We start from the raw sequence: 144,179 nt of genomic DNA, 5'->3' as shown, positions 1-144,179 counted from the left end.
GGAAGAGCTCGGCAATACTCGGCGCTGACGGGGAGGCCACGCCCACTTGACGCATAGCCGTGGTACCGCGGGCCGGGCGTTCGGATCCAGCGTCCGGGCATTTTGTTTATTATTGCTACAGTCTCCCCCTCTGGATCTGAAGTCGTCCCGACGATGATCCAGCAGTTGGAGGCATGTGGTGTCTTTCGCGTTTCTTCGCTTGTTATTCCGTTCGGCGGCTGTCAGAAGACGACTAGCGAACTCAACAGGATGTTCGCTTTCACGCTCCCCCTTGACCAAAACTGCTCCTTTTGTATAAGAGCTTGCCTCGCTTTTATAATGCAGGGTTCGCTTGCATCGGCTTGGCATTGAAACGTGCTTGTTTTCTGGTAGAAGCCCATTCAGCTGCTTCCTTTGAACAGTTGTCCTCTGTGTTTCGACATTAATTGTGTCAATCCGTATGTCCCAGTTGTTGGCGTCAAAGAGATTGGCACTTTGTGGGGATAATTCGATGTCTTCCCGGTGAACATTGATTTGTGCATCTCGCAGCATAAAATCCGTGAAACTAGGTGAATAGCCATCGAACAGTCGTGGTTTCTTGCTTACAGAAGACGAGTCGCCAAAATCTATCGATGCCAGTTTGTAGGTGACCTTATCATCTGACAGATTTTTAGGCGTTGACGGAGGTTCAGGTGTTAACGGAAGTTCCGGTATTTCCATCCGTGGAGGTGTTGGTGGTGGAGTAGGAGGTATGGTATTAATACTTGGACTTGCTTCGCTGTCTGTCATTGTGAGTGAGGTTACTGGGCTTGGCAACTGCATTATTTCATTGACGACCGTACTCTCAAAGATTGCAAACTCTTCGGCGTATAGCTCGTATTGCTCTTCTGGTTCATCAATGAAATTCCACGTGTACTGCGGCAAGTTGATTACCATGCCCGCATCCTTTAAAAACCCAACCCCCAAAAGCGTGCGGTTGTCTTTTGCTCCAGGTAGCACGATAAATGTCGTCTGCACCTTTCGACCCATCAAAACAACGTTGACTCTGCACATTAGCACTCCTCGATTCTTTTTTATTCCATCAGCCAGCGTCAAATTGACTTGATGTTCCTGGAACTTGCATCCGCATTTGACTAGCTCTAAATATAGGGAGTACGAAGCGACACTCATCTTTGCGCAAGTATCAATGTAGGCGGTACCTTTTATCCCTTCGATCTCCACGAACACAACAGGCCGGGAATCTGAGTCTACCTGTACGTTGATAGCACAAAACTTCAAGTCCTCCTTCTTAATGGCCGACGCCTTCTTACACGTGGGACAGTTGCTTCTGTATACCCCAGGTGCGCCGCAACCGTAGCAGGAAAACTTTGGTTGATGAGGAGATGGTGCCTGCGTTTCAACTTCTGAGACAACTTTCGGAATACTGGGTAAAGTGCCTTCAGCCCGTTTCTTCTTCCGACAGACGTCTGCAGTATGGCCAGGGTTTTTACAAAAACTGCACCTTACCTTCCCTTTCTTCCCAGTAGTTCTGATGTCACTTGCATGTGAACCTGCTGCGTATTCATGTAAGGTCTCTTCGATTCCCCGTGCCGTCTCCAGCAGTTTATCTATCGTGGGAACTGTATCCCGAGGCATGCGGTTTCGTATGTCTAGCCGTATGAGCGCAAATATCAGATCTATTTGCTGCGTTTCAGACAGTGCGGGAGGAGGAAGTGATGCAAACAATGCCCGCTTCTTGGCAATAAATGCTTCAGTGGTGACGTCAGCTTCCTGGACCTCATGGGTAATCTGATGATATATCATAAATGCAGGTCTGCGGGGAGCGAATGTATGACGCAATTTATTGCAAAACTCTTCCCACTTTTCCACTCGGCTTTTCAAGCCTTGCCACCAAACCGCTGCTTCATCCCGTAGAAGAAGTGGAAGTCCTTGAAGCGCATCGAGGTCACTCAACTTTTCTACATTCTTGAAGGTAGAAGCTGCCGCTATAAAAGCCTCAACTGCGTCCGCGTCTTTTTCCCCACTGTAGGTGATGTTGCAGGATGCAAAAGATCGCTGTTTAGTAGCTGTGATGGTCTGCAGGAATATTGTTCGTTTGACATCGCCATTTTCAAAGTCCGATGTGGGAGTCTTCTTAAATGTTCCAACTTAATCCCTGAGTTCGGCTCCACGTTGTGCGCCAGATTGTCGCGGGCTTATAAGAAAAAAACCCAGCGATTTACTTAAGTGATTTATTTTAAACTTTACAAAACACTCGTAAACGTACACACACTAGAACAGCACAGGGAGCGGGTCGCCGTGCGTGCGCTAGCGTAAGACTGGTACTCAGAGCTGTCCAACTGGAGAGGTTGAAGCAGACTGAGAACGCAGTGAACACTGACTGCGCGCACGCCGGACCCTGCGTTATATAGGCGGCGGTCGGCGGGCTTCGGAAGAGCTCGGCAATACTCGGCGCTGACGGGGAGGCCACGCCCACTTGACGCATAGCCGTGGTACCGCGGGCCGGGCGTTCGGATCCAGCGTCCGGGCATTTTGTTTATTATTGCTACATATGTGACAGGAATTAATGTGATTAGGTACGACACATCCGATATAATGGTCTGTGTCCAAAAGTGCTTACACATACATGTATAATTTACTCTGGATCTAACGGATTGATGATCATAAAGATAGAAGTCAATTTTCAATCCACTTCTTGAATTCACAGCAAATAAAACGCCGAATCCGTCTGTCCGTTCGCAATGAACATTGGTTTTCTTGCGATTTATTATTAAGTATACAATTTATACCTGTTCACCAGTAGGTATGCAATAATAATGTCGATTTCTTTGCTTTTCAGGTTCGCCATGCAAGACATATACAGAAGAGACCTTATTAGAAGATCCGTCAGTGATAGATTTTTTTTGGGATCCTATCAATGAAACTGTTGATGAGGCCTCAAGAGATAACTTAGACAATCCCAGAGATAAGTCAGAACCAAATTTCTTAGATGAGACTGTATTAGAAGATTTTTTAGAGAAATTCCTCAAGGAAACTCTTGAAGAGCCTGTAGATAACTTAGACAATCCCAGAGATAAGTCAGAACCAAATTTCTTAGATGAGACTTTATTAGAAGATCCGTTAGTTAAATTCATCTGGGATACTGTTGAAAAGCCTGTAGATAATGTTTCAGGAGATAACTTAGACAAATCCGTAGATAAGTCAGTACCAACGTCACATAAGAGCTTAGAAAACCCGGTTGTTAAATCATTTCAGGATACTTTTGGAGAGGCCTCAGTAAATCATACCGATAAGGATAAATCACTAGAAAAATCTGGGCCAAACTCAAATAAGTTCTTAGAAGATGAGCTTGATACAGTCTTCCGAAATGGTTTTAAAGAACCCATAGACAAAGCCTCAGGAGATAACTTAGATAAAACCGTGCATAAGTCAGTACCAAATTTCACTCCATTAATTAAATATTTCGTGGATACTATTCAAGAGTGTGTAGATAGTGTTGTAAGAGATAACTTAGACAAATCCGTAGATAAGTCAGTACCAAACTCAGATAACCCCTTAGAAGACCCGGTTGTCAAAGCATTCCTAGATACTGATGAAGAGGTCCCAGGAGACCACTCAGATAAGGATAAATCACTGAATAAATCGGGGCTAAACTCAAATGAATCCTTAGAAGATGCGCTTGTCACACACTACCAAAATACTTTTAAAGTGCAATGCAAAGTCTCAGGAGATAAGACAGATAGACCAGTGGATAAATCGGTACCGAATTTCTTGGATGAGCCTTTAAGAAAAACGTCTCACGATAAGACCCTTCTAGATATTTTTGATGAGCCTTTAGACACGGTTTTAAGAGATAATCTACGCAAAAAAGTGCATAAACTGGTACTTAATGATGTGTTAAGTGATCCTCTAGACAAGTTCTCAAGAGGTAGTTAGCATTTTAAGAAGCCTGTTGAATGAGTTATACAACAATTTGTGTGATTCGATACCTATTCAAGTAAATAAATATATCCTTTAAATGATTTGGATTTTATTTCTTTTAATTTAGTATCCTCATTTATAGTCTATATAATAGCTCATGCCAACGGTTTCACCCGCATCCCGTGGAAACCTCGGCACGAACCCGGATAAAAAGTTCCTTCCTCGATAAATGGGCTATCTAATACTGAAAAAAAATTTCAAATCGGACCAGTAGTTCCTGAGATTAGCGCGTTCAAACAAACTCTTCAGCTTTATAATATTAGTATAGATGTAAAAAAAAAGATGAAGTGGCTAACACATTTCACTGTGAAGCTTACCGGGGAAGGAAAGATAGCAGAGATGCCATAAGAAAGGTACGTCAGGTGTCTTCTTGAAGTTCATAGTAACGTAAGGTAGGCTTAAAGAGCTTCATCATCATCATCATCATCATCAGCCTATCGCAGTCCACTGCTGGACATAGGCCTCTCCAAGTGCACGCCACTGAGATCGATTTTCGGCTGCTCGCATCCAGCTCCTGCCAGCCGTCTTAAAGAGCTTATTACACTTAAATTCAGTCGTCTTACTGATTCAGTCACTAAATTCAGACAATTGTAATCGCATTTAGGAAGGTAGGTTTCATTAAATTCTGTATTTAGAAACGCTAGTTAGACAAACCTAATTATGCTGAATTTAGTCAAGTGTAATAATATCCGGTTAGAGTGTGTAATAAAAATCTGTTGCTAGAACTTTTCGATGAAAATGGTTTCTTGTCAAATCACGACCAATCTGTCAAAGATTGGTTTTGATTGGTTGGTGTTATTTGAAAAAAAAAACGTTATGTTCTTAGATATATTTTCTTATTAGTAGATATTTCATTATGATATTTCTGCTGATCACTGCATCATCCTTATCCTCCGAGCCTTTTTCCCTACTATGTTGGGGTCGGCTTCCAGTCTAACCGGCTTCAGCTGAGTACCAGTGCTTTACAAGAAGCGACTGCCTATATGACCCCCTCAACCCAGTTACCCGGGCAACCCAATACCCCTTGGTTAGACTGGTGTCAGACTTACTGGCTTCTGATTACTCATAACGACTGCCAAGGCTGTTCAATGACAGCCGGGACCTACAGTTTAACGTGCCATCCGAAACACAGTCATTGGTGTCTAAGATATACTTAGAAAGTACATAAAAACTTAGAAAAGTTGCATTGGTACTTGCCTGACCTGGAATCGAACCCGCGCACTCATACTCAAGAGGTTGGTTCTTTGCCCACTAGGGCACCACGATTGCATCTCTGCTGATCACTGGTCTTGCTGAATTAATAAATACGTAGTTTGCAGAACAGAACCTAGATTACTGAGAACTAGGAGAGATATAAAGCGTAGTTTGTCCTTGATCGTGAAAGTCACGGCATCATTATCTACACAGCAATTGAGACAGATAGATACAAACACGTAACTGGAGCAATACATACATATGTTCATTTGTTTTGAATTCTCCGGGGAACCCGCTGATAAGATATTTAATGAATTATATGTATTATCAATAAAGTCGCAATGTTTGTTTGTAATATAACATAAAGGAATAAGTTTTTTTTTCAGATTATTTTATTTTTAACCATACAGTATTAACAACTAACAAAAACAACAAATTATGCAACTATTAACCAATTACATGTTTTCGCATTTAGTTATTTATGAAGAGCATGCTTGAGAGAGAAAAGTAAATACAAAAGAAAATATTAATAAGAAAATTGGGAATAATGTAAAATAAAAACTCAAACATAGTGTAGTTTACGCTATAACAATAATAAGTCTTGCAGTACTAAATAGAACAGCTATCGAACCAATGTTTTGTCAGTAATGTATTGAATACATGAGGTTTAGTCAAGTTCAGAAACGTCATTATGCTTGATTCAATTAAATGTAGTCATTTAATGAACGGGTAAGTCGTTCAATCAAACAGCCAATTTTACTAGAGGACTGGGATTCCAGGTAATGTCTTGGGTAGTACCTAGCTAGTTGCTCATGAATCGTATTGTCTCTTCTACTCTCAGAAATAAAATAACATAGGTTTAGAATATATCTATAAAATAGCGACAACTAAAACTGGACGAAAGAACTTTGCTAAAAAAAAAAACAGTTGAAACCGCGTGCTTTTGCTAGTATCTAATACATAGCAAACGTCACTCATCCTAAAAAGATAAGAGTAAGATAACATGGTTAGTATTTAAACCGAGTTTGTATCTATACATTTTTAGTAGCTTGTGAGGGATCGGTTACCGCTAATTGTACCTATACATAGTTATTTTCGCGGACTATAATACAGTGTGTGTGCAACTATGAAGTTACTCGTAAGTATTTCTTCTTTATACTCTTTTATTAAACACGCTTTTTAACCGACTTCCTAAAAAGGAGGTTCTCAATTCGTCGGGATCTTTTGTTTTATGGGTTATGGTTATTTCGCCCTCGAATTGTCTAGAATTCGATACACTAAAAATATATTATAATTAATTCTTTTTTTACTTTTTAGTGTTTTTAACGTGATGATTTTTACGTGCATTTAGAAAAGCGTGTTTTTCTATTGTTTTTTTTTTTTTAATTCTTTATTAAATGTAAACTCTTATTGGATTGGGTTATGATTTAAACAGCCTACATATTTTGTTTCAAGGCGATTTCGCCCACGGCGGTTCTTCTCATAAAAGGAGATCAGCCAACTGCGCAGGACATATTATAGTGCACAAGCGTTTGCGCAGACACAGGTGCACTCACTATTCCTTCACTCTCATAGCCCGATGGGACTGTTACCCGATACGACCGGAGAGAGATCAAGCGCAGGACCCCGAGACCTTGTGCACAGTAGTCGCTCTTGCGACCACTAGACCAACGAGAAAACCAGATATGTGTATTGTATATATTTATATTTTGTTACAGGTTTGTGTTTCTGTGCTAGGGCTGATGTTGCAGCAGTTTTACTGTGAGTATCAGAATATTTATTGTTTTACTGGTCATAATGACAGACAATTACTTAGTATTTACAAAAATAGGAATCCTACTAATATTATAAACGCAAAAGTTTGTTGGATGTTAGTTTTTCTTTCACATTATTACTAGATGGATATTTGTTTTTGAAAGTAATACCTAGTTAAATAAATATAAAAGTTTTTTTTAAGCATGGGTAAATGTTTTCAAATCATAGGTTTAGTTGGTACATAAGGTGTTAAAATAATAATCAGAACATTGTTTTGCCGCAAAACGAACATTATATTCACGATACAATTTTATTTCAGGCGCACCGTTGACGGACTATGAAGGAAACGGCGAAAACAGAGGATATGAAATGGAAAACAGTTCTACAAACAGCTGGAATTACGGCTTAGGAGGACGTTTCAATGTCGGAGTCGAAGGAGGATGGAAAGACGGACAAGGATTCCTTGGAACCAAAAATGATGTGGGAATTGACGTCTACGGCAGAACAACTACGGGTAACAAGAAATATTGGAATCCTGTTCCTTCTCATCAAGGATGGAACAGCCCTTGGCATGGATCTTATGCTTCACAGTATGGCCAAGGATATCAGTATGGCCCATCATCTGGTTCTTATTATGGTCCACCATCAGGTCCTCAGTATGGCCCACCGCCTGCACCTCAGTATGGGCCTCAATATGGCCCACCACCTGCTTCTCCATATGGCCCACCACAGCGGCCCGAAAATGGTCCACAAGGCGCATCGCAGAACGGGCCACCACCTGGTTCAAAAAATGGACCAACTGGACGTGGTCCCCAGTAATGATCGCCAGTCTTAAGAGACAAATACGTGCTCTTTGCACCATGTCATGTATGTATAGAATAATAAGTAATTAAGTATGTAGATACAATCCGTCTTACCACAAAAACTTTTTAACGTCAGTTTAAGACTTGTCTAAAAAAATGTCAAATTATGACGTTGACATAAGGTTCATTTTGGAGCCACATTTTTTTTAGACAAGTGTAAAACAGTTGTTAAAGTTTTTGTAGTAAAGCCATATATGTTTTATAAATAAATGCATGTGTTTGTAATTGATAAAATATCTTTTATTTTGAACTAATCTTTTGGTCATGTTGCATTCATCGGCTTATCTTTACTCGACTGTATTGGAAAGTGATTTCCACGGGAAGAGGGTGCAACCACGTGAAAACGGCTAGTGCATTGTTTTCTCAAAATGTAGCTAATTCAAGTAGTAACTAGACATAATTATTATGTTGTAAGTAGAACAGTCAATAGTGACCTTTTGCTTCTAGTACTTCCCTGATAACACTTGCACTTGGCCGGTTTTTAGAGTTGCGTACCCAAAGGGTAAAACGGGACCCTATTGTTTTCGCTCCTCTGTCCGTCCGTCCGTCCGTCCGTCTGTCACCAGGCTGTATCTCATGAACCGTGATAGTAAGAGAGCTGAAATTTTCACAGGTGATGTATTTCTGTTGCCGCTATAACAACAAATACTGAAAACTAGAATCAAATAAATATTTTGGGGGGCCCCCATACAAAAAACGTGATTTTTTTGTCCGTTTTATAAATAATGGTACGGAACTCTGCGCGAGTCCGACTTGCACTTGGCCGGTTTTTTATTTTGACAAACGCTTGCTACGCCGCGCGCTGGCGTAGCTCCGTAGCAATGCGCAATAGTGCTACGTAGCACGATCAACCTTGTAAACTTTTTTACCTATATTATCATCTGCCTAGCTGTTTCTCAATTCCATATAACGAGCTTGAATCTATAAACACGTCATGAAGAGACTAATTCTAAGACTCACTGTCAATCGCTGTTTTACCTAATACAGAAAAAAAAATAAGTTTTGTTGCCTCACTAAAAGACTGGCTAGCTACTAATATTATCTACTAAACACAAATAAGTTTTGATATCAGATGAGTAGTTCCTAAGATAAGCACGCTCAAATAACCAAAACTACAGCTTTATAATAAAATATTATAGACTAGCTTCTTTCAGCGGTTTCACCCGCACCCCGTAAGAACCACGGCACGAACCCGGATAAAAAGTAGCCTATAGCCTTCCTCGATAAATGGGCTATCTAACACTGAAAGAATTTTTCAAATCGGTCCAGTAGTTCTTGAGATTAGCGCGTTCAAACAAACAAACAAACTCTTAAGCTTTATAATATTAGTATAGATATGGAATTGTTTTTATATTTCTTATCATTGAGTTTCCCTAAATACAAATTCAGAACTAATGATTTGATTATTTCATTCATAATATGTTTGTATATATTTATATCCAAGGCTACGTGGATAACAGTTATATTATCATTAATTTCGTACTTTGAGATATTATTATGTTTATATCGGTCAAAGACCTTGTGTCTCACAAAGTTATCGTATTTCTAGAAGCTTTTTTAATTTGTTATTTGATGTTAGATTTTTTATGAAAGTTTTTTATTATTTCTAAATTGCAAAGTATGTCAAAATGTGCGGGTAAAATGCAACTCTATTTTACTGTACTATACTAAACAAAGTTCTTCCTACAAAAGTTAAACAAGCGTTCATCACGCATTTAAGAAAAATATGTATAGAAAACCCTTAAACAGTTGACGAACGCCTGTGTAACTTATAGCATTAGGCCAAAACAGTCTAAGAGTCTGATGATTTTTTTCTTATACCTATAGTATACCTAACAGTAATTTGCATTTGTACATATATTGGGAGTATAGGAGAATTCGGTTGCTATTGCAATAAGAAAGAACGAAATATATAAGTGATATTTATTGGTACGAAAACACACAAAGTGGAACAGGCACAAAGGCAGAGTAAGCAATAATAACAAAGAAAATATTTACTAAAAATAGGTCAACTACCCAGTTATACAATATTTTACCAAAGAATTTTGGGGTAGCAATACTTCTAAGTCTTGAAGAACCATTATTATACAATATTAAATGATGTCTTAGTATAATTTTTAGTATAATTTTATGTATACATAAGTGCATATAAAAGCCTACAACATATATTCAAATGAATAATGAAGTATACAAGGTGTTGATTTGCATCTGTGCAATATTCAGAAAGTCGTGGTGGCCTAGTAGAAAGTCGTGGTGGCCTAGTGGGTAAAGAACCAACCTTTCGAGTATGAGGGTGTGGGTTCGATTCCAGGGTCAGGCAAGTACCAATGCAACTTTTCTAAGTTTGTATGTACTTTCTAAGTATACTTAGACACCAATGACTGATAAAAAGGTGAAGGAAAACATCTTGAGGAAACCTGGACTATAAAGTCTGAAATCACCAACCCGCATTGAGCAAGCGTGGTGATTAATGCTCAATCCTTCTCCATGTGAGAGGAGGCCTGTGCCCAGCAGTGGGACGATAAAAAGGCTGTAACAGTAACAGTAACAGTAATATTTCAGGAGGTTGACATAAAATACGTAAATAATCGACCTATTTTTTGTTGTCATTGTAATGTCATTGTATTTCAGAAGTAACCCAATTTTATGAATGTGATGAATTATCGTTGCGTATGCATTGTGTTTGCATTTGTGTGTGGGCGCAGCACGGTTTTAAGATCACGTAACGGAAAGGTGACATTAACAGATTTCGGAAAAAAAAATACGTACCATTTTTTTGTTGATTCGGGTTGAGAATCATTAGCATAATTACGTTCTTGAATATTGCACGGATGCAAATCAACAGCTTGTTAATCTTTTTGTCTCTATTTGTTGACAAATGGCGTGTGTTTCGTGAACTGCCATGTGTACTCTATACCAAATCGGATTTGTATGACATTCCGTCACTAAGGAGTGACTTAAGTAATCATTAAATGTCTCTGAGTGGGGAGGAAACAGTGAGAAACTATTCAAGCCGATTAGTACCGTGCTCTTTACCTTCACCGTAAGTGCTACCGTAATTTATACTCTTACTGAAATCTGTTGTATTTTGATTGTAAACATCGTTCCAAAAAGAGTTATTATTTATAATGTACGGCGGAAATTGGCCATAGCCATAGTTGTTATAGTAGTATGGAATGTATATTATTACGGGCCGTGGTCTCCGGTATCTGAAGAATGGTAAACCTGTAAAAAAAAGCATATTTTATATACTGCTGCGTATCTATTTACGGTGAAGCATTATGTATTGTGACGCGGCAACTCCATCCTACTAATATTATAAATGCGAAAGTCCGTTTGGCAAAAACTACTTAATAAAACCGATCATCATGAAACTTTGTACACATATTCTTGGTGGTACTAGAATAAACATAGGATACTTTTTACTAACACACCACGTCGCGGGCGGAATCTGTTATAAAATTAAATTACAAAGGTTAACTGATATTATTATATCTAGCAGTAATGTATTGATCGAAGCTCTAGAGGCAGCGAAACGAGATGGGTGATGTAATCGTGAAGGATATGAAAGAATACCAGGTGCTTGAAGAGCGTAGGCGAATATAGAGACGAATCGAAGTGGACGAGGAGGAAAAGACAGAAAAGCTATTACTATATGAGATACATAGTCTGCGTCAGGATCCCTGTCACAACTCTCCGATCCTCTCGAAATACATATAGAGAGTTGCTACCTAATTGCTACCAGCTACCATTAGTTGTTACCAATTACTACCTCGTGGGTTTGAAGACATTCAGCATCTAAAGGTGACAGCCATTCTGATATCAGGATGCAATTGAGGATAGCAACTGGTAGCAACTAATGGTAACTGGTAGCAATTAGGTAGCAATTAACTCTCTATATGTATTTCGAGAGGATCGGAGAGTTGTGACAGGGATCCTGACACAGACCTACTTGTCACACACTACATTTACATAGTTCCTATTTCGCCGGACTGAGCAGATTACTCGGTGACGCTCTGAGCCTTGGGGACTGTCCTTTTTTTGTGGGTAATCATCAAATGACCTCTCGCTGCGGGTCATGAGGAAGATGATAAATACTAGATTATAACACGAGAGATAGTACTTACTTTGATATCCGTCCAAAATAGCCAACAGCAGAAAGCCGTAAGCCTGTAACAATTTATTGTATTGTGAAATATAGTGGTCGTGGAGGCCTACATCAGGCAAAAACCAAAGCATTGCAACATCTCGAGGAAACCTGCTCTATAAAATCAGAAATCACCAACCCTTTGAGCAAGGGAGGTGATTAACGCTCAATCCTTCTCTGTGTGAGTGAGTGAGAGGAGGCCGTTCAGAGATGTGACGATAAAAAGTCTGATGATGTTGAACATATTATTACGTGTATCTAACCCACGTATTTGCAGGTACCTTAGTTCACACGACCAATTGAAATTTGACTCGAGCTGTGAATAAAGTAAAATATTGAATTACTCACCAACCACTTCATTATGACAAGACTGAATTTATCCTGAAAAACGGTTTCTTCTTACTGAATACAGAATGATACTAACACTTATTTAGCTAGGTACACCACTTTTATAGCGAATTTATGAACTATGATAACCTATGTAGACTTCTTAAAATTTAAATAGATTACAATGACGTTATGACTGAGTTTTGCAATTGACGGGATGTCCTTATTCCGAGGAAAGTACGGGAAAAGGCAACATCATATAGCCTTTCCCAATATTTTATCTGCCTGTTAATGTGCTTACTATGGGTAGAATTTTGATATTGCTCCATACAAGTAATGTCAAATCTTTATCGCTAAGCAAAGATAAGCAAAACAACAGTTAGATAGAATATTTTGAAGGTCCGTTAGTTAATATACTTCCTAATTTCTATAAGCAAGAAAGCTTGCTTCACCAAGCATAGACCTTAAGATTACCGTGTAATAAAAAAGAACAAAGTTCAGGAGAAATATTTATTGGTAAGAAAATACACACAGACACAGTATATACAGGCATACTATGTTTACTGTGTTATCATGTGTCGATAACGTTACGAGCACCATTGAATAGACACAAAAATATAAATAGGTACCTAGCTTTGTTCCTTCAGGAAGCTACTTGAGGCTTGCTGATCATTGTTACCGTAAATGGTACCGTAATTTGTGTGTTGGCTGGAGTCTGTGCGTAGATTATTGCCTACATTATTCCAATGAGAATTGGTATTGATAACACCAGGAAGGATTTCATACACAGGTACGAGTGTACCATCGGGCTGGACATAGTACATGACTTGCGGAAGACCTGAAAACAAACAAAGAAAATAAGTACTTCTTAGTAAAAAAAAGCAATTTTCTAAATTAAGGGTCCTTGCACAATTTGTTTTGCTTGTTTAATTGTAAAATAACACACTACAGCGGTGACTGTTTTATTATTTATTAATATTTGTTATTTATTTTTGTTATTATTTGTTGTTATTTATTATTTATTTGCACAGACAGTTTTTCAAAGAAGTGTCCAATATTTTTAGCGAATCTAAAAGAATCCCCGTATTTTAACTCTGTCATGACGACTATATTGGATGTGGGTTCGATTCCAGGTCAGGCAAGTATTCTAAGTGTACAACTTTTCTAGATTTGTATGTACTTTCTAAATACATCTCGGACACCAATGACTGTGTTTCGGATGGCACATTAAACTGTAGGTCCCGGCTGTCGGTGAACATCTTTGGCAGTCAGAAGTCAGTAATTCTGACACCCAGTCTTACCAAGGGGTATTGGGTTGCGCGGGTAACCGGGTTGACGAGGTCATATGGGGCAGTCGCTCCTTGTAAAACACTGGCACTCAGCTGCATGAAGCTGACCCCAACATAGTTGGGAAAAGGCTCGGAAGGTAATGGTGATGACTACTGTAGTGACGGGCAAAGGATGGATACGGGCTGCCCACCACGGCGGCGTTCCTTGTGGGTGGCCTGCCTTCACCAGTAGGTGGCAATTGGCTGATATGATGATGATGATAATGATGACACCTATAGTAAAGTAAGAATAAACTGTAGTGGAGAGAAAGGTCTTACAATGACGTAACTCCAACATAGCCAACAGCAAAATACCGCACACCTGTAACAATTTATTTTAAGAATTACTAGTTTTTTCATACGATACCACCGGCGTCCAGAAACTACTTTTCACACCCGGGTAAAAATGTAGTTGTTACAGTACGCTCAGACAGACTGACTAGTCGACCGACAGTCTAAAAATCTAAAAATCTTTATTCTAATCGAAGTAATTAAAAAAATATTTTGTAACTAGCTTTCGCCAGCGGCTTCGCCCGCGTGGTGTGTTGATAAAAAGTAACCTATGTGTTAATCCAGGGCATCACCTATCTACATATTAAATTTCAACGAAATCGGTTCAACCGTTTTTGCGTGATTGAATAACAAACATACATCCATACATTCTCACAAACTTTCACATTTATAATATAAAATAATAAAGTAGGATGTTCATAGTGATTTATGAGTTCAAACAAATTATCGGCCAACTAAAAGTTTTCAGTGTATAGGTACTTTAGTTACGGGAAAAAAATGTTCTTGTTAATAAAATATACGTTAAATTGTTACTTCGCTGACATTATATGGATAAAGCCTCTGAACTGCCTCGTTGGTCTAGCTGTCGCAAGTGTGGCTGCTGAGCACGAGGTCTCGGGTTCAATTCCCGAGTCAGGCCGAAATCGCTTTGTGGGTTTTAGAAGACTTTCACAAAGCAGCCCGGAGCCTGGAAGCTGGTGATTGATACACCCGTGCATCGGAGAGCACGTAAATGTCGGTCCTGCGCCTGATCTCTCGGTCTTCGGTCGTGTCGGATTACCGTCCCATCGGGCTATGAGAGTTAAGGAATAGTGAGTGCACCTGTGTCTGCGCAAATGCTCGTGCACTATAATATGTCCTGCGTAGTTGGCTAATCTCCTTACATGAGAACAGCCGCCGTAGCGTAATCGGCTAGGAGGACATCATGGATAAAGTTGAGTCAGTTATATTTAAACCTAAACACAGTTTTTAAACTAGATACTGAACCGATTTCAAATATTCTTTCACTGTTGGAAAGCTAGACTATTTCCCAGTTATGTAGGCTATATTTTATCCGGGTACGGACTGAAGTTCCCCCGGGATATGGGTGATTCCACGGGCAATGCAAAAAAAACTAGTAAAATATATTTGATAGCCGTTTTCCCGTGGTTAACACGCGTCTCATAGGAACTACTACCCGTACCGGGATAAAATATAACCTATGTTACTAGCAGATAATGTAGCTTTCTAAAGGTGAATGAATTTTAAAATCGATCCAGTAGTTTTTGAGTTTATCCCTTACAAACAAATAAACAAAAACAGTTTTTTTCCTGTTCATAATATTAGTGTAAGTATATCGGGTGTGTCGTTCATAATCACATTAAATGAAATGCGTTAGTATACTGGTTAATATATGTCGATTAACACAAAGATAAAAGAAAAATACGTAAAAATAAAAAAATGTTTTTTTCAAACAAAGTAAATGGTATAAAAATGTGCAAAAATTAGAACACCATATAAAAGTCAGTCATTACAAACAACTGAAATTCTCCCTTGAAAACTGACAGCTGTCAACTGATCAAAACATACGATACTCCTAACTTTATCTCTGCTTTACACATGATGTTGTAAATTATAAAAACAAAAAATGACTCCTGTGGTTAAACCACTGAATGGATTAGGTTATTTTTTTTTACAATTCGCTATAGAATATCATAAAGTATGTAGCATCTAAGCAAGATGCTCATAAGCGTACTACGCAGGCCTGAATAGGACTGTATTTAATAAAAACGCTTCAGCAAGATTGTAAAAATATTGTAATGTGTCAGACTATCTTGACGGAGAAAAATTAATAAAAAATAAAATAAAACACACACACAAAAAGGTAGGAAGGTATAAAGGTTTTAGTCCGCCACAAGTATATGCGATATGATTTAATGTGATTGTGAACGACACACCCGATATACTACTCACCAGCAACTTCATTTTGTATGACACTTAGAAATATACTCTAGACGGCTGTTTCTTACTGATTACAAAACGATATTAGTACTGTTTATTTAAACACACGACTTTTATAAACATTTTATGAACTGTGATAACTTATCTTTACTTATTATGAATATTAATATTATTTGTGAATATTAATATTACTTATATTAATTGTATTGTGATGCCTAATAAATAACGAGTGATGAAAATAACATAATTTTGGTGTTAATGATTTAGTTAGACGTATGATGACGGTGGATGATAAAAAAATAAATCTGTATAATCTAATACTGTTAGTCTGTTTGATACCGGACAAATACATGATCCTTGTAATGTACGTACTACCACTCATATTCATACTGATTTATGAGCCCTAACAAACTAACATGTTAGTTTAATCATTATTGATATATAATATTATAATCATTATTAAATTATATCACGTTCTCAAAAGAGCTGTTTATTTATGCAACTGCTTGCTACGCCTTCTCGTAGCAATAAATCGTAGCACCTACTGCTACGTCGCACAGATAAAGCAGTGCACACGGTTTATCTGCGGTGCTACGTCGTAGCACGATAAACCGTGTGCACTTTATCTACTATATGCACTTTATCTGTCTCATCATCATCATCATCATCATCTCAGCCATAGGACGTCCACTGCTGAACATAGGCCTCCCCCTTTGATCTCCACAGATACCTGTTGGAAGCGACCTGCATCCATCTGTCTAGATTTTTAGATTTTTTTTTTTTTTTTTTTTTTTTTTTAATAATGTCGGGACACCTTTTCACACACGGTCGGTTAGCCCCACGCTAAGTTATTAATTAACTTGTGTTATGGGTGCTAACACAACTGATAAACTACATATAGCTACATATATATGTTACCGTAAGATTACAAACATCGTTAGATTACAATCTATCTCGAGAGATTGTAAACTGTCGAATTATTGTGAACCGTAACATCTGATTGCAATTTAACGCATTATTTTTCGCTATATTATAATCTATCGATGAGAAATTGTCAAATTGTCAACTGTCCGAAAGCTGTCTCTGATTGGTCAGTCTTTTTGTAAGATCGACCAATCACGACCAGCCGTTCTGTTCCCATGGAGTTCCCGTAGAGTTAGGAATGAAATAGAGGTGTCAGTTAAATAAAATAAATGCTCTTCAAAAATTCTTCAAGTATTAAATTTATATAAAAATAACTCTTATAAAAATACAGTTAGGTATTTTGTCTTCAAATACAAACTAATATTTAAAAATAATATAAAAGGGGTGCTAATTAAACAGGCTTCTTTTTAATAGCATTATTCGCCCCCAAAAATGTATGTTGCCTTCTAAATTACTAAGTCAGCCACAATTAATAAAGCGTCGAGCATCTAAATAATACTATCTTAGCCACGAGTTATCTTCCACTCTAAATACAACTCAGCATGATGGTTATTTTTTTGCATCTAAATTTGTAGCATGCATTCTAACAGTAAACTTCTTAAATACTATTAAATGACATCATAAAAATATTTATTTACCTTCTAATTTTTTAACTCGTACCTACTAAGTTTTTTGTTTAAAATATAACACATCCCATATTAATTGACCCAGCATGGAAGTAAGCATGCAACATGCAGCAAGCATAACTTCTGTCACGGCTCCGGCGCTGCGGGGCTCCGGCGGTCCCATGCGAGCTTATCGTCGCAGATGGTTTTCACGCTCACCACCGCAGCTTCGGCTTGCTGGCCGGCCGAGCCGGCCAGCCTCAGCCGCGGCGGCGAGCGCTGAAACTACCTGCGCCTCAGCTCGCAGGCCGCCTCGCCCCTCCGCGCCTACGCGGTTTTGAATTGCACTCTAGGGGTAGGGCAGACAAGACTACGTGGAGTCGGTTTTGCAGCGATTCGTTTTCGTCACTAACTTCAATTTTTAATACAATTTTTAATTGTGTGTAATTTGAGTCTTAAAAATTAAGTACAATTTTTGATTTTATAAAAAATTAAACCGTCACTTATTTTTGCACGTCAAAGAGCTGTGACACCGGGAGTTGCAAAGAACATTGTCTTTTTTGACGTTCTACCAATCAGCGCGCAAGATGCATTCCGTTCTACGCCAGTTGACAATTTGACCGCTCTACATCGCTCTCGATCTTACAAAAAGACTGACCAATCAGGGAGAGCTTTCGGACAGTTGACAATTTGACAATTTCTCATCGATAGATTATAATATAGCGAAAAATAATGCGTTAAATTGCAATCAGGTGTTACGGTTTAATGCAGATGCGTAATTTGTGGAATAAAAATCCTCCGACGTCAAATGGATACTAAAAGTCTTAAAGTCTTCAAGAGGGTCCAATTATATATTTAATTTTATAAATTCACACATAACAAGCTTTTTACAACAACTGACATTTCATTTTTTTTTTAACACACTTCTATCAATTTTTCGGCTATGTACATACCTAACCAAAGAGGTTGTACATACAATAATACTTTCCCTAATTGATGAGAAGTATTCGGATGCCTAATGCATCCCAATCCTTTCTCGCAAATCCACGAGCCGAGGTCTGGGAACTGCCTTGGTAAACACATCAGCCAGCTGATCTGTTGAAGTTGTCTTCACAACAGTTAGAGTTCCTTCTTGCACCATTTCTCTCACAAAGAAGTGTCTAGTACGGATGTGTTTTGTCCTCTTATGGAATTCTGGGTTGTGAGCTAATCTTATAGCGGCCTCATTATCCACTTTAAGGACAGGTATCTCTTCTAGATCTGTCATATCTGCAAAAATTCTTTGCAGCCATACTAGTTCTCTAGCAGCTTCACTAGCAGCCACTATCTCCGCTTCTGTTGTGGATATAGCAACTGTGGCTTGTCGTTGACTAAGCCAAGACACAGCAGCACCAGCGTACAAACATACTACGCCAGTAGTTGATCTTCCAGTTGTAGAGTCTCCTCCGTGATCAGCATCACTGTAGCCTATTAGCTGTTTAGGCTCACTTCCATATGTCAATCCGAGAGAGATTGTCCCCTTCAGGTACCGGAATATTCTTTTAACTGTGTTCCAGTCTTCCTTTGTAGGATTTTCTAGCTTACGAGAGGCTACTCCCACCGCATAAGCGATATCGGGACGAGTGCCTACCATCAAATAAGCGAGGGCGCCGACTGCTTCTCTATAGGGAAACTTCTTTTGTTCTTCTGCAGGGACCACTTTCCCTGACTGAATACCTTCTTTCTCTATAGGAGTAGAGACTGGATTGCAGTCAACCATCCCAAAACGCTCTAATATCTTCTTTAAATATGCTTCTTGATTGATGGTTATAGAACCGTCACTTGCGGTCTTAATTTGAAGGCCTAAATAATATGAAGCTGGTTTGACTGTGATCTTTAATTTCCTTTTCAGATCTTCTAGAAAGCCATTCGCCAACTCTGCGTCTGTAGCAGCGACTAAACCGTCATCAACATACAGAGTGATCAGAATTTTCTTCTGTCCAATTTTCTTAGTGAAGAGACAACAATCACCATCACTCTGTTTGAAGCCCATCTCTAGTACTATGTCCTCAAAACAGCTGTTCCAGCACCTTGGTGCTTGTTTTAAGCCATACAGACTGCGATTTAGACGACACACTTTCTTGGAACCATCACCATAACCATCTGGTTGCTTCATAAAAATGTCCTCCGTCAATCGTCCATTTAGGAACGCAGTGGCTACATCAAACTGAACAATATGTAGTTTTTCTTGAGCACTAACACTCAAAAGTGCTCGAATTGTAGCATGTCTAGCAACGGGGCTAAAAGTTTGGTCATAGTCCAAACCTTTCTTCTGTTTAAAGCCTTTTACAACTAACCGCGCCTTATATTTTTCAATAGAACCATCTGGATTTCTTTTTATTCTGAATATCCATTTACATGGTAGTGCTTTTCTGTTGGGCGGTAGTTCACATAGACTCCATACATTGTTTTCCAATAGCGATCTCATTTCTGTGTTTAATGCCTTCAGCCACTCATCTCTGTCTTCTCTTCCCAAGGCTTCTTCGTAAGACTCAGGAAAATGATCAGAGTCAATGAGGCAGATATAATCCTTCATCCGCTGTGGAGGTCTAAGGGTTGACCTGTCTCTCAAATTATACCTGTGAACTTCAGGTTCCCTTATCTCCTCTTGAGCATCAATGAACTCTTCTGCTTGATCTGCTTCTGAAGCATCATGAACATGATCTCCTGATACAGCCTCGTCATTGGTAGCTGTATCATACTCTCCCTCTAGAGCATGTTCATTAGACTCATTATCACAAGTTTCTGGTTCTCTTATTGGTGAACTTATCTGGGTTGGAACATGTTCCGATAAGATCACTCCCTCTGTGTCTATCAGATCGAAATCTCCCTCTGTCTCACTGCTACTTGGTTCATTAATTGGTGGTAAATTCATTTCTTCTTGAAGACTTGGCAATGCAGTTGGGATTTTCAATTCGATGCTTGGACTAAATATGACATCTCTAGATCTTTCGGTCTTTTTTCCATTCCAGATGCGATACCCATCGTCGTTATCGTATCCAATAAGTCTGCCCTTAATAGCTTTCTTCTGTAGCTTCTTCCTTTTCTGCTTAGGAATGTGGAAGTAACATTCACTACCAATTACACGCAAGTGAGAGATCTTAGGCTTCTTGTTATGCCAAAGCTCATACGGTACTTTCCCTGCTTCCCTAGTGGGTCCAGTGCGATTGAGAACGTAAGCAGCTGTATTAATAAGCTCTGCCCACAAGGCTTGTGGAAACTCCTGTCCTGAGTGCATGTATGATCGAGCGGTTTCTACTAAAGTCCTGTTTTCTCGTTCTGCGCACCCATTTTGCTCAGGGGTGTATGGCATCGTGAGTCGCTGGATTATTCCCTGCTTGTGAAGAATATCTCGAACAGCTTTATTGTCGAACTCTCCACCATTATCGCTCAATAATGTTCTAACTGTATGTCCAGCGTTTTTAGCTTCTTTTAAGAATTGACTAAGCTTGTCCTTTACTTCACTTTTGTTGCGAATGAAGAAAACGTGACGAAACGCGGAGTAATCATCCTTAAAAAGAACAAAATAGAGATGTTTGCCATAGCTCTCCGGGAATGGTCCGCATATATCAGCGTGTACCAGCTCTCCAGGCATATTAGCTCTTTCTCTCTTGCCAAACTTCAGTCGCTGTGCTTTACCATAGATGCATCCTTCGCACTGTATATCACTCTCTAGATTTAGATTAATCCCCAGTTCCCTCTTAACAAGATCTTTAATGTACTTCTTGTTCTGGTGACCAAACCTCTCATGATATAGCTGGAGTAAGCATGATGGATCAACAGCATTAATTTGTACAGGTTTACTCGGTAGAACTGTCTTCATCTGTAACTTATACAGTCCACCATTATGTTCCCTGTTACCTACTGCAATAACCTGACCATTTAATTCCAATCTGCACTCTTTAGTTGTGGAAATAAATGTACTGTTTCGCAGTTTGTCCTGTGCAGCTAGCATAGATAGCAGATTTTTCGTTAGTTTAGGCACGTACCAGACATCACTTAGGGTAAGCTTCATAATTTTGCCGTTAACATTTGTTTCAACCACCACAGACCCTTTCCCTTTTGCAGGAACTACGGTGCCGTCTGCCGTCGTTACGGTGTGGTTCGACCCAAAGTCCTCATAATTTATGAATATATCTTCCCTATTGGTTACGTGAGTTGTGGCACCATTGTCCACATACCAATGTTCTGCATCTTTATCCTCTGAGCAAGTATATATCATTAGCGTAATATTCTGCACTTGCTGCTTCGTCGACGTAGACTGTGAAGGTGGTTTCTTCGGTCTGCCATCTTGGATCCACTGCTTGCAGTTCTTGATGCGGTGTCCCTTTTGTGAACAGTACCTACACCTCAAATTCTCGTCTCTGGATTTTATTTTTAGCTGCGGCTTAGAGGTAGAGGCGAGCACTTCTTCAGTCTCTTCATTATGATTACTAAGTGCCCTCTCGTACCCACAGAGTTGTGCTGTTAGTGTGTCTATGGTCCTCTCCTGTTTGTTCAACAGCATCCAGCTGGATTTGAAGTTAAAAAATTTGTCGTCGAGGGAATCCAAAATTTTACAAATCAAAAACATATCTGGTAACTTCATATTGGGATCAGTCTTCAAAATTTCAGCATTCAAATTGTTCCAGATGTTCTTCAGTTTTGACATCATTGTCGACACATCCTCTGAACTATTTTTATAGCTGAAAAACTGCATGCATAACGTGTATGCGCGATCTTCGGACTGTCCATCAAATAATCTATGAAGTTCCTCCCAGACTTCCTGTGCTGTCTCGAACCTCATGACTTTCATCAGCGTCTCTTCGGTCATGTTACTGGTCATTATGAGCAGAGCGTTGCTGTCTGCCTTTCTATACTTCAATAACTCTGAGTTATAGGCCATCACAGCACCATCGCCTGTTCCTAAAATCGGCTTCCGAAGCTTTCCTTCTGCTGCCTCCATGGCGCCTTCTGTGCCACGCAACATTACGGAAACTTTATACTTCCATGTAGCCCAATTTTCACTGCCTTTGAGCTGACCGATTTGAATTTTAGTTGTAAAATTTTCCATATTGACGGGAAAGATTTTCCGCTGGCCCGTAACCTAATACAGATGCGTAATTTGTGGAATAAAAATCCTCCGACGTCAAATGGATACTAAAAGTCTTAAAGTCTTCAAGAGGGTCCAATTATATATTTAATTTTATAAATTCACACATAACAAGCTTTTTACAACAACTGACATTTCATTTTTTTTTTTAACACACTTCTATCAATTTTTCGGCTATGTACATACCTAACCAAAGAGGTTGTACATACAATAATACGGTTTACAATAATTCGACAGTTTACAATCTCTCGAGATAGATTGTAATCTAACGATGTTTGTAATCTTACGGTGACATATACATATTTATAAATACATATTGTAACACCCAGACCACGACCAACAAGCAAGCTCATCACACAAATGTCGATCGAACCGGGAATCGAACCCGGGACCTCAGATTCGGCAGTCCGGCTTGGTGACCTTTGCGCCACAGAGGTCGTCATCGTTTTCATGGAATTATGATGACGACGCTACGGGTGACTGGGTTGAGGAGGTCAGATAGGCAGTCGTTTCTTGTAAAGCGCACTCAGCTGAATCTTGTTAGACTGGAAGCCGACCCCAACATGGTTGGGAAAAAGGCTCGAAGGATGTTGATGATGACGACGCTATTCTTCGCGTTATCGCGACAGTGATTACAGCTTCTCGTCACTTACCCCACTGAAAAAAAGAAGGTTATCGAAGTTCATCAGTACCTACTATATAAATTGGAGTTGTACCAACAATCCACATCAGTATCATTTGCTACTAAGGAGACGTCTTTTCTTCTTCCCGAATATACTTCAGAATATCGTAAACATGAAGTGGATGGTGAGTCATCAAATGTTTGACTATGTTCATAACACGTTTAGTTCAGCGGTTATATTCTAATCAGGTCAAGTGAATTATTGTTATCATCCTTTGTGGTTATGTTACTAGAAAAAAATATTTTATTCCAACAATGTTTTCACAACTTTATTCACAGTACTGTGTCCCCGTTTTAAAATGTTCAAATTAATATGTTTTACAATATTATAAATTGTTTCAGGCTTGCTGTGTTCTGCTGCTGGTCATTTTGCAGAGATATCAATGTAAGTTACCGATGATAAATATATTATATCAATCTTTTTTATACATATCTATACTAATATTATAAAGCTGAAGAGTTTGTTTGTTTGTTTGTTTGAACGCGCTAATCTCAACACTACAGGTCCGATTTGAACAATTCTTTCAGTGTTAGATAGCCCATTTATCGAGGAAGGCTATAGGCTACTTTTTATCCGGGTTCGTGCAGAAGTTCCCACGGGATGCGGGTGAAACCGCTGGCAGAAGCTAGTTTTTAATAAGTAACCAAGCTGTTTTCTGTGATTCACTCGCGTACTGGAAGGACTTACCTGGAAAAATATCACCTATGTTACTCAGGGTAGTCAAGCTTCCCAAAACCTTCAAACCAGAGCCTTTAAGGCTTACGCATAGATTATTATATAAGTATAGATCATATATCCTTGCAATATTTTTTTTTGTAAAAATATGTAATTTTTTTTGTTTACAGGCAACGCGAGCGAAGCTTTCTGGAGAAAAATCTTTGGAATACCAGAACCAGAATACCAGCAACCAATATACGTACCAATACCAATGCAGGGTGCCCCACCACCATCAATTAACTTCATGAATTCTATGGCGAATCCGTTTCAGGCACAAAATCCGTTCCAGGCACGGAATCCGTTCCAGGCACAGAATCCGTTCCAGGCACGGAATCCGTATCAGTTTCAATATCCATTCCCTTCTCCCCAGAATCCTTACCGTTTCCAATAAATGGTTTCCCAACTTTCGGATATCGTTAAGTCACCAACAGGTTACCTTCTCGAATCTGTAAAATTTTATCAATCGAACATTAACCTTATACTTTTGTGATAAGGTTAAAAATGTATTGAAGATATTCGACAAATTCGGATAGGTTGACGTGCTGTCTCTGTATTTATATATCTGTGTCGTCTTTAGAGCTTCCTAAAAATGTATGTAATGTGTATTACTTGTATCTACTTTAAGTCCTGTACTTGTAGGCCTCCGTATCAATAATTATGGTGTAACGTACCTATTTGTTTCCCAAATAAAAAATGTGTTTATCTGTATTTTCTGTCTTATTATTTTCTGATTGAGTTCTACTTACTGTATTTTATTATTATATTTATATTCTATTACTTACTGGCCGTTGTCCCTCGTGAAATATTGCCTGTACTTGAATTAGATATAGCCTATGTTACTTGCAGATAATGTAGTTTTCTAATAGTGAAATAATTTTGAAAATCGGTCCAGTAGTTGAGTTTATCCATTACAAACAAACAAACAAATATTTTTTTTTCCTCTTCATGATATTAGTATAGATTATAATTATTACGTTCAGAACCAATTTGCAAATCGGCGATTGTTAAACTAATTTCGTTATCACCACTGACCTCAGGACATAACTATCATTCCAAAAATGTTTACAGGGTTTTCCCAAATGGAATTAATTATTGACTTGTAGACGTGCTATTAAATATATTTTGGGTGGCCTATCTATGTAAACCATAACACACGAACATATTTAATTATATTATCTTTATTAGGTAAAATACACAATTTCACTAACTTCGTCTGTTGAGTGAGCTGCAAGATCAGAGTATCGATCCGGTGGTTGTTTTTTTTAAAGCCTTAATTCCAGTCAACAAAAGTCGTGGTTTTCTAGTGGGTAACGATCCAACCTCTCGAGTAGGTATGTGTGCGTGGGTTCGATTCCAGGTCAGGCAAGTTTTCAACCATGGATCGATGCTCTAAACTTGCAGTTCACTCAACAGAAGAAGTTTGCATGTACTTTCTAAGTATCTTGGACACCAATGGCTGTAGGTCCCGGCTGTCACTGAACATCCTTAGCAGTCTTAACGGGCAGTCAGAAGCCAATAAGCCTGACACCAGTCTTACCAAGGGGTGTTGGGTTGCCCGGGTAACTAGGTTAAGGAGGTCAGATGGGAAGTCGCTCTTTGTTAAACACTGGTATTCAGCTGCATTAAGTTATACTGGAATCCGACTTCATAGCTACTCTCTTCCCACTTGGGAAGACTATATGTTTCTTGACATGAACTATATTTTATCCCGGTACGGATAGTAGTTCCCACAGGACGTGGGTTAAACCGCGGGAAGACGGCTAGTATTCAATAAACGTAAATATATTTTGTTTTAAATGCGTCGGGAAGTTTGGTTCTTGGATAGAAGATAATGAGGTTATGGCAGATCATAAGAAGTATATAAAAGTGGAGTTAGGACAAAAATCTGCAGTAGTATCATTTCGTACTCAGTAGGTAAGTAAGACATCTCCGTGTTCAAGAACATCATCTCAGACTCTCGTCAATATGAAGTGGTTGGTAAGTAATCAAGTATCTTTTTTTTTAACGACGTTAAAAATCATCACATGACCCCTCCTGCTGTGGGTTAGCAGCGATGAGGGAGTGTCAGACTCTTACTGACTAAAAACCGTCGTGTTCCGTCGTAGGCCATTTATGTACCAGGGCCGCGGTATCTCTTTCGAACAACCCGCAGCCCCGGCAGGCCTTGGCCCTACTGGGCGGAAGTAGTCTAGTATCTTGGGTTTAAATATTGCTCAATTTGTGTCAATTCCATTTTGAGTCAATTTTTGTATAGTGGATTTTATTTCTCCTCTCCTCCTCTCTAGGTAACACCTATTTTTTGCCAAAATTGCTGATGTGATTTGATTAAAAATAATACAATTGCATTACATATAGTTTATTCGTACGGCTTTTACGAGGTTGCAGGTGTCTTCGTTTGTATGACGTATGCACAGATAGTTGTCAATCATGTGTTGTTTTTTGTCGATCTACGTGAGAAGAGAAGATTTACCCTGGTACATAAGGGTACATATTGGGCTTAAGAAGGAACATGATGGGTTTTAGTCAGTAAAAGTCTGACGCAAATGAAAAAAGCGAACGTTAAAAATGAGCGGAAAATCCTGCTTGTGGGAAGTGATCTAAGGATTTTTGTATTACGCGATAGTTAGAATAATGGCAAAAAAAAAAATTGTTACAGGTTTCCTGTTTCCTGCTGTTGGTGATTTTCGAGGGATATCAATGTAAGTATTAAACTGCAATCAGTAACTAGTGTATAATATTATTTATTGTAATTTTTTCCCTTTACTACTAACGTAACTTTTAATTTTTGTCCTTCGATAGATGTAAAAAAAGTTTCGATGTAATGTAATATTCGTTAGAATTAAAGAAGAATACTTTGTTGGTCCTCTGTCTGTCAAGCAAGATCTTTTTTCTCATGAATATGCAAAAGTACCTATACAATAGAAATATTAGGTACAAAGTAATCCATAATTTAGTCTCTTGAACCACTGTTTTACAGTTTTAAGAGACTTTCAATAAGCGTTTATTACTTGAAAGTAAGAAGTATCATGTGTTAATTTAAAATGTTATTTGTTGCAGGTAAACCATGCTTGGCAGACATATTAAAAGCAATATTCCATGACGATAGCGACGCACAGCCTGTACTACAACCTATATATATTCCTATAAACCAACAGCCATATGGTTACAACCAATATCAGTTCGGATATCAGTATCAACATCAGCAGCAACCGCAAATGGGTTACGGAATGTATAGAGGGTATTAGCACGAGTATATGATTCCTTAGAGTACCCGGAAACTACAACAAAGAACCAGTCGGTCAGTCGGTTTTTAAAGAAAATCTATCTATATATCTGTAATGTGCATATAACCAAAAAATCTTAATTAATAATGAATTCATTCTCATATTGATTTATGTCCCCAAAAAAGCTATCGGCCTATTAAAAGTTTGTAGTGGTGGGTCCTCTTACAGCCACTACGCCAAAATGGCATCGGCACACTGTCTTTATGGCATACTGTCTTTGATGAATGGCACACCGACTTTAACGAATGGCACACCGAATTTAACGAATGGCACTTCGACTTTAATGAAAGGCGCAATTTATTCCGTATGTTTTCTAGCTAACAAGCCGTCAAATATGTAAGCAGTTCCAAATACACCAGAGAAGATTAAACCACTTAATTCTGCAACAAATATGTTTTGTGTTTTTTAATTATTTAAATCTAATTGAGATGTGTCAAAATGTAATTTCTTGCATTTTTTATATGTCTGTGATAATAAAATATTTCATTTATATTTTTCGTTGTTTCTTTTTGTAATCACTAAGGATGTTCTCCTAGTCCTAGATACTACAAAGTGAAGAAGAAAAATGACTTCTATAACCACTGGCAGGGACAAAACAACTTTGTGCGTCTGCAGGTCTGTTGACTACCTATATTTAATTTGCCCTGTCAAAAGTTTTGTGGTGATTTTTTATCATTCATTTTCACATACACATACACGAGTGTTGTGTGTGTGACCAAACAGTGATTAAATTTCTTCAAAATTATAGGTAAATATAGAATTTTCCGAATCAGATTTGATCGGCATAACCAAGAAAAAAACTGTCGAAAAAAATATTCACATAAACATAGTACCTATGAGTTCACCGGTAGGCTAATTTTATCCGGGTAAGCTATCTAATATAAAGTAGGTATTTCTTGAAAGATTTGAATAAAACCGCTGGCACAAGCTAGTCTCTAATAAAAACACCGATAGCTTTATCAAAGAGTAAGAAACTGCCTTAAAAAAATATGTGTTGGGGTAAACCCAGCATGTGATGTTGTCTAGTATATAATATATCATTTTATCAGTCATTGTGTAAACAGTGTTTGGTTCTACGTGACCCTTAGATAGTTTTTGTTTAGACTTATTGTGCTTCAATTCGTTCTTATCTGAATACCAAGTTCCGCTGATAAGAATAATAATTTTGAATTTGTAATATTCATAGACGTAAAAGTTTTCTTATGTCATATGACTAAGCAGTACTAACTTATTTCGTAATCGTACTTAAATAAACGAGAAGCTTAAAAGTCCGTGGAAAAAGAAACTTATGGGTGATCCGTTTATGTAGGCAATTAGCTAAAGGTGAACAATCTTGATATCACTTTTTGCACAAAAACATATCGAACAAAACTATTATTAGTATTTTAGACTAAGTTGAAACAGTTATATATCAATATTTTTTATCTTTAAATAAGTTCCTACTGAAATGGGACATGTATATGAAGAATCTCCACAGATAATATTAATGTAGCTATTTATGTTCACACCGCTTATCGTACTACGGCGTAGCAACTCCACATTTTATTGCTACGAGGTGTCGTAGCAAGCATGGATTTTGATGAAAACAACTAAATAGCAATGGGCAATGCGCTTCTAAAGGCAGTTTCTAAATTGGTCTAATCGTAATACGAGAGTAAAGGTAAAGAAGTGGTCCTGTGTCTGCGCAAATGCTTGTATAACTGCTTGTAGACTATAATATGTTATGCGCTGATCTCCTTGTAAAATGAGAACAGCCGCTGCGGCCGACAATCGGCTAAGAAAACAAAATAATTAGGTGCACCTGGTTATCTTAGAAATCAACAATAATGAGTCTGAAATCTACTTTAAGTAATCGTGGTGATTTAAGTTCATTACTTCTTTGTAAACAAAGAGAATTGTGTTGGGCTATTAATAAAGATTTAGCATACTTAAAAAAGGGTATACACTAATACAACATATTGAACGCAAAAGTTAGGAGGTTATCGCAGATCATGAGATCAGTATAAAAGTGGTGTTAGGACAAAAATCTGCAGTAGTGTCATTTCGTACTCAGTAAGCAAGACATCTCTGTATTCAAGAACATCATCTCAGTGTCATCAATATGAAGTGGTTGGTAAGTAATCAAATATTTTATTGTGGTCATATCGCAAGGGGTCTATTGTTAGGCCATTGTACAGTTTCAGCTTTTTAGTACAGGGTCTCTATTTGAACTGACAATGTAATATGATAATGTAATCTGATTCGCCCACAAGGCTCTGGGATTGTTCGAAAGAGTTACCGCGGCCTAGTAAAATTCTGACACTCCCCCACGCTGCACCCACCGGGAGATTTTGGATTCTGGGACCGGGATTTGCTGAATTCCTACCGAAAAACGACATTACTATAGCGATTTGCATCTATTCTAGATATCGTTTTTTGATCCTAATATAATGGTGTACAATCAATTGTTACAGGAGTGCGGTTTTCTGTTGTTGGTGATTTTCGAGGGATATCAATGTTCCTGTAAGTATTCGATTGTAGTTTATACTAGCACTGTACAGGTTGAGTCTTTATGAACTGAGGGAATCTATGCTTAATTTTACACATTACAAAAAAAAAAAAAAACTAAATATTTAATAGCATATTTAGTTATTTTTTTTTATTATTTTGTTCCTTTTTTAAACGGATTTACATAGCTTTAAAAACCAGATCTGTCACTATCAAGCGCACACCACAACGATCGAGAGTAATTAATCCTTAAAAAGAAAAAAAGTTGTAGTTACCAAATAATTGGACCTATATTTCACACTTTTCCAAGCATAATATACCTCCAGGTAAGAAACGTAATATATTCATTTGAAATTTTACTTGTTTCAGTTCACATAAACTTGCGAAAACCGTTTAAACCTGCGCTCCAGGACCGTGGAAGCAAACCTCAGTTTACGCTACCAACTATCTATATTCCTGCGTACCCTCCCCTATACAGTTACAACTTGTATCCGCATCCGCCTGTACACCAACCGTTATACGATTATAACCATTATCCACACGCACCTGTAAACCAACCCCTATATGGTAACAACCAGTCCCCATATGGTTTCAACCAGTATCCCCGAGCACCTGTCAACCAATTCCTATACGGTAGCAACCAATATCCTTATGCTCCTGTAAACCAATTGCCATACGTTTACAACCAGTACCTGTTACTACTGCCAGTACAGACAAATGCCACGAATGGCACAGCGACTTTAACGAATGGCACTCCGCCTTCAACGAATGCTACTCCATCTACAATAAATAGTACAGGGTCTTCAACGAATGGCACCCTACCTTCAACAAATGGCACCCTGACTTCAACTGACAAAACGCTTACAACGAATACTACTTCATCTACAACAAATAGTACGAGGTCTTCTTTAAATGGCATCCCACCTTCAACAAATGGCACCATGACTTCAACGGACAAACCGCCTACAACGAAAGGTACACTATCTACAACGAATGATACAGGGGTTTCACCGAACGGCACCCTGATTTCACCGAATGGCACCCTGGCTCCAACGAATGGCACACCAAACTCAGCATAAAATTAAAATTCACCAAAGAGGGTTAACTTGCTTCATTCTGGGGCAAATATGATCTGATTGTCTTATTAAAAAAAATCTTGAGATGTGTAAAATTTTAAAATATTATTTCAAATATTAAACTTTTTCATTTGTTTTAATAAATACATTATTTCATACATTCTTAGTTGTTTCTTTTGGTATCACTAAAAAGTTCTCCTGGGTACGTAAGTAAATTCATGAGCTTCAGTTATTGGTAGCTTGCAGCAAAGCATCTCTTCGTTAATAAAACTTACTACTCTTACAGTGCGTTGCGTCATCGCTTGTATGTAGCTAATTGTAAAACAATTGAAAATCATTTGTACCTCGCGTGTATCTGCGCTCCGACATATAACGGGTTAGCTATAGCGATAACCAAATTATTTACACACAGGTGATGTCAGCGATTTGACAACTAAAATCTGGTGATGGTTTTGATATCGTTAGTTAGTTGTAGTTTATAAAGTAAAATGATGCAACTATCTCTAAGTAAAAAGCGCTGTGAGTTACTTTTATTCGAGTAAGTACGCTAAGTTCCCAGTTTCTTAAAGACTCGGACGAAGCTGCTGGCGGAGCTAGTATCTAATTAGAACATAAATAACGATAAGTAGGACAGTTCCTCCTAAAATTCTATCTTAATATTATCTTGGGGTTAAACCCAGCATACCATATTTACAAGTGGGTAGTCATTTTATCACTCTATGTACCACTCTATGACCATTGACTTCTATGACCCACTTTGTCGAAAAATCGTTTGAAACTGTCAATACAATTGAATGATACATTTCTATTTTTTATTATTTTCTATTAATTCTGAAACTGTTTTATATAATTTGCATGCCCATGTGACGGTAGAATATGGAGAACTTTTATAAACCTAACACCTGTACCTGTACCCTGTACCCATGTTTGCAAATTATAAATGACTTTGACTTAACATTGACAAAATAGATTATTTTACAGTGCATGCAAAATTTGAAAATCCTTACCCTGGTTTTGAAAGACAGAAATTATGAAAAAACGCCCATCCTTCACAGCTTTTTAAGTAAGTATGTGTTATCCAGGGAATAAGAACTGGAAAGTCCACAGTAAAACACAACACAAGTCTGAAAAAATAAATGAAATTGAGACAAATCTACGTACATGTAATATGTTAATATTTTTAGGCAATAATCAACAAATCTCTTTTTGTTTATGATGTTGCTATGGATACGGTAGACTGCACATCAGTGGTAACTGTCATGCACTTTAACTCAATAGTAATAAGTACGATTTTCCTATAAAACTGTTACCACTGACCTGAAGTTGACTGTACCAAAGGCAAAGTTAAAGTTCCGGTAAAAATATCTATCCAATTAATTTTGATTGACTTATTTGCGTATCTATATATATATAAAAGTGAAACCCGCTTTCCGTTGTCACGACATAACATGAAAACGGCTTGACCGATTTGGCTGAAAATTAGAGGGGAGATAACTTAGACTCGGGAGAAGGTTTTAAGATTTTGTCACCATCCGGCTACAGGACGTGGGTGAAACCGCGGGCGAAAGCTAGTTTACAATACATATAAAAAAGTATCCTAGTAAAACAAACAAACAAAAAAAACCACTAACTATAACTAAATCGCGTCAAAAAATACGTCCCCATCGCTGTCGACTGGGAGCGTGCCCAAGAGGCTGGCAGCATTACCTCGTTGGATCGCCATGATCCTGATATATACACAACAATAAAGCTTACTCAGTTATCGTGCTACGACGCAGTACTGCTATAATCTATTGCTACGAAGTGACGTAGCAAGCATGGATTATGATGTAACTTCCACGTCAGCATAGCATATAGGCTACTTTTTATACAGGTGTGGAGACAGTTGGCTCAGGAAGCCTTGTGAGACCGCCGATGGAAACTAGTAAGATATGTATAGTCAGATTAAACATTTCTAGTTAATTTTCTAGGTAAGTCGCATATTATCTAGTCTGGGATTACCTACTACTACAGGCTAGTGTGATAGTTCTTTCAAAGCCTAATATTTTACAGAATAAATACAAAAACTATTATGAGATTGCAATAGTTTTTAATTCGCAGATAAAAAGTCAGTTGGTTGGTGATCAAGAGGTTATCAATGTAAATACAGGTCATTAGAGTTCCGTGGTTAAATACAGTAATTCTTTTTTGTAGTTCATTTATTGATTACTCAACATATTTTTTACATTTTTAAATTTCAATGTAATAAAAAAAGGTTTTTTATTTGGTTTGTTATTCCACGGAGCCTCAAGTAATAGAATGGTTAAAGTTTACCTGCTACGATTTTATTTATGAAGCAGCCATATTAAAGAACATTCACGTGTTTGAAATTATTTTCCGATTTACATAAGTAAAATAAACATTGTTACATTACTTATATAAACAATGGTTTCATGTGGCATTCGCCAATACTTAGAGTGAATGCCAAGGAAGATTAGGTGTAGGCGTAAAGACCTCGGTCACAGTCGGCGTGGGCCGCTATAGTTACACTTTTTATAACTCAAGGATGGCTGAACCTTAGCTAGATCTAAGCTTAGACCCGGGAGAAGGACAAATGATAGTTTTTATCACCATCCGGCTACGGGAAGCAGTTATCTCGGAGCGAGGGTGAAGCTAGTGCAGGGGCTGCGGGTTGTTCGAAAGAGATACCGCGGCCCTGGTACATAAAAGGCCTATGACGGAACACGACGGTTTTTAGTCAGTAAGGGTCTGACTCTCCCTCTCCGCTGCTAACCCACAGCGGAAGGGGTCACTTGATGATTTTTGACGTCGTTAAAAAAAAAGGGTAGTATTTAAACGCAAATCAAAAAATATCCTTTTTCTATGCAATAAGATTCCGAATTCCCATCAAAATTTGCACAAATTGCACAAAAAAATATAAAATTAAATACAAAATTGTAATTTATTGAATTATTAAAGCCAGTAATTTATTACATTTTTTGCCCAATAGGCACATTTTTAGCTTCTACAGGTGGCGCCACGTACTTGAGTCGGATTGCAAGTCCGATGATATGCTTGCACATATAGTTCTTAAAAAAAATGGGGCAGGTGCATTTTCAGTCATTGTCAGTACTTCCTTTTGGCATACATTTCATAATATAAGTAGTCATTAAAGACAGAACTATCATATTTCAGAATGTTTATAGTCAGAATCATCTTTTGGCATAGTTTTGGAATTTTTATTTTCCTGTAAGAAGCATGCAGCATGTAAGCAGGCATGCAACATGGAAGTAAGCATGCAACATGCAGCAAGCATGGCTTCTGTCACGGCTCCGGCGCTTCGTGGCTCCGGCGGTCCCATGCGAGCTTATCGTCGCAGATGGTTTTCACGCTCACCACCGCAGTTTCGGCTTACTGGCCGGCTGAGCCGGCCAGCCTCAACCGCGTCGGCGAGCGTTAAACCTACCTGCGCCTCAGCTCGCAGGCCGCCTCGCCCCTCCGCGCCTACGCGGTTTTGAATTGCACTCTAGGGGTAGGGCAAACAAGACTACGTGGAGTCGGTTTTGCAGCGATTCGTTTTCGTTACTAGCTTCAATTTTTAAAACAATGTTTTTTAATTGAAGGTTATAAATGGCAATTTGCAAAATAAATTGAATACAAATAAAATTCTACCATCTTCACAGTACGCTGAATGAAATTTCAGTTAATTTGTTCTGCTTTTAGAAATAATGCAATGTAACAGAATTTTTTTGTTATAATAATCATTAAATTTGCCGAGCATGGCTTCTTGAAAATTAAGACAAATATGATAAACAGGTTTTGTTGTACTTACTGGTTAATAAGCGACTGGGATAGTTATTTTGCTATGAAATATGGAAAATTTGCTGTGCAGTCAGTATTTAATGCTTGTATGTAGTATTTTTGTACAAGAATAAATTTAACTGTATTGCATTATAAGGAAAAAAGTAATGTCATATTGATGTATAATTTCGAATTATCTGCAGTTTGAGTTTTGTTAAATATTTAGTTTATTTGTAGTGAAGTAAGTTATTTGATGTAAAAAATAATATAAATGATGAGTATTTATTGATAGGCGATTATTTATTTGATATGCAATTTATAATATCCCAAAAAAAAGGGTGAAGCTAGTTCTTCTCTTCCTCCATGTTCCCAATTTTATTTGGGGTCGGCGCAATATGTCTTCCGGTTCCATTTTCCCCTGTCACTCGTTATATTGACACTGGAGTGAGTGTCATGTCATCTTTCAGGCAATCCATCCATCTTTTCATTCATACTTAGCACACACTTTGCGGGTGAAGCTAGTGATTTAATAAAATAATACCTCTATAATTTTATATAAAATTAATATAATATAATAATAATATTGGAACATAATCGCATACGCTAACTACGGAACCCCGCATCATTTGGCACTACACGCTCACACAGTTTTTAGGTTATCCCTAACACATATAAGTAAATGCTTGGCAAGAATTCTGTGATAGTTTCATTTGATATTTAAGAAAAAGAGGTCGTTTCAGATACAAATACCTTTTTTAACATTTTGACAAAATGAAGTTGTTGGTGAGTACCGATACTATTCATTTATTTAATCCACGTGACATGTGCACAAGGTATTGGCTATATTTTTTAAAAATATTTTCAGTCGTTTTGGATATTTTGGGTAAACAAACAAAATAAATATCTTCTACCATTACTTTAGATTATTGTATTTTAAAGTTCAAATGTCCTCATTATGCATGTGTTTTGAATTCATAATTTAATACAATATTTTTTTACAGGTTTGCAGTTTCTTACTGTTGGTGATTTTGGAAGAATATAATTGTAAGTTTTTATATACCTAAGATTCGTTATAAAATTTAGAGGTTTCTCACATTTTCACCGTTAACTCGAGGCAGCCTAAAAATAAAAAATTACCTAGTAGTCAAAAGTTTTTTCCCGGCCTTGGGACTGTTCAGTTATTTGATATTCATTTCATGTCAAATGGAGAAACAAAAAACGTGGTACTTAGTCATTGTCTTTATTAGACTTGAACTTTTCCTCCAAATTAAACAAATGTTCTTCTTCACAACAAAAGAGAACAATAAATAGGTACTCGCTAATATCAAACGTTCGACAATACCTAGTATATTGCTTACGTCAAATATTAGTTTTGACGAATTGTTACGTATGAAAATTTATTAAGAATTTTATTTGTTCACAGGTAAGCCGCACTTTACCCACGCAATTTTAAAAGCAATAGGAAGAAATGATAAGCACCATCGTACATACATCTTACCTGTATATGTTCCTGTAGCGCCACTCCAGTACCCTTTAAATAGTTTTAATCCTTATAATCGGCACCCCTCGTACCCTTCGAACTATGGACAAAATAATGGACCAGTGGATGATGGAATATGGCGAGGGAATTCGTACCAGGGACAATACAGTTATTTGCAGCCACCCGCATATAACTCATTCCAGAATGGTTTACCGAATGCCATAAATTCACTGTATGGTAACCCGTCTTCAACGAATGTTACCCCGTATTTCACGAATGGTACACCGAATCAATTTAATGGATCTCCGTATTCAGCGAACCCAAACCAAATAAATGGTACTCCTTATTCAACGAACTCAAACCAATTTATTGGTTCCCAGTATTCAACGAACCCAAACCAAATTAATGGTTCCCCGTATTCAACGAACCCAAACCCAATTAATGCTATTCCTTATTCAGCGAACCCCAACCAAATAAATGGTACTCCCTATTCAACGAACCCAAACCAAATTAATGGCACTCCGTATTCAACGAACCCAAACCAAGTTAATGGTACTCCGTATTCAACGAACCCAAACCCAATTAATGCTACTCCTTATTCAGCAAACCCCAACCAAATTAATGGTACTCCTTATTCAACGAACCCAAACCAAGTTAACAATACTCCTTATTCAACGAACCCAAACCAAGTTAACAATACTCCGTATTCAACGAACCCGAACCAAGTTAATAATACTCCTTATTCAACGAACCCAAACCAAGTTAATAGTACTCCGTATTCAACTAACCTAAATCAAGTCAATGGTACTCCGTATTCAACGAACCCAAACCAAGTCAATCGTACTCCGTATTCAACGAATGGTACACCGAATGGAATATCTGCAACGCAACAGTCTTGGTCTAATGTCATACCTTCAACTACTCCATCTGTGAAAGTCGTTTGAACAGTGTTACATTAAAAGATAAAAAATAATAATATATATCAAATTGTAATATTGTTTTGTGTAATAAAGAGGAACCTTTTTTTTTGTTATCTGTACCCTAAAGGCTTCGAAACTACTGAACACATTTGAAAAAATCTTTCACAAAGTCAAAGTTTATTTCATTTAGGCCTTTACAAGCACTTATGAACGTCAAAAATATAACTAAGTTTCATTCTAGTTGCCCACAGATGGAAATCTACAGTTTGACTGAGTAACGTAAGCTATACTTTATTCCGATAAGGGTAGTCATTCCCACGGTATGCAGGGTTTTACTTGGGGAAAATAGTTAGTGTTATATACTTTATTTTCGCAGCTGCACATAATTATTTTCAAGATGATGTTTTTTTAGTACCTATGAAATGTATTTAGGTACGCAGTACCTAATCATTTTGTTATTTCGTATAACGAGGTAAAAATAAAACCAATTTCGCTATCACAAACCAAAGTAGTTGTCGATTTTTATTTCTTAAATATGTAATAATGTATTTTGCTTATTGTTAGGTATAATTATTTTTTTGTATACGTAGGTATTTATGTGGTTTGTTGAAGGAATGTGCGATTATCAGCTGAGAGCGCAGGTCATCATTTTAGAGTTCCGTCGAAACACTGTTAAATTACATATAATATGCTAATGCTACTACCACAATTATAAAGGGTTGAAGTCTTGTATAAAATTGTTTTATTTCCAACTAGTAGATCCCATGGTTTCTACACCCTGAAGGAACTTCTTCCCATATGCTGATAAATAGCCAGTTCCTATGTTATTCAGCTGTTTGAGCCAGTTCATTTTCTAAGTTCCTTCGTTTAAAGTCTCATCAAACATCCAGTTCTGCACGCACCACATACAGTTCCACATTTAGGTATATTACAACACAATTGTGTTGCACTAAATTAACTAAATTACCTCTCTGGGTGGCCGTTAAAAATATTCCATCTGGCGGTTGAATTGCTTACTAGAATACTGACATTAGCCAATAATAATAGGCAAAATAAAAAGTTGATGAAATGGAAAATATAGATAAATGTAAACGAAAACGAAACGAATTTTGTGTGTCGGTGCCTACGGAACCAGTCTTGCCAACGAGTATCATGTTGCGCGAGTTGCTGGGATCAATATAATGATACCTAGGTACATAGAGGTGGCTTTTATTATAAATGCTATCATAATTATCAATTAGTATCATTTTGGATTCAGCAAAGAGTGGTTGTGTCCCGGAATATATTTCAATATTTAAACAAAATGAAAGGGATGGTGAGTGATTTATTATCTTTCGTTATTTCCGACACCATATCTAATCTTTTAAGCTTATTTACTTGGACCTATTTGAAAAATATTTTTAATATGGAACAGTATACTAACAGTTGGGTCCCATTGTCACCACGCCAGGATCTGACGATGGAGAAATCGAGAGCAACTCTCGAAAGTTGCTTCCATCTAATGAAAACTTGATAATAGGCATGATGACAAATTTTTAAATTCCTTTGTATGATGTAGGTATACGTCTATTTTATATGAAAAATTATTAATTTTAAGAAAATGCGAAGATTTTTTATCAAATAATTGCATTTTTCTCTGTCCACTTTGAATCCGGCGCGAAAACGCTTGTCAGTGTCATGGTGTCACTTGTGACGTCACGACTGAAATTACAAGACGCAAGTAAACAACGCTCGTGCAATAATTAAGTTTTTTGTGTTATTAAATATGAATTCGAAAGGGCGTTGTGGGGTCACTGCAGTGGCGGATTTACCAATAGGCCAAGTAGGCCAGTGCCTAGAGCGGCAGATTTAGAGGGGCGGCAAATTTTGCGAATTTTTTTACAGTTTTTTTTTTTATAATTATACGAGTACACAATCCATATATAAATAAACGATTAATAAACTCACTGTAATATATGCTTAGGTTTATGTGATCATGAATTTTAAAATATTCCAATAGCGTTTCAATAAAAATAAATTGAAAAATCCGCTCGCTTCGCTCGCGGTTTCTTCATCTTTTCTGGTTTATTCTGCGCTCTTTGAGTCCAATCTAACAAAAAGTTAAAGCACCGAAGTAGCAAAAACAACTGACGCTCTACGCTGACGATTTCTAAGCTGTTCAGGAGGTGGAGGACTTTTGTGTCCCAAATAATTTCGCTTTTGTGTCCTCAAAACTCAAAACAGGAAATATGGTCTATAGGGCAAGCTTACTCACCAACAGAGCAGTCATCTACTTTAGAAATCGATGCATTTTACTCAACTCTCAACATCGCCCTAAAAAAGTACACATACAAACACTGCATAGTAATGGGAGATTTCAATGCTCAGATTGGAAGTCCACGAAATGGAGAAGATATTGTACTTGGCCCTTACATCAGAGGGAAAAGAACAAGGAACGGACAAAAACTAATAGAAATGGCGATGGAAAATAACATGAGGATAATGAACAGCCTATTCAAGAAAAGAACTTCAAAAAGATGGACTTGGGAATCGCCAGGCGGCAGTTTCAAAAACGAAATTGATAACATCTTAATAAATAGACCAAAATTAATTGACGACTGCGGCACCATTTATGTAAATTTTAATAGCGACCACCGAGTCCTCAGAGCACGTCTGAGCAGGTCAATGGGCACTATTAAAAGTCGACCCTTCAAAGTCAGAAGACCAACACCAAATAACAAACAAATGTTAAACACCATCAAAGACAAACTGAAATTAGTGACAGAATCATCCTTTGAGGGTATAAATACTCAGCAGAAGTACAACATACTACATGAACTATTGACATTGAGACCAGAACCTGATACTAAATATAATACGAAGGATAAGAAAAACTTGTCAGAGAAAGTAATTACACTCCTAGAAGCAAGATCAAAACTGTTAAATACTACAAAGAAAACAAAAATTATCAGAAACAAAATAAGCGAAATAAGTAAAGAAATCAAAAACCAAATAAGAAAAGACAGAGAACGCACTAGGCGTGAAACTTTTGAAAAATACATAAGCAAAACCGGAGGTATTAAAAAGCTCTAAAAACTTTAAAAGAAAAGAAAAACTGGATATCCAATATGAAAGACCGACTTTCGAAAACGAAAACAAAAAGATATGATATACTGTCAATAGCAACTACATTCTACGAAAACCTTTACTCCAGCAAGAACCAAATAGTAAACACCGACTTAAATAACACCGACGCGGTTCCACCTATACTAATAGAAGAAATATACAAGGCAATAGAAACACAGAAGAAGGATAAAGCTCCCGGCCCTGATAATATCAGCAACGAATTACTTACAGATTGTAAAAACGAGCTAGTACCACTACTTAAACACATTTTCAACGACATATTGCACACCGAGGAAATTCCTGCACAGTGGACTACATCAACAATAATCCTACTCCATAAAAAGGGGGACAAAGTAGAAATTAACAACTACAGACCAATAAGCCTAATGTCGAACATTACAAAATTTTTGCAAAAATTGTCCTAAAGCGAATAACCAAAACTCTTGATGAAAACCAGCCCAAGGAACAGGCTGGCTTCCGGTTAGGCTATTCAACATTGGACCATATACTAACGGTAAGACAACTTTTTGAAAAAGCCAAAGAGTTTAAAGTGCCCTTCTACTGTTGCTTCATCGATTTCAACAAGGCATTTGACTCAATAGAACACAACAGTATCTGGCAATGTCTGAAGAAACAAGGAGTCGACCAGAAATACATTAGGATTTTAAAAAAAGCATATACACTAACAGTACAGCAAGAATAAAACTAGAGAAACAAGGGAAACAAATAAACATAAACAGAGGCGTACGCCAGGGAGATCCACTGTCACCTAAATTATTCACAGCTGTACTGGAAGATATCTTTCGGAGACTGGAATGGGACCACCACGGACTTAACATAAATGGCGAAAATCTTACACACTTGAGGTTCGCTGATGACATAATAATACTGGCAAGGAGCAAAGACCAACTACAATACATGATCACTGATCTGGATAGAGAAAGCCGCGAGGTAGGTCTGACGATGAACACTTCAAAAACCAAAGCTATGACAAACGCATTGGAAGACAATATTCTTTTAAACGGCGAACCAGTAGAGTTTGTAAAAGAATACACTTACTTGGGCCAACAAATCTCGGTCACTGATATAATGACAAAAGAAATCGACACAAGGATTGGAAATGCATGGAAACGCTACTGGGGGTTTAAGGAAATAATGAAGAATACAGAAATCAAAACGTACGTGAAAACAAAACTGTATAACACTTGTATACTCCCAGTCTTGACATATGGCTGCGAGACATGGGCTCTCACCAAAGCGCAATATAAGAAACTTGAAACGTGTCAGACGGCAATGCAAAGAAGCATGCTAAATATAAGAAAATCTGATAGAATAAGAAACACCACTATCCGAAGGCGCATGAAAATTGAGAATGTCACAACTAGAATAAGGAAACTAAAGTGGAAATGGTCCGGCCACATAGTCAGAGGCAATGACAAGTGGAACAAAAACATAATATCTTGGTACCCTAGGGACAAGAAAAGAAATCGAGGAAGACAGTACCGAAGATGGGATGACGAAATTAAAAGCATAGCAGGGAATATATGGACTAGAAGAGCCCAATACAGAGCAGAGTGGAAGGAAATGGAGGAGGCCTTTGCCAAAGTTGGGAAAACAGACCAGGTCGTTGGTGTCATCAACTCGTCAGAGTTGTTAGATTAAGAATAAAGGTCTGAATAAAGGCTATTTTTATTTTTATTTTATTTTTTATATGCTTAGGTTTATGTGATCATGAATTTTAAAATATTCCAATAGCGTTTCAATAAAAATAAATTGAAAAATCCGCTCGCTTCGCTCGCGGTTTCTTCATCTTTTCTGGTTTATTCTGCGCTCTTTGAGTCCAATCTAACAAAAAGTTAAAGCACCGAAGTAGCAAAAACAACTGACGCTCTACGCTGACGATTTCTAAGCTGTTCAGGAGGTGGAGGACTTTTGTGTCCCAAATAATTTCGCTTTTGTGTCCTCAAAACTCAAAAAATTTGGCGCTCGCTACGCTCGCGACTTTTTCACTTTAGGCCGGTTTTATAAACTCGTTTTGGTACTTTACTGTTCTAAATCTTAAAAATTTTGCGCTCGCTGCGCTCGCGGCTTTTTTACTTGACACTGGTTTCTATAAAACTAGTTAGCGCTTTATAACTTTGCAGTGGTATGACTCCGGTTTCTTTATGTTAAACCTAGCAAAAAGCACCATGAATGATTTCTACACAATTTTTAAGTACTTCAATTACAATTTTAGTCCGTGATTATATTGTGTCGTTTTTTTGGGGGGGTGCCACCCGATGGGTGCGCCTCTGATATAGTACCTACCCGAACGAATGAACCGATTTTAATTTAGTATTTTTTTTGTATTACAGGTGTTTTACGGGCGAGTTTCATGAAAATCAATTGAGCCGTTTAAAAGTTACAGAGTTTTTACGCTTTAAAGTCGCTGTCAGATAAACTTGTTAGGTCAACATTAAACTCTTCGGTACATAGCGGGTTGCAAAAATAATCTAGTAACTGACAGAAATATCATTAAGTTCACAATCATTAGGGGCGGCAAAAATTGAATGGCCTACTAGCGGCAAATTTGTAAATCCGCCACTGGGTCACTGGGGGACCAAGTAAGAACACATCCAAAACAACTCCTGATAAGTTATTTGTGTACGTTCCTCACAATAAAAAAATACGAAACAAGTGGCTTAAACTTGCAAGGCGAGATTCAAAAGCAATATTGCCCAGGGTACAACTTTATTTTTGTGAAGATCACTTTGATGTAAGTTATTACGTAGTTCTCTAGATTCTAGCATAGTTTATAATGTAAATAACTATTTCGAGGTTAGGTTTCATCTCTCATTGTGTTTTAATTAAACTAGTATACTTACATGGAAGTTTTTACATTTCTAAATTCAGCTGAACAAAAATCTTGATTTGATGCCAAAAACTTTCCCAGCATTATGATATCAATTCTAGGCAAATTAGCGCTGTTTGCCTTGATAAATCCGGGCTCCATAACTCGTGTTATAAACAATTAATTAATTAAAAACAAAGATCGCAGTGGAAGTTCACAATAACGAAATGTGACGTTCGCGCGCTTTCGCGCGAGTTGTTTTGAGAAATGACGTCACGAGCTCTGATTGGTGTTCAAGATATCATGGCGGATTGCCTTATTTCGTAATTTTATTTTATAAAAATACATATTAATCACATTATTAATAAAGAAAACAATGCGCGTTTTATATTCCAAGCTTCAAGTTTAATTTAATAAATATATTATTTTAATGATTTTTGATTACTGTCATCATGCCTATTATTCGTATCTTCGTTAATCGCTTGACTACTAAATATGTTTTAACTGCCTTGTTGGTCCAGCCGTTGCAGGCGCAGTGTGTACGAAGGCTCGGGTTTGATTCCCGGATCAGGCAAAATTTGCTTTGTGGCTTTTAGAAACTTTCACAATGCACTCCGGAGCCTGAAATATAATTTCCTTATATGACAGCCACCATGGCCGATTATCGGCTAAAAAGCCATCATTTTTTATTTGTGAAAAAATTGTTACAGGTCTGCTGTTTCCTCATGTTCCTTATTTTGGAAACATATGATTGTGAGTATATGAAACTGACACCTTAACACTTATTTCTGTCGTTCTATCTGTTCAATATCTTAGATATCTCTCGCCATTTCACCTAATTAAATATGCAATTTAATTAAAATTATGTTCGATTTTATCTGTATTCAGGTAACCCATGTTTCGGCAGGCTGTTTGATGGATCCGGTAATCATCATAGAAACGTAGGATTTGGCGTGAGCCCCCCAGTGTATTACATAAACCAGAAACCGGGTGCAGGTAAAATAATACCAAACCCAAATAGTGGTGTAAGGAAAATAATACCGAGCCCAAACAATGCTAGGAAAATAATATTGAACCCAAATAGTGGTGTAAGGAAAATAATACCGGGCCCAAACAATGCTAGGAAAATAATACCGAGCCCAAATAGTGGTGTAAGGAAAATAATACCGGGCCCAAACAATGCTAGGAAAATAATATCGAGCCCAAATAGTGGTGTAAGGAAAATAATACCGGGCCCAAACAATGCTAGGAAAATAATACCGAGCCCAAATAGTGGTGTAAGGAAAATAATACCGGGCCCAAACAATGCTAGGAAAATAATATCGAGCCCAAATAGTGGTGTAAGGAAAATAATACCGGGCCCAAACAATGCTAGGAAAATAATATCGAGCCCAAATAGTGGTGTAAGGAAAATAATACCGGGCCCAAACAATGCTAGGAAAATAATATCGAGCCCAAATAGTGGTGTAAGGAAAATAATACCGGGCCCAAACAATGCTAGGAAAATAATACCGAGCCCAAATAGTGGTGTAAGGAAAATAATACCGGGCCCAAACAATGCTAGGAAAATAATATCGAGCCCAAATAGTGGTGTAAGGAAAATAATACCGGGCCCAAACAATGCTAGGAAAATAATATCGAGCCCAAATAGTGGTGTAAGGAAAATAATACCGGGCCCAAACAATGCTAGGAAAATAATACCGAGCCCAAATAGTGGTGTAAGGAAAATAATACCGGGCCCAAACAATGCTAGGAAAATAATACCGGGCCCAAACAATGCTAGGAAAATAATACCGGGCCCAAATAGTGGTGTAAGGAAAATAATATCGAGCCCAAATAGTGGTGTACTGGTTTCCACGAATGTAGCAGTGAACTCAAAAAGTGATACATTGGTTTCGACGAATGTCCCACCAAACTCAAAAAGTGACACACATGACGCAAATGGATCCCTAAGTAGCTTACCTAATAAACCAAATGTGGTCTGATGTGGTTTTACATTACAGTGAGTCACATCCATAAATATTATTTATATGACTAGCTTCTGCCAGCGGTTTCACCCGCATCCCGTGGGAACCTCTGCACGAACCCGGATAAAAAGTATCTAACACCGAAAGAATTGTTCAAATCGGACCAGTAGTTCCTGAGATTAGCGCGTTCAAACAAACAAACAAACTCTTCAGCTTTATAATATTAGTATAGATATAACTAGACGATTTCCCGTGGTTTCAACAACATCCTGTGAGAACTACTTCCCGTGCCGTGATAAAATATAGCCTATGTTACTCAGGAAGAGCGTAGCTTACGAATTGTGATAGAGTTTTTGACACATCCTCAATCCACAAATGTAATTTGTAAGTAATTTAAGTTTAGCTTCCTAATTTCTTTTTAAAAATATTTATAAATGGTTTTTGTTTTCGTATTAGTAATCGCTCCTAACCTTCTGTATCTTACTAATTTAGGTACTCTATAAATTGTTCCTGAGGGGAACCGCGCTGTAAGCTCAGATAAAGGCTCACGCCTAGTTCGGCTGCAAGAAGAACTGTACTGTAATTGTTTTGAGTAAATAAATAAATTATTAATATATTACTTATAATTCGCGGCGTCTTGAAGCCCTAGAGGCCAAACGCCAGCACCAAAAATCCCGCCCTAAGCCCTCCTATAACTACACTTACAATGCGCAAGGGCAACTTTACTGCGCTATTTGTGACCACGCCGTCGACGGAAACGTCTAGGAGGACATCATCATCATCATGAATTATTGACACAAATATAAATGGATATTAGAAATTAAACCTACAAATTAAGTACATTTCCATAGTTAATACAATACCTCTACAAACATTTCGGTTAACGACCACAATGACGGATTTCATACATTTCTTTAACATTATACGCTATTATCTCTAAACAGTGATACTATTATTCGTACGTCAACATTCTAATGAGGGAAGTCCGACTAACAAATGAAAAACAAAAGAGTACTGATACGGTCCCGCGTACACTCGCGTGGATCATGGCAGTGGCCTTAAACGCCCGGGCCCACAGCGGCGCATGCTATGCACGGACACGCGGCGCATTTTAGCTGCGTGTATTCATTTGTTTGACAGCAATGGGTTTTTGTTTCCACCGGAGTACACGAATATAGTATAGAAAGTCGTGGTGGCCTAGTGAGTAAATTTATTTTTATTTTATTTTATTTGTTCCTTTATTTCAGGCAACTAGGGCCCATAGAAAATACAATACGTAAATAAATAACAATACAATACTAATAAACTAATAGGTACATACAGAAATAAAGTAATTAAAAGCTACGTGTTGACACGAGTAGGCGGTGTCATGTTGCACTTCGTGGTATCGCGTAACCTCCCGCGGAATCGCCGGAACACGACACCCTTCGGCCAAAACTACCACAAACGATTTAAAGTTCGTGTTATGATTCGACTCTAACTTCTCGACTCTCAAAGTCCAATTAGTCTTCACTCGAATATACTCCACGATCTGCTCGACCTTCGCGAAACATACAACTGCGTCGTAGGTATAGCTGGACGCAGCAGCATGTTCGGACCCGCCAATGCAGTCCGCATTAGTTCCGAGTGGATGGCTTCTTCTTTTTCCTCTCCACCTCGATGAAACCATCTGCATCAGCCTTCCCGTTGCTAGGTTCAAGATGAACCGTGCCTTAGGTTACTTCGGGGTGACTCTGAGTTCCCACAATAGCCTTAGCTTGCCGTTCAGCGGGAATTTGCTTCACGGCAGCCGAGTAAACACGTCTAGGCTTTGACGTGCTTGCATTCATCGGCGTACCGACGACAGGAGACGCGGAGGGGGCGGGGCACAGTTTAGCATCGCTTGCAGTGATGGTGACCGGCGACGAGTGCAATTTTGCTGACGCGGCGCTCAGCGGCGATGCGTTGATCTGCCCGTGGCGTGTGTTGCCGCTGTTGGCAGGCGCGAGTGACCTACTTACAGTGTTTCGTAATTCAGCTACTTCACTGTGTAGATTGCTGATGGTAGATTGCGATGTTTCCAGCTTCAACTGCAGCTCGACCAGGCTAGACCTCATGCTTGTGATGTCCTTTAATAGCCTGGTGACGTCGACGTGGTCAAACGTGACTGGGGACAGCTTGCGCAACTCCTTTGCCACGAAAATTGGTACGTCTCGTCTGGTTCGGTCTCCTTCAGCACTTTAATGATGTCTTGGAGACTCTTCTCTCCCTTTTCATCCCTCCTGCGGGACGGCATTCGGTCTGCCATAAGCAGCGTCTCGTACAGCAGCGTTTTGGCGCTGCGTATCTCCACCTCAGTGAAGTTTGAGGTTCAGATCTGGGTCACACTGACCTCATCCATGACGTCCAGATGGTACTGCAGGAACGCCAGGACCTCGTTCGCCACGAGTTCTTCGGAACGCATGGAGTGAAAAAATGAGGCGACGGCTAATGCCGCGCTCGGCCGAAATTATAAATAATAATTTCTACGTACGGTGCAAGCGCGTCCGATGTCAACGCTAGTACGCGATGCACACGAAAAGTAAAGAACCAACCTCTCGAGTATGAGCGTGTGGGTTCGATTCCAGGTCAGGCAAGTACCAATGCAACTTTTCTAAGTTTGTACGTACTTTGTAAGTATCTTAGGCACCAATAGCTAATAAAAAGGTGAAGGAAAACATCTTGAAGAAACCTGGACTATAAAGTCCGAAATCACCAACCCGCATTGAGCAAGCGTGGTGATTAATGCTCAATCCTTCTCCGTGAGAGGAGGCCAGTGCCCAGCAGTGGGACGATAAAGTAAAAAAAAGGCTGTAACAGTAACAGTAACACGAATATGACCCACGACTATTTATAGCGTGGGACGGTGCACGGAGAGGCTACGCATGTGCCACTCTAATCCACGGACACGGGTTTAAGGCTATAAGTGAGCTGTACATAGTCGAGGGCCAGGCCACGTCTCGACAGCGTTGAGCTATGTAACCGCCTATTCGAGCCAGCCACGCATGTATCAATGACGGCAATTCATGCGTAGCTTCTCCGTGGGTTGCAGTTGACATAACCACATACATTTTCTTCGTAGCCTCTCCGTGCATTGCGGTGGGCCTGCGCCTTAAGACGCTCGCCAGGCTTTAGGTATACAATATTTTGTTCGTATATTTTATTTTGTGTGTCCTAGCCTTTTTCAAGTATTGGACAGTCGCCAGTCGGTAAAAGTCTGGCTGCACAAGTGTGTATAGGAACACAGTGAATCGCTGCATTCATTTTATATCCGATACAACCAGAAAAAAATCAGGCACGGGACTCTACTTCTGAATAGCTAATGTAATTAATTGGAATTGGTAATTGGAAGTCCCTTCCTATCCTTATTTGATAAGGACAAAAATGGTTGTTACAAAAGGGGCCATTTAATATACAGAGTGTTACAAAAGGGGTACTACCTTTTGGCTTTACTTTTGTAACAACCTGTATTTACAGTAAACTACATCGGGGTTTCCTATCAGCACCACCATTCATAATGGCCAACCCTATGTTCAAATAACAAATGAACGATTATCATCACAGGTCAGGGCATATTATACCTACATACACAGAAGATAAACTTTCGTATAAATATTTTGTATAATATTTAAGAGCTCAGTCTTACATTATCGTTGGACATGAAATCGTGTTTTAAAGTGCTACCATGAAATTGAAAGTGAGTATTTTTGTACGATATAAAAAAACATGTTAAGTTTTAGTGCACCCTGTAGCTACTACATGTAATAGATAGTTATCTGGGTATATGTATCTGTTTATATCATAGTTTATATATAAACATATATACCAAACATAAGTGAAGGTACGTTTTTAATGCTAGCTGTCAACTGCAACCGCCGACGTTGTTAGATATCCACTGCACGTTCTGCTGGCCGTTTCGATCCAAAACAGTTTCATGTAAATATGCACATACAAACCAGAACTTCAGCTGCGGCCGATTTAATGTAGTCTAGTGCGGTCGGTAGTTGCAGTCGGAAGCTTGCATTCAAAACGCACCTTAAATGTTTTCATATGGTTTCCATCCATGTATCAAAAAGTATGTATTTTTAAAGACACTTACGGACTGACCATAGAGACTTTTCGATTGTAGACTGGTCGCTCAATAAATGTAAATAAAGATAATATTCTCTGGCCTGCAGCGTATATTAATACATTTTTATTTATTAAGTACACAAATAATTTCTTTATTTCGCCATGTTTATGTTTAAAATCTGTAACGACGCCGTGAAATGGTAACAATTTAATCTGGGCATACATGTGCAAGTTCATACTAAAAGAAAACAGAGACGGATTTTTTTTAGAATCTTCTGTAGGTCAGTAGACATAAACATGTGCTAAGATAATTAAGAAATCTGCTGCAGTTTTATGAAGTTGGCAATAAAATTAATTGCTTATTTTTAAACTAGCTTCCACCCGCGGCTTCGCCCGCGCAGCGTGCGGTTATATCGCGTATCCAAGAGAATTCTTCAAAAGTCCGGGATTAAAACTATCCTATGGTCTTTCTCAAGGTCAAAAAGTTGTGGTGGCCTAGTGGGTAAAGAACCAACCTCTCGAGTATGAGGGCGCGAGTTCAATTCCAGGTCAGGAAAGCACCAATGCAACTTTTATAAGTTTGTATGTACTTTCTAAATATATCTTACGGCCAGTTTCTTCATCAAAAGCTAAAGTTAAAGTAATGTCTAAAGTAAAAGTAACGGTCAAATTCGTTTTTTCAAGGCTAAAGTGACAGCAAAACTAATAGAAAAATTGAATTTGACCGTTACTTTTACTTTAGACATTACTTTAGCCATAACTTTAACTTTAACTTTTGATGAAGAAACTGGCCGTTAGACACCAATTACTGTGTTTCGGATGGCACGTTAAACTGTAGGTCCCGGCTGTCATTGAACATCCTTGGAAGTCGTTACCGGTAGTCAGAAGCCAGTAAGTCTGACACCAGTCTAACCAAGGGGTATTGGGTTGCCTGGGTAACTGGGTTGAGGGGGTCAGATAGGAAGTCGCTTCTTGTAAAGCACTGGTACTCAGCTACATCCGGTTAGACTGGAAGCCGACCCCAACATAGTTGGGAAAAAGGCTCGGAAGATGATGGTCTTTCTCAAGGTCAACTCTATCTCTGAACCAAATTTTATTAATATCAGTGCAGTGGTTTAGACGTGAAAGCTTAACAGACAGACAGAGTTACTTTCGCATTTATAATATTAGTAAGGATAGTAGTAGTAGGGATTAAGTTTAAGGCAACTAAAAAGCGTGTATATTAATTTGCAGATATGCATTGCCCTGGTTTTGGTGATCGTGGAAGGATCATACTGTGAGTATTAATTCGATACTTGTTAACCTCTTGTTTAGTTATTTTTATAATGTCTAATATACAGTCCACGACCACGCAAAGACTGTCGTTGCACGGTTAGTCTTTAAATTACTTGATGAAGACCTGAAAATGGTGTTGGTAATCTTATTAAATTCCAATTTTTAATTTCCAATTTTTAATTTCGTCTAATGTAATCTACGTATGTATTGGTACCGATAGATATTAACGTATTGTAATCCATTTCAGGTCTCCCATCAACTTTTGAGGAAACCAAAAGCTCAAGCTGGGGATACGAGTTCAACTTGAATAACAGCAGGGGCTTCAGCGGCACGTATGACAAAAAGAATGGATTAAGCATCGAACCACTAGACAATCAAAACAATACCGGCTTTCATAAAAAGTACACTGAAAAAACCGTGCATGATCAATACTCTTCCATTGATGGCCAGAAACCAACATACAAGCATACTGTCAATGAGTACGTTGAAAGAAATAATCTAGCTTCAACAGATGGCGATGGTCACAGAACTCCAAATGGAGATTTACCCGTTTATAATAAAACAGATTCAACTACCCCATCACCTTATGGATATAATGACCCAAGGCCTGCACCGCAATCTGAAAACCCCGCCGCCAAAACTTCGCCTCTTGGAGGAGGGACCATCAAACCAGTCGATAACTCTCCCAAATATCAAGACACTTCAAAACAAGGTGCAACGGACACTTTCGAACATCGTGTACATGTAGAAAATCGGCCAGATAAAACAAATGTAGCTACATACAATACACCTTACGGTTATAATGTACCGCCTTACCAACCACTTGGAGCCCCAGGTTACAACAACCCGAATCCAATGTATGGTGTGGCGGGCAACCAAATGTATGTGTCTTGGCAGACGCCAATGACTTCTGCTTATGGGCAATTTGGTTCAACTCAAGGGACAGGCTTTTCTGCTTTTAGCTCAGCCGTTCCCATCTATTACCCAACTGGTTTTGCTCGGCCACCAGCCTATGGCCCAGCTGGTACTTTTAATGGCCCAACCGGATCTGCTTATGGAGCCACTGGGTTTGCTTATGCCCAAAGCGGCCTAGCCAGCAGTTCATCGTGGTCCTCACAGAAGCCACAAAGCGGTCAAATGTATGGTCCAAGGTATGGCCAAACTTTTATGGATAGGAGACCAATGTATGATCAGCAACAACGCAACTATTAAAATCTTGTGTTTGGATATAGGACATAATTCCTATTGCAATTAAAAATAAACTATCACTTACCTATTCATTTTTATTTTTTTGCAATGACCTATACCCACAAAATTATTGAAAAGGGGATTAATCCATTAGGGAAGGTAAGATCTAAGTAGAGGGCAAAACTGACTGACAGGAAACATCTTTTGATCTAAGTGGGATTTTTCATAAAGTAGGTAGGTAGGTCCTAGAACATAACTAAAGTGTTTCTTTTAACGAATATATAAAAAAATGAAAAACAAAATTTCGCAGCTGCAGCTGATTTTTTTAATGCTCAACTAATGTATGAAATACATAGTAATAAAAAATAATAATACTTAATAATCATTGGCGTGCTTTGGTCTATCTATTAACTACAGGGTTCAGGTGAACGCTTTAACTCTTCGCTTCTGGAGTTCCCTTAGCATCAGGTTTGGGATTATCACCTTTTGGAAGGTCGGTCCCGGTCCTGCCTTCTGGGCGAGGGGCATCAGAACGGGGTAGTTCTGGACGAGAGGGAACCTGAGCGTCACGACGGGGTACATCCAGTTTTTGACCTCCTTCCTTGGGCGGCTCGGGGCCCTTCATGTTGGCTGGCACCTCTGCGCAGATGGCTAATGCTACCAGCATCAACAGGCAAGCGAACATCTGTGTTGTAGATGTGAAGAATTGGTTAAAAGGATCATTTTTGGATTTAAAAGGTAGGTAGGAATCAATGGGTCTATGTAAGAAGTATTCTTGTCAAAAAAGTCTTTTCTAAAGTATTATTGGTAATTTCTCGTCTAATTCTCTATTAGTTCATTCTAGACACAAAATCAAGCGCTATTTACTTACTGCGTATTGCTATACCAATGTTATGTGTAATTCATGACACTATAAAGTAGCCAATTATTATAAATAAACTAAGTAGATACATGACTCTATGTAATGATCAATATGAAAGATTCACTTCAGCAAAGTTGGCGTATCTTAGAAACAAATAGAGCAACTCACTCCAAATACACATAAGCGTTTCTTTGAAGAGTATTTGTAGTGTTATAAAATTATCAGGCGCAAGATTTTTTTGATATTCAGTTTCAGAACAAATAGGTTACGAAATTAATTTCAACAATAATAATTTGTGAATGTTGAGAATTTCACTCTTCGAAAACTTATTTAGTATCTATCCATACTTATTTAATAAGAAGGTAACATTTACTTGTTTGTGTTTAACGGCTCTGAAACTACTAAACCGATAAAAAAATATTTCACCATTTGAAAGCTACACTCTTCTCGAGTAACACAGGCTATTTTCATCCCGGTATGGGCAGCAGTTCCCAGTCCAGAAACCGCGGGCATACTAATAAGTAAAATAATATAAAATTAAATATTAAAGGAAAACTTACCCCAAGTCGAGACATTCTGAATAATATTTTACAGAATCTAAACACTGACTGACTTCTTTCAGATACAGCTCTGTTTTATATTAGCTTTCTATGTAACGAGACACTTGACCGTGGGATAGTACATAATTATCGAATTACGTTAATACATAAAAACTGTACGTTCGAACAATAATTACAATTATCTTCTAGGATATGAGAAATTATCCACTATAGCATTGTCAATCAAGATTCCTATAAGCAATTATGGAATTGAAACATCCTATTAGTATGTACGCATTTATTGGTCAACAAATAGTAAGGAAAACTTGAGGAAAATAAACAATGATAAAGTGAATGAATGAGAGAAAAACAAATGAAAAATGCTATTGTCGTATTGACGTAATTCTTCGAAATATTGTATTCTATCTCTATATATTGTAGTTTGGCTATATGCTTCTAATTAGTTCAGAATATACGTAGTCTCTTCCCAACTAACTAAGTAATGTAGCTGACCGAATGAAGCTGAGTAAGTACCTACCAGTATTTAAATAGAGAGACTGGGTTTAGGTAAAAACGCAGAAAGTCTGAGAACTTCTTCTTCCTACTGACCTGTTCCCAATTTTTATTGGGAAATTATAAAACGAGTGATTAAAAAAACGATTTGCGACTGATGATGACATACTGTATTAATAATTTGAGCGGTATGAATTTGAGTAAGCGAAAAATTAACTAAACTAACAACGAATATTGATTAATAATAAAATCCAGAACGAGGTTACAAAAAGTGGATTGTGATAAATCCATTTCATATATTAAAATTTTATCCGAGCGACTACATTACTAAGTGAGCGACTGGAAATACAGAGAGGGCAACTTCAATATTAAGATAGAATCGATTTTTCTAAGTGAGGTTATACATAACGTACTACTAAAAAGTTCACTTTGAGCAAAGTTTTGTAAGCTGCTTTATTAATGATTATTGGTTCCTGATATTCTATTTTAAGATGGCAGAATTTTGAAAACGAATCGCTGCAAATCCGACTCCACGTAGTCTTGTTTGCCCTACCCCTACAGTGCAATTCAAAACCGCGTAGACGCGGAGGGGCGAGGCGGACTGCGAGCTAAGGCGCAGGTAGTTTTAACGCTCGCCCCCGCGGCTGAGGCTGGCCGGCCGAGCCGGCCAGCAAGCCAAAGCTGCGGTGGTGAGCGTGAAAACCATCTGCGACGATAAGCTCGCATGGGACCGCCGGAGCCCCGCAGCGCCGAAGCCGTGACAGAAGCCATGCTTGCTGCATATTGCATTGTGCTTCCATGCTGCATGCCTGCTTGCATGCTTCGCCTCAATCCCCTTCCCTCGCTCCGCTATACCCCGCTTACCCCTTGATATCTTAATTATACATTTCCGATTACTATTTAGGAAATGTATAGATATATATAAATGTGTCTATTGTAATTTATTTCATACATTTTGTATTCGAAACACTTCATTTAAGATAAAATGCCGCTCAGTATAAAAAATACATTTGCCAAATATTGAAAAAAATGCAGGACGTAGGTAACGTTGACACTCAAACAAATATTAAGTCGCTCAAATATTATGAAGCTGCTCATTTTGTATTTTAAGTAACTCAAATTAATGTTTCTAATGCCCGTTTTCACCAACAATCTCTTTATCTAAGTTCCACTTAGAATAAGGGCTCTCCCAATTTTGACATAAATAACTATGGATAAGGGATACCTAAACTTTGGTGAAAACGAAATTCTTATTAAGTGTTCCGTAAATGCTCTTAGGGGATCCCTTAATTTAGGTATTTGTTGGTGAAAATGGGCATAAGATACTATTCTGTTGATTTTTCGTCACTTAAAGTCAGTCGCTCACTTAGTAATTATACAACCCAAATTAATTAATTTTGACACTTAAAATTGTAATTTACAGTCACTCGGTTTATTACTACCCATTTTTATTTGGGGTCGGCGCAATATGTCTTCCACTTCCATTCTTCCCTGTCATTCGTCATACTGACACTCACTCCCTTCTTATTCATGTCATCCTTCAAGCAGAGTCTGAGAACCAGTTATATCAAAGTATCGCGTTGCCCGGCTAACTGGGTTGAGGAGGTCAGATAGGCAGTCGCTCCTTGTAAAACACTGGTGCTTAACCGCATCTCATTAGAGTGAAAGTCGATCCCAACATGATTGGGAAAAGGCAAATGATGATAATTGAAAAAACACAGCAGTCTCAACCTCATCCTCCGAACTTTTTTCCGAACTATGTTGGGGTCGGCTTCCAGTCTAACCGGATGTAGCCGAGTACCAGTGCACAGCACAGCAGTGTGTAGAGCAGTGTCAACCTCTTCAGGAAAATAAAACAAACAGTGTATTGATGATTATAATAGTATAATTTCGCTTATTAGAAACGTATCATTGTGCTGATAACAGCTTAAAACATATACTTCTATATAATAGTTATATAGGTTTATACAATTGTGTAATACTTCAAGTATTTAGCGACGTCCGCTACCTCCACGGAACAAGGGGTTGCTGTCTGAAATAAAATAAACGTATCACCCGCTTAGTGTGGCGCCGATAAAATGCAGACCACATATGTACATTTTATTTGAGGCCAAGATGTTCTTAAAATAGGCTCATTAGGTATAGATTTCTATGTATTTATACTCTGTCTTATTAGGAACTCCCACAAAAAAGAACACAGCCATCCAAATAGAGAACCTCCACCTTATTATAGGAAATCAATTAAACACAGTACAGAAATCGAAGCAAAACATTTTTATAGCGAGGAAAATTAAGCAGTTATTACAGGTACAAAGGTATACTACTACTACTACTGCAGCGTAACTACAAAATAATTATGAAAATAATATAACTTTTTTCAGAATCAATTTAAATACTGTGTCAACATGCGTCTTGTTCAGACATTTTAATAGAACTATTTAATAATACTGTTTAAGACTACAAAAAGATTATTAAAACATAGTTTCGAGAGTAGGTAAGGTATCTTGAAATTTAGCATGCATGAATAAGACAACAGTTATAGAAAATGATTAAGTATATTGAGAAATCATCATTGAACAATCGGAAGATCTACATAAAACAAAACATTTATTAAAGTGTTATTAATTTAGTCTATTTATTTTCCGATACGCGCGTATTCATTGTCGTCTGAAATGCAAGAAGATTTTATTTAGTTTTAACCAAATTATATCATTAAACTAGATCTCGGCCAAACCAAATCTGTCTTATAAAAAATGCCTGTTATAAGTATTACATCTACTAGAGTTCACAAAAGAAAGTAGCTTAGATTTGTATATTAAACTGCTTAAATAAATTGATTTCACAAAAGTAGGTTTCGTTTAATTTTATGACCACTGAAGCACACATAAAGCGTAATAAACAGATAGCGTAAAAGGCAGAGGCCTGGCACACACAGACAGACAGGAGTTTCACATTTAGATAGGTTTTTAGTTACGTCTGTATTTAGAATATATATATACTTACATTGCTTGCCGGGGCGGTTGACGTACACAGGCGAAATGTCTGAAAAAATAAATAACTCATAAGTAATTTGTTATGCATTATTTTTGAAAAGATAAAGTACCTAAGTCTACTTGTTACAGTGCAGTGCATTTGATAAAAAATAATATTAGATTAGAAACTAACCATTAAATTGATATTAAGATATCTTTAAAATTAATAGTCTAGATCGGAGTAAGAAGAGAATGGACCTATACGTTATAAGCTATATGTATTTACTTATATCAATTTCAAGTAATTAAAGCAGTATAAATAATGATAATTACCGACTGGTTCACCACCGGGAGGGGCTGAAAAAAATATCATTAGATTAAAACTGTGGATTTTTGATACATACATATTGAATCAATGCAATACAAATACAATCTTTGGACGCAACTTAAACATTGTTTGGGCCGTTGATATAAAGTCGTAAACAGACTTTTCGAGGCACGGTCCGCGAACGGTAGCTTAACTCGAGCATTTTTAAATCGTCTTTTGTAGTCTAAAAGGCCATTGATGACTTCTCAAGCCGAAGCCTTCGTTGTGCACCATTCATGACATATGCCTCGGTCATCACCTTAGTTCTCAAGATGCGGCAAATAGAAGCCTTTTTTTAATATTTAGAAAGAAATTAAAACCTATAAATAAGCGTGTTAATTAAGAAATCTTTTATGTGACTTAAGCGTGTTGAAAGCATGTGCCTGCAGCCCACATTATGTGCTAGTTGAAAGTAGTAGGCTGTGCTAAGGCGCTGCATTAAGTGCAATAGGGCATCAATATTATAGATTGTACAATATTATACAGGTGAAGTGAGAATGTAACAAATATTTTTTTTTTTAAACTAAAGTGAATTTCTAGAAGTCATCTTATTTAGTTCTATCTACTTATTTAGTAGTGTATACGATGATTATATGGAAAAATCTGTTTATATACTTACGGTTGTAGACGTTAACTGAAACAAAAATAAAACAAGTTAGTAAATTCATAATGGCTGGGAAACGGGATAATTATCTGGACGTACGTAGGTATTATTTTAGCCGAAAATACTTGGCAACATGAATCATTATTTCAACAAACAACGCGAACAACGGAAATTATTATAGGTAGTACCTAATGCGTCAAATATTTATCATATCTAGGCATCATCTTTAAAGATATTTGTTGAAATCATAGAATCTTGAAATATATTATTATGATATGCAGTGATAATGTCAAGTTTCGTCTTACATTACCTCTATTGTAGGAAAATATACATATCTGCTTTCCTTGTCAACTGATGGCGCACGTTATTACGCATTTTAAATACCTATATACATAACTTTATAGTTATCGGCACGAATCTTGAGCTCTGACTGACCTACATCTGCGCAGAAGTTATTTATTAGCAAAGAACCAATCCCGAGTGACGGCTATGACGCGATGCACTGCAGGTCAATCACCGCTTTGGCCCGCCCCCGCGCCTCACTTCATACCACAAAAGGGACCCAATAAATTACTTCTGCGCAGGTGAAAGTCAGAGCTCAAGATTCGTGCCGATAACTATACTTCATGTTATAGTATTAAGCACAATATGGTTCCCAAAAGACTTCTTGGTTGACAAACAACTTAATTCGGTCTTGCTTAGATAAGTCGCATGTATAGGAACATTAAACACCTAGGTACTACCCAAATAATAGGTACGTACGTAGGTACGCCATCGGTCACTACAGGAAAAACGTTCTGAGGATGGGTTAACTTTATCTTAAGAGGGTTTGTATTAAAGATACCTACTTGGTCCAGGATTGTTGTTTACCACATGCACTGAAAATAATGAAAGTAATGGTTAAAAGCGAAGCAGTGCATACTAAGCTGTAGTTGGCTTACGGCCAGTTTCTTCATCAAAAGTAAAAGTCAAAGTAATGTCTAAAGTAAAAGTAACGGTCAAATTCGTTTTTTCAAGGCTAAAGTGACAGCAAAACTAATAGAAAAAATGAATTTGACCGTTACTTTTACTTTAGACATTACTTTGACTTTTACTTTGGCTTTTACTTTTGATGAAGAAACTGGCCGTTAGATAATAATTTAACTTAATACATGTGCTGTTAGGTTCAAAAAATCTATAATTTTTAAAAATGTTGTTTTACAATAAATATAATAAGCAGAAGCATGCCTATATGGTACCCAACAAGGCTGCATACAAATATCCTAACCTAATCATAGGTTAACTACAGCATAAACATAGAATTAATAGGATTCAGCTCAGTTCTTACAAAATCACAAGCTTTCAGTAAATAAAATTATATCACAATAACTAATTTGTTGAATAAATTGTTTGAATAAATGATTCTGAGTTTGAATCCTTTTAATAAAATTATAAATTCGTGTAATAATTATAAGGCAGTATGCTCACCGTTACCCGGGTTGTTGTAATAGGGGTCGTAGTACGGATTGTTGTCAACTACTTGCACTAGAAATAATATTACCCAGTATAAGCAAAGCATTTAATACATGCTCTAAAAAGCATACTTAAAGTGTGCCTAACTTATATTTTTTTTAGTAAATAAAGAAGATGATTTACATAAAGTTTTAAATTAATATTACAAAAAGTAAGGTAGTAAATAACCCATTGTTATATTGGTGGCTTCTTTAAATATAAATTAAATAAATAAAGCATTGTGCTTACCATTACCCGGGTTGTTGTTGTCGACAAAGTGCACTAAAAATAATAAAACCCAGTATAAGCAAAGCATTCTATGCACGCTCTCTAACGAATATAATGTGTAGTGATTTAAATACTATAGTGTTTGATATTTTTTTGCAATTTTCACGAAACTGTCATATTTATTGAACTGTTTCAGTGAAGTTGATTGTTCTAATGCTGATTTATTTTGCTGATTTTATGTCATAAATAAAGCTTTGTGCTCACCGTTACCCGGATTGGTGTTGTCGACAAAGTGCACTAGAAATAAGAAGATTAAGTTAAAGCAAAACGTTGTCATATCTCATTCATTTTAGTATTCATTTTATTAATTCTCCCTTGTGTGCTAAATACCATCATATTAAACAATTTAAAATGACTTTATTCGTTTCTTTAATACTATAAAGCAGAGTGCTCACCGTTACCCGGATTGTTGTTGTCGACAAAGTGCACTAGAAATAATAAAACCCGTTATAAGCAAAGTGTTACGTATATCTAATTTATTTATTTTATTAATTAAAGTGTGTGTGATAAATGTATACAAAATAAATATAAAACGCTCAATAAAAAATAAAAATTTAGGTACTGGTGGTAATAATATGGCTAGTTTTTTTTATCTTTTAATTTGAATATAAGGCTGTGCGCTCACCGTTACCCGGGTTGTTGTCGTAGTAGGGGTTGTTGTCAACAACGTGCACTAGAAATATATAATAAATCAATGTGGATAAATAAATAAATAATTATGGACCATTGTAAGCAAACCCTTTTAATTAGAGTGCTATTTAGGAAGCATGGCATCCTGTCCGTGCATAGTGATATCTATACATAATATACATATATGTTTGTATTTAAAATATAATCAATGTGTTCTAAAATAAATAAATGAAATTAATAATAATGGCATCCTAGCTGATTTTCGGCTAAGGTGGCTGTACTCATACTATTATGAGGAGATTAGCCAGCTGTGCAGGAGATATTATAGTTCACAAGCACGTGCGCAGACACAGGTTTATAAAAAATGATGAGTAGTGATTTGATAAATATTTATAATAAAAAAAGCAGTTTTCTCACCGTTACCAGGGTTGTTGTTGTCCACGAAGTTCACTAGAAATAATACAATACCCAACATAAGCAAAGCATTACACAAACACAGTTTTGAAAGCATTAATTATTATTTTCACATAGACATGAAGAAATGTTTGATGATACTAGCTTTTAGAGAGAACAATGATATAAGGAATTTTGTAATATATCGATATACAGATAGTATTGTTGTTTTGACAGGGATTAAATGTTTTCGACAAAATGTTTTAGAAATATTGTATCATATTTATTTGTTGCCCTATTATCGTGAGATTTTATTAACAAAATAGTGCTTAAAAAACGGAAGAAACTAAAAAAACAAGCCTTTAAGAGCTGAGAGTTTCGGTTATTTCGGAAAGTGGCAATTAATAGACGCAGAATGCTCACCGCCACCCGGGTTGCTGTTGTCGACGAAATTCACTAAAAATAAAACAGCGCCATTTAAGCAAAGTAGTCGAGTGTTTACATTTTTTTTTTATACAAACGAGGGATGCATTTTTAATAACTATCCATCTCGGCTTTACACGAGTTTATAATTCATAAGTCACTCTTTTCAATGGTGAAAATCGAATTAAAATATACCCAGTATCTTGTTTAAAGGTTTATCACGAATATAGTAAAATTTGTTTTGAGCCGTACTTTACAACAAAAAAAATGCTAAAGAATAAGGATTTCTTTATTTAAAAAATTAAAGTAAATACTACGGAATGAGATCGCATTTTAAAAACGTAATGTAATAAGTATAGTAAGGCATAGTGCTCACCGTTACCGGGATTGTTGTTGTTGTTGGAGGGATTGTTGTCGACAAAGTTCACTAGAAATAATATAACGTATTGTAAGCTTTTTTTATCTTTTACCTATTACCTACTTTGTATGTCCACCTAGTAGGCTTATATCTTTTATGATCTCTATATTGTAATAACCTACCTTTCACAAAAAAAATATTGTAACGAGTGTGAACACTCTAATCACAGAAACGACTGGTCCGATTTGGAAAATTATTTCAGTGTTAATTAGTCCAAGGCTGGAAGGGTGCGCGAAGTAGTTCCCAAAGGACGCGGGTAAAACCACTGGCAGAAGCTAGTAAGTACCTACATAGTATGATGTCTGAGGCTATGCATTGCTACACTGCAGATACACAAGCTTTTAAAGACGAATACTGATATTAGCATTATGAAAATAACCAATGTGAATTTTGGAACTCCTTTTATATAATGTCTTAAAACCGGAGTGTGTTTGCTTATTGATCAATTCTTGTAGAAATGATTATTTATATTAGGTTTTTATTCTTACCGTTTCCTGGGTTGTTGTTGTCCACTACGTTCACTGAAAACAATAAGTATGGCTGATATGAGCAAAGCGGTTTTTGTTAACACAAATGACAATATACAAAAGCACTTAAGTTTAGGGTTTTGGATTTGGGTCAGTCACAATATAGCACAATTAAGTAGGTATCAGTAAGATTATAATAGTTAGATATCAGAACTTGTAGAGTGGCTTTTAATCTTATATAAGTATTAAGTGGATTAAGAAAAGCGTTTTGTTAATAAATCCCTATCAATTATTATCTACATTTTTGTGTGCAATGTGCGATGAAAAATGATAATTTTAATGAAGTGTTCGTGCTCACCGGGTGAAGGTCTGTTTGCTCCATAACGTCCTGAAAAGATTTTTTCATATGAGCGTGCATTAACGTGCAACAGATGCATTTAAAAGTGCATTTATTTAAGGTAAGTTTAGAATTTTTGCTGCTGACTGCACTAGGCCGCAGCTGCACTACTGGTTTGTATGTAGGTAGGTATTTACATCAAACCGTTTTGGATCGAAGCGGCAACAGCATATGCAGTCGCTGTCAGATATCTGACATTTGATATCGACTGCATGTGACAGTCTCGGCAGCAAGAATTGAAAATGTACCTTTACGTGGAAATGTAAATGAATATGCGTTCTTGGTAGTTGGTTTCACACAGTGTGCAGGAAACATTGGTGCGTTGTAAATTGTAATTAATCATCTGTATTGTTAATTAAGTGCTCTATAATTACAGTGCACTAATTATACCCTTGTTAAGTCTAAATAAATGATTTACAAGTGCACGTGAGTTTGTCAATAGGACTGGCGAACGTGTCCATTTAAGGCTCGAGCAGACCGGATGCGTATGCGTAACCACGCGCGTAGTCACGCGCGTAGTTACGGCGTAACCATGAGTTGTAATGTATGGAAATGTATGAGACAGGCCACACCGCTTGCGTAACGTAGACACGCGCGTCGTTACGCAAGCGGTGTGGCCTATCTCATACATTTCCATACATCACAACTCATGGTTACGCCCGCGTGGTTACGCATACGCATCCGGTCTGCTCGAGCCTTTATTGTTTTATGACAGCATAATCGACAGTTTTTCTTAAAACAACTGTTTACCATTAATTTACACGTTCAAATTTCAAAGAAAATTGTCGTTTTAAGAAAAACGGACGTTTATTTTGTCGCGGAACTTGTGCCTTAATGTAATACCCATAAAGTAAATAACCATAATGGTTTTATAGTCTTTGGTAATACCAGCCTAAGCTGAAATTATTCCACAAACAGTAAAAAAACTGCACATAATGAATTTCCTATTAGGTCTGCAATTTACTGAGTTACTTAATAATTAAATGAATTTGTGCTTTTTGTAATTGTATGTTATATGCCCCGGTTAAATTGGTGCAAGAGTCCATTTAAAATGTTTTTCGGTTCATGGATCAAATCTGCATACAATGACCATAGCTTTAGTTAAGAGAGAGGCTAAGTATTTAAACAATCTATATAGCTAAATAAATGAAAAAGCATTCACAACAATAAGATTGACTCAGATTTCTATTTTTTTTTTTTTTTTATGAAAATGTTGTTGTTTTTTCATGCAAGCAATGTAATAAAAGTACTTAACAAATCATATTTAAAATTACGTTAAAAATAAGAAAAAATACTATGTAGGTAATTAAAGTACCATGTAAGTTAGTAATTAATATGCATATTGTGAAACATACCTCCCTGGGCCGCAGCCATGGCGAATAGCGCCAAAACAAGGATAACCTGGAAAACGAGAAACACTTTCATTTTGAGCACAAATCACTGAACGACTGAGTGAGAAAGTGAAAACCAAATGCTGACAGTGATATGGACGGATTCACTTTATCTCGTCGATAAGATTAGCATCGAAGGAAGTACATATTTGTGTTATTGATCATGGTCATGCATTGTCATAATATTTGTATTTTTTTTACAAATTCACATAGAATTAATTTATTTCCCTTTCACACTGGCGGATTTTCCGAGCGACGTCGTAACAGCAAACATTTAAAAAACTGCTAGTACAAAAATAACGTTAAAAACTAGAAAAACCGAGCGGAAAATGCGCCAGTGTGAAAACAATCAAAATCAGGTGCTTGTATTTTAAAAAATCTTTCGCTTTAATAATATAGGTACACAGAACGATTAATCCTAAATTTTGATAACCTAAGATAAAATAAGTAAATTATTTATTGATAATAAATAGGTAAAAGACCTTTTTCAAAACATCGCGAGACTAAAATCCTGTGACCTATTCATTAATAATAATGCTAGAACAACTAATAAGATTATACCTACAATGATTTAATGCACGCGACGAATATGGTAAAAACTAAGTAAATAGATACCTATTCAGAGTTTTGTCTCAAGGATTTCCAGCTAAACAAACTAGTTTCCGAGGCTCCAATCGTATGTAAACACATTTACACTCAGCCTTCGTATTGTCTACAGATTGTTTGTTTAACTATTCACATAGTTTAACTCGATTAAACTTCAATATTTTGAACACATAACAATTGTTCGGCTGTGAATTCTATGTAAGTATTCGCAGCTCTTGCAAAAATATTTGGACTAAGCATTGGGAAATTACAAAAAAAATCTTATTGGTACAAGATGAAACGATTAAATTGGAAAAAACACATCAGGAAAGGTATACTGATAATAATAGCGTAAGTGCAATGATGCCGAAATTATCACTATGGATTTAGATAAAATTACCTGCGTATTATTTAGGTAGATATTAAACTAAGCACTTTCCTTAAAATTTGCTAAGGTAACTGTAATAATATGTGCCTACTTACCTCTTAAATAAATACACAACAAACAATGTATAGCTTTACACAGGCTACAAAATCGAAATCTTGTAAAACAATGATACAAAGAATTTCAATTGACTAATTAGCTATATCGTTATCAGCTGTAATCAATTCCATGATTCAGCCTTTTGTTGTCCTAGTTGGTTTTGATAAGCAAAAGAAAACAATACTTTTTTAAACCAAAAGATAAGTCTCATAACAATTTTTTTTGAGTTAGCCGATCTAGACCGCAATTTCATGCAAGCCAGACTGCAAACTTCTGCTAAGAAATGATTTCCATAACTACAGTACCTAGGTACCTAACTAATTCCATTTAACTAAGCGAAGACTAAATAAATAGTCCTGATCACTCACACATACCAAAAGTTGCGTAAATAAATTGTTGTTTTAATTTCGAAATTGTCTAGTTTATCGTGGGTTATCGCGTCTTTAATTCTTTGTAATCTTAATAACTTCATTCAGAGGAAGTTTTATATTTTCAATACCAAATATCAAACATAGTTGTAATTTTGGTAACCTTATGATAAGATAGTGATTTTGGTGAAGAAAAGTCTGATTTTTGATAATATTATATAATGATTAATAGTAAAATAAAAAGCGCTGTTCCTCAAGGATGTGTTTTTGGACCAACCTTATTTTATTTTCAAAATTGGAAGAGCAAATTACTATTCTTTAGTAGTTAGTTCATTTTACAGTATCTACTTAAACATTTACTTTTGCTAAATGTTATTAAGTACACCTGTTTATCAAAATTTTATAGTTTTTTTCGCACGTTAATAAATATTATATAGCACTCTTTACAAACCGTAGCAGTCATAGAACACAGCTATTGTTACAGCACCACAAAAATAAATAAAATTCACATGAATTTAAAACAATAACAGCGTTTGTTTTTTCTAACGCAATTTTCTAAACATGCCTAACCAACAGTTAATTATGTCCTAACAAAAAGTTTTAATGACAGTTCACTCACCAAGTATTTCATCATTTTGTTAGTTATCTATCACAGCTGTATAGAGAACTTTAAAATCAGATGTGTGTATGCCGAATTTTTTTCAGAGACCCCTCTTATATACCGCGGCGCCGATAACCTGTCCGACCCAAGCGAATATTGTACAAATATTGTCGCTTCTTTGAACATTTGGTCTGCGATGTACAAATAGTTAATGTTTTCCTTTGCCAATTCCAATAATCTCGTATCGCTCATCTGTTTTTGTTCTTGTTATGTCAAGATTTATTAGGAAATGTTTTCTTCGAGTTTTATACTTATTACTTATTTATTTTAGCCGCTATCGCTTTTGATCTCTTGGATTGAAAATTGATGCTTACAACGACCTATAGGAAACTGAACTGATGATTGACCAAAATTTTTGTAAAGGGTTGATATCGACGTGCATTATTCATGGCGGTACCTACTTACATGTAGGTAAAGCCTTTTGAACTGTGTTAAACATTGACAAAGAAGGTCTAGCGAGTGTATTCAGGTATTAATTGCTTGACTAGGATTCGTAATCGCGCTTGCAACAAGTTGCCAGTCTATAGTTCTACCCATGAAATCAGGTTAAGTAAAGTAGATTGATGCACTCGTCTAACATCTGAAACATCAAAATATTTAAAAGACCTAGATTACGGACTGTAGGTACCTACATAAGTAGGTATTTGCTTTTGCAGAATGGCGTACTTACCTACCTAACTCGATACGAATTTAGCTTAGCAACAGGAACAAATATTAGGTAGGTAGTTAATATAGCTAATTTTAAACACCTGTCCGTATGTTTTTATCAGTAAAATGCTTATACATAATAGGATAGGATTAAGTAGAAGTATATTATTTATGATATTTGTATCTTTGGTATTTTCCTCGAGTAGGTAAACGTTATGTGAATTTTGGCACTTCTGGCACTTGTTTTTTACGTGTATGAATTGTGCGTTTAGTTAAGGCACTAATTACTTATGAAGCAATAAGTAGGTAAAGAAAGAAAAACAAACTCGAACTGAAAGAAGCAGACATAGAATACTTCGAGATAAATGCTAGGTCCTCCTAGATTTACCTAATCACCGTATAAATAGGCGATTGAATTATTTTGCCCTTTCCTTGCAAAGAGACATAAATAATAGCGTCCTTGGCCGATTTCGGCCACGGCGGCGGCTGTTCAGCCAGCTGCGCAGGACATATTATAGTGCACGAGCATTTGCGCAGACACAGGTGCTCTTCCTATTCCTTCACTCTCATAACCCGACCGATGGGACGGCAATTCGACACGACCGGAGAGAGATCAGGCGCAGGTAGGGTTACCATATCTCAGGATTTGTCCTGAGATTTCAGGATTTTTCGACTCTTCTCAGGATTCCGGCCGGATTTAGCAAATCTAGTGACAGCTCAGGATTTTGAATAAAAAACAGGTTACATTTTAAAGATCTCTCTTATTAAACTACTAAAAATAATCTTCTTTCGGTAACAATTGTAGTTAAAATCAATACTTATGTATTAATTTAAAACAAACTTAAAATAATCTTCTTTTGGTAACAATTGCAGTTAAAATCAATACTTACTTACTTATCGAAGTAAAAGATCCGCAATGATCACAACGATAATAATACGTTTTTGAGAGAAAATTCTCATCTGTAGAAAATCTCAGGACTTTTCCATGGAAATCAGGCTTCAGGTTTTCTCCGGACTTTTGTTTTTTTCATCTGGTAACCCTAGGCGCAGGACCGACATTTACGTGCTCTCCGATGCACGGGTGAATCAATCACCAACTTCCAGACTACGGGCTACTTTGTGAAAGTTTAAGAATACCCACAAAGCAATTTCGGCCCGACCCGGGAATCTAACCCGAGACCTCGAGCACAACAGCCGCGCTTGCGACCACTAGACCAACGATTCGAGGCAGTCAAAAAAAAAGAGACATCACTGCAATATCAAATAGGCGCGATTAGGGTTGCTTCCATCATTCTCGTAGTTTTATGGAATGGCAATTCGAGACGGTCTGAGCGAATTGACCCGTAGCTAAAGGGAGCCTTGACTATTGGCATTGACAACCGATTGTTTTGTAAAGAAATTACTGACTCACCCATGAACGTGCCTACAGCGACACGTGAAGGTAGCAGTTCAGAACCTACCTAGAAACTAGACAAGCGATGAATACTGAGTTTAGGAATAAGCAACTATTTATTCTAATTTTTGCAGATGACATGATGCATCTAGTATGATGATAAATGATACAACCAAGTTGTTCGGTAGGTACCTACCTAAATACCTACATAATAAACGTGCACCAAGTCACCTCCTGTTAAAACGTTGACGTTTACTGCAGATTTAAGAACCAACTTATCATTTCCTAAAGTCTGTTATTATTCTAGTGAGCTTACAAAAAAAGTCCCTCTCTGACTATCCCCAAGTCACTAGCTGGCGCAGTATTATTGAGTTGCCATGAGTAATATTTTATTTTATTTATTTATTTATTTATACACAACCTTACATGTCCATATACGTTATTATGATATTAATAATACATATCAATGCAGGTATCATCATTCGATCTTATATACCTATATATTTTTTCTATTCACTATCTTTGTGAGATTGTGATTTTAAATCACTTTTAAGAAAAAGTTTCTTTTAGGTACATTAAAAATGAGTTTAGCTGGCAACATTGTTATCCAAAATGTCAAGTTTGTTGACAAACATCCACGAATGTGCCGGGATCTCTAAGGATTCTGGGAAAACTTATTTAATTTCTGGAAATTACAAGTACTACCATTATCTTTGCGATGGTTTTGATGACAGAGTAAGTATTAATTATATTAAAATTCTTAACGTTACTGCTAGAATTTGAGGTTATGTTGTAGTGTATTACGTGTAAGTTTTTAATTTTAAATGTTTTCTTGCAGGGTTGGGGTTGTGGCTATAGAACTTTACAAACGATTTGTTCCTGGATGAGTGATAATCAAGACTGTGACGTTAAAGTCCCCTCCATAAGAGAGATTCAAGAGATATTGGTACAATTACAAGATAAACCTGCTTCATTTGTAGGTTCTAGGCAATGGATCGGGAGTTTTGAGGTATATTACATATTATATTGACAGATTCTTGCTATTTGACGGTGCTAAAAATGATATTCTATTAATAAAAATAGTCCACACTGTCTTCACTGTACTTACTATAAATAAGTATTGGAATTTGGCAAGACATACCTAGACAGTTACAATGTCGAAAATAGAGCGAAGTGGAGAAGACAAATTAGGAAAGCTGACCCCACCACCATGTGGGATAAATAGCTGGAAAGAGAGAGAGAGATACCTATACAGTTATAAAATTATTTTTCTTGATTTATTCCAACAGGATTTCTTGACACTAAAAGATTGCTAAAGGTCAATATTTATTTAAACTTCACAGTATTTATTTTGTCATATTCCAGGTATGTCTGGTAATAGACAAACTATATGACATTCCATGCAAGATAATACACGTGAATCACGGAGATGACCTGAAGACTGTAGTGGATGCTCTGGTATCTCATTTTGAGAAGTTCGGCAGCCCTCTGATGATGGGCGGAGATGTGGACGCCTCTTCCAAAGGGATTGTAGGCATTCATGTAGGGAAGAGTGGTGCCAGTTTATTAGTTGTGGTAAGTGTTATATTTCTTTTAAAGAGTTGTTAGGTATGGAAATGAAATGCCTTTGCCGAGCAGTGGGATATTTAGAGCAACAATATTAATTTTGTGTGATGGGTGGAGTCATATTATATCAACATAATATATTCATCGTTAACTAAAATGGTGCAACTCCAATTACAATAATTAACATAGATATAAGACAAGATATATAATTATTTTAAAACTCTGTTCCCTCTTCTATTGTAAGTGGCACCCATGTACTTGTGGTTACTCAAAATTTCAGTTTACTCATATCTCTTGCCATATGAAAGTGCCATAAAAATAGTTCTTAACAATATTTATTTGTTTCCAGGATCCACATTATGTAGGCAAGGAACAATCAAGCGAGTTTCTCTTCAACAAAGGCTGGGTGAAGTGGCAGCGTCTATCTGATTTCTTAAGTAGCTCATTCTATAATATTTGTTTACCTCAAGTCAAGGCCAAATGCAAATCTAGTTAGACATTAATATTATTGAATAGGTATAGACAAATTTAACATAGTAAGCATAGAAAAATCTTATTCTTTTTTAAATAATCATCATTTAAAGTTAAGCATTATTTATAAAATTCAGACATAGCCATTTTTATATGTCTACAAAAACAACATTAATAAAGATTAATAGTAAATACGATAAGAGTTTGTTGACCTTACTAAGTACCCATTGACTAGTGGGACAAGGTCATTTATTTGTTTGTAGACAAACAACCTTGGCCAATAGATTGTCTTCCTATATAATGTTAATATAATTTATAATAAAAATAAAACAATACATAACATTAATCAGTCTTTATTTAAAAATTAACATCTAATTCAAAACCTTATAATAAAACAAGATAACTCTATAAAAACAGGTACTACTGACTAGACAGTTGCTATACTGGCGGCGGATTTGTTTAGCAATTCGTATGAGCATTACCTAGCTAGCAGATATATCTTGCAATGGTCAGGAACCGGTATTGAACTTTGACGTCTTTATTGCGCCATACATAATACATTATTAATTCCAGTCGGATTAACGCATGGAGAGAAAATGACTAGCGGAGATATCGGGAGCACAACTCGGGTAAGAGTTGAGAGCGCGCCAAAATGCGGGTGTTTGGGGGATGAACCCGTATATTTTCTAAATGAAATCACCAATCAATGAAGACCAATCTTTTACAGATTGGTTTTGAATAAACAAGGAGTTCGGGCTCCTAGTTACTACTAGTAACTGATCCTTTCCATATAGCATCTCCGCCTATCTTTAGTTCCTCCGTGGTATGTGCTAAGTACACCAAATCACAGAGAGAGTTTTCTAAAAATCCTGCAGTTGAAAGCTGAATAACTCACATTACCATGTCTAAAACATATCTCCACCGCCTGGTACCAATTCAGTCAGTATTCATAATAAGACAGACGCCCTGCAGTATCCAATGGCTGGGATGTTCAGCAGTCCACAGGTCTGAGTTGAACACGAGACCGACTCCCATCGCGTTGCGACGCTGTGACGTCGTGTAGACTGGTGTACGTAGAGTGTTCTGGTAATGGACAAAACATTATAAAGAAGTCATAAGGTGGTTTAAAAGGCAGTTAAAAAGGAGGTATCTAAGGCAGTGCATAAGAAAGAACGTAGGAGGTAATAAGAAAGTATATAAGGCGGGACAAAAGTCAATACATAAGAATGTAAATAAGGTCGTAAATACTGTCATTATTGAAAACGAATGATAAAAATCTAGTCACGCGACGCAATAAATTAGTAAATATTACAAAACGTATGATGTAAAAAAGTTTATTTTTTGGGCATACGAAAAGTATACAGACAAAGATAGAAAGATAAACTTTTGGCCTTGAATATAATTAAACATAATGTGGGTTATCGACACCTGCACAGTTTAAAGTCTTATTTACAAAGCGACATGCTGTGTCCGTGTCAATATATCATCGTATTATCTGTTTAAATTGTTTAAGCTAAACGTGATTTCGCAGCGTGAATGTGAGTATTCATGATCATGACTAGATCAAACAAGTTTCTAAAAATAGATGAATTTTATGCTGTCTGTTGTCAACGCTTCTGAATCACAGGTTCACAGATAAGCCAGAGCCTGAGAAAGGACATCTATTCTATAGGTATGCTACTTTTACCCGGTTGCGGGAAGTGGTATCCTAAAACGTGGGTAAAACCACGGGGAAAGGGGCACAGCATAAATAAACCAACTGTCATCATCCTCCGAGCCTTTTCCCAATCATGTTGGGGTTGGCTGCCAGTCTAACCGGATTCAGCTGAGTACCAGTGCTTTACAAGAAGCGACTGCCTATCTGACCTCCTCAACCCAGTTACCCGGGCAACCCGATACCCCTTGGTTAGACTGGTGTCAGACTTACTGGCTTCCGACTACCCGTAACGACTGCCAAGGATGTTCAATGACAGCCGGGACCTACAGTTTAACGTGCCATCCGAAACACAGTCCATGGTATCTTAGATATACTTAGAAAGTACATACAAACTTAGAAAAGTTCCATTGATTGCCTGACCTGGAATCGAACCCGCGTCCTCATACTTGAGAGGTTGGTCCTTTACCAGGCCACCACGACTTTTCCGTATAAATAAACCGACTGTATACAGCATTAACCTGATAATATTGTTTAACTACAATGTATGTTACGCAATAAGTTATCGTTTATTATGTCTTGTAGATATGACTCGACAATGTTGACACTACTTTTGGTTCTTATAAGTACTGAAAAAACAATACTCGGAAACGGTACAGCGTCATAACTAGGTAATATAAATATTTGTCTATGCATGCAAAAAAACAGAGGAAAATCCGTGTTTGCACTTGCAGTTTTTTCAGTTATTGCATAGGTACAAAAAAACTAGGCCAGTCATCATTTGGGATGTCCCTGACTATGTACGAGTAGCTATGTTTACTTAGTCATATATGTATATAGTTTTTATTTACATTATATAGTACTCGTATTTACTTGGCCGACTGATAAAATAAAATTAAATGGCATTCTGTCGTATTTCTAAAGCAAAACCGTTGCACAGACAGATGCAATTTGCTATATTCCGCTTGCGGTTTCACCCGCATCCCATGGCGACGACTAAGTTCAGACAACTTCAGCTTTATAATATTAGTTAATTAGTTATCTATAGTCCAATATAGAAGAAATTATCGAGGATGCAAGTGAAACCGCAGGGCCGGGTTAAAATAAAAAAGTTTAAATGAGTAGTTGGAGCGTACCTGCAGCTTGAGTTTATGTGCTTCAATAGGTATGACGTACATTATAGGCAGTTCGGTCACCAGCACCTTGGGGTGCGAGCGTCTGAGGCACGCCTCCTCCAAGTCCCAGCGTGCTCCTTCTAAGTATAAACCACGCACGTAGCAACCCTAGGGGAGATAGAGGAATGGACATTTTGAAAAGCGAATAATTTTGGCATCCTCCCGTCATCATCATGCTCCTGCCCTTATCTCAATGTTATTTGGGGTCGGTGTAGCATACAAAGTTGAAACAGAGAGGAAGAGCAGGGATCAAAAATGCTGATATCTTTTGAACAGCTTGGTCTCCACCAAATGACTCATTGCGCACTGACACACTAGATGCATTTGAGTACCAGCGTTTTATATGGAGAGAGAGCTGTTTAACCCTTCCGAAACTACAATTTGGTACTTTGGTAGGTTGCCGCAATGAAAAGGATGTATGGTGTATATACAGCAATGCTTCGCTCCTCCATATCTATTCCTTGGTAGTCTGGTAAGCTATCACAAAAAATTCGATATACACTCTTTTGAAGAAAAAGCGGGCACCTATGCAGAATTTCGATTTAAAGGACTTGATGCGCGACATGTTCCAGCCATTAAAACCTTTTGAAACACACGTAAAGTCCCTTAAATCAAGATTTCGAATAGGTGCCCTCTTTTTTGCAAAAGAGTTTATTAGGAGTACATACAGTGACAGGTCTCTCCTCGATCTCATCAGCGGATCTCCAGGCGGTGACGCGCGTGAACTGCGTGGAGCGGTCGAGCGGCCACGTGTACAGGCGGCACGCGATCTGGATGTGCGCGATCAGGTACGACTCCGGGATGTGAAGTCCTGATAGCCAGATCACTACTGGTTCTTCCATTGTCGCCTGTAAGGATTAGTTGGTAGATTTCAGAGACGAAAATTAACAAAAATGTTAATAGATGAACATCAGAAAACCATATTTTAGTAAATTCGTTATCGATCTATGTTATGAGGAGTTATGGGCCGCGGTGAATGTCACTAACGAATTTGCCTTGTAAAGCCTATAGGTTTTTTTATATTTATAATATACATATATGAAATATATATGGTCTTTTAAATCTAGGCTAATTTAGAGGCCTCGATTCGCAAAAAGCGGAGATTTGTCACTCTAGCAACCTGAACCCTACCTACAAGCCACCCACTGTCAAACCTTCTATAGCAAATGATTGATTCTGGAATGTTCTAAGCACGATTCTAGTAAAAGCTTACTCAGTCGGTATACTGCTTGGTCCTTGCAATAAAGCGGTCCATCCAGCCCGCGAGTACCTTGCAAGTAGCGGGGGCTAAAGACCGCCACACATGCGGCAGTTGTCCGTTGAACATACAATACTCACTGTCACACCTTCTATAGCAAATATATTACTCTGTAATGTGCCTACAATGTTCTAGGAAGATCTTACCCAGTCGGTATACTGCTTGGTCCGTGCAATAAAGTGGTCCATCCAGCCCCCCAGTCCCTTGCAAGTGGCGGGGGCTAAGGCCCGCCACACTTGCGGCAGTTGTCCGTTGAACATACAATACTCACTTTCAAACCTTCTATAGCAGATATATTACTCTGGAATGTTCCGACACTATTCTAGGAAGAACTTACCCAGTCGGTATACTGTTTGTACCTCGCAATAAAGTGGTCCATCCAGCCCCCGAGCCCCTTGCACGTGGCGGGGGCCAAGGACCGCCACACTTGCGGCAGTTGTCCGTTGAACATACAATACTCACTGTCACACCTATAGCAGATATATTACTCTGTAATGTACCTACAATGTTCTAGTAAGAGCTTACCCAGTCGGTATACTGCTTGGTCCTCGCAATAAAGTGGTCCATCCAGCCCCCGAGCCCCTTGCAAGTGGCCGGGGCTAAGGACCGCCACACTTGCGGCAGTTGTCCGTTGAACATGCAATATGAGACATTGTCTAATACTGCGTCCATGCCTATCTCGCCTGCTAATGCTTTGCGGAGGAGTGAGAGCGTTGTGTGCATCTTCTTTATAAGGCGATTGAATCTGGAAGTGGAAGTTGCTGTTTGTTATAAATGGACAAGTACTATGAAATACCTTAAATCTGAAGATACACCTAATGTTAAAGTTTGAACTGAGGAAATAGAGTCTTATGTGAGAGAGGAAAAGTTCAAATTTGGAGAAAATCGTTACTACGAGAAGAATTCGAATGGTGTGCAAAGAAAACTGCTAAGCTGGTGTTTTTGCATATATTTTTGAACATCTTTGGTCGGTACGAGTAGTCAGAAACTCAGAAACCTTAATGTCTGACAACCAGTTTTCTCAGGGTATCGGGATGCTCGGGTAACTTGGTTGTAGATAGGCTGTCGCTTCGTGCCGACCCCAAATAAAATAACAATAAGAGCAGGAGGATGATCTTAGACACCAATGACTGTGTTTCGGATGGCACGTTAAACTGTAGGTCCCGGCTGTCATTGAACATTCTTGACAGTCGTTACGGGCAGTCAGAAGCCAGTAAGTCTGACACCAGTCTAACCAAGGGGTATTGGGTTGCCCGGGTAACTGGGTTGAGGAGGTCAGATAGGCAGTCGCTTCTTGTAAAGCACTGCTACTCAGCTGAATCCGGTTAGACTGGAAGCCGACCCCAACATAGTTGGGAAAAAAGGCTCGGAGGATGATGATGAAGGGCAGGAGGATGATGATGATGATTTGGTTTAAAGGATGTTATGTACCTCTCCAGCTCCTGCAGCAGCACGACGAGCGTGGGCGTGATGTTCATCTCGAACTGCTTGCGCACGCGCCAGATCTCGTAGGGCGCCGGCAGCTTGCTCAGCACGTCCACCGCCGTGCCGTCGATGAAGTCCTCGCGGCTCATCGCGCCGCCGCCCTCGCCTGTGTTATGTGTTATAGTGATTCAACGAATTATAATCTAGTAATTTTGCTGTCGAAAATATATTGACCATCCCTGACGGCCTTTTCACATTGGCGGATTTTCAGAGCCGAAAATCCGAGCAGCATCGCTTGGTAGTAATTGTAAGGTAACGCGGTGTCCTGCGTGAGCGACGAACGCGACGCGACGCGACGCTGCGAACGCGACGAACGCGATCAACTCAAAGGAATTCCCTACATGCGGCCTATGTGACAGTCTGCGGCGAGACGCGACGTAACGCGTACTTGTTTTGAGGGCGACCAGACGCGACACCGCGAACTATTCAGAAGCGTTGATTGTTGTGGGACAAAAAAAACATAAATATTAAAGAAATCGTTTATTAGTACAAACAAGTTGGAAGATTGTTGCTGTCTGTACTTTAAATATGAACTTTCAAGCAAAATTGTAACACAACTTCTCCATGATTTGAGAAGTAATGACCAAAATCACGTAGGACATCTGTCGCGTATAGCATCGCGTCGCATTACGTCGCGTCGTGTTGCGTCGCGTCGCGTCGCGTTCGTCGCTCACGCAGGACACCGCGTAAGGGCGGTGTCGCGCGTATATGCAATTTCAACTGCCGGTACAAAAATGTTGAAAACCGAGATGCGGCGCGAGCATAACGTGCGACAAATCCGCTAGTGTGAAAAAGCTGTAAACAGTTTTTGTTAACCCACGGCAGACAATTCCGGCTATACGATCTACAGAGTTAATAAACAGCTTAGGTACTTCAGTATCGTTTAACTTAAGTTATAAGGTACGCCGGTCTGTTTATTTGTGTATGAATAGAACTTACTTTGAACGATGCCTAGCAGCATAGAAAAGAAATAAAAATACATTTAAATAAATTGTTCATTATGAATCAAACATTTAAACCCTTTTTCGTTTGTACTTACGGTCCCACACTTTTACTAAGGCCGCGTGGAAAAAAAACGTAATATCATCAACTAACACACACAAAAATATCATGTATTTTACCTTATATGCAAATAAATGTTTCTTTCTTATAAATCTCATCAGAGAGGAATTGTTAAAAATATCGGGAAACAGGCTAGGTTAGGCAGGCTAGCGTCCAAAGAGGAGCGACGAGTACAGAACGGAGCGGAAAGGGGCAGGGTAGGCTCATCAACATGCGCATACGCATTCACTGAGCATTCACTCTCCATGCCATTCGATTAGGTAAAGCACCTCTCCCCCGCCCCGCCTCAGTGGAACCGCAGCCTTATCACTATAGGCCCAGTGTCTGTTTACTTACTGGTTTGCGGCTGTAGTTCGATGAGATGTCCCCACATCTCCCGCACTGCCTGGCTGAAGTAGCCGATCTCGGCGTTCGGGTGCAATCCAAACACTTCGGGCGTGTTCGCCAAAGGCAGGATGTCGATGAATTCTGTCAACATAATGAAGCCAAAGATCAAATAAGTACCAAAGATTAGAAGAAAACAACACAGGAAGTCATATAGAATTAATATGTCATACAAATTGATTAATATTTAATATTCTATCCTATATTCTATTCTAAATGGTCATTCTGAAGAAAAAGACACATGGTTTTCAAGAAATGCTTCGCCAAAGAAGTCAAACTTTTATAGTTGGGTCGAATACTGAAAAAACGTCACCCAATTTTAACTGCTGTTCAAACAACCTTCGTTTAATTTACATTACATTACGTAAATAGTTGCGACAGGAAGATTTCAAGTGAGAAAAGTTAGTCAGTCTTAGACCTAAGAATCGAAGAACATCTGCATATACTTTAAATAGACCCAACATATCTTACCAATGTACTGTTCCTTCTCTCCATCAGGCGGTATGACGTAGTCGAATACTGCGTCGTGATAGAAGTGGAAGGGCTGGAACTTGTCGAACAGGAAGTCGCCGAGGTACTCCTCCATGTACGTGCCCACTGTGCGACGATCGTAGTCGTCTATTACACGACCGCCGTACATCACCTGACAATAATCACATACATACTTAGGGTATACATATTTCCATTTATTTGAACGCAGCATTTCAATGCTATAGTTCGGCCATTCAGAGAATGCGTTCCTGACACGTCGCGATTGAACTGACGACGTAACTACATTCATTGATTATTGATATAATAATGTTGTTTTAATGCTCCTCAATTGTTAAAACGGTAAACAACCAGCAAAAATATTTTTATCGTAACTGCAACGCCATTGCAAAGTTACGTCGTCAGTTCAATCGCGACGTGTCAGGAACGCATTCTCTGAATGGCCGAACTATAAAAAACTTATGTCATAGTACCTACTACTACTCATTCCTGAAAGTTCACTGGACTAATACCCTAATAATCCTTGGTGCATTATCTTTCACTGATGCAGTCCAACATAATGAAGATGGTTTTGAGACGTCGATTCCTGTTTTGTCAATAGGCTATTCACAAAATGATCAAGTATAACAGGAAGTAACTAGGTATTTATGGTTATCTATGGTAGGTATAACAGAAATATATACAAAAAATAACCACCTACCTCTCCAAACAGATACTTGAGCGTGGCCCAGGGTATAGGTCCCTTGACGGCGTAGCACCTGTCGAGGTAACATTGAAGGATCTGCATGCACACCATGAAGTCAGACTCGCTGAAGTCGTATGAAATGTTCCAGCCGATCTTGTCGTACTTGCGACGCTCCTGGCAAATATTTTCAAGTCAATGCTTCGTCTTAGGTAGCAAAATAATAAAAAAAGCCAGTTCATTGACTAGCTATTTCTTACGGCTTCGCGGCTAACTACGGTTCACCCGTATACCGGGAGAACTTATAACCGTAAAATATAATATATTACAAAATATAGCCAGAAATAATACATATACTTAAAGTAAAATATTTTTCAAAAGGTGTATTATATAATCAAAAAACAAATTAATCAACTTATTTTGGAAGATTAAGGTTTCAAGATTGTTAATATCTATTAGAAAATTCTGACAAGCTGTAACAGGAGATAAACATAGATAAATTAAAAATAGTTTTGAATATTCTATAATGAGCTTCAATGCTTTCAAAGGTAAGAATAAAATTATTTTTAACCGAATTATAAAAAGATGAGGTTCACAATTTAGATGATTGTATTATTTTTAAGAATTAACTTATATTTCTTGAATCCAAATCAAGTTACCTGCACAACAGCGTGGAAGAAAGCGAGTACGTAGACGAGTTTCTTGAACTGCGGGTGCGTGCACTCCTCGAGCGCGTGAGAACGCATCTTGAAATACGTGTTGCGAAGATTCAACTTCAGTCCGTTGGGCGGCTCCGTCACCACTGTATGTAGTTGTTATTTAACAATGTCAATTACTTTACTTTATAAAGCTACTAGTTTGGGAAATAGATTAAAGCTCCTGAATGTTACCAAATGGCCTCCATAGTGTATTAAATAAATAAATTCTCCAGTTTGGAGAAGGAAAAGGATGTCATACACATACATGCCAAGAATGCTTAAATGTAAAAGAGAGTGTAACTTTACAGAAAGATAGATGCAGTTAAGATACACTTAGCTTACAGCGTTTACACACCAGATTTTCCGTTCGATGCTTTTACAACACATTTACATTTTAAATACATTTCCACTTTTCATCGTTTGAATCGGTATTTTTTATTTTAATTAATTTAATTCACAATATAATATGTAGTTGTTTATGAAAAATCTACTTGTGTGAAAACACTGTTAGATTTGTCTTAGACAAGGACAAGGACTTAGAACATTGCATAATCACGTGGCCTTTTCAATACTCAGTTTTTGAAAAGCCTCTTGATATATTTGTAGCACCAGTCATACCTTTAAGCGATCTCTGCAAGATCCCAATAGGGAACGTAGGCGTGGGGTCAGTGGTGAGCCACAGCCGGTACTCAGGGTGCGGCTTCGTCATCAGCTCCAGTTGCTTCTCAAGCTCCCGTAGGAAGGATACGAGGAGATGGCAGTTTTGTAAGATCAGCCACTGCCCGTGGGAGATTGCACCTTCTAGGAGAGCCAAGGCCGTCTGGTGATGAGAACAATATCCTTATTTTAATTAATTGATCTCAGCAGCGATAAATACTCGTTTTAGCAACAAAAAGCCGAACGGATTCCTTGCCTTATTTTTTCAGAGCATTAGTTCAGTTCAAACCTGTTTGAATTTCTACATTATTTAAATTCAGTAACTTGAAGAGTAAATTATAGCGACCAACGACTATGTCACTGAGAATGAAATCTTATTGCAATCTGTCTGTATACGCATTGGAATGAATGGAATGAATTTAACAAGATTGCTGATGCAGCGAGCTCTTACAACCTAAATTAAATATGAATTATTTCCTTACCGCTTCCTGCCCTTGTCCAAGCGACAGATACTTGAACTTGCCGCCGCCGAAGCCGCACCTATCGGCCAGCTTCATGAGATCAGCCGTGGGATCTGAACCGGGACTTAGGATGAAAACCACCGGTGTGAACGGTGTTGTCTGCTCGAATATCATGTCCAAACTGCAAAATTATGATAAGAAATGTAATAATTTGGAGAATGAATTAAGTAGCTTCTAAATCTGTTGAAGTACGATTGTAAGTTCGGCGAGATGTTCTTCCATAACCGTTAACCAAAGAGAACATGGCAGTATATAGGACAAAATTATCTATAGGTCGAATTAAATTTGCCCACGGCAACAACTTTTACGTCTAGCCTGTTGCTATATGCAGCATGATGTTTGCGCTAGCAGCACGCAAAGATTCAAGGGAAGAGAACAGCGGGACATCTAGCTTGTCAGGTAGATACAGCAGGCCATGTCTTAGGATGGGTTGCAACATGTGGTGGTTAGGGTTATGTTACCGTCATAGTTACATGGCGCATGGCCATATAGACCGACCCCATTGATCGGCGCAGGCTTCCAGCGAACCTTTATACGGTTGAACTGTAGAGGAGAGAGCTGATAAAGATTATGAAAAGACAATTTATCCATACCTGATGACGGGCGGCGTGATGTACTCCTCGCCCATGGTGACGGTGATGTAGTCGGTGAGGGCGCGGTAGATGCGGTCGACGCGGAAGCAGCGCAGCAGCATCAGCAGCTCGAAGGGCTCTAATGTGTCGCGGTACCCGCCCGGGATGTCCGCTGACTCCGGAGTGTCGCTGTCGAACCACTGTGTAAACAAAATCAAAAATCGTCTATGAAAACTAGGCTGCAAAACCAAATTAGCACTTTTGAACGTTAGGTATTTACAAAAGACAACCCCCAAAGTCCACCCTACACTACTTCCTATTTTTTTGCTAGGAAAAAGAAGTGGTAACATAATTCTGATATTAAATTGTTAGAAATCTGTAAGGCGTCTCGCGTGGGTGAATTATCGCGAAACCGTTTGCCAAGCGACCCGGGGCACGTAGAAAACTTGTAGAGGAATCAGCTATTTGTTTTATGTAGGTTGTTATTTACTTCATAAAAGTACATTTTGGATTATTGGGTTTATCGTTCAGTAGATCCTAGATACATAATGTCTCACGTTGTAATGATTCTTTGTATATAATGGTAAAAATACATATAAAATATAATTATATTGTGTGGTGCTAAGCGCACATACCTCTTGCCATTCGGGCAGTTTTCGAGAAATATTATCAGGCAAAGCAGCGAAGGAATTCTGGAAGTCCAAACTCAGCTTCATGACATCTTGCCAACCCTGCAGAATTAATTCTTACATGTATTCAGATTAAGTATTATTTCACAATAACCAGATACTTTGCTATCGACAATTTGATGGCCTTTTTCTGAAATGTCATCCGCGATTTTATTATTACCCCCCAAAGTAAATATATCTATAATATGTTTAATTATTCGAAATAATATTACTTTAAAGTTTTTTCCCTCGAAACGCCAATGTTACCTCTGGAAACAGTATCAAACAAAAACTTTAAATTAAAGTACCTTTTTTTTCTGATAGGAAATCATTAAATTACTCCTCCAGCTGTGGGAAAGCAGCGTGAGGGATGTCAGGAGTGTCAGACTCTTACCGACCAAAAATGCATCGTGTTCTTTCGTAGGCCTTTTATGTACCAGGGCCGCGGTAAGTCGAAAGTAAACCGACCTGCGACGGTATCCAGGAGGCGGGACAGGCTCTCGCCGACTTCTCCAGCGCCACGTTACCCTTGATGAAGAAGTCTAGTTGCGCCTGATTGACGCGGTCGTCGCTCTGTTCTAGCTTGATGTTCATTTGGAACGAGAATAGTAGCTTGTGGCGCTCGAATATACCTGTGTTGGTTTAGAAGTATATTAAACACGAACAAAGTTGGGAAGGCCCAAGTTCGACAAAACAAACGTCAGTTTTCTCAAAAAAAAATATTATCTATTTTCACGTTCAATTTTAAAAGTAAACAGTTGTTTTACGAAAAACTGACGTTTTAAAGCTGTCGGTGAAAACGGTCATTAAAATTAAATAAAACACAAAGAAGTAGAAAGAATAAAAAGCTCAAAAAAGGCTCAGCACATATGTTAATAAATAAACTCAATTTGAAGAAAATGAAGGTCTTACCAGTACATCCATAATCATACACATTCTTGGTAAGCATATCAATAATGTTTTTCAATCGTTTCGTCAATATAACATTCGGCATAGCTTTGCGCAGTGAGAATGAAAACACCTGTTCAAACAAAAAAATCGTACATTGTTAAAAAAAATCCTTTTTTATTTTTGTAAATATGTAGATTTAATATATTGAATAATTATTTATAAATAGTAATTTAAAATAAAATTTAGATTCTTGATAATTGAGATAAAAAATAGGTCGTTATCAAAGTCAAATCATTTATTTCACTTAGGCCTTTACAAGCACTTATGAACGTCAAAATTATAACTAAGTTTGATTTTAGTTGCCCATTCCAAAACTTGATTATCACAATTACATGACAATTTACGATATGGACGCAAAATTCTTCTACTACATCGCCAACGTCCATACCACGTTGAATACACCGGTTCTCGTCCGATCACCGAAGTTAAGCAACATCGGGCGCGGTCAGTACTTGGATGGGTGACCGCCTGGGAACACCGCGTGACGTTGGCTTTTTTTATATTTTGCACTTTTTTTTAATATGAGCAAAATTTTTGCACAATTGCGCAAAATTTGCGCAACTACTTTTGACTAAGTTTGAAGTAGAATACTTACATCTAGGTATGACGACAGTGAATATTGATACATGCTGTTGACTCCCGCCATATCTGATAGCACGAAGAACAGAATGGAACCGCGCTTGGCGACCGGCCGGTAACCATCACGGAGTTTCTCTATGTCCTTGGTCGTTGTCTCTGCTAGTTCCAGTTTTTCCATCACCTGGACGCAAGATATAATGTCACAATCAAGCAAGTAGTTTTGTTGAAATTACTATAAAAGTAACTATGTCTGCCATTATTATTTTTATTTTATTTTGGCATTACAAACAGTAGCATAATCTAATGAATAATAATTGTTTGCTATGCCTGAAATTTGGTGCACAGATACAACTTTTTATGGATATACTTTTAATCCGGGTGCTGGAAGAGAAGAGAATGGCCAGCTCCCGCATCAAGTCCTCGAGACCTGGGGGCCGATTCTTCTAATTTTACTTAAGCAACACACGATTCACGTTCGACTGCGATCCAATCCCGACTCGTTTACGATTGAAACGTTTGTGGCATTCCGCTATTTTTTCTTTGAAATAAACGTTTTTATCCTTTTCTGTCATTCAATAATTAATCATTTCGTCTGCAAATTATTAACTATTGCAATATGATTGTAGAGCAAACTACCGTATAGATCAAAATCACCAAAATAGCAGACCAATCGCAAACCAATCGAATGTCGTTGGAATACGATTGGTCTTATATTAATAGCAGAATGTCCGATATGGTTAAAACTGCTATTGCGATCATATTGCGATTCGATTTCTATTCGATTTTGACATTATTAACTTAGAAGAATCGGGCCCCTGATAGAAGGCTCTTGTTGGCGCTGGTCTCCATGATGAGGAGCATCTAGTATAGCATTGCTCACCTCAGCAGCTTTAGACTTGGTGTTCTCCAGCGTGTTGACAAGTTCTACGTTGTCCAGCATGTTGCCGGTGGAGGTGGCCAGCTCTCGCAGCAGCGAGTCCTCGAGACCTGATAGAAGGCTCTTGTTGGCGCTGGTCTCTATGATGAGGCTTTCACGCTGTTCTTCCAAGTCCGAACGCTCGGCTCGTACTACTACGCTAAGGAGCTGGTCTTCTAAACCCTGAAGCATGCGGGTCACATTTAGTATACAGTTTTTAGGTAGGGTACATTTGCGAAGATTTTTGAAAGTGTAGGATAATCTTGATAGGTGTCCAAATAATGGTAAATAAGAAAAAAGAGTTCGATGGAAATACTATTTCATGTTATACATACATGACTGATAATAAGATTTGACAGTTTTTGACAACTTAGTGACAATTAAAATTAATGCGGTAGAATAATAGCGAAAATTAATGTACTAGGCTGTTACATGTCAGCTGTTTACTTCTCAATTAAACAAAAACTGCTGAAAGTTTTAGTGTTTGATCCCCATTTCCTGACTACACAATTTTAGTGCGTCAGTACAAACCTGCACAGTGACAGTATAGTTGATGACCACAGCCTTAGAATACGTGGCGGGGTTGAACTGCGGGTTGGACAGCTTGGTGGTGAGGTACATGCGGAAGTTCGGGTCGTAGTCCACCTCCGTGCTGCCCAGCATCACGAATGTGCGACCGCTCTCCACTGGGAATAGAATGAGGTTAGGTAAGTACAAAGTCTTTTGTCAGTACATGGAAGGCTTACATTTTTCTTTCATAAAGTGGTGTGCGGTTAGCAGTAAGTCATGGTGGTAGTGAATCTTACATAAAAGTTCATGGAGTGTGGCACTAAGTGTCCAATTTACCACAACAATCATCAGTGCTTGCTTTATGCACACGCAGGTTGTAAATTATGTCGAATGGTTACAGTTTAAGTTGTGTAGTGTCGAAAGACATGAAAGAGTGTCAGGTCCGAGAACGACGTCACGAATAGAGCGAAGTGGAGAAGAAAAATAAGGAAAGCTGACCCCACCACCATGTGGGATGCATAGCAGGAAAAAGAGAGAGGTTACAGTTTAAGTTGTCTATAGTAATAATGTTAAAAATAGATAACTGCCCCTAACTTAATAATATGTGCTTTATTTCACTAGCTAGTATTTCGTCATAGTTTATTACGTACATTTAATATTTTTCTCCAACACGTTATCGACCACAGGATCTATGTACTCGTTGACATCTTGGAACAACACCGGCATGCCGTATTTTATAGCCATCTCCAGTTGGCGCAAAAACTGCGGGTCGTTGAACGATAGGACCTGAAAATATTATTGTTTTAATACAATTTCTTATAAGCGAATTTTTACTTAGATAATGCGCAGAATCGTAAAATTATTTCTCAGCAATTAACAAGTTATTTTTGTTAATAATTGCGTGCAAGTCAATTTCGGCCACAAGCATTAGCGCAGACACAGGTACACTCATTATTCTTTCCCTCTCATAGCCCGATGGTACAGCAATCCGACCCATTTACGCTCGGGTGTAGTCACCAACTTTACTTGATCTTGAGAGTCTTCCATTACGCTAAATATTGAATTAATACGCTATTTTTAACAACTCAGTGAACAAGCTGTACGATGTCCATGCACCAATTAAAAAGGTAAGGATAAAACGGCCACCAGCTCCGTGGATGACCAGTCTTATCAAGATTGCCATGCGTAAGAGGGACCGGGCGTTTCGCAAGTTCAAGAGGGAACGCACGGATGAAAACTGGGTTCTGTATAAGGCTGCTAGGAATCGGTGTAATCTGATGATACGCAACGCTAAACGCCGCCATATACTTAGCAATGTCTCATCATCGACTTCTGCTGATATCTGGAAGTTCCTAAGGACTCTGGGTATTGGCAAATCGCGACATTTAGACCTACCTAGTTCTATAACTTTAGATGCTTTAAACAATCAATTCAGCACATCTTCCCATTTGGATTATTTAACCAAACAGGACACTCTCAACTTTATATCAAGTCTAACGCGTCCTAATATTAATCCTTTTAAGTTTCAGCCAGTCGATGAGGGAGAGATCAGAAGAATTATCCTATCCATTAAGTCTAAAGCGATGGGATGTGATAACATCAGTCGCCAAATGATTATTTCCATCCTTGTCCCGATCCTTCCTGTTATCACCCATATCGTCAACTATTCCCTCTACTCTGGAACTTTCCCGTTGCTTTGGCGTAAAGCGTTCGTACGTCCTCTTCCCAAAATTTCCAGCCCCACTCTCCCCAGTCATTTCCGTCCAATCTCCATTCTTCCCTTCCTGTCCAAAGTGCTTGAGGCTTGTGCTCATAAACAATTTGCGCGTTTTATTTATGCAAATAAACTCATTAGCCCGCTACAATCTGGGTTTAGGCCAGGCCACAGCACTTCCTCTGCCCTCCTTAAAGTGACTGGCGATATTAGGCGGGCTACGGAAGATGCTAACCTAACAGTGCTGGTTCTAGTCGACTTTTCGAATGCGTTTGTAGGAAGAAATATAAATGGGTTTGGTATTTACATCGATATATTTACATAATATTTACAAGATAAATTGAGACAATAAAAATATACATTTTCTTCCTACCAAAGAGAAAAAAACCGACTGCCGACTGGTTTGACAAGTCTTCATTTTTACGAACGTAGCTGCCAAACCAGCCGGCCAGTACCAATAAGTGGCGAAAGAGGTAGGTCACCACATCACCCCCCCCCAGAGACCTTCAAGGGCGATAATAAGCTGGGAAGTGGACGCGACGTCCTGACCGCGTCGTTCTGATGACGCCATCGTCAGCCGAAGGTAAGCCTCGGCTATCCGCGTCAGGTGAGTAGTGATGAGTGTTATTGTCGAGTGGGCGTGCGAGTTCCACCGTTTTACCCTGAGAAGCCGGCGCTTTGGTTCGCGCAGATGGACGCGCAATTCGCGCTGGCGAACATCAAAACGATCACGTCGGGGTCACCAAATGTAGGAAGAAATATAAATGGGTTTGGTATTTACATCGATATATTTACATAATATTTACAAGATAAATTGAGACAATAAAAATATACATTTTCTTCCTACCAAAGAGAAAAAAACCGACTGCCGACTGGTTTGACAAGTCTTCATTTTTACGAACGTAGCTGCCAAACCAGCCGGCCAGTACCAATAAGTGGCGAAAGAGGTAGGTCACCACACGTTCAATACCGTCAGTCACGATATCTTACTATCCATCCTATCCTATTCGATGGTCTCTTCTGAAGCTCTAGATTGGTTTTCTTCTTATCTTCGGGATCGCCAGCAGTCTGTTCGGGTGGATGAAGGCTCATCAAGTTGGTGTACATTGAATGTTGGCGTTCCACAAGGCGGCATACTCTCACCTCTTCTATTCTCGATATTTATAAATCTACTCACTCTCGAGCTTCAGTGTTCGTATCATCTCTATGCCGACGACTTGCAGCTTTACCGTCACACCAAGGCCATTGACTTGACTGATACTATTGACAAAATTAATGCTGATTTAGAAGTGGTGAAGACTTGGTCTGATAGGTTTGGGGTGGTGGTTAACCCTACCAAGTGTCAAGCCATCATTATTGGGGGTTCGAGAGCTATGAGCAAAGTTGATGGTCTTGGTTTACCAACGTTAGTGTTTAACGGGGTTAACATTCCTTACAGCTGCACTGTGAAAAATCTTGGCCTACACCTTGACTCCACGCTGAATTGGCAATCACAGGTTGCAGCTGTTAGTCAGAAAGTGACCAGCACGCTGCGGTTCCTCTATCGCTTGAAAAATTTTCTCCCAGTTAACGTGAAGGCGACGCTTATGCAAACTTTAATCTTTCCCATAATCGACTATGGTGATGTTTGCTACTATGACCTGAATGCAGATCTGCTCAATAAACTTGACCGGCTTCTCAACAATTGCATTCGATTCGTTTTTAATCTCCGCAAGTACGATCATGTGTCAGCCTATCGAGCGCAACTTAAATGGCTACCGATAAGACAACGTCGTGTGATGAGGGCATTAACTACTCTTTTCTCTATTCTACACTCTCCCTGTACGCCTTCTTATTTAACTCCTCACTTCCAATATATATGTTCTCAACATAGCAAAAATCTCCGCTCCTCTAATAATCGTCTTCTTCACTGCCCTGCTCACCGGTCAGATATCATTCACTCTTCCTTCTTTGTTAAATCTATTCTTCTCTGGAATGAGCTACCTCTGGAAGTCAGGATGGTTAACAGTCGTTATACATTCAAAAAGAAATTACGCGACCACATCCATAGGAAATTGGCAGAATCGCTACCGTAGATTGTTTTTTTTTTATCTATTTCTTTATCTCTCCTGGCAATTATATGTATGTATGTATATTATGTATTATTATCTATATATATATTGTATACTTTTAAACTAACTATCCAAACAAAAACCTTGCACCTACCACTGCTATTTCTCCACCACCTAAAGGTAGACTGGGAGAAAACGCCTAAGGCGTTAAGTCCGCCATTGTACGAAATGTGCATGAAGTATAAATAAATAAATAAATAAATATTATTACTAATTTCTCATAAGTCAGTTACAAGCAACGTCACTAACCTTGAGATTATTCTTAGTCTCTTTCCTCTTGATCCAGGACAGTGCTTGTGTCTGTGGGTCGATACACAGCGGGAACCGCGACGCTCGCGTTGTTAGAATGCCGTTCTGTACGGACAGCTCGTCTGGAGGTAGACCTTCCGAGTTCCAACTGGAAGTTTTGATAAATTCATATAAAATACCGACCTACTTACTAGCTACCAAAATACATAAAGAGGCATGAAAGTCTCCATTTTATTTTGTAATTTCTTAATTCTATATATCTACAGTTACTACTGCGGTTTTTTGCGAATAGAAGCCCCTTTTTAGCAACCTTTTAAGCATACAGCAAAGTTTTAAGATTTCTCCGAATCGATTTATAAATAAAAGTTTCAATTACATTTTATTCATAAAAAAATACAGAAAAAGTTTTATATACCACATTAACAAACTACTCACCCACTAATCTCAACCTCATTAGTCAAATTCTTCTCAATCGTAAAAGGCGTGGTCAAGGGTATTCCCCTCTCTAGCACATCACCCAACCAGTCCTCATATATCATGGTCTGTCTGAACGAGAATGAGAAAGGTCCCGCGTAACTCAAGAACGATGCTGATAGAAGACAGTTGCCGATCAAGCGTGATTGTTCCACGTATAAAGCTGCTAAGTCTTCGGTCCAGCGTTTCTGTTCGCTGGATAAGCCAGACATGAGCTTATCGGCGGCGATTAATCTGGAAAAAAAGATTCTTTTCATTGCAGTCGAGAAATAATTACATGTGTAAATTAATTGGCTTGTGGACAATCTCTCGTGTTTCATGACAAGTATAAACACTTCTTGTAGTTTACAAGTTTAGATCAAAAGCTGTTCGCTATCAGCACCACCCAAAAGTGGATCCATATTTTTCATCACGAATACTACACAAAAACATCAAACTTCGCCAATTTGCCCACTCGTAGCTCTTGAAACCATTAAAAAGAATAGAAAATCTTTGAAGGCATACCTCCTCATCATAATATCAGTTTCCTCCTGCAACTCCTGTCTCCTTAGCATAGCCGTTTCATATTTATTATTGAGGCCATCCAAGGTCCGTTGTAATCGATCTATCTCCCTATTCAGCGACGCTAAGTAGTTACAAGCTTCAGTATACTCTTTTTCGAGAGCTTCCACTTTGTCCTTCTTAGGCTTAACTTCTCTGTATACGGCGCAGTAACCGAGCACCGCTATGACGAATTTTAGAAGACCGTATCTGCGAAAGTGGAGTAAATAAATAAAAAAATTTGGATCTTTGCTTAGGGCAATAACGAACTGGTTGTGTTTCTTCAGTATGCTTGTAAGAAAAGACGAAATTAGAGTTTTAGTTTTGTGACATGACCAAAGATCCGCGGCTCTACCACTACGGTAGAGCCGCCACTACGGGCACTGCGAGCCGGCAGCCCTAATTTACTTGTGGCGTCACAACTTATTTCTTTTTTAGGTACTCTTATGTATACTCCCCTGCGTATGTCCTTATATACTCATCCAATGTACTCCCTTATGTACGGGAGTACAATATATATGTCCTATATTCCCTATGTATGTCGATTAGAAACTAACATCTCGCACATTACTTCTTCATAGTAGAAAACAGTTGCTGCATTTGAACTTCGTTATTTCCTTAAACTATAGTAAAACATCAAACACAGCTACATTCTCTATTCAACTTACCCAGCCTTACTAATCTGTTGCATAGTATCCAACTTCTTGCTCTTCTTCATGTGAGCTTTAACAGCTTTGACCTGATTCTGCGTGATGAGGTCACAGTTCATCTCCTGAAGGTTCCGCAAGAAGTTTGGGTCGGCCATCATGCCCTTGGCGCCCTTCCAGCTGATGTCCTTCACGCCGCGGATGATGGCTACGCATTCGCAAACGGTCTGGGGATGTCCGATAACAAAAGTTACGTATATTAACCACTTTGATGTACGCTATATTGGCAAAAATTGCTGGTCACGGGAAAGAGAAATCACTAACGAAATCAAGACATTCACGAATAGAAAATGCTATCTTAGTGGAAAGTAAAATATTACCAGATGTGGGAAAATAATGGCAAAACTAAAAGATATTTCTATCAGGGACTACAACTTCATGGCCGAACGTATTCAAAATTTCATCCGTCTCAATGGTAGTTGCCAAAATGGCAAAGCCCGAATTAACCAACCCTTACTCCGCCTAACTCATCCAGTGAACCTTTAACCAACAACGAATCCACAAATCCTGATCATCATCAACAGCCCACATACCTGTACAGCCTCTGGTGGTGTCGCAAAAGACCTGATTTCAGTGATATCATTCTTCTCCAAGTCAGCTAGAGCGAGCCGGGCAGCCTCCAAAGCCGGTAAGGCCTCGGAAAGCGCTTCCTCAGCTTCTGCCTTCTCTTCGGAGATGACTGCACTCTGTTCTGTGATCTCCGCTGACTTCACTGAAGCTACAGTTTGTTTTGCTGTCGCTGCGTTTGTAGCTGTTGAAGGACAATTTGTTAAAAAGGTAATATTGTTCTTCAAATGCCATCTTTTGCTTGAATGACGTTGGCGTCATGGGTTGATGCTGCTTTGCGTACGTGTATAGGAGCCGGCGTTTTATTACGGTCACTTACTAATAGATATTATAAAGCTAAAGAGTTGTTTATTATGAGGCGTTAATCTCTGGAACGAAAATGAACCGATTTTTAAATAAAACTTCTCCTGTAAGAGGGGGTCTCTTACAGTAAAGGTATTTTTTCTGCAGAAAGGCTTATCTTGGTGCGTGAAGAAGTTCCCATCGCGGTCAAGGTGAAATCGATACCAAAAGCTAGTGTATAATAAAATTTTCGCACCCTTAGAGATCTCCTTGAGCAGTGTCTCGCACTCTTTAGTTTGTTCAGCAACGATGACTTTCTGCACCGCTAACTTAGCATTCAAGTCGGCGAGCTGTACGTTTGCCTCTTCAATCTTGGCCAGACCACCAATCAAGCGCTCACACTGTAAATATACCGATTTTTTTGTTAAACAGGGAATTTATATTTTGTTTTTCTCTCTTTTGTTCGATAAATAACCTCCGATTATCATCATAACCATTCATCACATAGACCTACATCAAATAAATTGGTGAGACTAAATGGAAAACTGAAGACCAGGCTATATGGCATATACCAGGCTTTATGGCATATGTCCTGTGGCCATTATTATAATTTTGAATGGATTTTGATATTTTTTTATTACTATAGCTTGCCTACATATCAGAATAACATAATATAGGCTGTTTTTTCGGAAATCGGGAGAAACCGCTGGCAGAATATTCAAGGTGTTTTATTTATAAGATGCAAATACATAAAAACTAATCAACAACACATACCTGTGCCACAATAAAAGCGTCCTTCTCTTTTAACAACGACAGGTAATTCGTCAAGAAGTCCATATAATGTTTCGGCGTGACATAGTTGTTCCTGCGCAGACGCAGCAGGAAGTCTATGGAATATTGCGCGACGGACAAGTGTACGTGGACGACGTGTTCTACGATGATCGGTCGGAACTCTTCGGGGATTTTCGCCACCTACAGTTTGAAAGTATTGGTGACGCAAATTTAGACCTTATTACATACATCTTAAGGTTTAATTTTGAAATATTTTCTGTGCATCTACAGCTAAATTCAACTTTATAACATAAAACTTACAAGTTCAAATTCGTGTTCAACTATAGGTAGGTAGGCACGTTGGCGTTCCTTGGGGGAAGCCTACGTTCAACAGTGTCTGGCAATCGGCTGTTATAATGATGATGATAGGTAAGCAGTATTTAACAATGGGTTTTATACATACGTCAGCCAGGAAAACATTAGCGACGGCCAGTAGAGCTTGTTTGGGCCACGGGAACTGCCAGTCTATCGTAGTATTGTTCACCAGGCCAGGGAAACTTCGACACCTAATAACATAAAGCTTGAAGTTAAAAATAAATATGAAAAAAAAATGTATGGACGTTTGTTCATCTTTCAAGCAGAGAGAAACCGAATGGATTGTTATAAAATGTTATCTAATATCAGAATATCAAGGAGGCTGCTTTTCGACGTGGATGAAGCCGTGGTTAGAAGCTAGTAATTACTAAATGGTCGAATATTACCTGTTCCTCAAAATATCGCCACTAGGAGACATAGACAGCACCACGTGAAGGTTTTCAGCACACCTTGTGCAGAAGAAATTCCACACGGCGTCCCTGAAAGAAGAAAATTTCATAATTATACCTTGAGATAGGTACACAACCATTACTTACGGTCCCGCTTAAAAGTCTGTCGCAGCAATTAATTTTAGAGTAACAAAGATAAATGCAGCTATCCTGAAAAATATGTGATCTTTTTGTATTTGGCACATAGTATTCTGTAGCGGCGGGTTTCAATAACCTAATAACGAATTTGACATAACTTGCAAAGGGGCTTATTTTAAAATTCTACCTCTAACAAGCTAATTCCCAGATACATAAGTGTAATTCCTAAGGCATACATAATAAAGTTCACAGTAAACTAACTTGCCCATTCCATATCCGGCCTCAGTGCTGTCACCGCGCACCGCGTTGATGATCGCGTCCTTCTCATCGTCGCAGAACAGAGCCGGGATCATGCCGATCATCAGGATGTTGTTGATGAACTCTAGGAAACCTTCTTCCAGGATCTAAGCGGAGTAGAATTATTATATCAATGTTTCTTATTTTACAAGGTTGTCTATTGTCTTCATTTGGATGAATTTACAGTCTACAGGTCAAAGGCTTTATAAGTTCAAGCCACTCTTTAGGAGAACTATTACTTCAGAACCAGTAGGTAATAAGTATATGACGCTTTGGTTAAAATTAACCAGAAAATTTGACGTAAAATACGCCGAATATCGTTAAAAAAAACCGTTTTTAGCACCATAAGATTGATATATCTCCATATGCTATATATCACGTGGTTGTTCAATTTTATGTTCTTGAGTTAGATTAAGTATCAAATAGTAACAAGAAATTATATATTTCAGCTTGGGGACAAAAATGCTGTAGATTGGTGTAATTGCAAATTAACTTTGTAGTATCTAATGCTAACCTGTGCAGCAGTGAACAAGAAGACAGTCTTTTTGTTATCAACCCCCAGTGAGTTGTAAAGCCTCTTCATGTCGTCCTTGAACGTGTTCTCAGTGTAATTGCGCGTCACCACGATCTCGAAGATATCGCAACCTGCACGGATATAGTATAATTGTTTTATATCTTTATTTATATTACATAGCTGAAGATTTTTTTCTGTTTATTTACTTGAACCCGCTAATCTATACTAATGTTATAAAGAGGAAAACTTTGTTTGTTTGGTTGTAATGGATAAACTCAAAAATACTGGACCGATTTAAAATATTCTTTCACCATTAGAAAGCTATATTATCTGCGAGTAACATAGGCTATATTTTATCCCGGTGCGGGCAGTAGCTCCCACGGGACGCGGGTGAACCCGCGGGAAAACGGCTCGTCTCTAATAAGTGTATGAACTACAGCTCATTTAGCGTGGAAAACGGCAGGCAACTTTTTATCCAAATGCACAAAGTTTCCACGAGACGCGGTTGAAACCGTTGGCGGAAACCAGAACAAGATTAGGCCTAAGATCCACCGACAAACACCATGTTTTGTTTGAGAGAATTTTCCCAGCAAAGACATTAAAACCGGGTATTTTAGGTAAGTCCAACTATCACAAACCTGCAGCAAAAGACGCGAGGCGACAGATAGACTTCTTCCCTGAGCCGCCGACGCCGATAATGAGTGCGTTGCCGCGGTCCATGCGCAGGATTCGATGAGTACGAGTCAAGTGTTCTAAGCAGTCCTCGAATAGTACTACTGACATCTTGCCCACACGGTCGTTGTAGTCATCCAGGATCTATGGAAAAAGGAGTTTTACATGATAAATCGTGTCGGTGGCGAAAATTTGGGTGTATGACATCACGTTTCCCTATGTATTTGTACCTAAAAGTAACGTACACCAAAAATTCAAACGTGTTGTACTTTAAGGTTATTTAAAAGACAGACTATTTTGTTCTTCACCATGCCTATTCTGTTCAATAATCGTACAGGCGAGCACGGAACAAACAAACATGATTGCCTATGGATTTGTGTATATGGACATTGCAAGGATGTCGAACTCTCTACAATACTATCGAACGTACTTACCTCTTGGAAGAGAAAGTATACAGCTTCATAATCCAGCAAGTCTTCATAGTATCGGATTTCCTCTTCGTCTAACGCGTTCCGATAGTCCCCGAATAGTAGCGGGTCGCGGAAGACGTACTCTTCCAACTGCATACAAAAAACGTACGATTTTAAAACTGGGTCGCTTGCAACACCAAAAAGTAAGTTTTTTTAGTAAACCAGCAAAACGTTGGGAAAACAATAAAATAACTATAATGAAAAATATGAAGAAAATAATGAATAACAAATTCAATTTGTGAACTATTTATAACGATTTTACTTAAGGAATCCTCAGTGGCATATTAACAAGTGACGTCATATAAAACATACATAGTACTTACCGTGTATTCATGTTCAGGTTCAACTTCCTCCTCCTCTTCAACGGCCTCGACTGCGACTGCCGCCTCTGGTTCTGGCTTTTGTTCCGGTATCATACCAAATTCTAGAAATCGATAACATTTTAATCGAACCAAATCGTTAGACCCGAGGGTGTTTGCCAAAAATTTTCACCAAGTAATATAATAATTGTCAAACTTACAAGAACAAATTATTTAAAAAAAAAGACATAGAAAATCACTCCAAATTGAAACTTGTATATAGTACCTATTACAATAATGATCACATACCGCAATGAGAACAAATGATTTATAGTTCGGCCATTCAGAGAATGCGTTCCTGACACGTCGCGATTGAACTGACGACGTAACTTTGCAATGGCGTTGCAGTTACGATAAAAATATTTTTGCTGGTTGTTTACCGTTTTAACAATTGAGGAGCATTAAAACAACATTATTATATCAATAATCAATGAATGTAGTTACGTCGTCAGTTCAATCGCGACGTGTCAGGAACGCATTCTCTGAATGGCCGAACTATAAAAAAACGATAGAAAATGCCTCAAAATTGAGATTATTGAGACAGACCAAGAGCACACAATAATAAGTGCTACGTGTATAATAATGGCGTCCACGGCCGATTTCGGCCACGGCGGCTGTTCTCATTTAAGGAGATCAGCCAGCTGCGCAGGACATATTATAGTGCACGAGCATTTGCGCAGACACAGGTGCACTCCCTATTCCTTCACTCTCATAACCCGATGGGACGGCAATCCGACACGACCGGAAAGAGATCAGGCGCAGGACCGACATATACGTGCTCTCCGATGCACGGGTGAATCAATCACCAACTTCTAGACTACGGGCTGCTTTGTGAAAGCTTAAGAAAACCCACAAAGCGATTTCGGCCCGACCCGGGAATCGAACCCGAGACCCCGAGTACGGCAGCCGCGCTTGCGACCACTAGATCAACGGGGCAGACGTGTATAGAACGTATCCATACCATCAATTTCTTGTTCTTCCTCGCCTTTCTCTTCTTCCTCGGGTATGACGATCTCCTCGAGGACTACGGGCTCTTCCTCCGGGAAGTACTTGATCACGTGCTCGTGGATGTGGCCGCGCATTAGGTCGTTGTCCTATAGTAAATAAACACAGAGTTTAGTCATAAATTTTTGAAAATAGTTCGTTTTTTTACTTCAAGATTCTCGTTGCGAATAAGACCACAAAACAACATCATTATCCAGACTTCTTTACTTAGCTGTCTTTTTCTTTCTTACCATTAAATACGTGTATAAGTGGTATAGTTGTCGCCAAACTTTCATCGTCACTGATCATTAACATGATCGCTGCGCAGACTAATTTTAGGTATGGTAGCAAGGCAGAGGTGCGGAGATGGTATGGGCCACATAATCGGAGGTTAGTAACGGACTGCAATGAATTTTGCGACTTCACAAACTACTCACTTGCACACTAATGAGTCTATCACAGATGACGCGGGTGAACTCGTTGCGCCAACATCGCACGACGCAGCGCTTCTCGCTGAAGTAGTTCGGGTGAGTGAGGCACATGCCGGCCGCGATGCGGGACAGATCCCGCAGGTTGAATATGTAGTGGAACTTCGCTGGCGTTGGCGGTAGGTCTACTATTATTATCTGGCAAAGGGGAAGTAGTAGGTAAAATCGAGGAAAAGTTATCACATTATAACGATCGCAGTGGGGTCCCGGTTGTCATTTGTCTTTGCCAGTCGTCACGGGTGCTCAGAATGCAGAGGTCTAACAAGCAGTCTTGCTAAGGGGTGTCGGGTTCCAAATTCAAAGTTGGAAAATGCTAGACAAATGAGTCGTCACCTTCATTGAGCATTTGCATTGTTAAATTAAGCTATCTCTGATCCATTTCTTTTCAAAGGTTATAATGGTAACATCGTCATATGTTTCTATCGAATTCAAATTAAATTAATATAGCCTGGAGCTATGCTTTTGCAAGAACCTGTACGTGACATTGAGAGTAAAAGTTAATCACCATTACACCGGTTTGATAGTCGACTAAAGTATAGGCATATAAAGTAACAGTACATATCGGGGGCGTAGCTCAGATGGTAGAGCGCTCGCTTAGCATGCGAGAGGTACCGGGATCGATACCCGGCGCCTCCAAATATATTTTTACTGATCACTGAAAACACTAGAAAAATCATTTCTTTTTTTTTACCAGACTGCGCCAAAATGGGCTTAATTACATAAGCTGCTTATGTAGCTGCTGGTATTTTTCCTACCTTATATAAATCCAAGGTCATCTGCACAATTTTATCGACGATATTCTGTATCTCTTCAGGGAATATCTCGAAGTGACCCCTAAGAATGGACACGTAGATGTGACGTAGCGTGTTCTCTGACGGGAACTGAAGATTGTATACTGAGAACATTGATATGAAGCGAGGGTCCACCTGTAAGGATGATGTGATGATGATAATATTGAAGATCTTTTTTAAGATTCGTTTTTCTGCGGCGTATATTTGAGTATACGAGCTATTCCCTGCGGTTCTACCTGCATTCCAATGGAACCCATTCTCACACCCGGATAAAGAAAAGAAAGTATTAAGACAGTAGGCTCGAATCTAGACTGTCCGAATGCCAATGCTGGTTCAGAGTTTTTACTTTATAATATTAGTAAGAATGGCATTATTGTTGAAAACGTCATCCTAACTACTCTCCAAAAGAGCCTCTTGATTCGTATTGTACGTGACATTTTGCCATTTAGGTACACTTCTACTGTATGTACATTGAGTTAATGAATTATAATATACAGCAATATATAGTTACAGTATATATCGGGGGCGTAGCTCAGATGGTAGAGCGCTCGCTTAGCATGCGAGAGGTACCGGGATCGATACCCGGCGCCTCCAAGCCAACATTTTTACTTCCAATTTAAAATTCGACATAAGATTACCTACTGTCCGTATAAAGCAGATCAACAACCAGATAACTTTTTTTTCTATTTCTATAAATCACATTATTAACGTTTTGTATGTAAGTTTTTTTTATGGTAAACTCACATCATTCCTGCCTCCTCCAGCCTTGCCCATAGCAGCGAGGAAGCCGATATCCTTAACGTTCTTCCAGTTGAGATCCTTGCCGCGGTCGTAGAAACCTTTCCTTTCGAACAACAGCTTTAGAAGAGCTATGGGCTGCTGGGTGCCGTATGTGTCCACCTGTAAATAGAAGATAGGATAATTAACCCAATACTAACATAAGCATACAGCGTACTAATATTATTAATGCGTAGGTAGGTTGTTATTCTTTAGCGCAAAAATTTGGACGGATTTTGATGAAACAAGGCAATAGTAGGTATAGTTTATGTATCAAAATATTATATAGGCTTTTTTTTTAATGTGCGGAAAGTAGTACCCTCAGAACGCGGGTAAAAATGCGGTTGGAAGCTACTCATAGTTTAGTTTAAGTTGAATTATCGAGGATAGTAGATATAATAGTCCGTGCCACTATTAGCAACTAGCGCAAAATAATCTAAAAATTATATTTGGAGGCGCCGGGTATCGATCCCGGTACCTCTCGCATGCTAAGCGAGCGCTCTACCATCTGAGCTACGCCCCCGATATGTTGTAATTCTATAAAGAACAACATAATACACACTTATTGCACTCGGTGGATGACGAAACAAAACTACAAGGCCTTTTATAAAACCTGTTATGCTGCCTTAAGAACTTTCTTTGTAGGTATTTTGTCTTTGGGTAAAACAATAGAGGTAATATCTATATACAATAGTCTCTTTTGAAAACACTTAACAGGCAAGAATCAAAATATCGTTGATAATTTCTAGCAGGACCTTGACGATCTGTCAAAGGATGGCTTAAACACTGATCTGAGAGGTAGTGCGATGTAAATCAAGTATCACTATTGCTCAGGCAAGCAGTCTCATCTTTAGGGATGCTTAAGAACACCTATGACTGCTTAAACTCTGTTCCACCAGGAGTGATCTTCTTTGTCTACAAAAAAATCTGGAGGCGCCGGGTATCGATCCCGGTACCTCTCGCATGCTAAGCGAGCGCTCTACCATCTGAGCTACGCCCCCGATATATACAGTGAATAAATAAAGCAATGCAATGCGTAATGTCGTATGTAATCAGAGCACTTTCACTGGCTGACGAAATGACCTTAAACAATGCTCAGTCCTCAGTAGGCAATATACATATAACTCTTTATTTGGTCTACGGATAAACATGTGCTTGTAAGACATGACCTACGACAATGCTGATATAAATCACCAAATTCGAGGCTTAGGGGACATGATTTTCTTCCTGTCTTGTCGCCCTTCCCTAACACTTATAAATAGTCCATGAGACGCGTTTTACGGTGCCGCAGTGGCATCTTTCATAAAAAATTGAATTCTATAGGTACTACAAGAAATGTTGGGTAGTCAGAAGCCAGTAAGTCTGACACCAGTCTAACCAAGGGGTATCGGGTTGCCCGGGTAACTGGGTTGAGGAGGTCAGATAGGCAGTCGCTTCTTGTAAAGCACTGGTACTCAGCTGAATCCGGTTAGACTGGAAGCTGACCCCAACATAGTTTGGGAAAAAGGCTCGGAGGATGATGACTACAAGAAATGTTGGCGGCTTCTCATTAGTGATGCCTGGAACAATGCATGGAGGGGTAAAAGCTGCTGATGCTGCAGAGATAGCGAGTTGCGTGTGCGGATGCTACTAATTTCTGAGGCGCCAAGACGTGTCGCGTTAAAGCCACGTTGTGTGGTCTATCCGTTGGATTCAATTTTCTGGAAAGATGTTTTTGACAATAGACTCACTATTGGGAAAAACGGGTACCTACATCCATTAAAATATTGTTATTTGAAATTCTGCTTGTTTCTTGAATAGATACCTTGTACTAAACGTATTGGATTTAAGCCTTAAACCTGGCCTTTATCTTACGGGAAAAGTTAATTAGATCCAGGTATGATCGAGATGACACCATAGAAAGATTCTTTGCCTCGCAAATGAACAGCTCAAATTGTAGGCAATCTTGTATAAGTGTGTGGTATGACAGCCTGAGGCAAACCTCACGTACGTGAGCACAGGCTACTGTTGAGCAAGTTCTGCTGACTGTACCAATAGTTTTATATCAAGATTAAATTATAAACATAGTACATATCGGGGGCGTAGCTCAGATGGTAGAGCGCTCGCTTAGCATGCGAGAGGTACCGGGATCGATACCCGGCGCCTCCAAACGATATTTTTTGCATACAAAAGAGGTCACTCATTGTGAAATTAGAGTTTAAGCATACCATATCGTATCTCCAAATATAAGCGTAACTGCGCGTCTGACCAATATAAATACAAGTTTTCTGATGAAGAGGCAAGTCGTATTGCCCCTAAAAGCAGCTCTTTTAACAGATCATCCACCTCCTCCTAGTATTAACAAAAACGGAATTTTACCCTTCCAGACTAAACGTTTCATATGAGGCTATTGTGTATTAGTTCTATTTTGTTACTCAAAGACAAGATGTAAAGAAAGTCCTTCCAAGTCCAATGCAGTTTGACTGGTTTTATATAAAAAATCTTGTAGTGTAGTTTCGTCATCAACCGAGTGCAATAAGTGAGTATTATGTTGTACTTTATAGAATTACAACATATCGGGGGCGTAGCTCAGATGGTAGAGCGCTCGCTTAGCATGCGAGAGGTACCGGGATCGATACCCGGCGCCTCCAAATATATATCTAACATTATTTTGCAGTAATCGCTAATTTTAGCAGGGATGCAGCCCACAACTGTTACATGATGTACTAGTTTCCACCCGTATTTTTACCCGCGTTCCGAGGGTACTATGTACTTCCCGTTAACCTATCATAACTCATTTATTTTTTATATATAGGTATATAAACTATATTACTGAACTTGTTCCATCAAAATCCATCCAATAGTTTTCGCGTGAAAGAGTAATAAACATACCTAGGTACAGTCTACCACGCAGTTCAATATTATTCTGTCTATGCATACTCACAATAGGCATGTTCATATCATCGATGAAGACCAGCATCTTCTTGCCGACAGGTGGACCGAAGGTGTCCTTAGTCCTCTTCTCGACGACAGACTCCAAGTTACGCTGCACGTCCATTGAAGATGTACGCGATGAAAAGTTCATTTGCTGGACTATCTGTGATTGGAAAATGTTATTTAGTGCGAATAACATTTTAGGACTTGCGAATATATAGAACGTTTGATTCCCGCGATTTACTATTTTCCGCCTATAATGGGCTGTCAAACATTGAAATAATTTTTCAAAATGGTAATTAAAATCCTGAGATAAGCGCGTTTAAGCAAACAAAAATAGAAATCTTCGGCTTTATGATATTAAAATCGATTTTCCGGTCAAGAATTTCATTATTACCTTCGTATTACAAAATAACAAACACTACTGTTATATTATGTATAAATCCATAATTATCACCATAATCGGTTTAGCCTTTTTTACAGTAAAACAAAAGAAATTAATATTGTACCACTATCTGCATTGCATAAAAAATATTTGTCAAGACTTGAAAATCTGTTTATACTATTTATTTATTGTTAGAGTCGTGAAGTATTTAATATTATATATCCACAAAAAGGACTTGGAGGCGCCGGGTATCGATCCCGGTACCTCTCGCATGCTAAGCGAGCGCTCTACCATCTGAGCTACGCCCCCGATATGAAAGTAGATCGAAATAGCCGTTCGCTTCGGCGAGTGATAGTGACGTATCTTAGGACCAGTTTAATTTCGAAATAGTGCTTCCGTGTGTGTGACACAGTTTAAAATAGCTGGGTGAGCTCGAAATATTAACAACGTGATGAAAGTAAAGTAGTACTAGCTAGCACTAATAATGAAGAAAGCAGGTAACACGTAGGTAATTTATTTATTGTAATATATGTAGGTATAATATGCTTAAAAATAAGTAAGTGAACTAACATATTCTTATGATTTGTGCAAATTCTTATATCTACTTCACGCCAAAAATATGTCCATCTGTTATAATTCTTGTACAGCTACCGTGAAGCATCTGATTGTTTTTAATATATCATGCATATTATGTGTGAAAAATAATAATGTTTGCTTGGATTTACGTTACAGACGTACACCGGCTGTGACGTTAACGAAATTATGTCAATGTAATAAACAAATATTTTGTCTGTATGATATTCTTATAGAATAGGGCATAATATAAATATCCTGGAATCTGAACTAGTTTGAACCTAAACAAAATTTGTCAAAAATAGTTGCGCAATGTTTATATGATCTTGCGCAAATTTGAAAAAAAAAGCGAGTGAAAATAACAAAAAGCCAACGTCACGCGGTGTTCCCAGGCGGTCACCCATCCAAGTACTGACCGCGCCCGATGTTGCTTAACTTCGGTGATCGGACGAGAACCGGTGTATTCAACGTGGTATGGACGTTGGCGAAATCTTGGCTGTAATTGATAGCTAGTATCTTCATAATTTACAATAATAGACTTACATATCTATCTGCAGGTAATCCCCGAAGATAGTTGGTGATTATAGCAGTTTTTGATGTTCCAGTTTCACCGACCAGTAGCACCGGCCGTTCAACCTAATGATAATAATTGAGATAAGAAACATAATCTCAATAATATGGATTTTAATGATTAAATGACAAGAACAAATTACCTAATAACGAAATAGGAAAAATACGGTGTTCTAAATTATTTTTTTTACAACATTATATGCAAACTGCTATTGCTCTTGCGAAACTTTTCTCGTCTTCCGCTCTAAGAAGCTAATTGTCTGATCATGCTTACGTAGTTAGTCATTACTTACGCTCTCCATGATCTTAATAAGCCAGGTAAGCCGCAGCGTGTCGACAGTGGGTACTAATATTGCCGGGAACTTCTTCTCCCGGTCGTGTATGTACTCCGGGACGAGCCACTCCCATGCTTCCCAGGTCTTCGTGGTTAGTTCGAGGCAGTAGTCGTAGAGAGATGCGAAGCCCATTGGGAAGTGCTCTGTAGGGGTGAGATTATGAAAGGATATTTTTTAGTTACTTAGTTCTTTACTTACTTAGTTGTCATCACACTAATTACCTAAGATAAGAATATCTTAATTTGTTGGAGACAGAAAATAATTATGTTAATTACAGTAGTAAAGCAGCACCCATCTCTTAGAACAAGATATATATCTGTTAACGTGAAGGAAGAATGGAATACGTGAAATGACAGGCAGACAATAGTTTTATTATAATAACTAACTTCTGCCAGCGTCTGCACACCACGCATCCTAATAAATAACCTAGCATTTATTTAATCCTACAATCTAAAGCGTTTTTGGGTGTTTTTCAGAAAACTTGACCCTAGCAAAATGGGCCTGTCCCACACATTCAAACATTTTTATTTTGATTTTTTTATATGGCACGTGTGAAAGTGAGTTTTTGATTAATTTAGGTATATATTTTAATGTACAATTAAATCGATATGTAGCATTAAAAGTGGATAGTTATTTTTATATTTAAAATAAACCTGAAGAGGACGTATAAATATCGTGTGTCCCATGGCGCTCTTGGAGATTTCAAATGCATCTAACTTCTAAAATATTCGTTTTTAGGTATGTTTAAGTTTTTGAACTTAGTCTCTGTATTTCTAAAAACGTATTTTTAATTTTTATGCTATAAATTTATTGTTATTTTAAGAAATATCATTATTTTAATGTTGTCCTACGAAAATCATTGTTCCGGAAAATCCGGTTTCGTCACGGTGAATTTGATATCGTACTGAAGACAAAATCTACTAATTTGTGTTTTTTCTATCTTCTTGGCAACTTTATGATCGTATTAGGACTCCGCCATTGCCGTTTTAAAGTCAGTTAAGGCGAAAACTGTGACGACAATGTTGGTGTCATCGGCGCGCAAAATTTTTGGTCCGGATAGTGGCAGTATTTAAAAGGTTAATAAATTGTTTTTTTAACTCTATAACACTGTATATAACATAAACAACTCATCATTATTAGATTAGTAAGGCTAAAAACAAGGTAGCTTAAATAAATATTAGTTATTTTCAATTTTAAAAGTCTCGTGAGATGAAAACGTCACCTCCTGTGCGTCACGTTACATACTACCGGAACAAAATCGTAACGATCTTGAATTGTAAAGCTTAGTGTACAATTAAATAATTTATGGGAGCGTCCTGTCCGCGCGTGTGGTAGGTATCAAACGAAAAGGCTTACATTTAATCGGTTTTGTTTATATATGTGTGTGTAAAGGTTTATATCTAAAAAAATTGTGAGTTAATACTTTATTCTTTGTAATTGTGTTTTGAAAACAGCAGTGTGGACATTGCTCAAAATATTCTTATCCATCACGAAATTTTCATAATAGTCACTGTCCCATATTCTGGATGTTACAAAAATGGTTTTAAAACATATATTTTTCATTTTATAGCGTTTATTTTGGCATCATAGTATTTTGTTAGTATCTAAAATTTCTCACTAGGCTTGATTTTGGAAATTGTAGCGGGTATCATTAGTAATAACAACTTTTCTAGTGAGATGTGTCCAAGAAGTGACGAAAGTGAAATTATTTAGCTGATTATTTAATAATCTTATAGAATTATGCTATCGTTTTGTTTGTTTTTAAAAGATTTTAAGTATATCTTTATGCTACCATAAGTTGATTTCGTTTTAATACTTGTTTGTTTTATTTTTAATTAATTATATTTTGTGGCGTTCAGGAATACTATGCATCATACGCTGACAGAAAAACTTTAATATTTCTTAAAATCATCTTATAATTTTAATTTAAAATGCAGATTTAGCTAGTTAACAATATATTCTTTAATATTAGAGTAAATATAATAGAATTCACGAAATAAAAAAAAAATATTTCCTGTGCGTCACAGGGTATTCTTTTCTGAAAAACACCCTTTTACAAACAAGTTATCGCCAACGTCCATACCACGTTGAATATACCGGTTCTCGTCCGATCACCGAAGTTAAGCAACATCGGGCGCGGTCAGTACTTGGATGGGTGACCGCCTGGGAACACCGCATGACGTTGGCTTTTTGTTTAAAATATACCATTTACATAATATGTATATTGGTCTTACAAAATCTACCTACAATAATAATCTAAATATGTTTTTATTTACGTACTTGTGGTAGCTTTTTTCTCGATAGTATCTTCAACGAGCATCATTGGACATGCTTTCTTGATGTACACGTCGAAATCGAATCGGCCATCATCTATAATGGCCGCCCCGAGGCTGTTGTACATCGACTGAAATAATAGAAATACTTCAGTACTGAGTTCGTCTCGTAATGCCGAGGCACATCACTTTTTATTAAAAAATTATAACGTTTGGGATGCTCTGAAGTTTTTAATATGATTAAAGACATCAGTAAATAAAATGTACGTTGTCATGATATAGGTAATCCTTAATTGCAGTACATCCGAATATAACAAGTAAAAGTTTTCCATATCTAAAAACACATTTTGGAGGCGCCGGGTATCGATCCCGGTACCTCTCGCATGCTAAGCGAGCGCTCTACCATCTGAGCTACGCCCCCGATATGTTTAGTATCAAAATTAGACAATATAAATAAATGAAAGTGAATGTAAAAAAAAAATATTTATTTAGAGCACGTAACATTGATACGACGTTACCTTAAAAGTCTTAAGTAATAAAACATATGGTCGCAATTATCTGATAATTAGATTTCTCTAATGCGAGTATCGCGGTAGTTGTGACATATATATATATTTTTTTTATTAGCCTTCCACTTTTCTCTATTCATCGCTGCTTGAGGCCAGTCCGAGAGGAAGCTGTCCAAGTCTTCCCTCCAGCGTTTCCTTGGTCTCCCTCTCGGTCGCCTTCCATCCTCCGGGATCCACTTTGTGGTGATATTGGCCCACTTTTCCAGGTGCATTCGACAGAATATGTGACCCGCCCATATTAAAAATATATGTATATTGTTATCTACAAAATTACTATTACTTTCTATTAGAATAAGATCTTCGTTGGCTTGTAAGTATGATCTAACCAGCAATTTTCCGCGGTTTTGCCCATAATAACCATAATAACTATGTATTTCGCGCCTTCAAATAGAAACCAATAGTCTTTCTTGATATCTGAGCTATCAAAACATTGAGAGAATTTTGCAAAACGCACGCATTTTTTTTTTAATACCCTAAACACGCTTTCACACTAGCGTATTTTGTCGCGTGTAGGTATACGTTTGCTTTCGCTAGGCGTGTTATAATCCGCGCTGGTAAAAATCTGTCGCACGATCAAACATTATAGTAAAGAAATTTTTATATATTTTTTGCACTTACCACCATGAAAACGCATTCGACCACGGTCCTGTCAATTTCTTCGTTAGCATCCTCTCTGTTTGGCAGCAAGCCGCTGATCATGTAGCATAATTGCACCACCTATTAAGAGAAGCAAAATTGAGGTTGTATGATAAGAAACGAGACTTAGAGTATGGTAAAGGCTACTACAGAGAAGGTTAAGGATCAGGAGAAGGAATTGATGACGTCATTAAAATATGTAGATTAATGATCATGTGGAATAATTGAATTGCTATAATTCGTAATCTTAAAGGATACAGCCTTCATCTTAGGCATCGACCACAGTTACATAAGTGGCGATAATATCATCGGTTATAACTGCATTTCTTTAGTGACATGTTGCCAATCTCGGAACATCAATATTATTTTGGGAAAGGCCTACGTTCAAGAATGGACAGCAATTATGGTAAAAGTCCCTACTGACCAAATTAAGCGGTGTTTGCGGCACAATGGTCTTCAAGGGCGTTTGCTGCTGTAAGCCAAACATGCCGAACACGATATAGTTGATAGCTCCAGTCACGTAGTGGTCGAACATGCCGTCTAGTTGCTCGCGCTCTTCGTCGTTGTTGCGTCCGCGCAGCCATCTAGGTAAAAAGTACTTCTATAGTTCCTTGGATATCATGACGAAAAGAAACCCTAAATGTTATATTTACATACCATAGGTGTAGGTAGATCTTTTTAATGATGGAAACAAGTGCCCGAAGACAGTCAAACTTCTCTATTTTTTGCATTTTATTTACTTACGCCGTATCATGATAACTATCATTTTATAGTATTACTATTATTTTTATATATTTGAGAAGACCCAATGGCAGTTAAGTATCATTTTGTGATAAAGAATGTCTTACCTATCCCAATAAGGCTGGTATCCCAAATTCTTCGGATCCACAAACACCATGCCAGCTCTGGACACAGTGGCAGGCGACGCATAGTTCAGATCTCCCACTTCGAACAGTAGGTTACAGTACGGAGCCAAACGGATTCTCTCTCCGTTGGCTAAAGTGAGGAGTTTGTTGTCATCCATTACGGAGTTCATGTTCTCTATCCAGAGAGCGTCGACGTCGCCGTCGAAGAGAGAGTAGCGACGTTCGTCTTTTTCTGCAGGCCTGGTATATATTCGTATTAAATTTTATTTATACACATAGGTACATTTACATTTGAAAATATTTATTTATATAAGCAAACATAAAATATAATAATAGATAGGGGTCATATTTTGTGGTGTCTCAAAAAACAACAGATTTTCATTCAATATCCATGAAATAATGACTGTGTGTGACTCACCTATTCATTTCTCGGAATATTTTAGAGTATAAGCCATCAGTCCAATCTCTGGTCACAGGATCCAGAATCCCGTATAGTTCTATTACCGAGCAAGCCTGAGAATTATAATTTTAATCAAAGGAATATCAACAATATTACTGAGAACATAAGGTTGATGACAGAAAAATTGTTTAATGACTATTCCTACGTGGAAAATCAAAAGCTAAAGATCATAGGATCGTTCACCAATGAGATGGAACGATCAGAGGGGTCTCCAAATTATATACAGATGTAAAAGATGCATTGAATAGAAACCACCAAACATGAGGGACCTAACAAAAAAGAATTTGAAAAATTTCAACATAAGAGCAGAGTGTAGCTTGCTTTTACCTTAGGATTAAGCACAGTAAGCTTAGTCGGCAAGCCCAGCAATGTCTGTGCTTTGACTATAGTCTGCAGTATGACAGTCTTCCCGCCTCCAGTGGGACCCACCAGCATGGTGCAGTGGCGAGTCATCATCGTCTCGTATAACTGCACGACTTTGTCAACCTACAGCAAAAAAAAATCGTGTTCCTAAATAGATTTCAGCGGATTGAATAGATTAAGGCAAATACATAATAAGAATATGCTTTGTCAAATATTCTAAAATTGCAAGCTGGTTTACGCAGATAACTTAAAATAATAGTCAATCAGTTTCTTCATTTATTTTCGAAGGCAAAATGCTATGCTAATTCAATTAATATTATAAATACGAAAGTTTGTAAAGATGTACTGTGTATGTTAGGGTGCGTCCACATCTGGCGAATGCGCAGCACGCGAGCCGATCGCGAGCTGTCCGCGAGCTGCGCGCGTGCAGTCACTGCAATAGTTCGGTGCGCCTCTTTAGCGCAACTCACGCAAGGCTCGTATAGAGCGCGCGAGCGGCGCGCGATCTGCGCGCAATCAGTTCTCGCCCTTACAGTTCCGTATATTGGCTCAGTACTATCGAAGATGGCAGACGTCGCGCGCCGCCTGCGCGCCGCTCGCGTGCGGCGCTTAGGTCGCGCGCGAGCTGCGCGCGGGCCAAGCAGAAGCGGCGCACGAACAAAAATGCACGCGCGCAGCTCGCGGACAGCTCGCGATCGGCTCGCGTGCTGCGCATTCGCGGCGCATTCGCCAGATGTGGACGCACCCTTTGATGCCCTTTCCCGGTACCACTATTGGACTTTACATAATATCAGAATAACATATAGGCTATTTTTTATCTATGTGCCGAAAGTAGTTTCATCGGGGCGCACGCCGAAACTAGATATTTTAGCACACCTAACATCTTCTATCTACTATCATCTACCAACCTGATGAGCTAGCACAATATAGCCATCTTTCTCAAGCACTTCAGTGACCGCAGCATTAAAGTCCGGGTACCCCACTCGCGGACACTCCAACCCCGGGAACAAGTCCTTGATCAGACCCAGGAAGAGCGGCACGTCTTCGAATACGAATTTCGGGTGGTTCATGTCTCTGTGGGATGAAATTGGTTTTTAATCGCTGCCGGAAAAAGAGTAATTAAGGTTTACAGTATATGTCCGTCATTTTAATTTAAAATATCATCTAGTTCTGCTTTTAAATTCGAGAGCCTTGCTTTTCATCCTCACTGTAATAGGAATCATCTTGCTATATGCTTATGTAAATAATGTTATGTTATGTCTCTTTTCACTCTACATGGCTAAATCGGTAATGTATGAACTAATTTTCATTCATTAAACATTGTTGTCCATTTTAAAATAACATTTAATTTGAAATTCCGAACTAGGGATTGGGTTCTGGGAACTAGGAACTGACACAAAAGTACCAAAAACTGGGAGAGCCAGCTTAAAGGTTTTAACTTAGAAGAAAATTCCATTTGGATTTTCCTGGATATCTGGGAACTCGCAACTGAAAATCTGGGAACTAGATACTTTACTAACCTGAGTGCTCGCATGAGCACCATGATCTCGCTGAGACCGGGCGAGTCGCGGCGCAGCTTGCCCGCCATGCGCAGCACGGCCGTCAGCGCCCGCAGCCCCCAGTCGTAGTGCGACTGCTTCGACAGCTGCTGCTGAGCCACGTGGTATAGCATCGTCATCTTTTTGGCGAGCACCTGAAGGTATATGTGGAAAAGGTTAATAGATACCTATGATGTGATGTAGATGTACCTAGGAGAATGTGAAATTCGAATCGTAGACGCGGTATAGCAGCACAAAAGTATCTTCTTCTTCTTGCCCTCTCAATTTTATTTGGGGTTGGCAAATTATATCTTACGCTTTCATTCTTCCCTGTCACTCAACATACTGACACTCCTTCTGATTCATGTCTTGTTTCAAGATAAACGGCATAAAGTATCAATAATAGGAATATCGACAAACTCATGGCATGTAATTTGGCAATATCTTTGCGAAACAGAACAATTTTAAAAATGACGCTAAAGAGTTCATATGAAGTTAAAACGGGTAAAAACCATTAGTCTGATGCTCCATTTACTTGAATGCTTATATACCAGCCGCTAAAACGTCTTTTGTTTCGTCAGCGTCGTCTAATAAATCTATGTACTTCCAAACTTATCCAGAAACTATGACTCGCCTTAGCAGTAAGGAATCCATCAGAGAACAGCGAGATCTGGCATATCATCTCCAAATCCGGTAAAATGCACACCACAGGTCGGAACAGCGCTTTAACAGACTCCGGTAGTTCCGTGCGGCCAGCGTACCCGGGGTTCATGGTGATGAAGATACCTACTTTGCTGTCCATCGCTATCTCTTGACCTTCAAACTGAGGGAGGGAATTCATGTATAATGATGATAGCCAACTATCTAGGCTTATATATGTTGCGCCTAGAGAACCTACTCAATGTTTTAATCTATGTATGTGCTCTGACGAGGTAATTTACAGTTGTGCAGAGCTCGCATTTAGGGATTTGTGATTGCGTGATATGTATAATGATATGTGCCCAATCTCAGGGCAGTATAAAGTCTAACATTCCAGCAAAATATACTAATCGAAGAAAAGATATTCAAAAGAATATTCCTAAACCCTATTTGCATGAGACAAAATGAACTCACAGTAAACCTCTTCAGCTTCATCAACAAGGCACTCCTAATACACTGCAGCTGCGTACTAATCACACTTAACACCGATATATCGATTCTGTTGAACTCATCGAAACAACCCCAGGCGCCGCACTGGCACAGCCCGGCGAGTATCTGCCCGACTGCGCGGAAGTCCATGCCTTCACCGCAGTTTGTTACAACGCAGAGTAGACCTAGGGCTTTCGCGAGGTCTTTTGTTGTTTCTGTTTTGCCGGTGCCGGCGGGACCTGGGAATACCAATGCTTGGTTAATAGTAATTTAAAATACCTCAAAGAATTCCTCCCCGATTAATGTACTATTACTGTAATTACTGTTTAAATGTCTGTGAAATAAGTGACTTCCGTGCAATTTTTAAGTGTCATACAGCTGATATATCGGGTGTGTCGTTCATAATCACATTAAATCAAATGCGTTATAGTTCGGCCATTCAGAGAATGCGTTCCTGACACGTCGCGATTGAACTGACGACGTAACTTTGCAATGGCGTTGCAGTTACGATAAAAATATTTTTGCTGGTTGTTTACCGTTTTAACAATTGAGGAGCATTAAAACAACATTATTATGTCAATAATCAATGAATGTTATAATTTTGTGCCAAACTGAGTGTCAAATAACTTGGTAAACAATATTTTTCTAAATCTATACTGCGCTATTACAAGGTTATGTCAGCGGTTTATATTTTGTAGTGCTGTGCTAAAAATAACAGGCAAGTATCGTAATCTGTTCTTATACAGTTATAATATAAAATAATACGTTTTGATTTTCTTTTTAAGAATTGGAAAATAATGGACTATAAGACTTAATTATAACTTTTATGAAATATAAAAATAAAACTATGACCAAACCGCATTTTTATACTTAGATTAAAAATGGTAACACCAAATGGCGTTATGGGCCACCATTTTGTGACGCTAAAACAGTCGTCCGTTGTCGTTTCGTGCGCATAGACCACGTTTTTCAAGTGTTTTCGATCTGTTTTTATTTGATTACCCGGCTTTTGTTAGACCGAGATATCAGGATTGATTCTGTTATTGATAATAATATAATTATACATGTAGGCGAAGATGATGATGAAGACACCACCTCCTCAAGCAAATCGGAGTCTGATTAATATTCTGTTCGCACATTCAATTCAATGTACTTGTAACAAAGAATAAATAAAACAATTTTATTATATGAATATTACCTTTTTTTGGTTTCCACTTAAATAACTAAAATATAAAACAAATGATTCCGCCAATTTAAAACGAAAATAATCTTAAAATAATGCGGCGGTTCATTTTGAAGGAACGGTAACGAACTCAGTGTTATGTTGTGCCCATCACTAGTCGTGACTAACTGATAGGTGTCAGGAACGCATTCTCTGAACGGCCGAAGTATAATATACTGGTTAATATATGTCGATTAACACCAAGAAAAAAGAAAAAATATGTGAAAATAAAAAAAATGCATTTTTCAAACAAAGTAAATATAATAAAAATGTGCGAAAATTAGGACACCATATAGAAGTCAGTCATTACAAACAGCTGAAATTCTCCCTTGAAAACTGACAGCTGTCAAGTGATCAAAACATTCGATACTCCTAACTTTATCTCTGCTTTACACATGATGTTGTAAATTATGAAAACGAAAAATGAGTACTGTGGCTAAACCACTGAATGGATTCTGTTATTTTTTTTACAATTCGCTATAGAATATCATGAAGTACATGTGATAGAATTTAATGTGATTATGAACGACACACCCGATATATCGATTGCGCATTTTTAACAATGTTACCGTCACATGAGGAAGCAAAAATCTGAGATGTCGGGAAACAAATAAGAGATTGGTGAATTGTGTATGAGGGTTGTTATTTGAAGTATATAAATCTTACCAGCAGGTGCTCCGCCAAGTTGCATGGTAAGGGCCTGTGTAATGGTTAGGTAGATGCGATCCGTCAGTGGTGTGATCACCAGCCGACCGTTTAAGCCCATGTATTCATACCCGTATTCGAAGATACCTGGCAACAGAAAATAGACCTAGTAAATCTTCTAGGTCAGAATTTAAGTATCAAGATAGAGTTCCTTGCGCATTTTGGAAATAGGGAGAACTTGCCGCCACATTCCAGTTTAGATAGGATGCCGAGAAGACTGTCATTGTTGTGATTTAAATATATGAAAAAGTCAACGGCGTTCTTGTCGAAAGTTCATGTTAGTATAGTGATGAAAATGTTCTTTACTCGTTATTTATTTCTCCTATATTTTGTCGTATTCTCTTTATTTTCAACGGCTTACAACCTATCATACCAATTTTCTTTTACTTTTTACCATTTTCGAAAGGGATGCGAAAGGAAGCATCAAATCATCACAATACAACTAACCTGTACACTGCCTTATCCACAGATTATCATCTCTCTTCAACCAATAGAACCGCAGTTGACTCTCCCACTCGAACTCGCTAGCTTCAGTGACGTTGTCGCGCACAAAACCTTCGATGATATCGCGAGCGTGCACATCGATTGTCGTTATTGTGCGGAACTTTAGGCGGTCGTTTGATGATAGATCTGAGTAAAAATAATATTATTTTGAAGAGATAGAAGATGAGTCAAGAGTTTTTACATAAAAGGTTTAGGGGTATGTAGTCCCAACCTCTCCAATTATTAAAAGCCTGAGGAAGACAAGGTGCAAACATTATAGTTCGGCCGTTCAGAGAATGCGTTCCTGACACATCGCGATTGAACTGACGACGTAACTTTGTAATGGCGTTGCAGTTACGATAAAAATTTTTTGCTGATTGTTTACCGTTTTAACAATTGATGAAATAAATTTAAAACAACATTATTATATCAATAATCAATGAATGTTATAATTTTGGTCCAAACTGAGTGTCAAATAACTTGGTCAAATAACTAACTGACAGGTGTCAGGAACGCATTCTCTGAACGGCCGAACTATAGCAGATATAGAAGTTGCATTGAATTTATGTCGGTGTTAAAATTCTACAAATTAAGTTTTATATATTTCTGGCGGTTCGCTACTGTGGCGGCGGCTACTATTTTTTAAGTATAGTTACATTACACCACCGCCTGCTAATACCTACACCTACCTTCCATACGTGTCTAATCTGCGTAGCGACTCGCGCAGTATTCTGAGCGGTCATAATATTCACCGCAACCCTTACCTACACTACACTGTACCTCAATCAGCAACTGACCTTGTCTGACTTTAACGACCAGTCCGTCTAACTGTTCATTCTGCTGCGCGAGATGTTCCTTCATAGCTCGCTTATTGCCCTTGCGGATGCGGATGAATGTCTCCTCGGTCTCGGCCGTCCACCACACACCGTTGGCGGCCAGGCATACCATGCCTTGGTATTCCATGATCCAATCGGTCCTGGGTGAGTGGGGTTTAATTGTTGGGAGAATTTGATCGTACGTTTAAATTTTACGAGAAATATTTTTATCCATATGGATAGAAAGAAGTTAAAAAAGCTAATGGCCAAACTTCAGGAATGAAAAGGCGCCAAAATAAGAAGAAATTTTTAACTATGAATCCAAACTAAAAAAAAACCTTCTTGAAGGGATAGAAGACCTCTCGAGTAGATAAAAAGTATTTTTAAGAATATTTAGTAAATGGCTCCTTTTAGATTGAAGCGGCAGCAGCATGTGTAGACAGTCGCTGTCAAATATCTGATATCTTTTTTTTTAACGACGTCAAAAATCATCAAATGACCCCTCCCGCTGTGGGTTAGTAGCGGTGAGGGAATGTCAGACTCTTACTGACTAAAAACCGTCGTGTTCCGTCATAGGCCTTTTATGTACCAGGGCCTCGGTATCTCTTTCGAACAACCCGCAGCCCCGGCAGGCCTTGGCCCTACTGGGCCCCGCTAGGGAATAAATGGCCCCTTCAGTAGTGGCCCCATCGGTAATACACACACATACGTATAGCATCAGTTATATATAGTTATCACATAAATAAATAAAAAACAGAAAATTATCTGTCTGCCAACCTGGGTACCTTCCAGTTCTTCCCGTAGTAGAAGATAGCCTTCTTAGAAATAAACTTATTGGTGTTTCTCATCTCATTGAGCACCAGGTTCATCCAGTCTTCCACGCGACCCTCCGTGTATACTACTTTACGGAAGTCCATTACCTATGGGAGAAAATAATTACTTACCCATTTGAAGTAGTTTGGTGGACTATAATTTACATCGATATTTTAGAAAGCATAAAGTAAACACAATATAGGTTCAGCTATCTACATTATATGTATGTATTAATTATATAGGGTTTTTTGTTTGACATAAATACGCTCCGAAACTACATGACTGATGTCAAAAATTCCATCACTGTAGGGAAGCCATTTTTAATATCAGGTACGGGCAGTAATTCCCACGGGACGCGGATGAAACCACAGGAAAGCATAATAGTATAATATAATATTTTTTGTCTCTGTCACTTACCTCAGCTTCAGCAGATATCATCTTAGCAGCAACGGGACGGTTGGTATGATCTACGTACAGATCCAACGCACGAATGTTATCGAACATCTGGAATATACAGTTATTTCATTATATTTTGTTTACATAAATATTAGTTCGTTTTTAACCGACTGCACAAAAAAAATCGGTTCTTAATTTTTTTTTATGCATCTCATAGTTCCTTCGGTTACCAACGGATTTGAACAAGTTATTTTTCATATATCAATGTACAAAGATAAATTGTATTATTAATTTATTTACGAATTTCTGTACATCATCATCATCATCATCATCATCAGCCTATAGCAGTCCACTGCTGGACATAGGCCTCTCCAAGTGCACGCCATTTCTGTACATACCTATAAATAATAGGTAAAGAAAGACGACAGAAAATGAGAATAAAAGAGATGTAGACAGTGTGTATAAAGAAACGGAAATATAAATTAAAATAAAATAAACCAGCTGCACACTGTATATTATACCTACATAATCAATACGTACCTACATAATGAATACCTTACCTTAGCCGAAATAAATAATTTTATCGATTATATTATGTATGTACTAACTTTAATCATATGTTCCTGCACACAGCTGCACTCACTACTGCCGAGAATGGACAGCAGTTCGTCCGTCGATATGAAGAAGAAGCGAGGGAATATGCGCCTCTTTGAGTCCAGGTAATCGTTCAATGATTTCTGGCACCTGAATAATTTATATAACCATGTATGCCGTTATGTTTATTACATACCATATGCATTATGTTTAAGAAATAAAATCTTAAATGAAAAGCTGAAGATATTTTTATGTGTATTTTTGTTTGCTTGAGCGTGCTAATCAAATTAAAGCGATAAGTAATTACACAGCCAATGTAAAAAAAAACAGTGTTTTATGGCCCATTTATCGAGGAATTTCGATATAGACGATTTCTATATTCTTTACCGAGTAAAGTTATGGTTTTGCGCGGAGTAGATCAAGACGAGGGTGAAATAGCTGCCAAAACTAGCTGGTCATAATTTGAAAAGACACTGTGAAACTCACTTTTGTAGTCCAAGACCAAGGTTAATGAATTCCTCTAGTCTGCCCGTCATGGTGCAGCAATCTACCACATTCAGCCTCTTCGCTGTATCCAACATGATCTGAATGAATAAAGCAGAAACATTACCGATGTTAGTGTGAATTTCTAACAATAATATTTTTTTTTTCATGATAGCGGGTGAATCAGGGGTACATGCACATTGTGTGATTCGGCGACTCACCCACTGCATGCGCGTGAAAAGATAATGTGCATACATTCATACACACAAGTATGGCTCACCCGCTTTTGAGATAAAACATTTTTAGAATAGAAGTTTATTGTTTCCAGTATTACAGCAAACAGAAAAAAAAATTAACTTGGAGGCTATAATACCGAATGCAAAAGGTTCGAGCGTCAGCTTATGCTTAGGCTGCTTTTTACATACTTACAGCCTTGGCCAAAAGTATTGAGCACCTTACAAATTTCGCTAGATCACGGTAATTATGAGAGAAACCCGAATCTATCGTTGAAATATTCTTTTATCGGTTATCTACAAAGATTTTAAAACAATGACTTATGCCACAGCGGACAATAAAACACCTGGGTGCAAGAAAATGTGTCTTTTACAATTTTTGAATTTATTTTTTAGCTCGCTACCATCGCTCGTTGTGACAACATCCAGTGATCTAGTGCGCCTTTGGTATTTTATTTCAAAGTTTTAAGTGTTATAGTTGTGATATGCCAAAACGAAACGAACTTTTTTTAGAATAATGAGTGCAGATGCAGCTTCTGCATGAGCAAGGAAAATCACAAGTAGAGATTTCCAAAACTGTGAAATGTTCGCGCCGATCCGTGCATTATGCTATTCAGCGATTCTCTGATACCGGATCACATCAAAATAGACCGAGAACCGGGCGCAAACGCATCACCATAGGCCGTCAAGATCGTCAGTTACTGAGAGAGTCATTAAGAAATAGGAAAAAAACATCTTCAGAGCTCGCTGCTGAGTTTTCAGAACAAATGAAGAAAACAATTTCTGCTCGAACTACTCGTAGAAGGCTTCAGAAAGCTGGTCTGAAAGGCTGTAAAGCTAGGAAGAAGCCATGGCTCTCCGAGAGCAACAAAAAAGCTCGGTACAAATGGGCCTTACAACACCGAACTTTCACCGCTGCAGATTGGTCAAATGTTGTGTGGTCAGACGAATCAAACTTTGAGGTGAGTAAGTCTATTTAATGCCCTAACAAAATAATGTAAAATGGTTTAAATTCTAAACGCATAGAGGAAGTTCTTTTTATTTCCGGAACTCAGTATTTTTCTCTTTATTGCAGATTTTTGGTACACCTGGTGTGACCTTTGTGCGTCGCCGGGTGGGCGAAGAATTCAAGCCAGAGTGTGTGGTCGCAACCGTAAAACACGGCGGCAGCAGTATAATTGTCAGGGGTTGCATGACAGATTCTGGAGTTGGCGAATTGTTCTTGTGTGAGGGCCGCATGGACTCTTCTAAGTACATAAATGTGCTAGAAACTGCGTTGCTGCCTTCGTTCACGAAACTTTTCGGTGACACGAACATGGATAGTGATAAATTACAGCAGAATAAGGCGCCTTGCCACAAATCTGCCCGCACTATGACATGGTTTCGGGAAAATAGCATAGAGCTTCTTGACTGGCCTGCCCAGTCGCCAGATCTGAACCCCATAGAACATTTATGGGGTTTATTAAAGCGTCGAGTTAGGCGCCACACAATTAACAACAGAGAAGAATTGAAACGCTACCTGCGCCTAGAATGGAACGCGATAGCTGCTGAAGACTGTAAAAATCTTGTTAGCTCTTTACCAAAAAGAATTTCTGCTGTAATTAAGACAAAGGGTGGACCCACAAAATATTAATTTTCAATTAATAAATGGTAAATTACAAATAAAAAAAAACGTTTTGTTTTATTCCTATTTGATACTCCGCATAAAACTGAAAGATGTCATGGGTGCTCAATACTTTTGGCCAAGGCTGTATATGCTAATCTACCTATTTTAGAACAAAACAATTCTAAGCCTGTGTTCGAAAGCAAGACAAACCAAGATCATATTTTAGACGAGGAATTACTTACCTTCCTAAAAGACCTGTCGATATCATCAAACTTTTTAGCTTCCTCAGGTAGTTGGGTACGTATATCACCGCCAACGAATATGCCTTCCAAGTAGAGCCACTTGCGTTGCGTCGCCATCCACTCTTCTATAACCTCAGATATTAGGGATAAACGACGCTCCCATGTGTGGACTACTGAGAGGAATGGACCGATGAATCTGGAAAAAAAATTGAGTGCCGATTGAGGATCCACCAAAATGGTGAACATTGAAACAATGTGGCTCTAATAAAATTATTTGAAATCGATAAAAAAGCTATCGATATACATATTTTAACCAGGCTCCGTACAAGCTGCTGATCAGAGTTCAGTTTTTAAAAACTTCAGATGTTTCTAAATTATCGTTCTAGCACGTAACATCGAGTTGCACCTCAATTTTTCTCCAAATATTATGTTGAAGATCAGGTGAAAAGTTTACTTATATTTAAGTTACATTTCAAAGTCTTTCACTATTCCACTGTTATTATTATCTATACTAATATTATAAAGCTGAAGAGTTTGTTTGTTTGTTTGTTTGAACGCGCTAATCTCAGGAACTACTGGTCCGATTTGAAAATTTCATTCAGTGTTAGATAGCCCATTTATCGAGGAAGGCTATAGGCTACTTTTTATCCCGGTATGGGAAGTAGTTCCCACGGGATGCGGGTGAAACCTCTGGCAGAAGCTAGTCAGCTTATATAACAGCACTAAACATAAGTAACAGGTAGATGTTTGAGCAGCCCTCAAAATGGCAATTCAGTATTTTGTCATAAGTCAGCATATAAACACAACTTACTGTGACGCAGCCATACTCTGCAGCGTCATAGCATCATCATCCAGTTTAACAGTGATCTCATCACAGGGGTTGAGCGTATACCCCCTGTCTTCGCCGCGGTTGAAGTGCCGAGCCACCGTGAAAGCGATGCTAGCCCATGTGTCTTGAACGTCTTTGACGCCTCGTTCGATTGCTAATTCCTGGAGTACGAATGGAAAAGAATTAGTAATTTGTTGATACTTAGAAGAGAGAAGTGTTCGCGGGTTCTCCAGCTTGATAGTTGTATATTCTTTTAGATGAACAACAATTTTGATGGAAGCGAAAAACTGCGCCCACGCCAAATAACGTGACGCCAAATTTCATGATCTTTCTTTTAGCTACTTATAAGTTTCATCGATCCAAAAGTTATGCAGAAAAAAAATCCACACGAGAAGTTGAACAACTGGCAAATTAAAAAACCGGCCAATATCAATGACAGATATAGCTTACTTTAATAGCATGGTTGACAATTTCTTCAGCGACATCTTGATACTTATGCAATTCCATAGCAAACATGTTTTCCAACGTGAAGCGATCCGGAGACATGTCGAAATCCTGACCTGAATAACAACAACCATAGTTTTAAATGAAGTTAATACAATTTTATGTACCTATCTGAAAAAAAATATTAATAAGACAACATGATAATTTCAGCTAATTTCTTAGGCTTAGAATTACAGACACTAGTCAGTTACTCAAATATGCTAGATTTTCCCAATCGAAATTGAACCTTGTACTTGAGAGATAAAGTCAAGAATCCATTAAAGAAAATTGACGTACTGTAGTAGCCCTATTATTTTTAGGATAAAGCTCTCACCAGTCTTATGCATAAGTTCCTTCCAATGCCTCTCACGCATAGCTTCGTTTTTCAGCGACACCATCAAAGGTACCACATTCTTGAACTGCCTCATCTTGAGGTCCAACATCATACCGCTTGGCGTTTGTCGGATGATTTTCGGTAATTTCCTGTAAAAGGAATTTAGTCAGTCAAACCGTCTGATGTCATTCGCTTAGGTATCATTTCAATAGGCGTTCGTAATATCCTGATATCAGATCAAACAGCCATGACCCACGGCGTATTACCAAGGGCTAAGAGGGCTAAAGGTCCTCAGAAGGAACAAAAGTGGAATTTGATCAGCAGAAGTCTGACGAGCCCTCTCGTTGCACCAATAGTGGGGCCTTATTAAGATATCCCACTACTATATATATAATATACTCTTGCCATTGAAAGAGCAATTGAGCTGAATCGGGGGTCAAAGGTGTTCGTACAATCTCTTGGAAGAAGCCACTTGACGAAGCTGACCACAACAAGTGGAGAAGTCGTTTCTTCGGTGCCGGCAGTCCTTTCGGAAGTGGAAAATTTCTATGGCCGGTTATACGCATCGCATGCATCTCGACCTGATCCCGGAAATGAGGATTCTAGAGCCACATTAACACGCCATTTCACCGAGGACCTGCCAGAAGTCAGCAGTGACGAAATCGAGATCGCTCTGAGACAGCTCAAAAATGGAAAAGCCCCTGGCGAGGATGGCATTACAACAGAGCTATTAAAAGCAGGAGGAAACCCCTTACTGGTGGAGCTCCAGAAGCTTTTTAATGCCGTCCTGTTTGAAGGGAGAACTCCAGAGGCGTGGAGTAGGAGTGTTGTCGTCCTGTTCTTCAAAAAGGGAGACAAAACCCAGCTGAAGAACTATCGACCCATTTCCCTCCTAAGCCACGTCTATAAGCTGTTCTCAAGAGTGATCACGAACCGACTTGCGCGAAGACTCGACGAATTCCAACCACCGGAGCAGGCTGGGTTTCGGAGCGGATACGGCACCATAGACCACATCCACACAGTGCGGCAGATTATACAGAAGACCGAAGAGTATAATCAGCCCCTGTGTCTAGCATTTGTGGACTATGAGAAGGCCTTTGACTCGGTTGAAATCTGGTCTGTTCTGGAGTCCCTGCAGCGTTGTCAAGTAGATTGGCGATACATCCAAGTGATGAGATGTCTCTACGAAGCCGCTACAATGTCCGTCCAAGTACAGAATCAGCAAACAAGGCCCATACCGTTGCATCGAGGAGTGAGACAAGGGGATGTTATTTCCCCGAAACTGTTCACTAATGCAATGGAGGATATGTTCAAGACGCTGAACTGGAAAGGACGCGGTATCAACATCAATGGCGAACACATCTCTCACTTGCGATTTGCTGACGATATCGTCATCATGGCGGAAACGCTGCAGGACCTACAACAGATGCTGAACGACCTGGCTGAATCTTCTCTACGCATTGGCCTACGGATGAACTTGGACAAAACCAAGGTCATGTTCAATGAACATGTTCTACCGGAACCGATTGCGATACACGGCGCCGTTCTCGAAGTTGTTCGGAAATATGTATACCTCGGGCAGACATTGCAGTTAGGTAGAAACAACTTTGAGGACGAGGTGAATAGGAGAATTCAGTTGGGTTGGGCTGCATTTGGGAAGCTACGTCGAGTCCTAACATCGTCGATCCCACAGTGCCTAAAGACAAAAGTCTTCAATCAGTGCGTCCTACCTGTCATGACTTACGGAGCCGAAACGTGGACACTGTCGGTACGGCTGGTTCACAAGTTTAAAGTCGCTCAGCGAGCTATGGAAAGGGCTATGCTCGGCATTTCTCTGAGGGATCGCATCAGAAATGAGGTAATCCGTCAGAGAACCAAGGTCATCGACATAGCCCACCGAATCAGCAAGCTGAAGTGGCAGTGGGCTGGCCATATTAGCCGAAGAACCGATAACCGTTGGGGTAAACGCGTTCTAGAGTGGAGACCACGCCTCGGCAAACGTAGTGTAGGACGTCCTCAGGCACGGTGGAGTGATGACTTGCGCAAGGCGGCTGGCAGGAGCTGGATGCGAGAAGCCGAAAATCGATCTCAGTGGCGTGCACTTGGAGAGGCCTATGTCCAGCAGTGGACTGATATAGGCTGATGATGATGATGAAGATATCCCAAGTAAAAACAGGACCAAGAAACCAGAATATTAAGAACCAAAATAAAAACAGGTAATTTCACCTGAATTCCTTGAAGAACTGCTCGATACCATCCACAAGAGCCTGCGGATTCAAGTTCGCCCATAAGGTCTTCGACCAGATCTCTCTCGCATACTTCTGTGACTTGTATATCTTGTATATGGACTCCATGAAACCGAAATCGGTTCTCGCCCGGTTGAAGTTTGAGAAGTCAGCCAGAGGATTGTCGAAGAGTTGTTCAGCTGCTTGGAGCAGCTTCTTTCGGTTCTCGAGCTCGTCGAAATATTTGCTGTATTCCTAATGGAAAGAATATACTATAAAAGTTATGTGGTGAGTAAAACCACCGTACAAAAACATAACCATAATAAAGGTAGGTTGCAATCTACGTAGGTACTAGGCAGATAAATATACGAGTTGAAGGGAGAAAAATATAAATACTATTGTCCAATTTCTTCATTTCGTATTATTTTTATCATTTCTTGATTTTGTAATCATGAGAATGTAAACCCATAGTAGAAGGTATCCTCAAAAAACAAATAACAATATACCTCCATAAGCAAGCTTCCCCTATCCATATCATCCCCAACAGTCCCCGGGCCTTCAGTATCAAACTTCTCCACAAAATCGTCGAGCTCCTTCAAGAAGTTCGCTATCTCTACCACGTTCATCTTAGAGAACTTCTCTTTAGTCTTCTCGAGCGTCGCGGCTCGGAACAGAGTGGTTTGATAAAGGCTGCCCCAAGAAGCTTCGAGATTTTTGGCAAACAATAAATCTTCGTCGGATACCTGATAAATAAAGACATGATAGTCTTATTACAATAAGTGTTTAATTTGGCGTCTTCTACATAAATCACTGGTACTCAGCTACATCCGGTAAGACTGGAAGCCGACCCCAACATAGTTGGGAAAGGCTCGGAGGATGAGGATTGGCGTCTTCTGCATAAATATGCATTATGTTAAATTCCAATTTATTCTCCTAAATAGATATGGGCCAGATACAAACCAAACCGAATGGCAGGTCGTCACTAACTTTCAAGCAAAATCAAATATAGCTTAACTATTATTTCTGCGCAAGCGACTCGAGCGATGTTCACCAAGCAGTTTTGAACATGAAAATATGTACTTACCAAAATATTATGCTGCCTCAACATATGGAATATCTCCTGCATATTCTTGTACTTGCACTCGGCGGTGACCGTCATCTGCTGCACTTGAGTGATAGTAGCCATCACAAGCTTGAAGTCTTCTAGGCCTTTGATGTTCATATTCACTGTCATGCGAAGGGTCTAGGAAGACATAATATAACATGTAACAGTAATATAAATAAATAGTAATAAATAATCTTTATTGGAATAAAGTAAAACATATCGTAACATAATGTAACAATTAACAAAGTGTGGTAGTTCCGGATATTATAACAATCCAGTGGGTGACGTGGTGTTCTCCTTGCTGGGCTATAATATAGTGGTAAAGGTTTCGAAAGAGGAAAGTAAAACTAGCCTCCAAAATAGATGTACACGGAGATGGACACGGAGAAAATAGCTTGTTTAAATAGGGAATACTTGTAAAGATTGCCTTAACAGACGCCTTAGATTAGGCAGAGTTGCTTGGTTTTAACAGTAGTCCAAAACTCACTTCCAACTGAGTTTTCAGGTCATGCATACTAGTTCTAGTCTTAGTAGCAATGCACGCTCCTAATATAGTCTTCCATTCTTCCGCATGATCCTGTACTTGCTTTATCACAGGCCTTAAATTAACCCGAATGGCTCCAATATCCACAAATTTCACGTGGGCATGCAAATCGTTTATTATATCCTCGAAGAAGAAGAACTTTTCGTCGTACTTGTAGATTTGATCGTATTTCTGAACGTATTTTTCGCAGGACAGGTTCTTGTCGAAAGACCAGAGGTGGGAGAATTTTTGCCATCTAGGAACAAAAGCATTTATAAAAAATCTAAGAAGGATGCTAGTATTTTCATTAGTACAGAATGGCTTTTTGAAAAGTGCCTTTAAATAGGTACTTAGTTTTGGCAATTTAATATTTTGTTCTAAACCCAGATCTGTTGTCTAAAAAGAAGCAGGAAAGCCATATACTTTTGAATTCAGTGTTCACTGGACACTTTGATTTCCGCATATTTTTCCACCAGCAATAGAGGTATAAAAACAAAACATACTTCGTAATATACGTGCAGATATCCGTAGTGAGTCTAAATATGGTGTCCTGAATGAGCAGCGTGATATCATTGATGGCAGCCACTCGGAGTATATCCTCGAAGAATGAGAAGGTATAGAACTCGTTCCCTGTGGCCTCTTCGATACGCTGGGGAGGGCAGGAGAGGCAGGTCTTCTTCATCCAGCGAGGAAATGATGTTAGCCTGAGTAGGAATAGAGAGGGATGGTGACTGTTATAAAACTTTTTGGAAGTAACTGTACAACATCGAAAAATATTTTAAATGATTAGTAATGCTTTAAAATATCTCGAAAAGTAAAGGCATTTTTGTAATTACTTATCAATTATTTAAATTATTAATTTGGGAACATCTCACACATTAAATTAATGAGACACAAAACATAACGAAAATACATATGTATATACTTATACTATATACATCACACCATTCTTACCATTTTGCCTAACTATAACCCAATACTCAACAACTTTATTGTATCCCACAATGTATACAAAGCAGATCAGTAAAATTAAAGAGAAACAATAATGGACCCTATCAGCACAGCAAGTTAGTTTTTAGAGGAGGGGATGAAGACGTCACCTGTTCAGATAATGTTTGACATCATAACCGAGTATATTGCACACTTCAGTCTGTGTTGGCCTCATGGTGATATCAGGAGGCACCAGGACGGCATCCACTTGGAACATCGGCACCTTCTCGCTGAGCATCTGTTGGAAGTCTTCTAAGTTTTCCAACGTCAATCTTAGGGAGATCATATAATAAATTATACCTTTCTCATCGACATCCTATATCGATACATGCAAAAATATTGCAAGCACTATACCATAACCTATACTATAAGTGTGCTTTATAGAAGACTTTGTTGATATACACAAAAATATAATCGACTTCAATAATATTCCTAAAACTTTCTACTGAGTCTGACAAATACTTACTACGCTGAAAACCGTGAGATACTTAATCGCGCACATACATAATACATAAATACAGGTCAAACTGGGAACCTCTTTTTATGAAGCCGTTTAAAAAGATAAGTAATATTTTGTCAACATACCTGACAAGACACATAAAGATCTTCTTCTCCCAATGCGTATAGTAAGCATTCATAACATTAGAGGTTCCCGTACTGGTACCCAGGATTAAGTACTCCAGCTTCATCAGGATAGGTCCGATGCGGTCGTAGATGCGGGAGAGAGCTGCCACGCGCTCTAGGCGTTCGTTTTCTACTTCCACGAAGTAGGCCTATAAAGAAAACCACAGAGTATTTGCTAAGACGTTCGCGGCGTTCGCGAGTCTAAGGTCTGAAATTGTGCGGCCCCAAGATTTAAAGTATTATTTTGACCAACTTAGGCGTTGGCTAAAGCAAACAAATACACATCTTCTGCGGGGCCAAATAGCTTTTTCTGATTAGCCAAGACACATGTAAACATGAAATTAGTTGAAATATTAATTCTTAGCAGAATTAAATTTTTGGTAGATCAAAACTGGATGTAAAAACAGAAATTGGGAATATGAAAATGAGGCAACCTTTATTTTGTCATAGCAGCTGCTTTGTAGGTATATCTTCATTGTTTTATGAACTTAAAGTTATCTTACCTTGCAAGGATAAAGCCAGGAGGGATCAGGTAGGTCCGTCCTAGGATCTACATAGTTCTCAGGCCTCAGTAGTGGGAACAGATCAAAAGCTTCCAGTTGGTCTACTAGAAACTGTATTTCTTTCTCCACCATTTTGAGTTGCTTGTACGTAGCTTGTAGGGAATTTTCACCTGAATTATATTATTGAAGACAAAAATTATAAAAACATTTGCGAACTCAACAAATATAGTCCTAGTTTTTAAAGGCCTATTTAAAATTAAAACATCAATTGACTTTGACATTGAGGAAACAAGCTGGGACTGGGTTGCAAATCAAACTCCTGAATTTAATCACGATATTAATGCCTCATCCTCCATCCTCCGGGATACGATATTAATGCCTATCCAACTTAAACCTTTCATTCGACAGTTTGCTCATGAAGAACTGTCCTGAAGACTAATAAAATGCGCTGTATTTGTAACCAACCTTTAGTAATATCCTTGATATATTCCCCTATACCGAGTGCAGTCCACGTGACTCTAGTCAGCCCCGGAAGTATATGTCGCTCCATGTCTAGAAGGTGCTTCTTCATGAGGTGCGTCTCCGAAGTGCTGAGTGACGCAGTGTTGGTGTTGTACTTGGCGATGACGATCTCTAGCGCTTCTAGTTCGTAGTATAGCCGTGCTTTTTGCATGGCTACGTCGCGAATGCAGGCTGGTAGGTCGTAACCTATGGTAGGAAAGGAGTTATCTATACTTATATTATAAAGAGGTAGAATTTGTATGTTTGTATATAGGGTGTAATCTTTGCAACCGCTGTCTGGATTTCCAAAATTCTTTCACTGATAGATAGCTACAATGTTCCAGTTTTGTTTTGTTTTGTTTTTGTGTTAGATTTAAGTTAAATTTTATTATTTTTGTATGTGTGTAGGTATTGTGGACACCACTATCGAATTGGTATTACACTGTAATGATAGTGTGTATGTTTTTAAATAAATAAATAAATAAAAAAAAATGTTTCTGAGTACCATAGCATAGGCTATATTTTATCCCGGTACGGGCAGTAGTTCCCACGGAAAGCGGGTGAAACCGTGGAAAAATGGCTAGTGTTCTATATTTCAGGAAAACACACATATACCCTCAGATTTGTAATTCGACAAAAATAATTCATCTATTTTTAAATCAGTTTATTTCAGGAAAAATATCAAACATTCTAAGGTGCTCGCGCTTCTAGTTCGTTATATAGCTGCGGTTTCTGCATGACCACAGCGCGGATACAGGCTGGTAGATCGAAACCTGTGATAAGGGGAACATTCATTGGTAATATAAAAAAACACATACCTACCCGGATTTGTACTTTGACAAACATAATTCATCTTTCTTTATGATCGTTTATTACAGGCCAAAAGTGAAGAAAATTATAAGGTACTTAAATAAGGGAGAATATGAAAAATTCTTGGTGTTTAATTTATTTTACACAGTCCCCCAAAACTCCCGCTTTTGAAGGTTTTGGAGTAAATTATGCACGTTTTCATGAACATCTATCTATAGGGATCATTTATAAGCTATTGAAGTTTTTTTTTCACGACGTCAAAAATCATCAAACTACCCCTCCCGCTGTGGGTTAGCAGTGGTGAAGGAGTGTCAGGTTCTTACTGACTAAAAACCGTCGTGTTCCGTCGTAGGCCTTTTATGTACCAGGGCCGCGGTAACTCTTTCGAACAATCCCGCAGCCCCGGATAAGCTATTGAACTAACCCAGTTGTTCCAACAATTCAGCCTCGTGGATGACGAGGAATATCTGCTTGTTGAAGTTCGGCTGGAAGATCAGCTGGTACTCTTGCATCAGCTTGTGGACAGTCAAGTCACGCCATGTCACATCCGTCTAGAAACAACAAATTTGTATATAAGCAATAAGAGGGAAAATAACTTAGTTATACTTGTTGCTCACGAAAGAGATCAAATAACAAAGGTAAGTTTTTCAAGGTATGACGAAGAAAGGAAAATTACTAGGGTCTTATAGGAATATGTTACATACCAAGCCTTCTTTAGCCAGCAGAGACGTGGAGCTCGGTGATCTGACATTCTCATAATGTTGTCCGGGTATCCTCATCAGCATCACTAGAAAAAACGTTTGGACTTAAAATTGAGTTCAATTATTTTTATTAAATTACTGAAAGTGTACAACCGCAGTCGCGCTCAAATATTCACTAACGTTACAAATTACGCACACAAACTATTCAGTCTCACTTTTTAACAAAATATTCATACATTAAACTTAGCTGTACTTACAAGCCTTATCCCTTCGTCGTTTCTCAGCGATCTCCTTGTTCACTATGTCAGAAGGCAACAGTGACACATTAGAGCCGGCCGCCTTTTTCTTACGTTCGACATGAGCCCGACCCGCTGCTGTCAGTTCCATACCACGACCCGCTGCTGGGGCCGCTACTGCGAGGGATGAAGGGAGTTTCTTAAGATAAACTGATTATGAAGAAGTGAAAAAAGAGGGGTATTATTGTAGGCAGTACAGTAATTAACACTATATCGGCTGGTGAAAGTGGTTCATTTGAGCCAAGCGCCTTTTTCTTACGTTCTACATGAGCCCGACCCTTACGACCGCTACTGTGAGGGGCGAAGAGGGTAAAAAAGAGAAACTGCTGATGAAGAAGTCTACTGGGGGAATATTTTAGTGTGCAATGAAGAAATCTTACCATCGTCCACGTCATCAGTTGCTTGGAAGATAAAAAATGAAGTCAACAATCATGTTATTATTCGTTGTTACTAGTATATAGCACTATACTTTTCTAGTTTCACGACTACGGAACAAAATAACCGGGGCATCAAAGATTTTTATTTTACTCTGGATTTTTTTTTGTTTATGGTCTTATGTTCCTGACTATACCTTAGTACTTAACAGGTTCCTTCTTAAATTACGTTAGCACTTACCAGGTTCCTTCTTAAACTCGACCTTCAGCACATTCTTCTTCATCATATTCTCGACGAAGTCAGCGGCTCCCGTCACCCACTCCTTGTACTTGCCCTCCTCATACTCCTTGATGATTTTGGAGAATGCCTTGTATTGCATGAATGCTTCCTTCTTTTGCTCGCAATCGTTTAATTCTGGCACCTGGACGTGGAGGGGAGGGAGGGGTAAATTATGTCAAGTGTATCAAGTTTTTGGAAAATTAAGAAAAAGTTGAGGTTCAGTTTATTGTGTAAGAGCCCAAAAGCGTGTTTTTTTGGGCACCTGTAACGTATTCTCTGTGCGCCAAATATAAAATTGATTAGTTCTGCATTAATTTCTTGTACATTCACTTCATATAATGATAGATTTCTCAATTTTATTATTACGATGAGAAATCAAAAATTGCTTAGATGATATATGTGGATGTATTTACTTAATCATATAATATATATAGAAATATATAATGAAATAAAAATAACTATGTACCTTTTGAAACTTCATGATGGGTTGTTTCATCTTGTTAAAGAGCGCTCTCGCCCAGTAGATGGCGCCAGCGACTGGCGGGTGGTTGCGTAGTAACGGAGGAGCTTTACGATGACGCTACAGGATGTACGAACATAATTTAAGTAGTTATTAAGTAAAGATAAATGATTGATTTCTTCCATTCAAGACCAGTTCCAGTTATGACCTTATTTATAATGAGGAAAACTTTCACCATTGGGAGTCTACCTATCCCCAACTATGTAGTTCCTACGGGATGCGAGTAAAAACGCGCTGAACTGCTAGTGTTGTAATAAATACAAGTTAAGTCTCTTATAAGGCTAATTTTACAGTCACCCTGACGGCTGACTATCAGCCCCAAAGACGGAAAATATATGAAATTCTATGAAGCATTTGAAGACGATGTTCATAGAAACTACGCGCGTAGTTATCAGCGTCAATGGTCAGCGTAACTGTAAAATCCGCGTAAGCGTAGGTACTTACAGTAAACTTATCCTCAATAGCGGTGATTTCCTTAATGAACTGCCTCATCACCAGGTCGAACTTGGTGGATAGCTGCTTGCGGATAGACTCACGCGTGTCAAACTCCAAGAACTTTAACAAAACTGTGAGAGCTTCCTCTGACGACCTGAAACAGAAAAGTGTTTAAAGATATGCAAATCATTCGTTCTTCAATAGGAACTTTGCTGCGGTTACACATAATTGAAGCATTATCAACACAACACGTTTATAGTACGCTAAAATAGCTTAAAATAAATTGATATTATTAATAAAATGAATTGAAATTGATGCATATGCTTTCAGTATAACATCACTTCAATCCACTAATCTATCATCAACATATCATGAGGACCATAAAATCTAACACCAAAGACCAAAAATCATTTAGAAAAAGATCCTCCACTCACCTTAAATTCCCGAAACTCTGATTGATATAATTCTTGGCCTCCTCCTCCAGATACCTCACTTCGTTCCAGAAGTCTCCCATGATAACATCCCAGTTCTCCTTGTTATCGAACACGAATACACTGAAATCGATCGTTCGAATCGGATACACGAGGTTCTTGACGCGTTTGCGCACGTCATCGATTTGAGTCGGATCGCTGATGATCGATTTTAATTCGAGGCCGAATATGCGTTCAAAGTCTATGAGCACCTGCAAGAGTTCAGAGGATGAGCAGTCTTCTAAATATTCTTTCAACACATCTAAGAATTGTGTAACGATTATTTTTTAGATTTCTCATTCTGCTTTAAACAAGGAAGTAGAGATGTAAAGTGACCGTCACGTTATATGTGACCGATCAATCTGACCGAGCATATTGGACATTTATCCAATTTGACCGGTCACTTATTGTCATTTATTGTCAGCAACGTCAGATTCGTTTTTTTTTGTGTATATAAATAGAATTTATTAGAAATAAACGTTTTTTCTTTCTTTATTCTACAAAACTACGGAAGTTTTTGAATCATCGAAGCTAACCAAATGTCATTCATCGATCTTTAACACAGTAAAACAAAATACTTGATAAAAACTTACTACTTGATGTTTTGAAAACAGTCAAAAAGTGAGTATTTTATAAATAGTTTTAGTGTGGGTGTATATATGGGTGAATTGAATTGAAAGACATGAAAATCACAAATTCATCTCCGCGAACAATCATATGGCTGAATAAAAAAATCTGTGAAATGAAAAATATTTATTTTAACGACTTTATCATTGTTAAATCTGTGAAAAAAAGTGAATCTTAAATCAGTCATCTTTATCTGATCCTTCTGTCTGACCCTCTCCTTCGTCTTCATCCTCTTCGTCTACTTCACCTTCTCTTCCAAATCCTATGCATTCAAAGTCTAGTTCTGTATCGGAATCATCTTTAAGTTTTTCTTCCGTGTGATCTAAATATTTTAAATTTTGCCTCACTGTGATGAGCTTATGTACACGATCTTGCTGAAGTCTATTTCTGGACTTAGAGTGAGTGTTCGCAAACATACTCCAATTTCTTTCAGCAGCTGCTGAACTTGGCGGAACGCTTAGTAGTCTATATGCGAGGGAAAATAAGTTTTGCTTTGATGCGAAACTCTGCCACCACAAATGAGGGGCTATCGTTTCAGTAGTGATCCAGGCAGAGTGACACTTGCCAAAGTACCCGGTTTTTGTTCGAAATTCAGCTGTGTTCGTCATTATCGCTACTGGATCTTTACCAAGCAGTCGCGCTTGGTCATATATAAAATTATTGGCCTCAGCTTCTTGGTCATCATTCAAGCCTGAACCCATAAACTGAGGATCCAAAATATTGGCAGCCAGGTGAATTGGTTGAAGGCAAAAGTCCCTCCGTTTCGTAATTGCCTCTCTAATGATATCTTTTTCGTGGTCTTCAAATATTGTTGAGGAGTGAAGTTCATCTTCAACAGAAGCTTCTAATTTCATAAACGTGACGGGAACTTGTGAGACTCTTGCATTATCAGACTCGGACTTTATTATTGCTTCTGAAATAGGTTTCAAAACTTTGATAATATTCTTTACGGAAAACCATATCGCATCGTCAAGTAAAGCAATAATTATTTCATTTTCGATATTTATTTCGTCAGCAACAGCCAATGCCTTCAACGCTTCTTTATTACAGTCGAAAGACTCCAGGGATATAATAACACTGTTCCATCTTGTTTTGCATGGAAGTTTCAGCGTTTGTTTTAAATTTCCATAAAGTGTAGTCTGTATTTTTTCAAAATATGCCAAAGCTCTGTGTTTATTCTTCACATATTTAATAACCTTTGTTACCTTGTCAACGGTTTTTTTTTATAGTAGGCAAAGTATTAATATCTTTATAAATCAAATTTAAAGCATGGGCCACACATCCAATGCAAGCTATGTTCGGATATTTGGTTTGAATAAGTCGCCATGCTGCTTTCATGTTTTTTGCATTATCAGTGATTAATGCTACAACTTTTGCGGGCCCAACCTCTTCTATAACTTTCGAAATTTCGCAACTCAAATATTCAGCTGATTCCCTTTCGCATTCAGGGTATACAGATTTGAAAAATATAGGTTTTGGTGTGGAAATAATAAAATTTATAACTCCTTTCCCGTTTATATTTGTCCACCCATCCGTTATAATGGACACAGCAGCAGACAATCGTATCTCTTCATCAATCTGATATTTAATTCTGGAATATTCTGCGTCCAATAATCTGTTACTAAAGCAATATCTTGAAGGTGGTTCATAGTCAGAATTTAGGGAATTTAAAGCCTTTTTCCAGTACCTCGATTCCAGTAAGTGTAGTGGTGCTCCAGATGCATATAAAGCTCTTGCAATGTCTGCGTCGATTTCGTCTTTCTTATTTAGAGCACTTTTGTCTTCATCGCGTAAATTATTAATAAGATTAGACGAAGAATCGGTAGGATCAAGCGAAATTCGAGTATTGTCGTCACAGGAGACTAAATTTGAATTTTCCGATTCGGAACCAAAAGATGTACTTGGTCTTGGACTTGAGCATAATAAACCACTTGAACTTTGCAGACTCTTTTCTTTAGCCAATACTTGAGAAGACGATTTCTTTATAAATCTTTTTTTTATATCACTAGGACACTTCTTACATTTCGTAATATGTAGCACCATTCGTGTTGCATGCGAATTTCTATATTCAGTATTACAATGAATGCAAACCACATGTTTTTTGTGGCCCAATCTTCCAATAACTTGATACTGGTCCCAAAGGGCAATGGGCACAAATATATGGGACCTGGTATACCCGACCAATAGGAATGTCATATATATCATTGGATAGGCCTTTTTATGTAGGACAAGATTTACTATGACAGCTTTGCTGAAATGTTTGTCCGTTCTGAGATATAGATCAAAAACTGTGCTAAAGTTAGAACTAAGTAATCTATTGATACCTCAAGTTTTTAAAGGAAAATCTGAGTACTAATAACTTTAAGTCTTGTAAGTACTACTATGCCCGTTAGGATCCATAATTGTTACTATTATGTAGCATTTAACCTTTTATTGTACCAACTGGATGTTGGGCGTAGTGAGAAACCGCACCAATAGGAAAGTCATACATATCATTGGATAGGTCTTTTTAACTGGAACAACATTTACTATGACAGCTTTGTTCTGTTGTTTGTCCGTTCTGAGATATAGATAACAAACAATCTTAAAACTGATGCTAATCAATACTGTAATCTGATTTTCTTTCATATACAAGACTTACACTTAGTAGTTCTTAGATTTTCCTTTAAAAACTTGAGTTATCAATAGATTACTTAGTTCTAACTTTTGCACAGTTTTTGATCTATATCTCAGAACGGACAAACATTTCAGCAAAGCTGTCATAGTAAATATTGTTCTACATAAAAAGGCCTATCCAATGATATATATGACATTGCTATTGGTGGGGTATACCAATCTGCCCATTGTCCTTTCACCCGTGGGTTTAGGCATTTTATCTATCGATTGGCGAAAGCAAATACGACACGCGCGTCTGCTCTCCGTTGTAATTTAGAACGCACTGTCGAGTGAAACCTGTGAACTGTAGAGCGAGCGGTAGTGTAGAGTGAGACAGACAATCGGCGCGCGAGCGGTTTATTCTTTGATAAAAGCCGCCGCCCGAAAGGAAATCAAAGACGAGCGGCACGGCGGCGCGCCGTGCCGCTCGTCTTTGATTTCCTTTGATTTCGCCGACACTCTATGATTAATGGTTTGTCGGTATACATCAATAAAAATAAATACGTACTTGGGATTCCATCTTTTTAAACGATTATCTATGCACTATATTGGTTTAGAAAGGCAATAGGTATTATTTCACATTCATAATGAATGTTTTTAATTTGCTTGAAACGAAAATAATAATTGTACCAAGTAAAAAATACTTATTTAATGTATCTGACCAGTCTGACAATAAATGTCCAATGTGACCGGTCATTTAATAGTAATTGACGGTCACTTATCGTATGTGACCGTCAGTTTACAACCCTACAAGGAAGCTACATTTAAAAATGCTGCAGATTACTTATTAAGAGCGCTTTCGCACTAACGCGAAACTAATATTATTTTATGCGCGACACATCATCCTCTCCCGAAACTTTTCCCAACTATGTTGGGGTCGGCTTCAAGTCGGCTGAGTACCAGTGCTTTACAAGGAGCCACTGCCTATCTGACCTCCTCAACCCAGTTACCCGGGCAACTTGTTTAGACTGGTGTTAGACTTACTGGCTTCCGACTACTCGTAACGACTTCCAAGGATGTTCAATGGCAGCACCACTAGCCCCTCCACACGAAAGTTCTATCTATCATACCTGCACCACATCCCCTAAGTCCTTGGCCACAGTGCCGATATAGTCGGTCTGTGTAAACAGCAGTGGTTGGTCGAACTCCCACCGAGCACCTTTGCCACTAAGCTCTATGTTACGTCTGGTCTCCCGGTATAGAGCGTGCCACATTTCCATTATTTTTTGCAAATTGCGGGTCACTAGCCCCATCATCATCATCTCCCAAGCCATTTCCCCACTATGTTGGGGTCGGCTTCCAGTATAACCGGATACGGCTGAGTGTTTTACAAGGAGCGACTGCCTATCTGACTTCCTCATCTCTGTTACCCGGGCAACCCAATACCTTTTGTTTAGACTGGTGTCAGACTTACTGGCTTCTGACTACCCGTAACGACTGCCAACGATGTTCAATTACAGTCCCACTAGCCCCTCCACACGAAAGTTCTATCTATCTTACCTGTACTACATCCCCTAAGTCCTTGGCCACAGTGCCGATATAGTCGGTCTGTGTAAACAGCAGTGGTTGGTCGAACTCCCACCGAGCACCTTTGCCGCTAAGCTCTATGTTACGTCTGGTCTCCCGGTATAGAGCGTGCCACATCTCCATTATTTTTTGTGAGTTTCGAGCTAAGGAAAGGACTTCTTCGTTTGGTTTGCTGAGGAAATATTGCGGATGTTAGAGAGAATAGCTATAGGGTTGGTAACTAAGTTCGTTGAAATATTCACGGTCGGCTAATATTTTTCTGGTCCTTTTAGCTGGTATATGTATTTTCTTTAATTCAAGTGCTATAACTATATAGGCAAATAAGTTTTGGCTGCTTGCACAAGAAACAATTAGTTTTTTTTTTAGAAATTTCGAAATAATGTAACTTTTGTTGAACTTTTGTACTACCAGTGACACCTTTTATTTAAAAGGGCTAAGCAAAACGTTGAGATCGTACAGTTCTTCATTCTGCCTCAGCACGTACATTTGCCTGAAACATCTCATATACTCACTCAAAAAGCTTGTGCACATTAAGAATATTCTCCAGCTTATCACTCAAAGCCCATGAGATCCTTGCCAGTAGGGGCACCATGGTATCATCAGTGCGGTACCCCTTGGACAGTACCCACATCATGTAGATACTCTCTACTAGTTCCGGAAGGATTTCTAGCACTTGAGCAAGTGATGATTCGTCTTCTATGACCTGGAAACAGCATAATAATGCTGCATACAGACTCGAGTAATTTGAAATTAGTGTGGCGATTTTCACGTATTTTTAGACCACGCTACAAGCATTATAGGTTGCGCTGCGCGTTTTCTGGAAAAACTGAGTGAAAGAAAAAAAGGAAAAACATTTAGCAACGAAGCCTCGACGCATAGACAATATAAAACTAAAAATACAGATTTAAAAAAAATAGAAAAAAGTAACAAAAAAGAAGAATTCAGGGGGCGAAGAAGCAGTATATACTTACCGTAAAGAAACGCATTAAAGTCGATAGGAATTTTAGATTATCACTCGCCATGTTGTATTGTTCTACTAGTCGTTCTTTGTAGTTTCTGAAGCCCTGCAAAAACATTCAATTATTTTTTATTTATTTTTTTGAGGAAAGAACACACACTGTATATAGCATTACGTACCTCTAAATAAGTCGAGTTCGCTCTTTGCAGCAGATGCAATATCTTCACAACCATGGGTTGTTTCAATTGTTCTACTAACAACGAAATCTCCGCGTCTCTTTCGCGCCAATATTTGTACTCTGCCACTGGACCATCGCCTTCACGGGTCTACCAAAAAAAGGGAAAGGATTTATTAAGAAAAAAATATATGTTTATAATTGGATGTTCTTCTCTAAAGATCATGTTAGCTATATGGCTGAGGTCTTTACATTATATGATTTATTTTATTGTTGATATGATTTAAATGTAGGCATTATAGTTATCTACTAAGGTGATCTTCACACTGCCCCGCATCACGCTGCATCTTGCGTGTCGACGCACCTACGCGCGTTCCTGCGGGAGTGCAGATCTGCATCATCGTGCGGGTTTTTCACGCACTCACGCGCGTAGGTGCGTTTTGTAAATTCACGCACAGCGAGTTCCATTTTCAAATATACACGTCACGCCCATTCAAAATCACGCGCGGCATTGCGGGATTCAGTGTGCCATACCTTGCGTCTCGCCCCGCACCTACGCGCGGGGGTGCGTGTTTCTCCGCATGTATGTGCGTGATCCGCATGAACGCGCGTGGATGCATTTTCAGTGTGTTGGACTATGCGTGTTTTCCATACAAACGGAGATATTTCCATACAACGGAAAAAAACGCATCCACGCACTACGCTGCATCATGCGGGGCAGTGTGATAATCGCCTAATAGGTGTTTTATCAAAACTTGAGTTTCATTCACTATTCTGTACTACCAACTCCATCTACCTTTCTAAATAGGTACATGAATGATATACCTACATGTGGCGCCCCCCTAGTCTAAAACGACAACTCTCAGTCATCCTGTTCTCAAACTGGTTTTATATCCGCAGTGTAGGTGTCGCTTTTATACAACATAGACGACAAATCATTTCTAAAGTATTATATAAATTCTTAAAACTACAGAATAGGCCTTTACCTAAAACAAGTCTAACTACGTCTTACCTTCCCCAAACACACAGCTATAGTACTATCAATGTGCTGTTGCCACATCATGACCGCCTCTTCCAACTGCGCGGTCAGCTCGGGGTCAATGACATCGATGATCGGATGCTCTTCAGCCAGCATCGGGATGTTCGGCATCGGCAGTTGTATCTCGCCTTCTATGTGTTCTATAGTCCTGTTGTAGATCAATATTGCATGTCGCACTTTTATTATATACCTATCTGTCACCAGAAAATAACAAAACTCTTATGTTGATAAATTTTCTAGGTAGTTGATCAACTCTCGGAAAATAATAAACGGCATTTAAAATGTTCTTGCACATTTGATCGAACAGATCTTGTTGATAAGCTTTGGTTGTCCAAAAGTGGCTACAATTGAGTTCTCAAAGTCAAAAGATGTATTAAGGCTATAGCCTTAATACATCTTTTGACTGGCGAACTGTAACTTAAAAAAATCAAGGATTTGCTACCGCAAACTGAATGTAAAATAAAGTAATTATAGCAAACCAATGAACAATTCCGACGAGATCCTTTATATCTGTTATGATTTCATCGGCTGACGACTTCTTATCTTCTGCCACATCTGCCATGAAAGACGTATTCGAAAATGGCGAGTCCTGAGAACATAGAACCATTTGGATATACTTACTATCATCTATACATATAATAAATCTGTAAAAAAACTGTGTCTGTACATTGAATATATTTAAAAAATAATAATTGGGTGGGGTTTAGAAACAGTAATGGAGCACAAATCCAAAAAAAAAATTCTGTCTGTTTGTCTGTATGTCTGTTTGTTTGTACACGCTAATCTTCGGAACTACTGAACGGATTTCAATGATTTTTTCTTTGTTGTATCAGTATTAAGCCTGGTCAACATATAGGCTATAATATATCTTCGAAACTTGAAGACCTGATGCAGAACTCCAACAGACCAACAAAACTATAAGAGATATAAAAATGGTGCCATGGCAAAAATTGTTTCATGTGATGAGCATTTTTAGTTGAGATAATAAATTTGAAGATCTGGAACACCTGATGTGGAACCCCAAGAGCCCAGCTTCTCTGTACCATATACAGGTATGGCGTTTTAGCAAAAGTTGTTCAATTTGATAAGCACTTTCTATTGACTTATACAAATTGAAGATCTAAAACACCTGATGTGGAACTCCAGGTGCCCAGCTAGACTATAGCATATAGAGGTATGACGTTTTAGCAAAAGTTGTTCAATCTGATAAGCACTCTCTGTTGACTTATACAAATTGAAGGTGTAAAACACCTGATGTGGAACTCCAGGAGTCCAGCTAGACTATAGCATATGAAGATATGACGTTTTAGCAAAAGTGGTTCAATCTGATAAGCACTCTCTATTGATGTATAAACATCGAAGATCTGGAACACCTGATATGAAACTTCAAGAGCAATACTACACTTGAAATGTATAGAAATGAATGTTATGAAATAGGTATGGTGAATCCTATCCTAAAATAATGGACACGTATTTTTCTTTTCTCTCTCTCTCACAAACAAATAATAACGAAGATACAACAACGCTTCGTTAAGTCACTGCTTAGTACAAATTTTACATACTTAGACGTGGCGTCACGAGCCCTCACTCTCCGACTTTGTTGCGTTATATCTCATTATTATTTTGTATGTCTCTTCCAGACCTCGGGACTACAGAGTTCCGAATTTTTGGGAGGCAAACGTGGGGCCGAAGCCAACACGCTGAAGCCCTTTTGAGACAACTTTAATGAAATGGTGACACAATACCGTCGATTATCCCTTTATACACTATAGAAATGAACCCAAGGACATTCACCGGTGGACGTCGTTAAAAAAAAGACAATCCCCGGTTCTGTGCTAAACTATTGCTAACTATTGAGGGAAACTACTTGGGCTATTTGTGATGGGATGTTAGTGGATGTCAATGGTACATGTAAAAATGGCAGGTGGAGACTCGCCACCTCACTTACTGGGCCCCCGGGAACCTGAAGCGTGAGGATACCTCGGCGGACTTTAAACACAGATTACGCGCTCCCTGTGCTTACCATGAGGCACCTACCCTCCGAGCAGGGCTACTAATCCTGCTCTAGCGACTCCACTCTGGACGGCCAAGCCAAGCCAGAGGCGTGAGACCTACCCCCGTCATGGTTCACTCCGACCGGCCGGAGATGGGGGATACTCTCCCTGGAGAACTCAGCATATAGTATAGCCCCGCGGGGTTGCTACTCCCCGTCATCAGCCTCAGATGTCCTGCGGTGCCTATATCTCATTATTATTGTCGTTATTATCTCAAGAGCCTTTGTCCCAATTATGTTATGGTCGACTTCCAGTCACGATGCAACTGAGTACCAGTGTTTTACAAGGAGCGACTGCCTATCTGACCTCCACAACCTGGTTACCCGCTCAACCCAACATACCTTGGTAAGACTTACTGGCTTCTGACTACCCATAACGACTGCCAAGAATGTTCAATGACAGCCGGAACCTACAGTTTAACATCCCCTCCAAATAACGGTTATTGGTATCCAAAATATACGTAGAAAGTACATACGAACTTAGAAAAGTTGCATTGGCAGGCACTTGCCAGACCTGGAATCAAAGACGCACGCTCATACTTGAGAGATTGGTTCTCTACCCACTAAACCACCACGACTTCCACTAAGTCACCACGACTTTGTCATCTATTTAATGTTTTTTTACGTAATAATACGTGTAACATTTTTGCCACATAACTTAAATGCAGACTTATTAGAATCACTACTTTTATCCCTATGATCACGCCTATTGCGGTTCAGTTCTCAGCGTTTTGTTTAGTCCAATTTAATTAAATATATGGAACGTTTCTAATGTTTATCCGTATTCCGTTGTTTTCAAGTCAACGGGCCCTTAAAATTCAATATCAGACGGTTCAGATCTTTGATTTTGCTGACCCCGTAGTCGCTGGCATAAGGGACAGGATCCGCGTACGAAGTCGCGGGCAGAAGCTAGTTATACATAAATATCTTTCTGATAACGATATAGTTTTCAAAATCGGATCAGTGGGTAGAAAAGGCGATTATCTCCGAGCATTCAATCTCACAAAAACTGTTTAGTTAGATAGATCATTTATTTGTCATAACATGAGTTTAATGAAAATACAACAAGCAGGTGGTACAGAGAAATGTGGTAAAGCACAGTCATGTTTGGCCTTTCGGCGTACAAATATAAAGATGAGTTTAAATTACAATATGAAATGTTCATATTATGCATGTAATAGTTATATTCATCCATCAGTATAATCTTTAATGTCAATATTTAACTTTAATAACTTAAGCACCTAATTATAAGGTATTACCTCGGTCACAGAGGCCGGCCGCGTCAACGAAGCTCCAGCCGAACGGTCGAACGACTCTTCTGAAGATGCGTGCATGTTCTTCATTCTAAAAAATAATAAATATTGTAGCTAAACAAAGGAGTATATAGTACTCACTAAACTAGTAGTAGTAAGTAGGTAAAGTAGTAGTAGTTTGCAACAACTTCTAAGCACAGTTACGCGCCTGTCCTGTGACCCCTCGAGCAGTGCCTAAATAGGTAAATAGGTACTACAGTGTACCCGATGCGAGTAACTAAAAATGCCCTTGTCAAAAGCTGATTTGGCCCTAAGAGTAAATGATCAAAAATTTTCAAATAAATGAGACCGCCTATACCTAACTTTTATTTTATTTTTTATTTATTGTTACCCATAGTTGTTTGAGTGTACTCAATTGTTGGTTGGCCAAATAAATAAATAATCTTAACTAGCTACTGACCTTCTTTCTGCATTCTCTCCTCTTGCTATATTAGACATTCTTCTGTAGTCTGATGGTCTTAGGTAGTTCACCTAAAATCAATAAAACAGGAACTCCATTTAACGTATCGTCTTGTGCCAAGCAGCGGATGACATGAAGGATTAAAGAATAGCAAGGTATTAAGTCCATCTTTTTTTTATCGATGGCAAAAATCATCAAATGATGCCCCTCCCGCTGTGGGTTAGCAGCGGTGAGGGAGTGTCAGACTTACTGACTAAAAACCGTCGTGTTCCTTCGCAGGCCTTTTATGTGCCAGGGCCGCGGTAACTCTTTCGAACAATCCCGCAGCCCTACGAGGGCCTGCAGTGGGTCATAAAAAACGTGGCGAAGAAGATGATGAGAACTATAATACCTGTGAGCCAGCCGTGTCCAAGGCCTGATGCGCGCCTACATAGGAGGCCTGTCTGCTCAGCATCGCATGGCTGGACTCCACGCTTAACACGGTGATCTCACGGAACTGGTTCTCGAACAATGGAATGACGGCCTGAAGGTAAAAATAAATAAATATGTTTACGGGAATGAATTTTATCCAGTGCGCAAACTTTGTCAACTTATAGTTAAATAAGTTTAATAGATACGTATATTTTTATTTTGTAGTGTTTTAGTACAAAAAAGAAAAGTTATTGATATCGAAAGATGTTTATTTTGTAACCGGTAGTACGGTCACAGTCGTCATAGTATAGGTACACGGCGGCAACGCGAAACCGGTTTACTGACGCTAGCTCCGCTCGGCGCGCCGAAGAATAGTTGATATCCATATTTTGTTGATTTAGGGCGGACAAAAGAATGAAAATTTTTTTTTACTGATGATGCAGATATGTTCTGTTAACGATTCTGGAACACCAGTTTTTTTGCGCACTGCTTAAAATTCATTCCTGTATATGTATAAAATGTGTATGTATATGTGTATAGAAGTATGTGAATAGATATCTATTCACTCTTAGGTACAAGTCTTCAAAAGAATTTCTTCCAAAAAAACTAGAGGTTCTAATTTGTCTGTCTCTCAGTTTAGCATCTGTACCAACACCAAAAAAAACTTGCAATCGAATAAAGCATTGCTATTCGGGAGTGGGGGATTTATACGAAGTTGTGTTGTCACACGAAATTCAAATTTGTTGTAAATTCGTTTTTATTAATTTGTAGACGTGTCTTATATTTAAGAACAATCGAAAAACTACAGACTTTTTACTCGAAAGAATAAAGTACTAGAAGAGGACAAAACTCTCAACTGGCTGAAAATGAAAACGACTAACCTCTTTCAAATGCAGTCCAAGACTAGTAAGAACCTTCCCAGTAAAGACTCCAGTGAGGATGTAGTCCGACATCCTGAGGTTGGTGAACTTGTCGCTCTCATTGAGAGGTATACCCTTCTGTGTCTGCCGCAAGAAGTAGAGGTAGCGACGATGACGATGCGCCAGTTGAGGAGTCAGCTCACCGAACACCGGTATCAGCTTGGGGTATTGAATCACGCGGGGGACTGATCTCTGTGATAAGTAGTTTTGATAAAAAAAAATATTAGGTGGAAGAGACAAATGTGTAGCTGGTATTCTCTTCACATTGGCAGTCAAAAAAGTCAGTCCACCAGACCAAACCAGCTGAAGACACTACTTAAATTAATTTGGCCACTAGTTGTCTAAAACAAATCAAGTAGTAAGTGCCAGATTTACTCAGTGTCATAAAACTGCAAATAATATCTATTGCAACTCTTCTATCTTCTATCTACACGCTAGAACAAAAAAAACCATTCTACACAAAAAAGTATCAATGCCGAATTCTTACGACTATGGTATAAAATTCCAAAGTTCCATCGATTTCGGGATCAAGATCCTCGGGCGCTGAAAACAATCTAATTTGAACTTTATGTTCTTTGGTTAAAGCTTATTTTAAGTGCTATTATAAATATAGTTTTTTAATCAAACATATAATATTTTTTACTTACGAGGAGGGAAATAATACTTGTCCTCGGCTACAATAGATTCTTCAGTATCTATTTCTAGCAGTTCACCCAAGTCATCATCGTCAAACTCTCTCATAGTCCCCGCTGCGGTCTCCACATCCGCTTCTAAACAGTGAAAAAAGGAATCAATATAATGTAATAACCTACATTACAATTTTTAAGTATTATGTAGGTAGGCTACTATTCTTGCCAAAACCCATAAAGATATAAGGCCATTTACATATAACATTGAATAAAAGAAGTGGGGAGTGGCAAAGTTACTTACCCGATGTTGGACCAAGAACGTCATCTGAAAAATAAAGCAATATTATTAATACCAGAATAAAATACAAAATGCATTGAAAAGATTCAATAAGATACAAATCAACTATTCTAGTAATAGAAGTACAAGTTGTAAGTACCTTGCTTAACCCGCACACTCCTAACACTCTTCACAGTTTTACTGGCGCTCTTCATGCTCTTAACACTCTTACTGCTAGTCTTACTGGTGGTCACCTCCAGCTCTGGTTCAGGCTCTTTATCAGCCTCTTTTACAGGTTCCGGGGCAGCTTTGGGGGCTTTGGGAGCCTTTGGTGGGGGACTTTCTTTTTCTTTTCCTTTACCTTTGCCTTTTTTGGGAGGTTTTAACGGTGGTGGTGGAGGAGGAGGGGGTGGTATAATTCCTGTAAAAATTTTGAATGTTACTTTTCTTTTAACATATCTTTTAATTATCTGTTTGCATGGTAAGATTTAAATCTTTGTCAGAAGGAAGGCAGTGTATTTGGATGAGTACTGCTCTTAAATAGAATAAGGAGGAATTTTCTTTTAACAATTTGAGTTATTTAGCAGACAATCACTAACAAGAAGTATTATATTATAATAGAAGCTGCACAGGGTACAAGCTGCACTTAGCTTGTGGCTCAATGTTATAATAAGCACATTGTAAAAGTTTTTCTTATCTTATTATGTATTCCGAAGTACTTACTCCATTCAGTGAATTCTTTATCTTCATGAATGAGCTTGTCCACGATCACCTTTGACACATACATCATCCTTTTGTCCAGAGATATCTCATTGTCTCTTATATTAGACGTCAGGTATTTGATGAACTTCTGCTTGACTTCACCTTCTTCTAACATATTGTAGAAGAGGCCATCGTCATCCATGCCAATGAAGGCAAGGATACGTTCCTTGAACCACAGTACTCGGGGATCATTGTAAATGTCCAAGTAGGTTTCAGAATCATCCGTGTGATCGGAATGGACCTCAGCGTCAGAAATCAATGGTTGCATCATTTTTAATCCTGAAGAGAAAAGTAAGTACCTACTTAATGCTAAAATACAGTTATTCATTAGAATGAAAGTAGCTAGTAGATCTTAGGGGCAGATAAAGTAACTTGGGTATGTAAAAAGTACCTGCCTCCCCTGATAGGTATCTATCTACTCTTTGTATGAATACTGTGTGAATAATGTAGACCCTGGGTCAGTGGGTCATCTTATGGTCATTGAAAAATACATAAAAACAGTTAAGTATCGGTATATTGTAAGATGTTGGAACTTTGTTATAAATTCAGAGTTGTAGGTGTCTAATGTCTAAGAAAGGTTGTAACTGGACATTATTTATACATATTAAGCAGCTAAAATTTTAAGCAAAAATTACATTCAGTTTGTCAATACATTTTACTCTATTTGTATGTAATGGAATTATTTACAATATCAAATAAAACTTACAGTTCCAAATAACTTTTTACCGAGTCACTAAATTGCAACCTGTCTAAGCACCACTTTTCACATCCATTTTTATCAATACCACGTGTTTCAAAGTATTATTTATGGAATTTTAGCCAAAACTTATTGATCGAAGTATTGGCGGTATCCAAGAAGTAAAATAAACAATGAAATAAAACAACTTTTGGCTACCATAGCAACAAGTTTCAAATTCGACTTTGTTTTGACAGCGATTCAAATTTTCCCGGTTATTGTTCACTGGTTTCGTTCGGATATTTCTGTAATTTTATCATTGAACGTTATAATTTTATGTTATGT

General features: G+C 38.4%; 8 protein-coding genes, 11 non-coding genes and 1 pseudogene across 40 annotated transcripts in view; 11 read left to right on the top strand and 9 right to left on the bottom strand.

Annotated features, from left to right (window-relative positions):
* The window catches only part of LOC124638242, a 2,749-nt pseudogene extending 213 nt beyond the window's left edge, over positions 1-2,536 (bottom strand).
* LOC124638243 overlaps positions 1-3,919 on the top strand; it is a 5,343-nt gene extending 1,424 nt beyond the window's left edge. Inside the window, exons 3-4 of the mRNA XM_047175143.1 lie at positions 2,819-2,920; positions 3,380-3,919. Coding sequence (XP_047031099.1) covers positions 2,819-2,920; positions 3,380-3,915 — 638 coding nt within the window. The 3' untranslated portion in view covers positions 3,916-3,919. The remainder of the gene's footprint in view (positions 1-2,818; positions 2,921-3,379) is intronic.
* A 2,278-nt stretch (positions 3,920-6,197) lies between these two features.
* LOC124638377 (metacaspase-1-like) lies at positions 6,198-7,842 on the top strand. The gene is made up of 3 exons (XM_047175325.1): positions 6,198-6,292; positions 6,873-6,915; positions 7,229-7,842. Exons 1-3 carry the CDS (start codon positions 6,281-6,283, stop codon positions 7,726-7,728), a joined length of 555 nt encoding a protein of 184 aa, XP_047031281.1. The 5' UTR covers positions 6,198-6,280; the 3' UTR covers positions 7,729-7,842.
* Positions 7,843-35,264: 27,422 nt separating this feature from the next.
* LOC124637932 (sporozoite surface protein 2-like) lies at positions 35,265-36,917 on the top strand. The gene is made up of 4 exons (XM_047174669.1): positions 35,265-35,276; positions 35,495-35,537; positions 35,917-36,309; positions 36,628-36,917. Exons 1-4 carry the CDS (start codon positions 35,265-35,267, stop codon positions 36,915-36,917), a joined length of 738 nt encoding a protein of 245 aa, XP_047030625.1.
* Positions 36,918-49,046: 12,129 nt separating this feature from the next.
* LOC124638483 (DNA-directed RNA polymerase II subunit RPB1-like) lies at positions 49,047-51,371 on the top strand. Its single transcript, XM_047175455.1, has 3 exons — positions 49,047-49,084; positions 50,099-50,160; positions 50,407-51,371. Exons 1-3 carry the CDS (start codon positions 49,047-49,049, stop codon positions 51,369-51,371), a joined length of 1,065 nt encoding a protein of 354 aa, XP_047031411.1.
* Positions 51,372-51,649: 278 nt separating this feature from the next.
* Positions 51,650-52,908, bottom strand: LOC124638258. Its single transcript, XM_047175187.1, has 2 exons — positions 52,770-52,908; positions 51,650-52,032 (listed from the first exon to the last, which is right to left on the bottom strand). The coding sequence occupies exons 1-2, from the start codon at positions 52,782-52,784 to the stop codon at positions 51,781-51,783; spliced, it is 267 nt and encodes an 88-aa protein (XP_047031143.1). The 5' UTR covers positions 52,785-52,908; the 3' UTR covers positions 51,650-51,780.
* Positions 52,909-55,129: 2,221 nt separating this feature from the next.
* Positions 55,130-65,400, bottom strand: LOC124638252 (sporozoite surface protein 2-like). 22 transcript variants are annotated; one of them, XM_047175151.1, is made up of 15 exons: positions 65,159-65,273; positions 63,067-63,112; positions 61,673-61,702; positions 61,336-61,368; positions 60,430-60,462; positions 60,031-60,063; positions 59,609-59,656; positions 59,379-59,411; positions 59,188-59,220; positions 58,945-58,977; positions 58,672-58,728; positions 57,220-57,234; positions 56,567-56,590; positions 56,265-56,303; positions 55,130-55,293 (listed from the first exon to the last, which is right to left on the bottom strand). In XM_047175151.1, the coding sequence occupies exons 1-15, from the start codon at positions 65,171-65,173 to the stop codon at positions 55,253-55,255; spliced, it is 513 nt and encodes a 170-aa protein (XP_047031107.1). In that variant the 5' UTR covers positions 65,174-65,273; the 3' UTR covers positions 55,130-55,252. The 22 variants fall into 22 exon arrangements, with proteins under 22 accessions (XP_047031107.1, XP_047031109.1, XP_047031114.1 ...); XM_047175152.1 differs by lacking the exon at positions 55,130-55,293 and adding an exon at positions 55,798-55,928; XM_047175153.1 differs by lacking the exon at positions 61,673-61,702 and having other exon boundaries at positions 65,159-65,400.
* A 2,438-nt stretch (positions 65,401-67,838) lies between these two features.
* LOC124638271 (probable Ufm1-specific protease 1) lies at positions 67,839-69,612 on the top strand. The gene is made up of 4 exons (XM_047175200.1): positions 67,839-67,976; positions 68,080-68,250; positions 68,607-68,816; positions 69,157-69,612. Exons 1-4 carry the CDS (start codon positions 67,854-67,856, stop codon positions 69,301-69,303), a joined length of 651 nt encoding a protein of 216 aa, XP_047031156.1. The 5' UTR covers positions 67,839-67,853; the 3' UTR covers positions 69,304-69,612.
* Positions 69,613-70,106: 494 nt separating this feature from the next.
* Positions 70,107-143,471, bottom strand: LOC124638482 (dynein axonemal heavy chain 10). Its single transcript, XM_047175454.1, has 92 exons — positions 143,120-143,471; positions 142,557-142,817; positions 142,421-142,444; positions 142,138-142,260; positions 141,978-142,033; positions 141,452-141,682; positions 140,551-140,682; positions 140,160-140,230; positions 139,706-139,790; positions 136,873-136,982; positions 136,367-136,541; positions 135,359-135,505; positions 135,193-135,285; positions 134,734-134,924; positions 134,195-134,393; positions 129,377-129,624; positions 128,952-129,096; positions 128,454-128,567; positions 127,949-128,129; positions 127,295-127,450; positions 127,041-127,123; positions 126,761-126,887; positions 125,491-125,733; positions 125,026-125,195; positions 124,484-124,671; positions 124,009-124,170; positions 123,412-123,612; positions 122,873-123,164; positions 122,365-122,523; positions 121,787-122,023; positions 121,282-121,535; positions 119,056-119,204; positions 118,689-118,798; positions 118,221-118,399; positions 117,410-117,605; positions 115,332-115,429; positions 114,860-114,995; positions 114,273-114,359; positions 113,820-113,962; positions 113,025-113,203; positions 112,192-112,374; positions 111,706-111,831; positions 109,803-110,056; positions 109,324-109,512; positions 108,672-108,844; positions 108,060-108,225; positions 107,116-107,274; positions 106,747-106,841; positions 106,311-106,568; positions 105,887-106,046; positions 105,445-105,543; positions 104,265-104,388; positions 101,943-102,127; positions 101,623-101,715; positions 100,132-100,284; positions 97,176-97,331; positions 96,396-96,566; positions 95,590-95,778; positions 95,130-95,262; positions 94,133-94,233; positions 93,774-93,899; positions 93,306-93,483; positions 92,668-92,798; positions 92,118-92,260; positions 91,716-91,808; positions 91,418-91,520; positions 90,958-91,155; positions 90,440-90,584; positions 89,868-90,085; positions 89,296-89,501; positions 88,592-88,837; positions 88,049-88,321; positions 87,614-87,761; positions 84,190-84,325; positions 83,561-83,715; positions 82,994-83,212; positions 82,130-82,294; positions 81,496-81,604; positions 81,052-81,215; positions 80,551-80,646; positions 79,937-80,115; positions 79,305-79,464; positions 78,784-78,985; positions 78,127-78,269; positions 77,486-77,644; positions 76,768-76,939; positions 76,249-76,380; positions 74,797-74,956; positions 73,891-74,110; positions 72,776-72,955; positions 72,069-72,215; positions 70,107-70,361 (listed from the first exon to the last, which is right to left on the bottom strand). Exons 1-92 carry the CDS (start codon positions 143,427-143,429, stop codon positions 70,215-70,217), a joined length of 14,865 nt encoding a protein of 4,954 aa, XP_047031410.1. The 5' UTR covers positions 143,430-143,471; the 3' UTR covers positions 70,107-70,214.
* On the top strand, positions 81,909-82,027 carry LOC124638596. The gene has a single exon (XR_006985380.1). It is a non-coding gene; the product is annotated as a 5S ribosomal RNA (ribosomal RNA).
* On the top strand, positions 96,204-96,276 carry Trnaa-agc. The gene has a single exon. It is a non-coding gene; the product is annotated as a tRNA-Ala (tRNA).
* Positions 96,953-97,025, top strand: Trnaa-agc. The gene has a single exon. It is a non-coding gene; the product is annotated as a tRNA-Ala (tRNA).
* On the bottom strand, positions 97,659-97,731 carry Trnaa-agc. The gene has a single exon. It is a non-coding gene; the product is annotated as a tRNA-Ala (tRNA).
* Trnaa-agc lies at positions 98,137-98,209 on the bottom strand. Its single transcript has one exon. It is a non-coding gene; the product is annotated as a tRNA-Ala (tRNA).
* Trnaa-agc lies at positions 99,284-99,356 on the top strand. Its single transcript has one exon. It is a non-coding gene; the product is annotated as a tRNA-Ala (tRNA).
* On the top strand, positions 99,766-99,838 carry Trnaa-agc. Its single transcript has one exon. It is a non-coding gene; the product is annotated as a tRNA-Ala (tRNA).
* Positions 100,743-100,815, bottom strand: Trnaa-agc. The gene has a single exon. It is a non-coding gene; the product is annotated as a tRNA-Ala (tRNA).
* LOC124638594 lies at positions 101,447-101,565 on the bottom strand. Its single transcript, XR_006985378.1, has one exon. It is a non-coding gene; the product is annotated as a 5S ribosomal RNA (ribosomal RNA).
* On the top strand, positions 104,054-104,172 carry LOC124638597. Its single transcript, XR_006985381.1, has one exon. It is a non-coding gene; the product is annotated as a 5S ribosomal RNA (ribosomal RNA).
* Trnaa-agc lies at positions 104,606-104,678 on the bottom strand. The gene has a single exon. It is a non-coding gene; the product is annotated as a tRNA-Ala (tRNA).
* Positions 143,472-144,179: the final 708 nt, after the last annotated feature.

The sequence above is a fragment of the Helicoverpa zea genome, chromosome 17 (genome assembly GCF_022581195.2).
Source record: "Helicoverpa zea isolate HzStark_Cry1AcR chromosome 17, ilHelZeax1.1, whole genome shotgun sequence".
NCBI lineage: Eukaryota > Metazoa > Arthropoda > Insecta > Lepidoptera > Noctuidae > Helicoverpa > Helicoverpa zea.
The sequence above is the reverse complement of the archived record's forward strand: the minus strand, read 5'-3'. Positions and strand labels throughout refer to the sequence as shown.

Coding starts and splice junctions, on each gene's coding strand:
- LOC124638377 (XM_047175325.1), top strand. Junction 6,916..7,228: donor GATGTTGCAGCAGTTTTACT/GTGAGTATCAGA, acceptor ATTTTATTTCAG/GCGCACCGTTGACGGACTAT.
- LOC124638252 (XM_047175151.1), bottom strand. Junction 59,657..60,030: donor CAACAACAACCCTGGTAACG/GTGAGAAAACTG, acceptor ATATATTTCTAG/TGCACGTTGTTGACAACAAC. Junction 59,221..59,378: donor CAACAACAATCCGGGTAACG/GTGAGCACTCTG, acceptor TCTTATTTCTAG/TGCACTTTGTCGACAACACC.
- LOC124638271 (XM_047175200.1), top strand. CDS start 67,854: ATGTCAAGTTTGTTGACAAACATCCACGAATGTGCCGGGATCTCTAAG. Junction 67,977..68,079: donor GCGATGGTTTTGATGACAGA/GTAAGTATTAAT, acceptor GTTTTCTTGCAG/GGTTGGGGTTGTGGCTATAG. Junction 68,817..69,156: donor GTGCCAGTTTATTAGTTGTG/GTAAGTGTTATA, acceptor ATTTGTTTCCAG/GATCCACATTATGTAGGCAA.
- LOC124637932 (XM_047174669.1), top strand. Junction 35,538..35,916: donor GATTTTGGAAGAATATAATT/GTAAGTTTTTAT, acceptor ATTTGTTCACAG/GTAAGCCGCACTTTACCCAC. Junction 36,310..36,627: donor GAACCCAAACCAAATAAATG/GTACTCCTTATT, acceptor ACCCAAACCAAG/TTAACAATACTCCTTATTCA.
- LOC124638483 (XM_047175455.1), top strand. CDS start 49,047: ATGTTTATGTTTAAAATCTGTAACGACGCCGTGAAATG. Junction 49,085..50,098: donor TGTAACGACGCCGTGAAATG/GTAACAATTTAA, acceptor GCAACTAAAAAG/CGTGTATATTAATTTGCAGA. Junction 50,161..50,406: donor GATCGTGGAAGGATCATACT/GTGAGTATTAAT, acceptor AATCCATTTCAG/GTCTCCCATCAACTTTTGAG.
- LOC124638482 (XM_047175454.1), bottom strand. CDS start 143,429: ATGATGCAACCATTGATTTCTGACGCTGAGGTCCATTCCGATCACACG. Junction 126,888..127,040: donor TGCTGGCTAAAGAAGGCTTG/GTATGTAACATA, acceptor TGTTGTTTCTAG/ACGGATGTGACATGGCGTGA. Junction 80,116..80,550: donor AACTGCCCGAATGGCAAGAG/GTATGTGCGCTT, acceptor TTGTTTACACAG/TGGTTCGACAGCGACACTCC.